At 44.1% G+C, this 143,362-nt stretch overlaps 2 protein-coding genes and 2 long non-coding RNA genes across 7 annotated transcripts in view; 1 reads left to right on the top strand and 3 right to left on the bottom strand.

Annotated features, from left to right (window-relative positions):
- The window catches only part of LOC147996475 (uncharacterized), a 6,997-nt gene extending 1,534 nt beyond the window's left edge, over positions 1–5,463 (bottom strand). The window contains exons 1-3 of one of the 3 annotated variants that reach the window (XR_015678269.1): positions 5,307–5,463; positions 1,916–2,081; positions 862–1,015 (exon numbers count right to left, since the gene is read on the bottom strand). This is a non-coding gene — a long non-coding RNA (uncharacterized LOC147996475). Of the gene's footprint in view, positions 1–783; positions 1,016–1,798; positions 2,082–5,306 lie in introns of those variants that run through there. The other 2 variants (XR_015678273.1, XR_015678272.1) reach the window with 2 other exon arrangements.
- Positions 5,464–34,456: 28,993 nt separating this feature from the next.
- Positions 34,457–55,077, bottom strand: LOC147996474 (uncharacterized). Its single transcript, XM_087641436.1, has 5 exons — positions 54,972–55,077; positions 49,631–49,720; positions 45,320–45,457; positions 42,967–43,185; positions 34,457–34,797 (listed from the first exon to the last, which is right to left on the bottom strand). Exons 1-5 carry the CDS (start codon positions 55,075–55,077, stop codon positions 34,604–34,606), a joined length of 747 nt encoding a protein of 248 aa, XP_087497562.1. The 3' UTR covers positions 34,457–34,603.
- Positions 55,078–55,375: 298 nt separating this feature from the next.
- Lrig2 (leucine-rich repeats and immunoglobulin-like domains 2) lies at positions 55,376–119,055 on the top strand. 2 transcript variants are annotated; one of them, XM_087624592.1, is made up of 18 exons: positions 55,376–55,832; positions 70,194–70,259; positions 73,011–73,085; positions 73,339–73,473; positions 80,976–81,119; positions 81,248–81,391; positions 81,783–81,926; positions 82,120–82,263; positions 88,698–88,778; positions 90,531–90,602; positions 90,861–90,929; positions 102,666–102,829; positions 104,307–104,627; positions 106,024–106,305; positions 108,077–108,526; positions 109,557–109,685; positions 111,014–111,301; positions 115,119–119,055. In XM_087624592.1, the coding sequence occupies exons 1-18, from the start codon at positions 55,597–55,599 to the stop codon at positions 115,316–115,318; spliced, it is 3,144 nt and encodes a 1,047-aa protein (XP_087480718.1). In that variant the 5' UTR covers positions 55,376–55,596; the 3' UTR covers positions 115,319–119,055.
- Positions 93,596–97,354, bottom strand: LOC148006737 (uncharacterized). The gene is made up of 2 exons (XR_015676710.1): positions 95,423–97,354; positions 93,596–94,599 (listed from the first exon to the last, which is right to left on the bottom strand). It is a non-coding gene; the product is annotated as an uncharacterized LOC148006737 (long non-coding RNA).
- Positions 119,056–143,362: the final 24,307 nt, after the last annotated feature.

The following is a 143,362-nucleotide window of genomic DNA, read 5'->3' as shown; positions in this document are numbered from 1 at the left end:
TGCCCAGTTGAAGGTGTTATCAACAAGACAAAAATTCCAGGGTCAAGGTGTGGTGACATTTTACAAAGTCCACTGCCATACTGCTTCCCAAAAGGCTGGAGAGCAGTTTACTCAGTAGCAGTACATGAAAACACCCTTTACCCCATGGCCTTGTAAATGACAAGGACGTGGTTGAGGAGAGGAGTTTTATTGTAGAGGGTGTCAGATCTTGGAGTTACACACAGTTGTGAGCTGTCATGTGGGTGCTGGGAGTTGAACCCTGTCCTCTGGAAGAACAGCTGGAGCCACCTCTCCAGCCCGTAAAGCCTTTTCTATTGCTTACATGTCTACTTTATTCTCCTCAACGTAATCTTTGTTCCTTTCCTCATTTCGCACAGGGGCAATTAATTCACTCCTGTTGCTCTGAATTAGCTGATTGGATTATGTATTTCCCCAAGCCATTCCCCACACTGAGGCTCATGGACTCCCCGACCTTTGGAATCGGAAGCCTCCCATCATACCCTGCTTTGTGCCATCCAGGATCCAGACGATTACAACATTTTCTGTTTGCATGAATTATTGACTTTTAGCTGTACCCAGACTTGGTATCAGCAATACTCTAGAGATCTCTGTTTCAGTTAAATATCAGTACACTAACTAACATTATTTGGACAAAATTGTTTAAAGAGTTTAAACTATAGCCATCCAGTGCATTCTTCGATGTGCATATACTTCTGCAACTCATTCAATTTACTTACAGGTTGGCCCATGCCTGGGGGTTAGAATTATGAACAAAACACCAGGTTCACATCTACATAGTACTTATTTCTTAGATGATGTGATCAGAGTAAACACAAATGAAGTGGTTTCGATTGCTTTTACCTAAATGCGGGAGGAGATGAAAAGGAGGAAACCGCTCAGGGACGAATGAGGGATGGACCGATTTAGAAGGAGCAGCCTCAGGATGACTGGAAGATGCATTACACAGGGGGACAGCTGAGCTGCAGCCCAATGGACACAGGAAGGGCCACCACATCTGTAGTGAGTAGGAGGAAGGAGGCACAGCTGCAGTTAGGGCCTGAAAGTGCTATAATCACAAGTACATTGGTGCAAGAAGAAGACGCACCACCAAATCTGCTTTTAAGACTTTTTAGGGTTTGCCTCCATAGATGAAGGATGCTTTTTTTTTCTTTTCTTTTCTTTTTTTCGGAGCTGGGGACCGAACCCAGGGCCTTGCGCTTGCTAGGCAAGTGCTCTACCACTGAGCTAAATCCCCAACCCCTGAAGGATGCTTGCTAGCTTGCTTGCTTGCTTTCTCTCTCTCTCTCTCTCTCTCTCTCTCTCTCTCTCTCTCTCTCTCTATTTATTTATTTATTTATTTATTTATTTATTTATTTATTTTTGGTCTGAGGCAGGGTTTCTTTGTGTAGCCCTGGCTGCCTGGAACTCACTTTGTAGACCAGGCTGACCCTGAGTACTGGGATTAAAGATGTGTGCTGCCTCCGCCCTGTGAGAACCCTGCTTTTTGTTGCTATTGTTTGGGCTCCCTTCTTTCCTCCCTCTCTGCCTCCCTACTTTCCTTCCTTCCCCTCTCCCTCCTTCCCTCCCTTCCTTCCTATTTCCCATTCTCTCAAACTTCCTTTTTATCCTTTCTCTTCTGTGTAGTCCAAGTTGCCCTGGGGTTCCTGATTCTCGCAACTCAGCCCCTATGTGCGGAGCTCACGGGTCTGCCCCTCTGGGCCTAAGGTCTCATTCTCGCCCTCTTTCCTGTGGACGATTCAAGGACCCGCAGCTCCCCCCACCCCTCAGCGTGGCCTACCTCGGCCCTTCTTTCACTATGGTATTTTCTGGTTTTGTCTGCAGCTCATTGCACACTCCTGCCTAAGTTCCGCTCGTTCTTTAGGGCTCAGGGTAAGCGCTCCCTCCTCACACATGCCTAAGGCTGTCTTCTCCCAAGACGGTGCAGCTCCTTCTGCTGAGTTCACAGACAACGCTGGGGTCACTGCCACTGCCCTTGTAATTGTGCTGTGACTCTCTGGCCAAGGGACAGGAACTGGCATATTTTCTGTCTCATTTTTGTTTCTTCTTCCGATGACTGGGACCTGGAAGGTACACAATAAATATTTGTTGAGTGGATGAACTTGCCCTCAGTGGGCCCACGTTGGCAGGTTAGGGTCAATTACTTTAAGTGCTCATAAAACATATTTGGGTATTCTATGCCAAAATCTTTCCAGTGATCACTGAAGGTTTTGTTTTATGTTAATGGAGCCAAGGGTTGAACCCAGGACTTCTTACATGCTAGACAAGCATCCCTTAACTAAACTGCATTTCCCACCACCCCCACTTTTAAAAGAATGTTTTCATTTTGAGATAGGATCCCACCAGGTTGTCTGATGCCCAGACTGGTCTTAAACTCACTTTGGGTTGTAGTTAGGTTTTATTGTTGATAGTGTCTAAGACAAGGTACTAGTCTTGATCCTATAATTCTCCTGCATCAGCCTTCTAAGTAGCTGAGGTTACTGGCATACATCATTGAAACTGGCATACACTGTGAAACCCCAGTTTTCAGGATTTTTAAAAATTTACTTCTTACTTATTTACTTTATATCCTGCTCACTGCCCCATCCCAGTCACCCCCTCCCACAACACCTCCCCCCTCTCCCCTCCCCTTCTCCTCTGAACAGGTAAGGGCCTCCCTGGGTATCCCCCAACTCTAGCACTTCAAGTCTCTGTGAGGCTGGGTGATTCCTCTTCCACTGGGGCCAGAAGGATCTCCCTTTTCCTATGTAGAAAATATAGGTTTTGTTTTAAATTTATTTCCCATGTTATATAGGTATAATATTAAAAACAGTACCAAATATTGTAAATATTTATAATAATATATTTTAAAAACTATGTTCTATTCTCTAATTATATTCTCTAGATATGTAATTATTTAGGCAATTTTGGTCAATTCCCTGCCTTTGTTTTATTTACTTGTTTTTGTTTTTTGAGACAGACATCTCAATATGGCTCTTGCTCTCTTGCCTTCTTGCTCTCACTCTGTCCTCTCGTCTCTTCCCCCTTCTCTCTCCATCCCCCCCTCCACATGCTCATGGCTGGCCTCGCCTCTTCTCTCTCTCTCTCTCTCTCTCTCTCTCTCTCTCTCTCTCTCTGCTACCCTCTCAACTCCCCTGCCCATGACCTGAATAAACTCTATTTTATACTATTAAAAAAAAAAATCTCGGGGTTGGGGATTTAGCTCAGTGGTAGAGCGCTTGCCTAGGAAGCACAAGGCCCTGGGTTCGGTCCCCAGCTCCGAAAAAAAGAACCAAAAATAAAATAAAATAAAATAAAATAAAATAAAATAAATCTCAGTATGTTACCCTGGCTGACCTCAAACCCATAATTCTCCTGCCTAGTCTCCTGAGTGCTGGGATCATAGATGTACATTACCAAGTTGGCTCTCTAGCTTAAAAAGAAGTTCTTTTTCACTCTTGAAAATTAGAACATTTTGCCCATTAAATAATTTTACTAAAGGCCGTGCATGGTGGTAAACATTTGTGATCCTAACACTATAAAGATAACAGCAGGAGGATCCTAAGTAAGATATATATATAATAGAAACTGACACAAAAGAAAGGGGGTAGGTGAGTAAAGCTACACATGGTGGCACACTTATAAATCCCAGCACTTCAGAGGCTGAGAGGCAGCAGCACTGGGTACTTAGTGCCAGGGCAGCCCCAAATAAAAAAGAAAAGTAGGATTAGAGGTAGCTTTGTTGGTAGAGTGCTTGCCTCACAGGCACAAAGACCTGGGTGTCAGACTCAGCACCCCACATAATGGGATGAGACTAGGGAATGAGAAACTCAAGGGCATCCTCAACTTGCTACACAGCCAGGTCAAGGCAGCTTGGTCAACATGGTAAGTTCTAGGCCAGTCAGATCTCTCTCCCCTCTCCCCTCTCTCCTCTCCCCTCTCCCCTCTCCCCTCTCCCCTCTCTCCTCTCCCCTCTCCCCTCTCCCCTCTCCCCTCTCCCCTCTCTCCTCTCCCCTCTCCCCTCTCCCCTCGCCCCTCCCACCCCCTTTCTCTTCAGACCTTGGCTCTGTAGACCAAGTTGGCCTGGTCGAACTCACAAAGATCCACCCACCCGCCTCTGCCTCCTGAATGCTGGGATTAAAGGTTTGCCCCACCACTCAGCCTGCCTCTAGTTCTGGAGTGACAGTATCGCATGAGTATGCCGCCACCCCTGGTTTATGCAGTACTAGGGAATGAACCTAGTCCTTCATGCATACTAGGCAAGCACTTTGCCAACTAGGGCACATCTCCAGTCTCTGCTTAGGGGTGAGGATTACCCTCTCTCACAGCCCCACACAGAAGGAACTTCCTTGCAAGGTAGTACATGAGGGTGGTACCAAGCTGCTGGTACCAGGCTGGTGGGGGTGTATTGGGACCAGCATCAGCTTCTCAGCTGCCACACTTCTCAGTGTGAGTTCTCATGTGAAAGACAGACGCTTTCGGCAGTTAGAACCCTTTTAGGCTGAATCAGTGTCCCTGAATGCTGTATGGTGCATGTATGGTCCAGAGAAAGTCTCCCCCCAACCCCCCCCCTTTTTTTTTGAGAAGAAGCAGATGACTGCTCTGGCATTTGATCTATAGACCAGGCTGACTTCGAACTCACAGAGACCCGCCTGCCTCTGCCTCCTGAGTCTTGGAATTGAAGTCAGGGACCACCACCCCTTCTTCATTTGCTTACTTTTCTTTGTTTGTTGAGTCAGGAATTCTCTGTGATTTATTTGTTTATTTGTTTGTTTATTGAAGCAGGGGTTCTCTGTGCATCCCCGGCTATCCTAGAAGTTCCTATGTAGACCAGGCTAGCCTCTAACTCAGCCTCCCAATTCTGGGATTAAAGGCTTGCACCACTGCCACCTGGCTATTTGTTAGTGCATTGTTAGAGACTGGATTCCAGAAGGAGGTAGAGAGGTGTAATGTAATTACATGGAAAGCATGTAAGCCTCGGTTTGGGACGGAGAGAAGGAGATTTACCTCAAGACTCTTGCCTCCAAAAATCCAAAGTAAGTAAGTGATTGAGTAAACTGAGCAGAGAGATGTAGGATTTGGATATTGGACCAGCATAATAGCCTTCTGGGGTTACTTCCTTTCCTGGCTAACTTGCCCCTTCCCTTTTGACTTTGCATTGTGAGGTTGTCACTTAAAAATCTGCTTACCAAGTACCCCTCAACCGCGTTATCTAATCTAAACAGGTCAATGTACGTGTGTCTAATTACCTCTACTCTTCCTTGTGTCCCACCAGCAAACTAAATATCTGGTTGAATCAGACAGCCTACCTGGGCTTAACACCAGACTTAAGGTGCTGTGGTGGCTCTGACATTCTTTGGCTACGTGACCTGGCTCCGGGCAGTGAAAGCTTGGGGATTCCTCTTCCTCCCTTGGGGCCCTGAAGGTGGATGCAGCCGGTCAGTGGTCAGAGGAAATGCCTCAGCGCCTAGCTGGCCTACTTTTTGCCTCGGTGACCTTTGACATACTGCTACGCCCCGCCCCGTGCTTCAGTTTGAACAGTATTCGGGTCATCCTTCCTTCCCCAGAGCTGCGAAGACCAGAAAAGCGAAAAGGATGAGTCTCAGGCAAAGCTGTAGGGCTTCTGGCTATGGGCGCCTTTCTTTCTTCTTACCTTTTTCCTGTCTCCTGGGTGCCTTTCTTTCTTCTTACCTTCATCCTGTCTGCCGCCCCCCCCCCCGGGTGAATTTTATTAATTTATTTTTACTTTATAAAATAGAAAAAAATTATAAATTTTTGAAAAACTATATAAAAGTTGAACTTCATAAAACCTGCCCTTTCCAGGCAAGGTGGCTCCGGGCTGTAATCCCAGGACCAGGAAGGTGGAGGCAGAACTGGAGTGACTCTCTGCTCCAAGAACTAAGAAGGTTTTTTTTTCTTTAGACTTTTTATTGATTCTTCATGAATTTCACACCATGTACCCCAATCCCACTCATCTCCCTGTTCCTTCGTATCTGCCCTCTGCCCTTGTAACCTCCCCCCGAACCACGTGTCTTTTTTAATAAACTAATTTATGAAGTGAAATGAACCTCTATATTATGTGATTCCTGCCCCCACACAGTTTTATAAACTGTAAAAAAGAAAACAGAATATTCAGCTCTCTGTGTGCAGCACTGTGCCTTTCTCTGACCCATGCTTGAATTCCAGAGAAGAGCTCTGTTTTTCTAGTTTGGAGCTAGGCAAGCTTTTCCTGGAGCTCGCCCCAGGCAGCAGGGTGAAGGCTGAGAGAGCTGAGGGCTGAAGGCGAGACTTCCCTCCTGCAAGGGGATCTGGGTGTAGATGTCGCTCTGAGCAGACACCTGGATGCTGACTGTCCTTAAAGAGGTGGAACGGCTCAGACACCCTGAGACATATCCAGGCACGTGCTTCAGGGGGCACACTAGTAATTACTAATCTCAGCACTGGGGAGGTGGACACAAGGACAGTGAGTTTGAATCCAGCCTGGGCTACATAATGAGACTCCGTCAAAAAAGAAAGAAGGAAAGAAGTATAACACACAGAGAATCAAATAGACATTGCTGCTAAAGCCTCACATAGCAGTGCATGACTGTAGCCCCAGCTATCTCAGAGGCTGAGGCTGAAGGATGACTGAACCCAGGAGTTCAAGGCCAGCCCAGGTAACACAGCATCTCAAAATACAAATAAATTAAAATAGTTATTATATAATAAGTAATCACACATATAAGGTATTTATATGCTTCTCTGGGGAGAGGTCAACAGAAGGTTGAAGGTCAACTTCAGCCCAGTATTTTTTGCTTGTTTGTTTGTCTGCCTGCTAGATCCAGGATCTTACTACATAGCCCAGGCTGGCCTCTAACTCCTAAGCTATCCTTCTGCCTCAGCTGCTGAGAGGGCTAGAATTACAGCCACGTGGTGCACACTCATCTTCAAGCCACTGTTTTGATTTTTTAAAAAAGATTTTATTATTCATATGCAAGTTCATTGTCACTCTCTTCAGACACACCAGAAGGGGGCATCAGATCCCACTACAGATGGTTGTGAGCCACCATGTGGTTGCTGGGAATTGAACTCGGGACCTCTGGAAGAGCAGCCAGTGCTCTTAACCACTGAGCCATCACTCCAGCCCTGTTGTGATTTTTTAAAAAGGCTTCTTACAGCATTTCCTATCTCTCTGGTTGTTTCGTATTTATACTTTACTTACAGGTACAGAACATAAATTTTTAAAATTTGAATTAGTGAGAAAATTTTTTTTAAAAAATTTAAATTGGCCATGCATGGTGGCAAACACCCTCAATCCCAGCACTCAGGAAGCAGGGGCAGTTAGATCTCTGTGAGTTCAAGGCCAGCCTGGTCTACATAGTGAGTTCCAGGAGAGCCAGGACTGTTACAGAATGAAATCCTGTCTCGAAAAACCAAAATAAAATAAATAAATAAGTAAATCGTTGCCTACGTTCTTCGCCAACAACAGTAGCAATAGCATGATGGTAGCACACCTGTAAATCCCAGTGCTCCGGGGACAGATGCAGGAGTTCATCCTGAGCTACATAGTTGAGACTTAAAAACAACACATACAGCACAAAATGCTAAATCCAAAATGATTCTGACAAAAGAACTCTGAGAGTTGAGACACATTACACACTGGAAATGAGGTAATTACAGCTAACCTACTGAACAGGGCTGCTACAGGAGAAGAGAGACTATAACAGTTAAAATCAAGTCTCCTGTGTCCATCAAGGTGATCAGTTTCTCTATAGACTGTTTCCTTCCATCCCACCTTACACACTGATACACTCCGTAATACACTAAGTCGCCCTCGCCGTAAGGGAGAGCAGCACGTACCCCCCTCCCATATGTAACAGCTTTCTGCTTGCCATACTGCGCCTTGGCTTCCCGCCACAGTGACCACTTTGGTGTGTCCGTTTCAGCCCGTTTTCAAATTAACGTTCCATTATTGCTACTATTAAGTTGTTCCCTTAAGGAGGGGGCAAAGAAGAAAGAGGTCTTGGAAAGAGCAAGAGGGAAGTGAGCCTCAGGAATCGACTGGTCAGTTTAGGCAGATCGCTTTTCTATTATTATTATTTTTTTGGTTCTTTTTTTTTTTTCCCCCGGAGCTGGGGACCGAACCCAGGGCCTTGCGCTTCCTAGGTAAGCGCTCTACCACTGAGCTAAATCCCCAGCCCCGCAGATCGCTTTTCTAAAAGCAATGGGCGATGTGTGGTTCCTGGGTAGGGCATTTGGCCACTTTCACTTCAGAAACTGCTGATTCCTTGGCTCTGACTCTGACTGGCCTGCCAGAGACCTGACAGATGGCTAGTATCCTCCCATTCTCTCTTTCCCTTCTTTATACTCCTCTTTCCTCTTGCCCTGAAAATGACCAGGAAAAGGAGTTTCTCCTTCATGCCCTGGAGGGTTGGGACACTTTCCTTCCTAAGGTTAATGTCCCAGACTTGTCCTGGCCAGGCCAGAGAAGGTTACATCACAGATGCTGCTGCTATATTTAACCCCCACATGCCTTTCAGTCAGAGCAGTTCGTGTGATGAAAGACAGCCGTGACAAATTGTCTTGGGTATCTTCTGAAGGAGAAAAACATCGAATTTTAAAGTCGTATATGATTTTGTTTTTTAAACGCTTTTTTTTTTTTTTTTTTTTTTTTGGAGCTGGGGACCGAACCCAGGGCCTTGCGCTTCCTAGGTAAGCGCTCTACCACTGAGCTAAATCCCCAGCCCATGATTTTGTTTTGTAGTACGTTTCTCTAGGGGCTAAATTTCCTTGCCCACTTTCTGAATGCTGCCTGAGGGGGCCGGGCTGGGTAGTTCAGTTAGACTCTAACTGTTATAGAGTGCAGGTGCAAAGGCTTTGGTTTGATCTACAACCCCACAAAAGTGATGAAATAACGTAAATCAAAGTTTAAAAAAAAATGTGGCTATTCACACTTCCGGTTGTCAAACAGCCCCCCACCCCCCAGAGGAGACTAAATAACCAGGAGAATTGTAAGCAAAACCTTTGTTGGAATGTTACAGTCTAAAGATCCCATACCCTGTTCCTTCCAACCTCCTTCAGATCAATCTTCATCCTCCCTCCAAGCCTCAGTTTTCTGCTCCTGAGCAAAATGGAGTGGATCAGTCCTATTTCACCAGGAAGTGTTTACTGGGAGGAGAATTAATGTGGCAAAGTGGCATCCCTGCCCCTAAGACAGGATCCAGAAAACGGGCAAGGAAATTTAACCCCTAGAGAAAAAGTACTGCAAAGCAAAATCATACGCAGCTTTAAAATTCGATGTTTTTCTCCTCCAGAAGACACCCGAGACAATTTGTCACGGCTGTCTTTCATCACACGAACTGCTCTGTTTGAAAGGCATGTGTAGGTTAAATATAGCAGGTCTCAAAACCTGGCCTACTGGTGCTTTCCTGATCAGGAGTTGGAGGCCAGCCTGGGCTACTAGAGGAGTCCTTGTCTTAAAAACAAAGTGAGTAGGTGTGGGCAAATAATTAATTCAACTCTGGTTTAGTCCAATAACCTCTTTTCTTCTCTAATTGTCAAGTCAGGATTTCTCTGCAAAATCCTGGCTGTCCTGGAACTCACTCTCTAGACCAGGCTGGCCTCAGAAAGTTGCCTGCCTCTGCCTCCTGAGTGCTGGGACTAAAGGCATGTGCCACCGTGACCTGGCCTTTTTTCTTGAAAGAGGGTCTCTCTATTATGTAGTCCCCGCACTTGCTAAGTAGACCAGGCTGGCCTGGCCTCAAACTCACAAAGATCCTGTGCCTATGTTTCCCAAATGCTGGGATTAAAGGCGTGCACCACCACACCTGCTAACCTGTTTTTTCTTGAATGGAGAACTTTCTCTCTTCCTATGCTGCACAGGCTGGCCCCCCACGCCTGGACTTAAGTAATCCTCTTACTTCAACCTTGCCCCTGCTTAGTCATGGGACACGGCACCAGCACCATTTCTTGACATTTCTTGAGTGTGACTCCTCTCTCTCCCTCTCTCTCCCTCTCTCTCCTTCTCCCCCTCTCTCTATCCATAGTTTTCATATGTAGCCCATGCTAGCCTGGAACTCACTATACAACCCAAGCTAGCCTCTGACTGAGCCCCTGCCTCACCATCCTAAATTCTGTACCACCATTCCTGCAGCTAGCTGCAAGCACTCTTACAGGGTTTAAGATACGTTTACAAAGAACTATAACCCCAAGATTTCTGAGAACAACTACTGAGGGAATTTAGGAAACATCTGTGGAGGAGCCAGGGTTCAAGATGTGCTTGGGGGAGCAATGATGCTAGCAGTCTGACCCTCACTGGGAGCCAGGGACACAAACTGAGACCTTGTGGGGGGGCTAGGAAGACTGTTATGGATATTTTACTGGTGTGTGTGTATGAGAGAGAGAGAGAGAGAGAGAGAGAGAGAGAGAGAGAGAGAGAGAGAGAGAGAGAGAGTGTGTGTGTGTACACGTTTGTGAAGGTAGGACTGGACCTGGGCCTTAGGCCTGGCAGCGAGCACTGGCTGAGCTATCTTGCTGGCCCTATGCTTTAGATGAGGTGTGACAACATTGCAAAGGTGCCTTAGGTCCTTTCCTCTGATAGTCGCAGAGGTGGTGGGGCCAGGTAAGTCAGCGAGGGCAATGGCAGAGCATCCCAAGCCTACCCCGGGCAGTCAGTCATTCAAAATGAGTCTACATCCAATACCTTTCCTGGGACAGCTTCCCTAATCTGCAAACACCCTTTAGGTGAGTGCCCTTTCTTTTCCATGGGAATAATGGTGAGGTGAGGGCATGGTGAGGTGAGGGCATGGTGAGGTGAGGGCATGGTGAGGTGAGGGCATGGGGACATTCCAGACAGAACAAAGAGGAGCTTCCTGAGAATCGGGCCTTTGTTCTTTATCTCTTGCTCCCTTCTGGGGCAAATACCCTCCGTTGTGAGCCCTGCTGAGTCAACAGACAGACTGCAAGCCTTCAGGCCTGCTACTCATCACCCCTTCTTCTGTTTCAGGACCTTCCTCCATCCTGCCTTCCTCTCCTTCCTGTTGTTTTGTTCTTTCTTTCTTGACTTCGGCTCAGCTGCATAGCCTAGGCTAGCCAACCTCCTTAGCTCCTTAGCTCTGGGTTAGGGTTAAGAAGCCACCATGCCTGGCTACTTAAGGCATTTCAACACCATCGAAAATGAACTATTAGTTAAGAGGGTGTGAGGGGGAAGGGACGACCTGGGAACAGATGAGGCTCAAGTGGGCCTATAATGAAAGTCAAAATTGGATCCTAGCCCTTTAAAGTTTGTTTTATGACATCTTTCAAGTAGATCAGATATGCCAAGCATCTTGCAACTTATTTATGTTGTGAAGGGTGCAAGTGTGCTGCCACTGAGGGGTGAAGCCAGCCCCTACCTTGCACTTTAAACAGGATTGGCCTTCCTCTGAGGTAGGTGTTAAGGCTTTATAGGTGAGGAAGCTCATGCATGGGGAAATTCAGTAATGTGTTCAGTGGCTCATAGCAAAGAGCTGAGTCAGGATTTGAACTGTGTTTCTTTGCCTTCAGAGTCCCATTATTTATTCTGTTTTGCTTCATGGAGATGGGGTTTCACTATGTATCCCAGTCCTGCCTCAAATTCATTGTGTGCTCAGAGCAGGTCTCCTGCCTCCGCCTCCATGGTGCTAGAACAACAGGTAGATGCTACAATCCCTGGCTCCATAATTCTTTTTCCTCCTGCTTTTTTTTATTTTTTTTTTCCAGAGCTAGGGACCGAACCCAGGGCCTAGCAAGCGCTCTACCACTGAGCCAAATCCCCAACCCCTCTTCCTGCTTTTTAAAAGAAATTATTTATTATTATTTATTTTTATTTGCTTTGCATCCTGATCACAGCCCCTCCCTCCTCTCCTCTTAGTCCCACCCTTACAAATCTCCCCCCCCCATTATCCCCTCCCCATATCCTGAGAGAAGTGGGAGCCCTGTTAGGTATCACCCTATCCTGGGACATCTATCTAGCAGTCCCTGCAGGACTAGGCACATCAGTTCTCACCGAGGCCCAACCAGGCAGTCCTGGTAGGAGGAAGAGGATCCCATGGCAGTCAACAGAGTCAGAAACAGCCCTGCTCCAATTGTTAGGGGACCCATGTGAAGACCAAGCTGCACATCTGGTACAAATGTATGGGGTGGCCTATGCCCAGCTTCTGCATGCCCCCTGATTGGTGGCCCAGTCTCTATGAGCCCCCATATGTGTAGGGTAGGCTCCATAATTCTTTATAAATTTTTCCATTCTCTGTCTTCAGGTTCTTCTCACAGTGAATCAAGGGTATTAGCATAATCAGTGGAAAGCACCAGTTCTAAGTTGGACCCGTACCTACCAAAGCCCAGGTACTCTTCCTTGTGATACAAATGACTCTCTGTGCAAATATTACTCAAGGGAGAGAAAACCTTAGCTCTGGGCTGTGACCCGAGTGTTTCTATTCCTCCCTCCCACCTCACAGGCATGCTAGGCAAATACTCTACTGTGGAGTTGTGCCCCCAGCCCTCTAAATATTCCCAGAGGTAAAATTACAAATTCCTGTTCTCTCCTCCGGATCTCAGTGCTTACCACTAAATGGGTCATTTCTTTCCCCAAGATACCCAGACCGTCCATGGGATCCCACACAAAGCAGATGAGTTGGGGTAGCCTCAAAGCAATTCACAGCTTCCATGGGGCTCCTTTGAAATGGACGGAAGTGTTCTCACACCTCCATTAACACCTCATGGAGAGAGGGCAATAGTAATTCCGTTTCAACTTTGCCCTATAGGAAAGGGTCGTCTCACTGAGAGTTAAGAAGGTAGAGGGAGATGCTGAATAGTGATGGGGAAAGCGGGTGAGGGGAAAGGGAGAAAGGAGGAGCCAGAATGGAGCCACTCTGGGCATTCTTCCCTTACACATGAGGCTCCGGGGTGCCCGCCACCCCCAGTCAGCCCAGTCAGCTGAGAACAAAGCCCTAGAACAGGACAGCTAAGGATTCTGGAGAGAGCCCTCCTTAGATGTCAATTTCTGCTTCTTATTACTCCCTCTATTTTCTGAATCTTGTGAAATAAAATAATTCTTAGGCTGGAGAGATGACTCCAGTCAGTAGTTAAGAGCGCTGACTGCAGGCTGGAGAGATGGCTCAGTGGTTAAGGGCACTGACTGCTCTTCCCGAGGTCCTGAGTTCAAATCCCAGCAACCACATGGTGGCTCACAACCATCTGTAATGAGATCTGATGCCCTCTTCTGGTGTGTCTGAAGACAGCTACAGTGTACTCATATATATAATAAAATAAATAAAATATTTAAAAAAAAAAAAAAAGAGCGCTGACTGCTCTTCCAGAGGTCATGAGTTCAATTCCCAGCAACCACATGGTGGCTCACAGCCATCTGTAATGAGATCTGATACCCTTTTCTGGTGTGTCTGAAGACAGCGACAGTGTACCCACATACATGAAATAGATAAATAAATAAATAAAATTTTTTTTTAAGATTTATTCATTTTATTATATATATAAGTACACTGTAGCTGTCTTCAGATACACCAGAAGAGGGCATTGGATCTCTTTATAGATGGTTGTGAGCCACCATGTAGTTGCTGGGAATTGAACTCAGGACCTCTGGAAGAGCAGTCGGATGCTCTTAACCGCTGAGCCATCTCTCCAGCCCCCGATAAATAAAATTTTAAAAAATATTTCTTATAATTATTCTATGTATATGAGATAGGGTGTGTGTGTGTGTGTGTATTTTAATCCCGGGCTACACGCTACACACACACACACACACACACACACACACACACACACACACACACACACACCACCCTACTGTCAAGAGGTGTATTAGCATCAGTTGAAAGTTTGAGCACTGCCAATGGCTTTGTTTGTGAATAGAACAAGGTCCTGAGTGTTTCAGGTGCTCCTGGCCCTCCTGCCTTGGCTTCTCTGTGCTAGAATCACAGATCTATACCATGCTTGGCCATAATACACATTTTGTTATGAAATTCGAGTCAGGTCGAAATAAACTAGAAAGACCTCGTGTATTTTTAGCTGAGGTGAAGTGCAAGCCAAACAGCCCCGTGACCTGGATGAAATCTGCTGTCCCCGGGGAAGGAACGGGGTGGATAAAGTCGCTGCGCTGTGACACGGACACGCATTTGGCTCTCTAACACCATCCTGATCTGTCTATGACTGGAGAGAAATTGTTTTCAATATGACCTGATCGATCACCAAGAACATATGTGGCCTTGCTTCAAGTTACATTCTGAGACACAATTTTTGTTAACTTTGGAGTCCTCGTTCCAAATCTGTTTTGGAGACCTGATGTCTCAGTGGTACAGTTCGAGCTTCAAGCTCTTCAAGATTGTCCTGGTTTGCTTTTGCTTTGAGGAGGGAGGCCTGGGGCTGTGCATGTGCAGCAGGGCTCCGCAGCATCCTTACAGGGTCCTTAATTCTGGGACCTTACCTTTCCAGAGCTATGGAGAATAGTAGAGGAAAAGGCTCTGGCACAATAAAAATGCCAGCTACGCAGGGCAGTGTCTTTTTCATGCTTCTTTCTTCCCTTTTCTCTTTTTTTGTAGTCCTGGCTGTCCTGGAGCACAGAGTTCCTGGCCTCACAAAGATCCTCCTGCCTCTGCCTTGCCAATGCCGGCTCATACCGCCACACTTGACCTCAGAGTCTCCCTTTTTCAGGACACCAGTCTTGGAAGTAACAAGTCTAGGCAGCACACCCATTAAAATTAAATATATTTCTTTTTTACAAAGCTCTCTTTGTAGTGGCAATATTGAAGGGACTCTAGCAGGCTGAGGATAGCAAAGATGGCTCTGGCAGGCCTTGCCCTTCCCCAATTCCTTTCTGTCTTGCTAAAAACCCTTATATTGCATTCCTAAAGCTGGCCAGCAAAGTCTATTCTCTTATTTGGTCACTTCCTTCCTGTGAGGCTGACCACCAGCGTCCAGCTATTAAAGTATTGAAGTCCAATAATCAAAAGTCCCTTTGGCTCCCCTAATTCACATGCCCAATTCACATTAAACACCTCATCCCCCTTTACCTTTATAAACTGCCACTTGTCTACGGGTCACGTCTGTCCCCTCCCTTTCCAGAGACAGTCCTTTGTCCCCTAGGGACAGATACCCCTGCCCTCTCCCTTTTGTTCCCTTCCTCTTCTCCCTTGTCCTCTATCTCCTGTCTTTGTCTCTTGTTCCATGCCCTTTGTCCCTCTAGGGGAAATAAATCTGCTTTGTGTTGAGAACTTGGTCTTGGGGTATCTTGTGCCAACCTCAGGTTCCTTTCAAATATCAATAGATTGCGAGCAAGCTTATTGGGTTCCTTAATTGCAACAAGAGTCAAAGAAAACAAAACCATCTGGGGTTGGGGATTTAGCTCAGTGGCAGAGCGCTTGCCTAGGAAGCGCAAGGCCCTGGGTTCGGTCCCCAGCTCCGGAAAAAAAGAACCAAAAAAAAAAAAAAAAAAAAAAGAGTTACCACCAGTTTGCTAATGGAGAGAGGGGAAGTAAAAAGGAGGGAGGGAGAGAGAAGAGGAGAGGAGAGTGAAGAAAGTAGCTCGATAGGATAGAGGAATTAAGGAAGCAAAGCCCATAACTTCTAAGGCAGGAGACGGGAAAGGTAGACAGGCTCCAACCATTGGACAAACTCTCCTGAGGTCAACCACAGATGCTCCAAGCCTCTTTGCTTCGTCATCTTGTAGAAGACACCCATCTGCTTAGGACTCACCTGCTATTGTTTTCTTTGTTCTGTAACCCTTTAAAAGCACCACAGCCATCATTTCAGACCTGCGCAGCCAGGAAAGGACTGGCAGAAGGGATCCCACGAACTGGCCTGAGCAGCACGGCCCCCAAGGGAGGACCACTTCCTTTTTCTTGGCTGCCGATTTCTGAAAGGAGTGAGCTATCATCAGTGATCAGTGCTGTGAAATAAAAGTCTGGTGTGCCAAAAAAAAAAAAAAAAAAAAAAGCACATAGCCCTTGGCATTTCGAAGGTGTGTCCTCTCTTGGAACCCCTCCTTTATGGAGTTTCTCTTTCTAGCACATGGTATTGGCTGAATCACAACTTTGGAGTCCGCAGGCTTCATTCCTCATTGTCCACAGGACTCCCTAAAGACACTGCAGCTCCAAGTCCTGCTGCTCCCATCTTGCCTCTATTTTAGTTCTTTTTTCTAAATTGTTCCCTCACTGACTTTCACCCAACACATTCACCTCAGTGAGGGAAGACAGCCCTGCCTCAGGCCTACTAGTAGAGGTTATCATATTTTTTTTTAAATTTTTTGTTCTCTCTCTGTGTCTCTCTTTGTCTCTGTCTCTCTCCGTCTGTCTCTCTCTCTCTTTCTCTCAGTTTTTCAAGACACCGTTTCTCTGTAGCTCTGGCCATCCTGGAACTCTGTAGACCAGACTGGCCTAGAACTCAGAGACCTGCTGCTTCTGCCTTCGATTAAAGGTGTGGGCCGCCACCCCCACCCCCGAGCTTTGTTTTGTTTATTTTCTTTTCTTTTTTTTCCCCCAACAAAGTCTCATGCAGTCCTGGCCTGAAACTCATTAATATGGCCGAGGCTGGTCCTGAACTCGAGATTCTCTGGTCTTCAGCTCCCAAGTGCTGGGATTACATGGGTTTGCCTTCCTGTTCATCTCACAAATGAGGGCCAAATGTTTTAGTAATGTAATACTTAGTATATTGGAGAAGTCTTCCTGGTGGGTGCAGTGGCTCATGCCCATGATCTAAGCACTGTGAAGGCTCGAGGTAGTGGGATTCTGCAAGTCTGAGGCCAGCCTGGACTGCATAGCAAGATCCCACCTCAATTCCTCTTAGCTTCATCTCCAAATTTGAAGTTCCAACAAAACCCTTTTCTCTGAGCCCAGTTACAGGAAAAGCTACAAAATGAGTGTCCTAGCTTTCATCGTCAGTTGAGCAGGTCACAACTGGTATTTTGATGTTGAAATTTCTGTTTGGTTTGTGGTAGGGTTAGGAAGGCTTCAGGCAGGAATTTGGTTTGGGCTCCAATTTATGATACAGGACTGGAATCATGGTATCGAATGCATTTCTTACTCTGTGTCAGGCTTTAGAGGCAAATTAATAAATGAATCAGCAAAACTAAGAACAACAACAAAATATCAAAGCGTTTTTTCCCCAACAGGATCTCATGCAATCAATCCAAGCTGGCCTGAAACTTGCTAACATAGCTAAGGCTGGTCTTGAACTCCAGATTCTCCTGTCTCTACCTCCCAAATCCTGGGATTACAGGAGTTTGCCTTCCTGCCCACCCCTGTGTTTTGAAGAATGATAGAATTTGTATAAACTCAGACTGGGTGTTTTGTAATGTACTGCTATCCCCTGACTAAGGGAAAGTGAAACACCCCTCATTTAAATCCATGAGTCTGGCAGGACTGGGGGTAACCTGACCATGGGGAAAGAAAGACTGAGGTGGGGGTACAGAAGGAGGTAAGTTAGAATAGCTCAAAACAGGAGGCAAAGTGCCGGACAGTGCAGCACAGGAGAGAAAATAGAGACCCTCGGCCCGGGGCGTAGTGGCGCCGGTCTTTAATCCCAGCACTTATGTAGCAGAGGTAGGTGGATCGCTGTGAGCTGGAGGCCAGCCTGGTCTAAAGAGACCAAGACAGGCAGGACTGTTACAGAGAAACCCTGACTCGAAAACTAAAAACAAAACAAAACAAAAACAAACAAAAACTAAAGACCCTCGGCCTGTCCTGCTCTTTGCCTTGGTTTATTTCGAGGCCCCGAACCTCCTTTCTCCCCTCTGGTTATATGCTGTGTGCGCATCTGCCCGGCTGACTCCTCCCTGAAGCGTCTCCTAAGGAGTGGCCATTGTAAGCTGGCAGCAGGTGTGAGGCCTAATTACCACTCTCTGCCACAGGCCTATTTTCATTCCTCCGTGGTGCTGAGGACCCCTAACACTCTTGGAGCTCCTGTGTCTAGACTATGGAGTGGGCTGGCAGGAGATGAAAAGGAGCAACGTTTAGATAAATGGTCTAATGCCCCAGCACAGCAGCTAATGAAGCTGAGGCAGGAGAATTGCATTGAGTTCCAAGCAAGCTCTATAATGAAAGTCAGGCCAGCAGTGAGATCCTATTTCAAAAGTCCCAAACAAGCAAGTATGGTAATAAAGAAACAACGTATATAAATAATTTCCATTTTATAAATTAGAAAAAACGTGACCCAGAGAAGCTTCGTCCCTTGCCTAAGAGTGCCCTGGGTTCAGCTCATGACGGGCACCCCTGAGGCTCTTCCTGTCTGCTGTGAGTGACCTGTGCTGCTAGCTGGGGCTGGGAGGAGACTGAAGGAGAAACCCTAGACTCTTTTGGCCCAGTTCTGGATAAAACCCACCTCGGGGCTTTGCGGGAAAGGCAAGCCCTGGCCATTGTGGTTCCTCCCAGAAATAGCATCAGCCTACAGCTTCAGTCTTCACACGTTTTTGCTCTTTTATGTATTTATTTATTTTTAAAGTTTTGAAGCCAGATGGTGCCTATAACCTTCCCTTGAGAGGTGGAGGCAGGAGGAAAAAGGATTCATGGACAGCCTTGGTTATATCGTGTTTGATGTTCATGTCAGAAAGGAAGAATAATTTTGATGTCCTATAAGAAAACACACAAAGCAAATGTAGCTGGGCCAGGTAGATCTCTTTTGCAAAAAGGACGCACCACAACCAAACAAGCTAGCAAGAGCCCGGGGCAGGAGTTCACCCGGTGTTGGTTCTAAGGCAGGTGGTGACTGTCTTCCCCAAGGCTGGAGCCACGTGATGGCCTCTTAAAATTGGCTAATTGTAAAAGAATCTGCAGAAAAGAAATGAAGGGCCCAGGAGGAGGCCAACAGGTTCTGGGGATGCACAGTGGGGAAGCCCTGTGCAAACAAAAGTTTCCATCCCCTGCTTGGGGGTTGGGGAGAGGGATGAAAAGATTTGCATACAACCTTTTCCCAGGTGGAGGATTAAAAGCAGGGTGGGGGTGGGAGTGGGGGGTGGGGGGTGGCAGTTTTTGTTATATTGATCAAGCCTCCTTTGATAGAAACAAAGCAAAACAAAATAACACATTTCTCACATCTATGAAACACTGTCTCAAACAAAACCAAGCAAAACAAACAACCCCCCCCCAAAAAAAAACCCAAAAAACTAGGAGCTATGAGGTGGCTCATCAGGTAAAGGTACTTGCTACTAAGTTTGACTGCCTGAGTCCAGTCCCCATGACCCACGTGGTAGAAGGAAGGAACCGACTTCTAAAAGTTGTTCTCTGACTTCACATGTGTGCCGAGGTACCCCTGACACACACACACACACACACACACACACACACACCACACACGCACACACCACACACACACACACACACACACCACACATACACACACACCACACACACACACACACACACCACACACACACACACACACACACACACACACACACACACACACACCATAAGTTAACAGCTTTGTGGCGTTGGCTCTCTTTCTACCTTTATTAGGTTCTGGAGATTGACCTTAAGCCATCAGGATTCTGTGGCAAGTACTTTGGTGTGCTGAGCCAGCCCCACAATTCACCTCCTAGATCATGAAATTTTATTGGTAATTTGTCTCATAAAGGTACAGAAAAGGTGAGGTTCTTTGATGAAAATAACTAAGGGTGGGAGTGATGGCACACTTGTAATCCTAGTTCTGGAGGCAGAGACAGGATTGCTGTAACTTTGAGGCTAGCCTGGGCTACATAGACAGGTCAACACCGTCCAGGGCTGTCTAGTGAGACATTGTCTCAAACAACAAAAGGCAACAATTACAACAGCAAACATAAATGTGAAAAAGAAGAAAGAGAAGAGAAATAAAGAGGAAAGAGAAGAATAGTGGAAGAAAACCAGGTGTGATGGCCCATACCTTTGATCCCAGCACTCGGATAGCAGAGGCAGGCAGATCCCTGTGAGTTCGAGGTCAGCCTGGTCTATGAGTTCCAAGATAGCCAGGGCTACACAGAGAAACAACAAACAAACAAACAAACAAACAAAATTATGGAATGAGAAGGCTTTACACTCAGCAATGTAGCTAGGCATCTTAGCAGGATGGGGGCTGGGGAGGTGGGGGGTAAGCAGTAGATTTTGTTGTTGTTGTTGTTGTTAAGTGGAATAGGGCAATGAGGAAAGTGAGATGGGAGGGTTAGCTCAGGGTTGCAAACACCACCCCTGTATTGGCGTCAGCTTCACAGAACATGAAGGGATATGGCAGATCTGAAGATGGATTCCTCTGAAAGTATCCAGACCCCCTATCTCCTGCAGCAGGCTCCCTGTGTCTTAAGAAGCTAAGTTAGTATATAAAGGGCCTGCGGATTGGTAACCAATTCTCACAGCCAGAATACATTAAGTCCCGCTTACAGGATGTAAGCTTTCTAGGGTTCAAAGCTTAGGAAAATGTCAGGTTGCTGTGTTCCAGACTAGAAATGTGAGTAGTAGTGCTAACTCTCCTGGTCCTGTGTTCACGTGCTGAAAATTATATCATGTCTATTCTTTTATAAGCAAAGAGCACTAGACACGCCCTGACACCGTCCACTCTAAGCAGTGCCTCTTAGGAGTTTAGAGGTAGCAGGTACCGGTCACCTCAAAAGCTCACTTGTGGGGCTGGGGATTTAGCTCAGTGGTAGAGCGCTTACCTAGGAAGCGCAAGGCCCTGGGTTCGGTCCCCAGCTCCGAAAAAAAGAACCAAAAAAAAAAAAAAAAAAAAAAAGCTCACTTGTAAGGGGGTACTTCGTTTTCAGATTACCTTTCCTTAAGTACTTGTAATATTTTAAAAAACACAGTGGTGGCTCTTAACTTTAATCCCAGCAGTTGGGAGGCAGAGGCAGGGATATCTGTGAGTCTGAGGCCAGCCTGGTCTACAGAGTGAGTTCCAGGACAGTCAGGAGTACAAGAGAAACCCTGTCTCAAAAAAACAAAACAACCAAACAACTACCACCACCACCAACAAAACCCACCCACCCAACCAACCAACTAACTAACCAACCAAAAAAAAACCCAACCAACCAAACCAAAAAGCACAACCCCTCACCATCATTACTATTATTATTGTGTGCATGTGTGTGTTCATGTGCATGCGTGTATGAAGCGCTTTTGTGAGCATGGGATCTTGTGTGCCTTCATGCTACCAGGATTTGCTCCTTAGGTTGTGCGTCTCGGAAATTAAACTCAGGTTGTCGGACCTTCAAGGCAGGTACTTTTCCTGCCGAGCCATCTATCTCTCTCGAGCAGTATTTGCTCTTGGTGATTGTTTTGTATTCTCCTTGTAAAACTTTGCGATGGTTTTTCCATGGACGTCCGTAAAAAAGACCCTGAGCAGTATTGTTTTTTGAGATGCATCATTTACACAGCAGACAGAATTAAATTCCTGAGGGACTCTGGGTGGGCCTGACCTAAGTGTCACTTCTTCCGGACCTCTTAGTTTCTTGAATTGAGCCCTAAAGGGTTTTACCGGCATTAACTCTTTGATACCTATTGATTAGCCTCATAATGTGGAAACGAAATCACACTGAGACAGATCTCATCCTGGTAGCTAGGGACAGTCAATATCGAACCACTAGATGGTTAATCACAATGTCTTCAGGGAGAATTAGTCAGCGACAGAGGAGGAAGTTGTCATAACAAAAACGGAATGCTGGGTACAGTGTCATTCGATTGCAATCCCAGCATGTGAGGGGCTGAAGCAAGGGAATGGTGCAGTTGAGTCCAGCCTGGACTTCATGCGAGACCCCGTCTCAAAGCCAGCCACAAGCTGGGCCTTCGTTTGCCAGCACTTCTAAGAGTAATGAAACCTAGAGGATTCCAAAGAGATGCTCCAGATGCGTGGTTATCTGACACTAAGCAAATACCATTTCAGTATTTGTTCTAGGCAGGATATGTTTCAGGAGTTCTCACACCAACTGCAGCCTATCACCCAAATGCCTTAAGATTGAGATCTAAAAGCAAATCCTGGAGAATTGGGTCCTGGCAGGAGGGAAGGTCTTCTTAAGAGACCCTGGTCCTCTTTTGTTGGGTTACAGATTATTGAGACAATGGTCCCCACGGACTTTGGAATTCCCCAGGAATCTCGTGCTGGGATAAGGAAAAAGAATGAAGGAAACTGGCCCTGGTGCCAGTTAGAAGTGGAACCTGTTTCCCAGGAAGAGATTTCACAGTGCTGACACCTTATCAGAGGGACTACCTTGCAAGACAGACTGGAGCCAAGACCAGAATTGCTTACTTATGCACAGCCCTTGCCCTCCTAAACCTCATGCTAGTACCTGGACAATAGGCTTGGGGTCACAGGGCCTTTTAATTTGTTCTCCTTCCTGCCCTTGCCACAATGACAGAATCTCCTTTCTCTGCATTTCATTCTTGCTTGTTTCTTTGTTTGGAATATTGAGGGGGACTGGAGTTTTTTAGGAACTCTGGGACCCAGGCTTAGACCCTAAAAATTTTCTTTCTTTTTTTTCTAGAGCTGGGGACCGAACTCAGGGTCTTGCGCTTGCTAGGCAAGCGCTCTACCATTGAGCTAAATCCCCAACCCTAGACCCTAAAAATTATAACAACAGTTTCTGCCCATTTCATTTATCCTCTGTAATTTACAACAACAGATGTGCAAGCTGTGATTCTGCTACAGTGAAATATAGTGTTCCCCTTACCCATGATCTTTGTTTTCTTTTTTTTTTTTTTGGTTCTTTTTTTCGGAGCTGGGGACCGAACCCAGGGCCTTGCGCTTCCTAGGTAAGCGCTCTACCACTGAGCTAAATCCCCAGCCCCGATCTTTGTTTTCAATGGTTAACCTTCTCCATCCCTCCTCCCACTTCTCTCTCTCTCTCTTTCTCTCTCTCTCTCTCTCTCTCTCTCTCTCTCTCTCTCTCTTTCTCTCTCTCTCTCTCATCTAGACAGGTTCTCATGTAGTCCAGGTGGCCTTAAGCCTTCCATTCTCCTGCCTCAGCTCCTTCAGTGCTAGTGTTCTAAGCATGCATTACCACTCCTTGACTCTGTGCAGCTTCAGATTGACCTCCCACATGTAATCTTCCAACCTATTCTCCGGGGCGCTTCATGCTCAGTTTGTGTTACAAGTCTAACTGTAAAAGTTGTGACTGTAGTCACGGTAAGTAGTTAAGATGGGGAAAGTCTGCGGGTGTCGGTCTAAAGTGTGGTCAGAAAATGTATCCCATGGGCAGTGAAAGCCCTGAGCCTGAAAGAGGGCTTCAGTCAGCATCGACCTCTGGGAATGACAGACAGACGCTGCTAAGGAGATGCACAGACTTATGGCTAGGCTTGAATTAAAAATATAAATATGAAAAGGCCAGGCCTATTGTGCAGAGCGAAGAACCCACCCACTCTGAGAAACAAGAACAAGAAATATCTTCCTGTGTTCTGCAAGAACATCTGAAAGCATGTGTGACGGCTCTCTGTCTTATGGACGAATTTGGTTCCCAGCATGCGGTTGAGCATCTCTCAGCTGCCTGTAACTCCAGCTCCAGGGCTTGCAAACACCCTCTTCTGCGTAGGTATCCCTCCCACAAATCCATACACATACACATAAAATAAAAATTAAATATTTAAGGAAGTCCTATTAGTAATAGATAACTCTGTGTGGGGGGGCGGGTAAATGGAAGGAGAAGAGGCAGGGTAACTTTGGTCAGTATGTAAAAGAAATACCCTATTTCAGGGCTGGAGAGATGGCTCAGTGGTTAAGAGCACTGACTGCTCTTCCAGAGGTCTTGAGTTCAATTCCCAGCAACCACATGGTGGCTCACAACCGTCTGTAATGGGATCTGATGCCCTCTTCTGGTGTGTCTGAGTACAGTGTAATCATATACATGAAATAAATTAATTAATTAAAAAAAAAAAGAAAGAAATACCCTATTTCAGCCAGATATGGTGGTGCACCTCTTTAATCCCATTACCTGGGAGGCAAAGGCAGGTGGAGTTCTGTGAATTTGAGGCCAACCTTGTCTTCAAAGTGAGTTCCAGGTTAGCCAAGCCTACATATTAAGATAGGTCTCAACAAACAACAACAGAAAAGACAGTTCACCTGGCCATCTATAATACGCTGTGAAAATATAGAGGGTCCATACCTCCGAGCACAACTCCACAACCTCAGCTCTTAGGCCTGGGAATTATTTGGTTTGTCAAAGGCCATACCTACCCACTCGGTGTGATCACATTTGGTCAGCAATTGATACAGAGCGTAAGTAAGTAAGTCTGTGCACAGCACAGGGCTGGAGATCATTCACCGTTGCTCATGGAACAACATTCATCAAAGCTACAAAAGACAGACTAAAACTTAAATCCATAAAAGCCACTGGAAGAAGTATGAAGTCACCATCAACTTTAAAGGCTTACGGGGGAGCGGGGGTGGGGTGGGGTGGGGGGAATTTGTGGAAAAATCCAGAGTAATCATTCTCAAGCCAAGACAAGTTGGTAGAAAGGCCTAACGTGGTTGATGAGGAAGTGGAGTGGCCTAGGGAAGGCGGCAGAGAAGTGTTAATTAAAAGCGAGGAACTGGAGGAACCTGTGGCGACATCTTCAGAGGGAGCCGCCGGAAGGTTAGGAAGGAGAGGAAGCACAGTTGATGATGTCGGTGTGACTGAAACGTGCCCAACCGTTGAGTCGCACAGAAATTGAAGCTCCAAATTATGGGCTATGACCCTAGGACGGAACACAGCACAAAGTCACCGGGTCGCTGCTGCAGGGACGCCATTTCAGCACTGTGGGCTGAGGTTCTGGGAAGAAGCCATATCTATACTGGAGATCCCGCTGATAGTTTGTGCGATAGGAGGGTGGAATGTGGGCAGTCCAGAGCCGACGTTATCTTGGGCTCTCTTGGGTCCCTTAACAGCTGTCCGCTTAGCTTAACTTTAGTATCTGACCTGACATTCTTCTGGCTAACAGGTAAGCTTCTTGGAATGTATCACTGACTTAGCATCCCCAGAGGCTCCACAAAGCCTAGAACTGAGACTACCATGAGATAACATCAGTGAGTCTCTGTAAAGATTTCCTAGCTTTGGAGCCTGCCTACCTGATGCTTCACCCATGTAATTAGGAAATTGGTATATGGCTTGCTTTTGTTCTGTGACTATAAAAGTTCACCTTTTCCACAGTGGAATGTGTCATTCAGAGCAATTTGAGTCACTGTCCTTGGGCCACATTTACTCAGTGGCTTCGAAAAATCTCTCTCTCTCTCTCTCTCTCTCTCTCTCTCTCTCTCTCTCTCTCTCACTCTCTCTCTCCTTTAAAGCAGTTATTCTCATATATGGTTGTCAGCAATACTGTGACGAGTTATAAAGAAAAGACCATAACTTTGTTTTAAAACTGCATTTTATTATCGTGTATCACAAGGTGTGTGTGCATGTGTGAGTATAGCTGTGTATGTGCTACACACATGCAGGTGCATACACTACACACAGATTTAAAAATAAAATTAAGGGGTTGGGGATTTAGCTCAGTGGTAGAGCGCTTGCCTAGCAAGCGCAAGGCCCTGGGTTCGGTCCCCAGCTCCGGAAAAAAAAAAGACTAGGTCTCACTATATAGCCCAGACCAGTAGAAATTCATGATCTGTTTGCCTCATCTTTCCAATGCAGGGATTACATGGTTCTCCACTCCTAGCTTGCTAACCCGTCTTTCTTTCCGATTAGAATATAGACTCTTCTAGGGTATTGAAATTCAATAGACAACCTTCAAATATAATCGTAGAAGACCACACTCTACCATGCCAAAACATGTCTTCTTGCTATATTGATTAGATTAGGTAGCTTGAGAAACAATAGGCAAAAAGCAAGAGAAATGTATGCTTAAAAGGGGAAATTCTTTTTAAAGGTCTTTTCTTCTTTGCACCAGAAAGACTAAAAACTAGATACTGTTCAGCAACAGAGAAGGCATGTGCCCACCCAGCCCTAAAAAGGCTTATTCCGGTCTTTAAAGTCTGGGAGGTAGACCCCAGAAATGGTCCTGAGAAAATCTGGAGAGCCTAGCTGTTACCCCAGTTCCAGTCAGGATGTGCAGGACCCCAACATATCCATTCTGGGTCAAGATTTCCTCCTACAGGTGGGCCCAGCTTCCCAGCTCAATTGCTGGGGGCCAGGGTCAAAGGTCAGGAGGGGTACTGCTTTAGCTTCGAGGAAAGGCTGTGTGTGTGAGCGTTTGGGGGATAGTGGGTGAGGATATACCATTGAGGAGGTGGTGGACTAGACAAACTGGCCGAAGACAGAGACAACACTCTTTCTTGTTTGGCCAGGTAGCTATGGGGTTACGACTGCGCAGGCCCCAAGAAGGTTGTAACATGGGGAGAGCAGCAACACTGGAAGGATTTGGGGGCAGCCCACGCCTTGCAGAAAAATATGAAAGCAGTTGCCTCCTCGGACCCTTGTGGCTGTAAGTAGCAGTGTCACGGTCAGTCCATCTCCTTTTCTCTTCTGAGGGAACAAAAGGTAGGTGGATTCACAAATTTGCACACCACCCTTTAGCAGGGACCATGATAGTCTTTGTACGATATGCTTCTGTTGCACTCACTGCCAAACCGAGCACATGGACTTTAACCCCTGGCACACGCACACGACTGACTTGCGCTAAGGTGGTTTTCCTGACCATCTCCCCTGAAATATGTATTTAATTACCACCCCTGAGACCCTTCTTCTTTATTTCAGATAATGGAGAATTTGAGTCTAAAGTTTAAACACTGTCTTTGGGATCTATTCCATAGACATTTCCACCGAGCATATTAACACACACGTACATTAACAAACCTGTTTTTCTTGTAATCTGTTTGTTTATTAAGCATCTCAGTTTAAGAACTAGAGGAGAAGCCAGGTGGTGGTGGCACAATGCTTTTGGTCACAGGGGCAGGCAAATCTCTGAGTTTGAGGCTAGCCTGGACTACAGAGCAAGTTACAGGACAGCCAGGGCCACACAGAAAAACCCTGTCTTGAAAAACAAGCAAGCAAAATTGGAAAAAAAAAAAAAAAAAAAAAAAAAAGGGTGCATGTCACCAGGCCTGGCAAAATTACAGTTTTGACTATCTTAACTGGTTTTCCTTTGGTAAGAAGCTGTGTAATACTTCACTGTATAAAACAATACAAATGTTCCAGTGAGCTGAGCAGAGCAGAATCAGTTTCTAGTGAGGAAGACTGAAGGAAGCAAAATCCACAGCACCAAAGAGACTCGGGAGTCAAATTGGTCACTTGGAAGTTACTTGTTTTGCAAGATGAGATATAGAAAAATAGCTGATACGTGTTTCTTTCAGATTGCTTCTCTGTGTAAAGTCTGTGGCAGAGTGAACATGATGACCAGTCCTACTGAAATTGTACTGTTCTTGCACTTGGAAGTTACTTGTTTTGCAAGATGAGATATAGAAAAATAGCTGATACGTGTTTCTTTCAGATTGCTTCTCTGTGTAAAGTCTGTGGCAGAGTGAACATGATGACCAGTCCTACTGAAATTGTACTGTTCTTGGAAGGTCAGAGAAACTAGCTTCATTTTGCATGATGATATGGAATTTTAGCACAAGCAACTCCATTTTGAGTTTTTTTTTTTTTTTTTTGTTTTTTTTTTTTTTTGGGTTCTTTTTTTCGGAGCTGGGGATCGAACCCAGGGCCTTGCGCTTCCTAGGCAAGCGCTCTACCACTGAGCTAAATCCCCAACCCCTCCATTTTGAGTTTTAACCTAGTCCTCTGAGGTACTCTTCCCCCTGCCCAAGTACAGAAAGAAGTTCAGGGAAGAACAATGGCCCCCTGCACCTTCTCTTTAAAATTCCCCAGTATTTAATACAGGACTGGACAACGCAGGAGCTCAAATGGATTTCATTGCCTTGTAAATTATGCCTTTTGGAGAAATTTGAGGTGTTTTTTTTTCTTTTTAGGATAATTATGCTGGTTTTGGCATATGTGATAAATGGGGACAAGAAGTGTCCTTTGTGTTAGAGCAGGAGGTAATAACAGAGGGCCTCAGTCTGGGTTATTTTGCTATTACTGTTCCGTTTGATGTGGTTGGGATGACGGCACCATAGTGCCTGTGTTGAAGGATCCATTCTCTCCTTCCGTCTTACGGACCCTGGGGTTAAGCTCAGGTCTTCAGGCTTGATGGTCAGCACCTCTACCCACTGAGCTATCTCCCTGGCTGAAACACTGCTCTTGCTTTATTTAGAGATTAGGATTTCACTTGTACCCCAGGATAGCCTTAAACTCAAGGTGCTTCTGCTTCTACTCCTGAATTTTGGAATCATCTTCAGGTCTAGCTTTAAATTGGGTAAACCAAAAAGCTAAATTACCACTGGTAGTTGTGGAGTAGAGAAGGGTGAGGATCAGCCAGTTCCTTATAAGAGGTGGTTTTTATTTTTATTTTTAGAGGCAGGATTTCATGTAGCCCAAGCTGCCCTCAAACTCGTATTTAGACAAGGTTAACCCTGAATTCTTTTATTATTTATTTATTTTTAAATTTACCTTTACTATTGGAGTGTGTGTGTTCGCTGTTGAACACTTGTACACAGCAGTTAAGTACATGCCCTGGCCCATACATGAAGGTGAGAGGCCAATTTGAAGGAGTCAGTTCTTTGTTTCATTGGTGAGTTACGGTCTCGTTGAACTTCAGTTCAGCCCTAACCTTCCATTCTTCTCCTTCTAAAGATTTTTATTTCTTTACTATGCATTCGTGCCCTATCTGCGTGTATGCCAGAATACCAGAAGAGGACATCAGATCTCAGTATAGTTGGTTGGTGGGAATCGAACTCAGGACCTCTGGAAGGGCAAACAGTGCTCTTAACCTCTGAGCCATCTCTCCAGCCCCCAAATCTCTGGATTCTTAATCCTCCTCTCTCCTCCTCCAAATGATGGGCTTACAAGTGTGTGCCCTCTTACCCTGCTCAGACAATGTTTTTGGTGTTTTTTATTTTTATGATTTCTTTTCTTTTTTTTTCTTTTTTTTTTTTTTTTCTTTTTTTCGGAGCTGGGGACCGAACCCAGGGCCTTGCGCTTGCTAGGCAAGTGCTCTACCGCTGAGCTAAATCCTCAACCCCATGATTTATTTTCATTTTATGTTCATTGGTATTCTGCCTGTGTGTTTGTCTGTGTGAGGGTGTCAGATTCCCTGGAACTGGAGTTACAGACAGTTGTGAGCTGCCATGTAGGTACTGGGAATTGAACCCCAGGGTCCTTCGGTTAAGAACACCCAGTGCTCTTAACCACAGAGCCATCTCTCTTTAACCCCATTAGACTTTTTTTTTTAAAATGTGTTCTCTCACTGGCTGCAAGGGACAAACATCATCCCTTAAACGTCATTTGTAAGGGTTCTTCCCTGGTGACCTAATCACCTCCCAATAGCCCCTACCTTGGTTAGGTGTTAGAAGGCTTGCTTAGATTCATGAGGTCTTGGATTTGATCCCAAGCACCAGAAAAAACAGCCAACCAATCAACCCCAAAAAGGCACTCCCTCTTTGTCCTGTCCCCTCCCCTCCCCCAGCACGCCCCCCCTGCACCCCCGAACGCACACCCCCCTCACACTTTGAGAACAGGTCTAGCTATGGACTCCTGTTGTCCTGGCATTCTGGTTCTGGTCTGGGTGCGTTGGTGTTGGCATGGCCTACCCTTCCTGGGAGGTACAATATCACATGGTGGGAAATATGTAGGCCATAATACTTTCCTGTCTTTTATCTTTCAGCAGTAAACAGAAGGAATTCTCTTTAAATGCGTGAAGGGACTTTTGGCATCTTGAGGACAAGGGCTCATTCCACACGGGACTCTGCCACCCTGGAGGTCCTGGATCTGGAGAGTGCTAAACAAGGGCTAGAGGACAGCTGAGCGCAGGAATAATTCTTATTTTAATATAGAGGAGAAGCCATCCCTGCTCAGGGGTGAAGGAGAGGCCGATTCTGATTCTCCAGCCAGCGGATGAAAGAAACAGTCAATGGAGAAGCAGCCCATTATCTGGACTCAGCCCCCCTTCAAACAATGCTTTTGTTGACACATTCTCTGCTCCTTCCCAAGGGGGAGGGAACAGCAGTTGGCTGATCTGTGAAACCTTCCAGCTTGGAGTCAGAAGGATCTGGGGGAGTCATCTCACCAGAATGTTACCCCAACAAGCCCCTGACTCAAACTGCAGTCTATTCCTTATCTCTGCACCGGAACTCATAAACGCTGCTCTAGATACCATCCTGGGCCCCCTCGGAATACCTTGGAAAAGTTAAGAACACAAACGCCTGGCCCCTCCAGGCTGTTAAAACAGAATTCCAGGGTGAGGCCCAGGAAGCTGTGTTTTAACAAGTTCTGCAGGGGATAATTAGGTATGCTGAGGTTTGGGACGCTAGAGAGATTGGGGTGGAGGGTGGAGAGAGATAAACTCTTGCAGCTGTTAACGCCGGTCACTTCCTACGGCTTTCCCTCAGCAGGCCCAGGGGTTTGTTTTTTTTTCTCCACTGTGGACCCCCGTTCATTTTCCCCGCTGCTGTGGGTTGGGAGGGGATGCAGAGCAGCAAGGAAAGTGGGAGGGACAGGAAAGGGGTCAGCCAAGGCAGTAGCGCTTTCTGGAATGGAAAGGCAAAGGCTTCGTGACAATGTCCCTTTGTCACTTTATGTTGATGGAACTGCAAGTCATTAGCAAGCCCAGGAGTTTGACCCGGTCTTTCTTCGGGGCCAGATCGCCCTCTGCTGCCCACCGGCAAATGACAGTCCAGGACGCCAAGGACAGGAGGAAGAGTTAGAGCAGTAGTGGGAGAGAAGAGGACAGGACCAAAAAGTCACTAGGTCACCACTTCAGGATGTAACAAAATCTTGTTAAAGTAGTGTTTGCTGGGAAGCCAATGCGGTGGGTGTTTCCAGGACACATCCAACAAACAGCAGAGTTTTGCCAAGGCCCCACTGTTCCCATGATTCCAAGCTCCACACTTGATTTGGTTCTGCAGCCGCTTTCCCCTTTAGTTCTCCCTTACCTCACCTTGGACAGTCAGAGTGTTTAATAAAATAGGGAGACAGAAGAAGAAAAGTGATGAAAATTTTTTGTGTGCAGTCATTTATAGGCATTAGTCAAGACTCGGCACCCCACCCCCACCCCCCACCCCCAATCTTCCTTTCTCAGCCTCTCTTTGTTTCTTTTGTCCCGGGGAAAGCACCATGTCTTTCAGCCTTACTTTTCCTGCCAGGGAACTCTTGCCCCACAGCTGTGGAGTCAGCCTTTCTTTCCAACTTTATTGCCCCACTTTATTGCTGTTGGGAATAAGGGTTCATGTAGGTCATTGGTTGAAAGAGCAAGGATTTTTTCCCAGCATAAAAGCTCAGGTTAGCAGTTGCTCCTGCCAGCCATGGGCAATGACCCATTTCCCCCAGCCTCTTGCCTTGGCCCACTCCAGCTGGCCTCCAGAGCCCCTCAGCTCTCCATACCCAACCCTGGGTTTCTGTAGTGGACTCAGCTCCTGCCGGGAGCCCCCTTCCTGGTCAGGTGTGGAAAATTATTTAAATTGTTGCAAGAGGTTTGGGGTGAAATAGGGCCAGGGATGTGGGAGGTGGACGGGGGTGGAGGTGAAGGTTCAGGTGGGGAGGAGGGTAAGAGTTGTAGCCAAATTCTACAGAATGTTCTGATGTCATGAAACACTTGGACTCTGCCCCTAACAGCCTCTAAACTGGGTGAGTCTGTGTGGTTGAAGTCAAGCCTTTCAACCCAAATAAAATTTTAGATAAAAATCAGACCCCATCTCTGTGTCTCTGCACTATTTTTTGTCTGTTTGTGTTTAGGTGTCTGAGACAGTGTCTCACTATGTAGCCCTGGCTAACCTGGAATACCAGAGTGGCCTGGAACTCATAGAGATCTGCCTGCCTCTGCCCCCTAAGGGCTGGGATTAAATGCATGCACCAGCACCATTGGCACATTTTTGCATGTTTAGATATTCATACTTGTTTAGTTTTATGTTTATGACCCCAAATACATGCAAGTAATCTATGTAAAAATCAAAGCATGCTGGAGATTGTGGTAATCACAAAGCTTGGGAGGCAGAGAATTGCCCTAAATTTGAGACCAGCTTGGTCTACATAGTAGCAAGTTCCAGACCAGTCAGGGTTACAGAATAAGATTCTGTTTCCCCCCCTAGAGGGAGGGATCTTCACCATCCCCATCCCCATCCCATCCCCATCCCATCCCCACCCTCATCCCCACTCCACCTCCACCCCCGCCACCATCACCATCACCATCACCAGCACCATCACCATCACATCACCATCACCATCACCATCACCATCACCACCAATGAGTATGTTGGCTAGCTTTATATCAACCTAATACAACAGTCATCTGAAAGGAGGGAACCTCATTGAGAAATTGCCTCCACAACATTGGTTGTAGGGCATTTTCTCAATTGGTGATTGATGGAGGAGGGTTCTGCTTATTTTGAGTGGTTTGATCCCTGGGCTGGTGATCCTGGGTTCTATAAGAAAGCAAGCACATACCTTTAATCCCAGCACTTGGGAGGCAGGGGTAGGTGGATGTCAGGGTTCAAGGATAGGCAGGTCTACATAGTAAGTTCCAGGACAGCCAGGGGTACACAGAGGAACCCTGTCTCACCCCCCAATGAATGAATGAAAGGAAGGAAGGAAGGAAGGAAGGAAGGAAGGAAGGAAGGAAGGAAGGCAGGAACAAAGCAAGCAAGCAGGCTGAGCAAGCCAAAGGGAGCAAGCCAGTAAGCAGTACGCCTTCATGGCCTCTGCATCAGCTCCTGCCTTTAGGTGTTGTCCCTGTTGAGTTCCTGTCCTGATGTTCTTTAGTGATGAAGTATGATGTGGAAATGTAAGCTGAATAAACCCTTTCCTCACCAACTTGCTTTTGGTCATGGTGATTTATCACAGCAAAATAGTAACCCTAACTAGGACAATGAGACGAGCCCATGCAGCCCAGAGTGCTCTCAAAATCACTGTGTAGCCAAAACTGTCCTTCTGAGAGCTGAAACTACAGTTGTATGCCATCAAGACTGTTTATGTGTTGCTAGGTATCGAACATAGGCTTCATATATGCTGGGTAAGCACTCTGCTAGATAAATTACACCCCTGGCCCTTGAATAGGCTTTGACTTCCGTTTTGCCTCTCAGCAGTCCGGTTTGAAGGCCCATGACCTGCAGGCGTCTCACCCTGGTGAGATGCTGCTTTGAGAATTGACAATAGCTAGCCAATTTCATCTTTTTCTTTTTAAGACAGGCTCTCCACTATATAATCCTGACTGACTGACATGGGACTTGCTATGTAGACCAGGCTGCCCAGAACCCACAAAGATTCACTTGCCTTTGCCTTCCAAGTGTTTGGATTAAAGACATGTACTACCACTCCAGATCTTTTAAGCTTCACTTTTCACAGACATTGGTCATTAAGGTATCTAGTCTAAGCTATATACTAATGAAATATAATAGTAAGTAAGATGGCATATATCTCATCTGTTTGTTTTAAATTGGGTATTTTCTCTCTCTCTTTTTAAAATTGGGTATCTCCTATTTAAATTTCAAATGTTATTCCCTTTCCCGGTTTCCTGTCCATAGCGCCCTAACTCCTCCCCCTCCCCTTGTATAAGGGTGTTCCCCTCCCCATCCAAGCCCCCTTACTCCCCTTCAATCCCCTACACTGGGGGTCCAGCTTTGGCAGGACCAAGGGCTTCTCCTTCCACTGGTGCCCCAACAAGGCTATTCACTGCTACATATGAAGTTGGAGCCCAGGGTCAGTCCATGTATAGTCTTTGGGTAGTGGTTTAGTCCCTGGAAGCTCTGGTTGCTTGGCATTGTTTTTCTTATGGGGTTGCAGGCCCCTTCAGCTCTTTCAATCCTTTCTCTAATTCCTCCAATGGGGGTCCATTCTCAGTTCAGTGGTTTGCTGCTAGCATTCGCCTCTGTATTTGACATGCTCTGGCTGTGTCTTTCAGGAGACAGCTATATCAGGCTCCTGTCAGCCTGCACTTCTTAGCTTCATCCATCTTATCTAGTTTTGGTGACTGTATATGGATCACATGTGGGGCAGGCTCTGAATGGCTGTTCCTTCAGTCTCTGCTCTAAACTTTGCCTCCCTATCCCCTCCTATGGATATTTTTCTTCCCTCTTTTAAAAAGGACTGAAGCATCCGCATTTTGGTTATCCTTCTTGAGTTTCGTGTGGTCCGTGGATTGTGTATTGGGTAATTCGAGCTTTTGGGCTAATATCCACTTCTCAGTGAGTACATACCATGTGTGTTTTTCTGTGATTGGGTTACCTCACTCAGGATGATATTTTCTAGTTCCATCCATTTGCCTATGAATTTCATGAAGTCATTGTTTTTAATAGCTGAGTAGTACTCCATTGTGTAGGTGTACCACATTGTCTGTATCCATTCCTCTGTTGAAGGGCATCTGTGTTCTTTCCAGCTTCTGGCTATTATAAATAAGGCTGCTATGAACATAGTGAAGCATGTGTCTTTGTTGTATGTTGGAGTATCTTTTGGGTATATGCCCAGTAGTGGTATAGCTGGGTTCTCAGATAGTGCAATGTAAACTGGGTATTTTAAATGTTTATTTATTAGTCATAAAAATTGAAGTTTTGATCTAAAGCATGATCAGTTACTGCTGCTTCTTTCTTCTAATAGAGGTGACATCACACAAATTGGTGAGGAAATAATCTTGGTTCCTGCTGCATTCAAATGTTATTGGGGGGTGGGAGAATGTTGCAAGTGGGGCTGGAAAGATGGTTCAGTAATTAAGAGCACTGGCTGCTCTTCCAGAGGATTCAGGTTCAATTCCCAGCACCCATGTGGCAGCTCACAGATGTCTGTGATTCCAGTTCCAGGGGATCTGACACCCTCACACAGATATGCATGCAGACAAAACACCAATGCACCTAAAATAAAAATAAATAAATTATTTAAAAAGGAAGGTGTTATTGGGGAAGAAGAAAAGGAAAGGGAAGAAAACAGGCTAGAGGTTCCAAGGAGCTGTGTGGAGGGACAATGCTGGCCACTAGCAGTGGACAGTCACAGGATGGCTCTGCAGGGAAGCCTGATTCTGATTTGAGTTAGTTGTCTGCATACAGAGGCAGAGGAGAACACAAAGGTGCAAGCACCAGAGAACTGGCTAAACCAGGAGAAGGTGGGAAAGAAAAGGAGGACAGGTCCTTTCTAGGTGGTGACCTTGTGTTTCCATAATGTAAATCCTTTCTGTTTCCCTGGGTCTGCTGTATATACTAATGCCTTTGGTTAACACTTAGTAAAACAAACACTTCCTCTTTCCCTCTTCTTTCCCTTTTCTTTCTCCTCTTCCTCCTCTTTCTCTTCTTCCCCTTCCCCCTTCCTCCTGGTTTTCTGAGACAAGGTTTCTTTGTGTAGTCCTGGCTGTCTTGGAACTCCCTCTGAGGACCAGGCTGACCTTGAACTCACAGAGATTCACCTGCCTCTGCCTTCTGAGTTCTGGGATTAAAGGTAAGCACCACCACCACCCAACCAAACACTTCTATACTTGTTGAGCATTACACAGTATTTCTAAGTCATTTACATGTATACACTTTATTTATTGCTTGTTTTTGTGAGATAGGATCTCAAGTGACTCAGACTGGCCTCTAACTCATTAAATAGCCAAGGCTACCCTTGAACTCCTGATCCTGGAGTGCTGGAATTGCATACAGGTCTGTGCCACTGTGACAGGTTCTCTTATTTGTGTGTGTATGTATATATGTGTGCATGTTTGTATTGGTGCACATGCGCGCTAACACACTGGAGGCCAAAGTGGACCTCAAGTGCTTCCTGGATGCTCTCCATCTTTGTTGGTTTTGTTTTTCTTTTATACGTATTTATGCACTTTTTTTCTTATGTGTATGAGTGTTTTTACCTGTATGTATGTATGCATGTACACCCTGTGTGTGCCTGGTGCCTGCGAAGGTCAGAAGAAGGTATCAGATCCCCTGGAACTGGAGATAAGGAAGGCTGTGAGCCACCAGGTGGATTCTGGGAATTGAACTTGGGACCTCTGCAAGAGCAACAAGTGCTTTTAACCACTGAGCCATCTCTCCAGCCCCCAATCTTTGTTTTGTTGAGAGAGACCCTTTCACTGGCTTGAGACTTGCTACAGGCTACTCTGGCTGAATAGGGACTACCAGGGACCTGCCTGTGTTTGTCCCCCAAACACTGGAATGGCAGCTGAGTGGCATCATGTCTGACTTTCTTTTACATGGGTTCTAAGCATGAGCTCAGGTCATCATGCTTACAAAGTGGATAGTTTGCCGATTGAGATATCTCTCTGGTTGATTTTTAATTTATTTTCTGTGGAGGTGAAGATCTAACTCGGGGTTTATACTTGTGAAGTAATGCTATGCACTGTGCTGAATTGCTGCCACTCTAATATGTACAGATCCACATGCGTATGTATATGTACATTAAAAAATGTTTAAACTTTTCATTTCATGTGCTTTGGTGTTTTGCCTGTATGAGGGCATCAGATCCTCTGGAAGTGGAGTTACAGTTTCAAGCTGCCATAGGGATGCTGAAAGTACACACACACACCATACACACACACACACACACACACACACACACACACACACGCCACTTATACAGACATAATACTAAATAAGTAAAATCAAAAATAGGGACGGTGAGAGAGTTTCTTGGGTAAAAGTTCCTGTTGGGGGGCTGGAGAGATGGCTCAGAGGTTAAGAGCACTAACTGCTCTTCCAGAGGTCCTGAGTTCAATTCCCAGCAACCACATGGTGACTCATAATCATCTATAATGAGATCTATGCCCTCTTCTGGTGTGTCTGAAGACAGCAACAGTGTAGACATGTGCATAAATAAATAATTCTAAAAGAAAAAAATTTCCTTAAAAAAAAAGTTCCTGTTGGAAGCCTCATCACCAGAATCCAATCCTCAGGCCCCACGGGGTCCAAGGACAGAACTAACTTCTACAAACCGTCCTCTGACCTAATGCATAGGCAGGGTCACAGCATGTGAGTTCCTCTACACACACACACACACACACACACACACACACACACACACACACACACACTAAAAAGGAAATAGGGGCTGTGGTGATGCTCAGTAGCTGTACTGACTGGTTTTGTGTTAACTTGACAGGAGCTAGAGTCATCAGAGGGGAAGGAGTCTCAGCTGAGGAAATGCCTCCATGAGATCCAGGTGTAAGGCATTTTCTCAATTATCGACCAACTGGGGAGGACCCAGGCCATTATGGGTAGTGCCATCCCAGGGTTCTATAAGAAAGCAAGCACAGAAAGCCAGGGAAAGCAAGCCAGTAAAGCAGTACCCCTCCATGGCCTCTGTCTGCTTCAGCTCGTGACTCCAGATTCCTATCCTGCTTGAGTTCCTGCCCTGATTTCCTTTGGTGACGAACAGCGCTGTGGAAATGTAAGCTTAGGAACTGGTGAGATGGCTCAGTGGTTAAGAACACTGGCTGACACTAAGGCAGTCATTACAAGCACTGGCTGTTCTTCAGTCTAAGCATGGGGTGAAGCTATCTCAAAATAAAAGGCATGTAGCTCAATGGTAGTGTGTGCGTGAGGTCCTGAGTGGTATCAATAGAACCACCAAAGAAGGAAAAAAGCAGTCCAACAGGCCTTTCCCTCTGTGGGCTGTATCTGGACCACCATACATGTTGAGTGTGCCATGTGTTAGGGAGATCTTTGTAAGATTGGGGCCAATCTAGGACCATAACACTGGGCAGGAGACTTTGTCATGCATTTTCTGACTTTGCTCTTGCAACATTTTTAATGGTGCCTTTCTTGCTTAACAAAGGAAGGACATAGGGCGTAGTAAGATTAAGTCTTTCCTCCGTATCACTCAGCTCTATCAGAATTTATGCACAACTTGGAATGACTTTCCCGCACACATGCTGAGTCACTGTGTACATGGGCTTTTAGAATAAATGAGACTTGGCTAACGAGGTCATAAACTAAACTGCACCTAACAAAAATTGTTAAACACCTTAGGTCTGTTTAACTTAGAGAAACAGAAGAAGCCTTATGGCTATTTTAAAAATATTTATTAAAATTTCATGTGGAAAATGTAGGTCTCCAGGGTGTGATCAGGGCAAAATTGTTATTTGTTCCACATAAGAAAAGACTTTTGAGCATTAGAAATGTCTGAAATGGAACAGGAGCTGAGAAGATGGCTCAGTCATTAAAGGGCTCTTTTAAAAAGCTCCTAAAAACTTGGGTGTGTGGTGTATGTTAAAATCCCAATGGTGGGTACTGGAGTCAGATCCCTGGAGTTCCAGCCAGTTTAGCCAGATTATCAACCCCTGGCTCTCAATGAGAGAGTCTGCCTTCAAAAACTAGGAGGGTGATGGGCCGAAGAGGTGGCTCAGCGGTAAAGAATAGCTGCTTCCAGAGGACCAGGGTTCGGTACCAAGAGGCTCAAAAACAACTGAAAACTCTAGTTTCAGGGAATCTAATGACCTCTTCTGGTCGTTGTGAGTACTGCACACAAATAAACCATTCAGGGGCCCACACATGTACATGAAATAAATAAATAAATCCTAAAAAAACAAAATCAGCACGGTGGTTGTGGTGCATGCCTTTGATCTCAGCACTCAAGAGGCAGAGACAGACAGATCTCTGTGAGTCTGAGGCTAGCCTGGTCTACAGTTCCAGGACCGCCTCTCTCAAAGAAATGAAAGGACCAAACAAAGATAAAAATAACAAAAACCAAACCAAAACAAAAACCTCTAAGGTAGACAGTTCCTAAAAAGGGCATCTAAAGCTGACCTCTTGCCCTTCCACCAGAACACACACAGATACACACAGTAAAGTAAATACATAAATAAAGTGTAAAATGGGATGAATTGCTGAGAAAAAATGTTGGTGTGCTGGCGATGTCTAAGCCTGCACTCGAAGCTTTTCCTATAGGCAAATATTTGGATAACTTGATGCTTAAGGTTTCATAGAATGTCAGTTACGTACACACTAAGAAGTAAACCCCTCGTGTGTTGCCTCTACTGCTCTGCCCACATGGTCTCCTCAGGCTCACGGCTGCTGCTTTCACAGCTCTCTCACTGCAGCTGGCTTATCCATGGATACAGAGATTTGGACAAGAACCCCAAGCATAGTTTTCTTGTTAATAGACAAGGGCCTGGAAAACACTTAACCGTACATTAGCTATGATGAACAAATTGATAAATTGAGGCACATCAAGCCTAGGAAACAAAAATACTTATTAATTCACATAGCAGCATTCTGTGTGAAAGAAGCCAGGAACGCTCCCCCTCCCCCAAAGAAAAAGTTCAGGAAATGTGCTGTTTCATGTCTATAAAACCCCAAGACTATGCAAATGAGTCCCTATTAACAGAAAATAGACTGGTGCTTGACCATGGACAGCAGTGGAGGGAGAAGTGCTGGATGGATCTCAGAGGAACATGGGAAAGTTTGGGAGCGAGGGAGGGTAATGCATTTCTTACATGGTTAGGGTTACAGTGTCAGGATGCACACATCTATATGTCAAAACCCAGCAAATTATACACTGTAAGGATTAAATGAATAGTATGTTAATTAAACCTCAATGAAGCTGAAATTAAAGAAAAAGGAAATATAGTGATTACTTCTGAAGTCAGGAATGAAGACGGGGTGTCAGAATCCCCCCTTTTTGTGCTGCTCAACTATATATCTATGTCTATATACATATAGATATATGCTTTATTTTGAAATATTTGTTTTATTATTTTTTATGTATCATATTTACATCTGTGTATGTACATGTTGTGCACATGCATATGAGTGCCCAAGGAGCCCAGAAGAGAGGACTGGGCACTCTGTAGCTATACGTACTTGTTAGGCACCAGATGTGTGTGCTGGGACCTAAACTCAGGTCCTCTGCAAAAGCTTCAAGAACTCTGAACTGTTGTACCATCTCTCTAGTCCTTGTCTGTCTGTCTGTCTGTCTGTCTGTCTGTCTGTCTGTCTGTCTACCGCCTATTTATTTATGGACAGGGTCTTGCTATGTGGCCTACACTGACTGTTTTAGTTAGGGTTTCTATTGCGGTGAAGAGATACCATGACCACAGCAACTTTTACAGAGGAAAACATAATTGGGGCTGGCTTACAGTTCAGAGGTTCAGTTTGTTATTGTCATGGTAGGAAGTGTGGTGACTCTGAAGGAAGATATGGTGCTGGAAGAGGAGATGAGAGTTCTACATCTGGATCGGCAGGCATCAGGGAGAGACCAGGAGCCACTGTCCTGGCTTGAGCATCTGAGACCTTAAAGCCTACCCCCAGTGGAACACTTCCTTCAACGAGGCCACACCTACTCCATGAAGGCCACGCCTCCTAGTAGTGCCACTCCCAGTTACCCTATGAGGGCCATTAACTTTCAATCTTCCTGGCTCAGCCTTCCAGTGCTGATATTAATTGACCATGGGCTTAACATTTTTTTTTTTTTTTGGTTTTTTTTTTTCGGAGCTGGGGACCGAACCCAGGGCCTTGCGCTTCCTAGGCAAGCGCTCTACCACTGAGCTAAATCTAAATCCCCAACCCCAACATTTTTTAAATGACAAAATTAAAATATTAAAATAATCCATAAACCTATTCACAAAGGCGGGAAAAAATATCATGTGCTTTGAGCTTAATCATCTATGGATTTGGAGAAACTTTCCAAATGGGTTACTTGTGGAACAGAAAAGGCTGTTGTAGAGTGGAATGTTCAGTGCTGCCCTAATTATCGAGAGCTGCAAAGACCGAGCTGCAAACTTCAAATGTTCCCTTATTTTCCTCTTTCTTTTGGGTCAAAGTCTTTGGGATCCAGTAATAATACCAGAATAGCCTCTGTCTTCCTGGGATTAAAGTAGACATCATTACATTAAGAAATCTGAAAAAAAAAAGGGGTTGGGGATTTGGCTTAGTGGTAGAGTGCTTGCCTAGCAAGCACAAGGCCCTGGGTTCGGTCCCCAGCTCTGAAAAAAAAAAATCTGAAAAAAAAATCTGGTCACAGGGCTTGATCAATGGCTCAGAAGTTAAGAGCACTGGCTGTTTTGCAGAGGTTTGATTCCCATCACCTATATGGCACTTGCAACCATCTTTAATTGCAGTTACCAGGGAAGCTGTTGCCCTCTTCTGGTCTCTGTAGGTACCAAGCACATACCAGGCATGCACAAATATGCATGCTGGCAAAACACCCATACATAAATACGTAAAATATGGTTACTGTTCACTTAGCTCTTTACATAGATACTTGAGATTCACACCTGGGCCTCTTGTTTGCAAGGTTAGTGCTCTTACTCATGGAGAAATCTCCTCTGAATTTTATTTATTATTTAATTTACTTAGTTATCATATATATGTATAATATATATGTGGATATATGGATACACACTCATCTATATGTATATATGTATCTATAGTCTATATATGCAAATATATGTATATATCCAAGATATACACACATATATACACATATGTGGATATATGTATGTATATATATGTGTATATGTATATGTTTATATACACACATATATATTGTGTGTTTGTGTGTGTGTGTGTGTGTGTGTGTGTGTGTGTTTACGAGTTTTGAAAGTCTGCTCTCTCTACAATATGAGCCCCAGGAATGGAACTCAAGTCCTCCTAGGTTTGGTGATAGGCTTCCTACCCACTGAGCCATCTTACCAAATTTGATTTGTATTTTATAGATAAAGGAATCTTTCAAGCATAAAAACGTTATCCATTTTGCCTTAGGTTACTGTACTGGCTGGTTTTGTGTTAACTTGACACAAGCTAGAGTCAGCAGAGAGGAAGGAGCCTCAGTTGAGGAAATGCATCTATGAGATCCAGCTGTAAGGCATATTTTTCAAAAGTGATCGGTGGGGGAGTGAGTGCATTGTTGGTGGTGCCGTCTTTGGGCCTGTAGTCCTGGAAGAAAGCAGGCTGAGCAAGCCAGGGCAAGCAAGCCAGTAAGAAGTGCCTTTCCTTGAGCTCTGCATCAGCTCCTGTCTCTGGATCTTGCCTGCTTGAGTTCTGGTCCTGACTCCCTTCAATGAAGAAGAGTGCTGTGGAAGGCATAAACCAAATAAATCCTTTCTTCCACAACTGACTTTTTGGTTATGGAGTTTTATCACAGCAGTAGAAACCCCAAGACAGTTACTGACTTAGTAAGTGGTAAAGCAAGGATATCTTTTCTTGGGGCTTTTTTCTTTCTCTTTTTTCAACGTTGAGGATGAAACCCAAGTCCTTGCATATGCTAGGCAAACATTCAGTTGCTAAGCTATACTCTTCTTCTGGAACCCAGATGTTAAAGTGTGTTCTTCCTGAAACAGTTTCCTCGAACCATCATGAAGCAGTCTCCCGTGTTCTGGAATGAAAAGAGAGGCCCCGCTCTGCAGGTCTCGTCACGTGGGAGGCACACTGGTAGAATGGGCACTTTGGGAAAATGCTTAGTTATATGAGAGAGAGAGGAGAGAGAGAGAGAGAGAGACAGAGAGAGAGAGAGAGAGAGAGAGAGAGAGAGAGAGAGAGAGAGAGAGAGAGGAGAGTCTGAATCTACATGTATCCTACTCCAAACTTCCTTACTGTAACTCCTGTTTAACATCTTTCCAGCACCGTGATTATAAGTGATTTCATTTGTAATTTAACCTTGCCCAACCATGCTTAGTCACTGACATGCCTCTGTATTTGTCGGGACCTGCCAAGTCACATGTAGGTAGGGTTTTACTTTTGAACCACCTCCTAGTGTGTCACGTACTGTCTCCGCATTTTATATATGCACGGTGTGGCACTACTCCTATTATACTTGGAACATCATCTCCTTGTATAAAATGGGAGTGGTCTAAATCCGCGTTAACAGATTGTAAACTGTGCACTTAGAGTTTATACTGGTGCACATGTACTTCTGTTTTATACACCCATAAAAGTCGTACATGCTCTGGAGGGGAGAGGACGCTGAATTTGAGTGTGACTTTTTTTTTTTTTTAAAAGGAACTGAGTATTGAATGTAAGGCCTTCTGCAGGCTAGGCAGGCGCTTCACTGCCAGGGGACATCTCTAGTCCTGAACTGATCCTTCGACCACACCGTGAACTCACCCGGGTTTGTTCCGTCTTTCATCCGTCTGTGAATGAAGAGACAGCGGTTGCTTTCTAACTGCAGGGCTATCTGAGGATCAGAGGAGTTCCCACATCTTTCTTTGCCAGCTAATGAGCTGCCGTACGTGTGGATGATGCAGTGCTGAGTCTCTGTGTCCCTGTTGATGAGCCCTGAACTCCTCTCCCCTGCTTCTTGTCTGTTCACACGCTTCTGGAACTCTGTGTGAAAGAACATGTGACAGAGATGGGGATGAATAAGACTCAGGGGAAAGCCAAAGGGCAGAAGGAACAGACAGTAGCTGTACTTTCTTATAAACTACTCAAGGTACTGTTGTCGAGGATTTAGGAAAATAGATGTGTGTGTGTGTGTGTGTGTGTGTGTGTGTGTGTGTGTGTGTATGTGTGTGTGTGCATTCATGAGGATGAGATCCAGAGCTTCACACAAGTTAGGGAAGTGTACTATCATGAACTGTAGCCCTGACTGCAATGACAATTTATATACTTCGTGAATGTATAAAAAAAAAAAAAAAGAAAATTGAACTGTCAATTATAAAGTTGGAGATCAACACATTCACTTTGTATTAAACAATAAAAACATCCTCATCTAAACTCATATTTGCACAGAAAAAAAGATACCAATGATAATGAATGGTTATCAGAGACTATTCCGGGCAAGTCTCTGGGATGGATGGCTTCTTTTTTCTTTCTCCTCTTCTTCCTCACCCCTCCTCCTCCTCATTGTCTTCTTCTTAGGTAACTCAGGTTAACCCTGACTCACTATGTAGTGGAACTTGACCTTGAACATTATTGTTATTATTATTATTATTATTATTATTATTATTATTATTATTATTAATTCTCTCATATATCTGCACTGCAGTTCCCCTCCCTCCTCTTCTCCCAGCCATTGTCTCTTATTCTCTCCTCACCCCAGGATCTACCCCTTTTCCATTTCCCTTCTGGAAAGAGTAGGTCTCTCAGGGATAGCAACCAAATGTAGCATAACAAGTTACAACAAGACTAGGCACATACCCTCACATCATGGCCAGACAAGGCAACCCAGTAGGAGGAAAATGGTCCCAAGAGCAGACAATAGAGTCAGGGAGACCCACTTTCATTGGTAGGAGTCCCACAAGAACACCAAGGTATACAATCATTACATGTGTGCAGAGAACCTAGCTCAAGGGTCCATGATTGTCTCTGTGAACCTCTATGAGCCCTGCTTAGTTGTTTCTTGTGGTGCCCTTGACACCTGTGGCTCCTACAACCCTTCCTCCCCTTCTTTTGGGATTCCCCACCCTCTGTTTAGCTGTGGGTCTCTGCATCCGTTCTGATCAGTTGCAGGATGAAGCCACTCTGGTTACAATAATGGACCTTAAACTTTTTTGATTCTCCTGTCCGCTCCTCATCTCCTGAGCTCTATCTAGGCTTTGTTGGTTGGTTGGTTTTTTCCACACTGGATTTTCCTGTGTAGTTCAGGCTGTCCTGGAACTTGTTCTGTAGACCAGGCTGGCTTCAAACACGCAGAAGTCCATTTGCCTCTGCTTCCCAAACGCTGGAACTAAGGGCATGCACCACCACTGCCTGTTTTAGGATTAAGCGTTTGCCACCACACCTACCCTGTGTGTGCAGTTCTGGAGCTTGAACCCAGAGTTCCTAACCGGATTTTTTTTTCTTTTTTCTTTTTTTTCGGAGCTGGGGACCGAACCCAGGGTCTTGCGCTTGCTAGGCAAGTGCTCTACCACTGAGCTAAATCCCCAACCCGAACCCAGGGTTCCTGCTAGACAAACGCTCTAAGAACCAAGCCTCTACTCCATCCCTGATGGCTTCACTTTTCACCTCACCTTTCCCTGAATGGTTTAAAAGTGCCTGCAATAATTTATTATTATTACTTTCAAAAGTGAAATATGGAGGGCTGGAGAGTTCGCTCTGTGGTTAAGAGCACTTGCTGCTGTCATAGAGAAGCCAGGCTCATTTCCCAGCACCCACATGGGAGCTCACGGGCGCTCTTTTTTTTTTTTTTTTTTTTTTGGTTCTTTTTTCCGGAGCTGGGGACCGAACCCAGGGCCTTGCGCTTCCTAGGTAAGCGCTCTACCACTGAGCTAAGCTCTTGACTCCCTGTAATTCCAGGTCCAGGAGAACCCACCACCTCTTTTGTCCTTGGCAGGCACTGCATAGTTACAAAGGTGCACAGAGAGAGAGAGAGAGAGAGAGAGAGAGAGAGAGAGAGAGAGAGAGAGAGAGAGGAGAGAGAAGAGAGAGAAGCAAACAAACACTTTTTTTTTTAAGTGAAATATGCCTGGGTCAGAGAATAGCTAGGTAGGCGCGCGAGCCATGCTCCTGTGTCCTTAACCTTTGGCTCTTCTCCGCAAGGCTGTTCCCAGTCCCAGGAGGATGCTGACTGTCTGCCCTACTTTCCACGTGCTGTTCTGCAGTCCACACCAGCTGCCTAAGCAGCAGGTTCCCAGTGGCTGGTCAGCTGGAACTGCTTCTAGAAACAAACAGGAAGGACTCATAAATACCCCACTGGCCTCACTGACAGGAAAAAAAAATTAAACCTCAAATGTTGGAGGAAATGTCATGCTATCAATACCCCCAGCCTCTTCCTGGATCTGGCAGTAAGCTGGACTTGGGGTGCTCCGAAGGACCCTCTTCTGTGTGCGTAACAGGCTGCTTCCCTGGCAACCTGCCTCTTTCTTGGTTTGGTTCCAGCTATGTCAGCTACATTCTGATGATCTTGATCCCCCTGAGTTACACTGGAGCTCTCTATGGGCAAATAGGAAGCCTGGGAGAAGCCTGTAGGAGCTCAGAACCAAGGTGGATTGCCAAAGAAAGGCAATGGAATAAGGCAAGAACTACAATGGACAGGTAGTCTCTGCTCAGACGCTCACTAACAGTGTGACTTTAGGTAAATGACGTCACCTGCTTGCAAGTTTCTTCCTCTATAGGAGGGGAGGCAGGTGATAAACATCTGTGCCTCATAGGCTTGGAGGTGTCCCATATAAAGGCTTAGTGCTACCACCCTTTAATCCCACCACTTAGGAGGCAGAGACAGGTAGATCTCTGAGTGCTAGGCCAGCCTGGTCTACAGAGCAAGTTCTAGGACAGTCAGGGCTACATAGAGAAACCCTGTCTTGAATACTGTCTGTAAAGACCCATGCCTAAACACACAAGGGTTAGTTCTTTCACCTGGAGACACACTCAGCAAATGCTCTCGTTTGTGTGTTGGTCCTTATTTTCTGTCAGTTCATTTGGGCTCCTAGGGATCAGGCAAGCAGTTATGTCCCTGCGATCCCAGCACTTGGGAGACAGAGGAAAGAAGGTCAGCTACTTAGCCAGTTTGAAGCCAGCCTGGGCTACAATATGAGACCCTTTATCAAAACATATCAAAACAGAACAAACCCTAAAACAATAGCCACAACAACATGTCTAGGCCCCAGAGCAGGCTGTGCCACTCAGGTCTCCGATGGTACTAACCTGTAACTTTGGGCAGCCCTCCTTGGTTCTTGATTTTCTCATTATCAAAATGAATATCAGGATTCCCATCTCATATGAGTCTTGCAAAGGTGAGCTAATATAAATGCATATAAAACAGTATAGAGCCTGGAATCTTGGCAGTTATGGAGTGGGGCTGATTTGTGACTACAATAGAGGCTTCCTGTAAAGGGCACTGAGTTTCAGTCAGGCATGGTGGCCTGTAGTCTCAGCACTTGGAGGTAAAGAACTAGGAATTCTCATACACATTTCAAAGCCAGCCTGGGCTACCTACAACTTTGTCTTTTTAAAAAGGGCAGAGAGATAGATAACTCATGGGTCAAGCATTTGCTGTCCAGTCTTGACAACCTGAGTTCAACTCCCAGAACCTAAACCTAAAGGTGGAAGAAAACTGACTTCGTATAATTGTCCTTTGACCCCCAAAAGACACCACACCATCTCCATCATACATGACTATAAATACAATTTAAAAGTAAAAAAGAAATGGGCTTGTTTTCTTCTTCTTCTTCTCCCTCCTCTTCTTCCCCCTCCTCCTCCCCCTCTTCCTCCTCTTTCTCTTCCTCCTCCTCCATCAGGGTTTCTCTGTGTAGTCCTGGCTGCCCTGGAACTTGCTCTGTAGACCAGGCTGCCCTTGAACTCAGAGATCTGCCTGACTCCCACACCCCCAGTGCTGGGATTAAAGGCATGAATCACCTCTTGGCTCTTAAGCCATTTTCTCAACCCTCCCTGCACCCTTCTCCAAATACTGAGGGACCGAGCCACTGCTTCCAGCCTGAAATCTTCATTTTTCTGTGCTACCGTCTTCCTAACTTCATAGCCTCCTTCTCAGCCTGCCAGCTTCTTCTTCTCTCCCCGCCCAGATCTCTCATTAGTCCAATTAATAAATCATTGCTGTCACAGCAGACCCAGGATCGGGGTCCCTTGGGAACAGGCATTATGCTGGGGAAGTGAAATGGTTGGGGGAGTCACGAGACATTCTCATTTCCATAAGGAGTGGACCTGGGGAAGCAGGGTTGGCATATGTGAACCTTCCAGGGCCCAGGTCTCTGGGGACACCATCAGGATAATCATGGAGGACTTCATTATACAGTGAATGTCAATTTGGCAGAGCACTGGGGCCTAAACAGGGACAGGAAGGCTCTGGCCTGGAGCTAATAACCAACCTCAGGCTTTTGGCTTTTTTCCATGCTCTGGCCTTTGGCTTCACATTCAGGCAGTCACGCACACAAGTTCCCTCGGTGTTCTGTCTGCTAAAGGCTTGTGGGTTTGTGTCCAGCCTGGAAGGCTGGTGGATGGGATGAAGCTGGGAGGGTCCAGGAAAGCATGAGTGCCCCTGCTGATTGCTGAGAACAACCAAACTCCGAGGTTCATAAGAGTCCCCTGACCATCACCACATCCTGAAAGTTTGGTTCTCTCCTAACTTTGGTAAGGTAAAGGAGCACGTCTGGGGCAGGAGAGATGATGGCTCAGCGGTTAAGAGCACCGACTGCTCTTCCAGAGGTCCTGAGTTCAATTCCCAGCAACCACATGGTGGCTCACAACCATCTGTAATGGGATCTGATGCCCTCTTCTGGTGTGTCTGAAGACAGCGACAGTGTACTCATACGTAAAATAAATCTAAAAAAAAAAAAAAAAAGGAGAAAGCTGAAAACACAAAAAATGGGGACTTACTTCAGATGCACTCAGAGGCTCAAGCAGCCCAGGGTCTGGCTGACATCCTGGGTGCAAGATGGAAATTAGCATCTTCAACCCTTTCCCTACACCCTCAAAGCATGGAACCAGAATTTATGGCAGGGATGAGGATGGACCAGAAATCAAAGGACGTGGATTGGTGCAAAGCCAGTGTGACCTGCTCTACTTTCTTTTTCCTCCGGTTACTCTATCACACTCTTTCCTGGGTTTGTGTTTGGGGAAATAGTTGGCATCACACTCCTTGTGCTGACACCTGGTTACTACCTGATATGCTGTCAACACTCTTATTCACCACCTAGAATTATGAGCTTCTGTGCTGGCTCCTGCTCAAGAAGGACAGAGGACGAATGCCAGTGTTTTCTTCTTTGTTCTCAGCCACAAATCACCGCAAACCACCTACAGTGTTTATAACAGACTTTCTGTAGATCTCAAAGGGTGATTCTCTCCCTCCCTCCCTCCCTCCCCCACCTCTCAGTTTTTTGAGACAGGTTTTCTGTGTAGCCCTGGCTGTCTTGGAACTTACTTTGTAAACCAGGCTGGCCTCAAACTCTGAGATCTGCCTGCCTCTGCCTCCTGAGAGCTGGAGTTAAAGGAGTGTACCACCACACCCTGCCTGCCCCATGGTCCCCCCCCCCACCCCGCCCCCGCTGCTTTTTTTCTCTTTTACACAAGTTCTCTTAGTGTAGCCCAGGCTGGCCTAAATATTCCAGATCCTCCTGTCTTGGTCTCAATAGTGCAGGGATTGCAGGGATGTGAGACTCTGCCTTTTGCAAAGTCTGGTCCCATTTCAGCATTACCTAGGAACTTAGAAGCACACATTCTCAAGCCACAGTCTGGATGTATTAAATCAGAACAACGAGGTTGGCTATGGAACCAGAATTATTGCAGGGTGGTTTCTCTCTTTCTTTTCTTTTCTTTCTTTCTTTCTTTCTTTCTTTCTTTCTTTCTTTCTTTCTTTCTTTCTTTCTCAGTCTAAGCTCGCCATTTAAAAACCAAAACCAAAACCAAAAAAAAAAAGCAAGGTTTTGGGATAATTCTGATATTTGATGAAATCAAGAGTCTATCTGCTTTGTTTTGAAGGCTAACTTGGAAACACTGGTGGAACAGAGATACAGGAGACTAAATGAAACCTGACCTGGGAATAAAGCTCACCAAGTGCAGAGTTACCGACAGGGTTCTACTCTCCCTACCGAAGAGACCTGTACACAGATGCTGATCTCTTCCTCTACCAACATGGGGATTTGCTCTCGTCCCCAACCCCTGGGTCCCTGTCTCTCTCATCTCATGCAGTCTGTGCTAGCTTCGGATCTGATATGTGACCAAAGATGACCTTGAATGCCAGATCCTCCTGCTTCTGCCTCTGCGGTGCAGAGAATATTGGTAGGCACCACCATGCTTAGGGGATGGAACCCAGGGCTTCCCAAATCCTAGGCAAGCACTTCACCAGCTGAGCTCTGTCTCCAGTTCCCTCACACACCTCCAATCTGGTGCTTGTCAGCCGTCTCTGGTTGCAATGGTGTGCACTGCCTTCTCTGTGCATAGGCTGGACTTTGTTGCTTTGGCTGTGCTGTGCTTTTTGTTGGCAGTTTGTTTTCCCGGGTCACGATGGAGGGTTTGGGCAGCTGTCTTCCCTAATGCTACGGCCCTTTCCGTTTTCTTGTAGGTGGACACCGGGTGGTTGCTAAGTTTCACCTATGGGAAGTCATGTTTCAGTTAACACTCATGTGTACCGCCCTATCTGCCAATGTACAGGACTTTCTCTAGGATTTACATAAAGGAGTGGAACTTTCGTTGGTAGTTGAGATTTCAAGTTGGTATTTCACATCATTAGCTTCTCTAGATCTTTCGAAGGGACTTTCCAAAGTGATTGTGTGGTCGGGCTACATAGTAACACCCTATCTAAGCAAATAAACTTTAAATGCCCCCAAACCTATGGGGAAGAATAACTCAAACAGTAGAAAATTTAAGAGGAACCCTGAATGGTGTGGGGTCTGTGAGTTTCCCCAGAGTCTCTGGTGGAAAAGGACACTATTTTACTAGGCACTACTGGGAGACAGTGGAAAGCGTCTGAGGTGGGGTTAGGTGGGAGGTCTTCAGGTCCTTGGAGACCAGGCACTTCTTTTTTTTCTCTTTGCCTCCTGGCCATGAGATGAGCACTGAGCTTTACAGTGCCCTCCTGCTGTAGTGTGCCAAAGCCATGGGGCCATATAAACTTCTGAAGCTTCAATAACTGGAAGCCAACACGAACCATTTTTATAGCTTGACTATTGCAGATATGTGTTATCTAGATGAAAAGCCGAGTAACACTCTTGGAAGTGCTTCTGCCTGCTAACATCTGACTACATCAAAGTGAAGAACAGCTGGGTGTGGTTGCTCTTACCTGTAATCCCAGCACGCAGGAGTCTGAGGCAAGCGGATTGCCACGACTTTACAGCCAGCCTAGAACTCAGAGTGAGAGTCAGTGTCAGACGCAGAGATTGTCTGGGCTACAGTGTGAGACCAAGTTATTCATAGATAGGTAGACAGACAGATAGACAGCTAGGACCTCTTAAAGAGACCCTGTCTCAAACACACACACACACACACACACACACACACACACACACACACCCCAAACACATACCAAAAATAAAACAAATAAACAAATAAAGAACAGAACAAAACAACACAAGCCAAAACCAGAACTAAAACAAAAAGGCTGGGAAGGGCGCCCAGCTAAAGGATGCTTATTATTGAAGAATGAATGGGAGAGTGGCTCTCAGGGACAGGAAGTAGTCATTGTTCCACCTTCTCTACCTACACGCAAGGAAATTCTCATATGTGTGTGTGTGTGTGTGTGTGTGTGTGTGTGTGTGTGTGTGTAGTTCCAGTATGTACATACACACGCATGCATACATACCAGAGCCTCATGTATGCTAAACAACTGTTTTACTACTGAACTACACTCCGGCCCTTACGGTGTGTGATGTCTGATCTGTTGGTTGGTCATGTGACTTTTGGCAATACATTTCCTGTACTGCCTTTATACAGACTCTAATTCTGTACTCCTATTTGATTTTAATTCTGTACCCTTGTCTATTTGCTTACCCACATACTTCTTCCTTTCTTTCTTACTAGCTAAGACCTGTTATGAGTCTTATTTTCTAGAAGGATAAGTCCTTTGTTTTTTTTTTTTTTGTTTTTTTGTTTTTTTACTTTTATAGTATTGGTGATTGGACCTAAGACCTTGTACATTTTAGGCAAGGAGTAACTTCTTAGCACTGAGTTACATACTCAGCCCACTTTTATTTTTTATTTTGAGTCAGAAATAAAAGCCCAGGTAATGCCCAGGTTGGCTTTGAACTTATGGTTCTTTTGTCCCAGACTCCTGAGTGCTGGGATTACACCAGCTGGGACAGAGCCACTAGGCCTGAGTTCTGTTTCGTTTTTCAGTTTTTGATTGTCGTTTACTGAGACAAGTTCTCCTTATGTGTTAATTACTAAGGCTGGCCTGGAACTCACTGTCTAGCTGAGGCTGGCTTCCAGCCTGCAACGATTCTACTGCTGAGGCCTCCTGAGTTCAGGGATTATAAATGTGTACCACCAAGCCCAGGGGTTTGTTTTTGTTGTCTGCATGCTCTCCTGCAGCATGGGAATTGGACTCAACCTGGCTATGTATTAAAGGCTGACCTTGAATTTCTGCTTCCCCGCTGGGATTTTAGGTATGTGTTACTATGCTCACTTGTTTTGTTTTTATTTACTTATTATTATTATTTAAAAAAAACCCCAGGGTCTAATTATGTAGCTCTGGTTGGCCTGGAATTCAATATGAAAACACCAGAACCTACGTGGTGGAAAAAGAGAATCAATTCCTACAAGTTGTCCAAAGATTTTCACAAACAATAAATGTAATGAAAAACAAAAACAAGGGGCTGGAGCAATGGCTCAGCCATTAAGAGCACTGACTGCTCTTCCAGAGGTCCTGAGTTCAATTCCCAGCAACCACATGGTGGCTCATAACCATCTGTAATGGGGATCCGATGCCCTCTGTGTGTCTGAAGAGAGTGACAGTGTACTCACAAATATAAAATAAATACATCTTAAAAAGAAACAAAACAGCTGGACAGGGAAAAGTATATTGTGCTTTCAGACTGAAAGACTCATTTCTATAAAGATGTCAGGTTCTCTTGGGTTGATTTTTTTAGATTTAGTGCAATCCTAAGAAAATACCCAATCCGTATGGTACTGCAAGGTGAAAATAACATCCAAGATACATTTGGGGTGAAAAATGTAGAAGTACTCGCTGGGCCAGCTATCAAGATATATTTGAAGGCTACTATAATTTAAAAATATAGTACTTCCCTATGGAAAGTTCATTTGATTTTTGATACATAGCAGATGTTTAATAAGATTTCTGATTCATGACATAGCACTTCAGACTAGCAGTGAAAGCGCCATGCTTTCCCTGAATGAAGCTAAACTCACTGGATTATCACATGAGAGAAAAAAAAGAATTTGGATCCCCTTTCTCCCCCACCCCCCTCTTTCTTTCCAGTCAGGGTTTCTCTGTGTATCCCTGGTTGTCCTGGAACTCACTCCACAGACCAAGCTGGCCTAGAACTCAAGATCAGCTTGTCTTTGCCTCCCTAGTGCTGGGACCAAAGACATGGGATACCTGGATCTTATCTTAATCGCATGCAAAAGTCAATACAGGGGCCAGGGAGATTGTTCATGAGATAAAGGCATTGTTGTCCAAAGCTGATGACCTGCATTCAGTCCCTAGGACCCACAAAAAGAGGAAGGGAGAGACTTACTTGAAAAGTATGCTAGAATCATGGCATATACACACAGCACCACAGATCATACACACACACACACACACACACACACACACACACACACACACACACCACAGATCATATACACACATATACTAGTCAGTGGTTGGAGAGATGGCTTATCGGTTAAGAGCACTGGGTGCTCTTCCAGAGGATCCAGGTTCAATTCCCAGCACCCAGAGGGTTTACAAAGAACGGTTTGTGACTTTATTCCAGGAAATCCAACTCCCTCTTCTGGCTACTTTGGGCACTGCATGCACATGGTAAGTAGTCATATATGCAGACAAAACATCTACATACATAAAAATAAATACATTTTAGATTTTAAATCAATTCCAGACCAAAAATATATGCAAATATATAGAGGTTTTGGAAGAGAATTATCAGAGACTTTTTTTTCACTTTGGAGTAGAAATGGATGCTTTAAGATGTAAAAAAGTTATTAATCATAAAAGAATGAGAAATTTAGCTATATTAAAGTAAATTTGCCAGGCATGGTGGTGTACCCCTATAACCCAAGCACTTAGGTTGCTGAGGCTGAATGCTCTTGAGTTCAAGGACACCTTGGACTGCAGAGTAAGACCCCTATGCTATAAAAATGTAACTGGAGTTGGGCCAGGTAGAGATATGGCTAGGCAGTTAGAGCACTGGCTGCACCCGCAGAAACCCAGGTTTGATCTCTAGCACCCACAACCTTCTGTGACTGTAGTATCAGTGAATCCCTTGCCTTCTTCTGGCCTCCTCAGGCACTGAATGCATGTGGTACACAGGTAATAAATACATGCTAGCAAAACACTCACACACATTGATTAAAAAAAATAATCAGGGGCTGGAGAGATGGTTTAGTTTTTGTTCTTCTTCCAGAAAGTCCTCAGAGATCGGAAGAGGGCATCGGAATCCTCAGAGTTCGTTTCCTACTGTCCAGTGTGTGTGCTGGGAACTGAAACCTGGTCCTCTGCAAGAGCATTATGTGCTTATTTAACAGTTGAGCCATCCCTTCCGTCCCCAAAGTGTAAATTTTTGATTTAATCCAACATCTCTATCATTTTTCTGACTTCACATTTTTCTTCAATGATAATAAATTGTAGTTGCTGTTTATTTTCATGTTTCTCCCATGTTTACTGGGAGAAAGGAGAAGAGGCAGAAGGAGACAGTTTTCTAAAAGTCCTATGCAGTAGACAAGCACATGAGGACAATCAGAAAAGTAATTTTAACCCAAAGGCATGGCCTGGATGGAAATGGCGTGTGCGTCCGCACTCGTGCGTGCATGTGTAAGTGCCACATGGAGATCAGAGGATAGGGACTTGCAGGAGTTAGTTGTCTCATTCCACTAGGTGGGGTCTGTGGATCCAACTCAGGTTGATAAACTTGGTGGCAAGGCTATTAATGCTGAAGCATCCTACCCACCCTGTTTTTCTTTTCTCCTACTCTTCTTTGATACAAAATTTAACTATGCAGATGAGGTTGAACTGGGACTTGGGTTTTCCTGCCTCAAACTCCCAAGGAGAGCTGGAATTGCAGACATGCTGGTTTGTACCTGGCCTGCAAAGTCTTTGAAAAGTACAAACACATTACAGGTCAGTGAACCATTACTGATATTTTCAGTCTTTCTCACTTTGTAGGTAACCCACGGCGGGGAGAGCACAAGGTAGCTAGTTTCCGTAGTTCCCAGTAAGTCTTTACTTTAGGATAATTTCCTTCCAGCCTTCACTTTGTTGATTGCGCAAAAACCACGAACAGAAACCAGAAAACCCACATCCCCAAACTAACCCTTTATCTATTTGTCCCACTTGTTTTTCTGACGATGAAACAATATTTTCCCAAACTGAGGAAAGAATTTTCCTTAGAGACAATTATTGAACTCCAGGCTACAGTAGAAGCTGGAAGTGTACTGATGACGAAACAGCGCCTCTGCTAGTGGGAACTTGAAGTCCTTTCACAGTGACAGCGTGCCATGCTCCGGGAGTACAAGCTGCCACAATTTTTCAGGGCAGGCGGTACGTGCCGCAGAGGCCGCCCTGGTTGGGATCCGGAGGTTGATGTGGTCGTTAGGCTTGGATCCCGCACTTATCTGCGGCTGCAGCTTGGAATGCAGTCCTTCTGCCATTCCCTTCTACCGAAGCCCAAGGAATAGGTCCTTTTCCACCACTACAGCAGATCAACCGCAGTGAGGATTTGGCGCTCGGGGTTTTGCTTGGCCGTTCTATTTGAAGGACCTAGTGCGCCCACAAGCGGAGGAACAGCTGCAGAACTGCAGAAGCAGCTCGGAAAGGGGGAAAGGGCCACTTTAATGCTCGCCTCTTAGGAGGCGGGGTCATCTTAGGCTTCGCCCCTCTCAGAACCCAATTTCCGACGCAACCTCATCCTGGGGCTCCGATTGGCTGGCTTCTGAGCGTGAGGACGTTGCGTCGCGGGGCGGAGCGGACGAGCGGTGTCTGTCAGTGTTTCAGCTCTACGCCCCCGACCGCCGCCCCCTCCCTTGTGGTCACGTCGTTTCCTCCTCTCGCCTGCTCTAAGGGACAGGTGACGGCCAGGGCTCTGGGTGGCGGTCCAACCTCCGAGCATCTCTCCTCAGCCGACTCTCTGTGCTAGCTGCTGTCCTCGAGCGGGTCCCGGCCGGGGGAAGATGGCGGCCGCGCCCCGCGGCGTCTGGGAGCAGCGGCGCCTGGGCTGTAGGTTGGGACCCCTTGCACCGCTGCTCATGCTTGCGCAGGCGCTGCTGCTGCTGCCGGCTGCCGGAGCCGGCCTGTGCCCAGCGCCCTGCTCCTGCCGCCTTCCTTTGCTGGACTGCAGTCGCAGGAAGCTGCCGGCGCTCAGCTGGAGGGCACTGTCCGGCCCGCTGTCCCCTGACATCTCCAGCCTGTGAGTAGAGGGCCCGAGGGCGCGGTCGCCAGCGAATTCGGAAGGGAGCTGCTCTATTGAGATTGTGAACTTTGAATGTTAGGGTTTCCCAGTACTCGTGGGAAGATCGGGGTTAAGATCTGGAGACCTAGGGTATCTGTGACGTTCTGGGCTGGAGGTGTTTAATGTTGGACTCACGGGTCCTGAGCAGCACAGCTGAGACTCTGGATGGCTGTGGGTCGGGTCTAACCAAGTGCGAAGCCCTCTTTGGGCTGCATCATTTTTTTATTCCAGCTTGACTGGTCCTTGGGCACGTGATGCAAACACGATCTCTCCCAAAGATACAGGAGCTCTTTTTGTCCCCAGTTCTCCCATCGGCTTATTGTATGTTTCAGTTTTGATATTTGAGTTCCTGATAGAGTTGAAAACCTCAGCATGCATAAGGAAGATCATTGCTGATCCCTAATAATTTTGTAAGAACAGTATTCTTTAATAATCAGTTTAAAGAAGGCAAAGATTTTTTTCCTTCCAAATGAGGATGAAATTGTTTATACTATGTTGCTTTGAGTCAAAGAACCTTCATATCAGATCTCTTTGTTTATGTATGAGAGCCCAGTGCAGTGGTTGAGTGGATTCTGGAGTCTCTAGCACTGACTTTAAAGCCTGACAAACTCGTATTAGCTAGTGGCACTTGGAGAGCTCACTGGCTGGTCTGGTCTGAGTCAGTAGGTATTAAATACAACAGTAGGTATTAAATACTGCAATTATGAGACTTCTTAGCCACCAACATACAGTTATGTCTCTGCCACTAACTGGTCAACATGCTTATTAATTGACTTCTATAGTTACCTCTGAAAAAGAGTTATCACTAAAAATAGTTTTGTGATATAATTAAATACCAAGACTAGTTAGGGTCTCATTGGAAAATAGAATACAGATAGAACATCTGTATTGCAGAGGTTAAGTGTACATTTGCAGAACGTATTTATAGGTTAGCATAGATAGGAAAGAAGCTAACTTGTATATTCATTGAGAAATTAGCAACTGCTACAGTTAATATAGAATTGCAGTATAGTAATACAGCTTCTGTCATTTTATGGTGATTATATCTGTAGTTTATTCTAGTTTGACTCAGACTTTGGTATTATCATGTAGCATAGTCTGAATTAAATCTAGCACAGCATCTTCTCTACACAGTAGGTGCCTTTTTTGAAGAAATTGTTGAGACGGCTACTTGATTATGATAGACTGAATCTGACAGAGGTTTAAACACAGTATGACTTAATGTAACTAATTGAAATAAACATGGCCTGCATTTGAAGATCCTTCATTGAGACTTGCTGAGTGTGCTTGTTTAGTATGCATGAAGCTCTGGGTTTGAACATTAGTGCTGAAAAAGAATAATAAAATATCATTAGTAAGTATATAATAATTGAAGTAATGTTACCACAGATGCAAATTGCCAGAAGCTGACATTTAGCTGGTTTTATTTAATTTTTTTTATTTTTTATTTTTATTTTTTTATTTTTTCTATTTTTCGGAGCTGGGGACTGAACCCAGGGCCTTGCGTTTGCTAGGCAAGTGCTCTATCACTGAGCTAAATCCCCAACCCATTTTTATTTTTTTAAAAGATTTATTTATTATACATAAATACACTGTAGCTGTCTTCAGACACACCAGAAGGGGCATTGGATCTTATTACAGATGGTTGTGAGCCACCATGTGGTTGCTGGGATTTGAACTCAGGACCTCTGGAAGAGCAGTCAGTGCTCTTAACCACTGAGCCATCTCTCCAGCCCTAGCTGGTTTGGATTGGTTTGGTTTGGTTCATTTTATTTTATTTTATGTCTTTTCCCTTTTGGGTTTTGAGAGGAGGTAAATGTCAGGTAGCTCAGGATGACCTCCAACTGTCTATCCTCCTGCCTCAGCTTACTGACTGCTGCTGCCCACAATTCCCAGCTTGCATTCAGAAAATTAAAGTTAAAATGAAATTGACATTTTTAGTTGAAGTGAAATGCCTTGGAGAACAATTCTCTAATAGTCAATTATTTTGAACATAGCTTCACTAAAAATTTCAAACCACAGGTGGAATGCAGCCGTGTTCTTTGTCAGAGTGTAATGTGAATGGCCTCTAGTCTATAGAGTCCTTGCTCTCTGAAACCTAACGAACATAGTGTCTACTGCTTATACTTTATCAACATCTTGGCATCATTGTATGGTCCTCTTACATTGCAGGGCTTTTCTAACCCATAGCTCAAAATTCTCCTACTTTCCTCTTGCAAACCAGTTTGAAGATCACAGAACAATATGATCAGCATATTGCAGCAGCTGCCTCACTTTAGTGTGGAATTTATATATTAGTTTTCTTTTTTCTTTTCTTTTTTTTTTTTTTTTTTCTAGATAGGGTTTCTTTATATAGTTCTGGCTATCCTGGAACTCATTCTGTAGACCAGACTGGCCTCTACTCAGAGTTCAGCCTGCCTCTGCCTGCTGAGTGCTGGGATCAAAGGCATGAGTTACCACTGTTAACTTTTCTTGTTGCTATGACCAATTATCTTACGTACATCAACTCAAGGGAGTCTTGGCTTATGTTCTGAGAGATGCAGTCTGTTATAGAAGGAGCATGCAGTGGCTTGCTCACAGCTAAATGGAAGAGGAAACAGGTTTTTGGTTGTTGTTTGAGACTAGGCCTTTCTAAGTAGTCCATGCTGTCCTTAAACTCCTGTTTTTCCTCTATTTGTCTCCTGAGTGCTGGGATCATTCTGTGAACCACATTGGACTCTAGTGTGTCTATAATTTTTGATTTGTGTCATAATGTTGATGCTTAAAAATTTTAGACTTTGAAGGATTTTGGATTTTCTGGTTGGGAATATTCAACCTATATTTTTAAATCCTGCCTAGTTATTCTAATATCCAGTGTTAATGGAGAACCACTTAACCAAAATAGCTGTAGAGTGCTAGGGCCTTGTGCCTGCTAGACAAGCCCTCTAAGCTCTGTCCCCAGCCCAAATTGTCATTGCTTCTCAAATGCCAATTTAGGAGATCTATATTTTGTTTAATTCTTCAAAATTCCATTGTGCTTTGGAAGACCCACAGATTGATTTTTATTAAAAAATACTTCGTAGGGAGGTGGAGAGAAGGCTCAGCAGTCAAGAGCACTGGCTGCTCTTATAGAGAGTAGGGTTCAATTCCCAGCACTGTAGTCCTAGGGGGTCCGAGGCCAGGGCTGTACAAAGAAACCCTGTCTCAAAAAACCAAGAGGGGTGTGGGGTAATCACATAGTTTTTTAATGCTTGAAAATATATTTCTCTCATCTTAGTAAATAGCTTTTTTAAATGGATATTTTTTATTTTTAGTGTGTGTATGTGTGTTTCTCAATCTGCCTGTCTGTCTGTCCATCCGTGTACATACAAGTGCCTGGAGGCATCAGATCTTCATGAAGTAGGGTGTTGTGAACTGCTAGGAATTGAACTCAGCTCTCTGGGAGAGCTCTATGTGGTCTTAGGTGCTGATCATCTATCCACCCCAATCTTAGAGTTCTAAATTTTTGTGGGGAGGCAATGTATTGTAAGATTATGAGATTGTCATTTCACATTATTTTGAGTCAGAGACTCTCAGTTAAACCAAGATCTAGTCGTACTAGCTAGCTTGCTGGGGGAACCCTTCTCTCTGTCCTTGGAGACTAGAATTACAGGTGGGCCATCACACCCACCCAATGTTAATGTGGGTTCTAGGGACCTGAACTTCAGTCTTTAACTTGCCAAGTACTTTTAACTGCAGAACCATCTTCCTAGCTCTGCTGTATTCTTTAAAGTGTGTCCTAAGCCTAATGAAAAACTGGCATTTAACCAATGATAAAGAGCATATTAAAAGCTTAGCAAAAATGGTTTTTAGAAGGGCTTTTAATGTGTTCTTATATTTTCTTTTATGTGCCAAAGTAGATGACTCAACTAATTCTCTATTACTCTAGTCATGAAAAATGTTAGGATGTTCATTTGATACAAATTAAAATCAGAGCTATTTAAATAATTTTACCCCAACCAAATTACTACATTGTGTTTAGGATAATCTCCACAAGAGTCGACTAGTTTATGTACTTAACTTTTTTTTTCCATTTTGTTTTTGTTTTGTTGTGACAGGGTTTTTCTGTGTAGCCCTGGCTGTCCTTTACTCGATTTATAGAGCAGGCTGGCCTTGAATTCACAGAGATCCCCCTGCATCTGTCTCCTGAGATAAACTTTACTTTTTTTTTTTAAAGGAATGTGCTTCTGCTTCTGTTGCCCTTTCCAAAGTAATAGGAAAAAAAGGGACTGTAATTTTGTTATTTGAAAAATAATGGCAGGATAACTAGTGATGAACAGTTTTAAAATTAAACAGTAAACAGTTCAATAGCAGAAACTGCACCATAAGAATTGAAAACTAAATGCTATTTCTTTTGGGTTTCTCTTATTTTGTTTTTAATATTTCAAAATACAGCTTACTCCTATAATTTACATCTTGGCAAGTTTCACTGGTAAAAGTATCCTTAGCATAAGCATCTTCTCTGGAAGCCAGGCGATGTGACGCACACCTTCAATCCTGGCACTTGGAAGCAGAGGCAGGTGGATCTCAGTGCGTTCAAGGCCAGCCTGGTCTACAGAGGGAGTTCTAGGACTACCAAGACTACACAGAGAGACCCTGTTTTGAAAAACCAAAATAAAATAAGACAAACTAAAAACAGAGTCTCTCCGGGAAGCTGTTCAACCTGGTGCTGGTTTATCTGATATTACTGTTGAGAGGCTAGGGAGGTGGGCTCAGTGGGTGAGAGTGCCGCTGAGAAAGCAAGGTGACGCGAGTTAAAATCCAGTCCCTAGCAGTCACAGAGCACGTGGGCATGGCTGTGCATGCCTGCAACCAGTGTATTTGGGGAGCCATGTGGGTCCCAGGAGCGTGATAGCCAGCCAGTCTAGGTAAAATGGTGAGCTTCAGGTTCATTTAGAGACCTTTTCTTAAAAAGTAAGATGGACAGATCTGGAGAGGTGGCTCAGTAGTTAAGAACTAATTTAAATTCTTCCTACAAAATAATAAAAAACCAAACAGAACCTATGTTATAGAGGAATGAGGTATTGTTGTTTTAGTGATGAGAAAGCCAATTGATATGATTTGTAATTAGGTCTTCACTGCAGTTAAAAAAGTTTTGGTGTGGGGATGTGCATAGGCATGACGTGTGCCTGTGTGGCACATGAGTGTGGAAGTCAGAGAACAACTTTGTAGAGTCTGTTCTCTTCCACTTTGGATTCCAGGGATCAAACTTAGGTTGTACAAGTTCCTTTACCCACTGAGCTTTCTCACCAGCCCTTAAAACAATGTTTTGAATGGTAAGATAGCTTTTTTGGTGTTGCTTGTTTTCAGACAAGGACTCCCTATTGCACTCTAGTTGGCCTGTAACTCACAGAGATCCCACTTGCATCCACCTTCTACCAGCAGCTAAGCCAGCTTGTTTTTAATGTTCATTTCACATTTTAGAGTCTTAGCTCAGTAATTATAAATAGTGTGATGAAGACGTGAATTCAATTGATTCTCAGAAATGCTCATAAATAACGGAAAAATACCTTATCATTCTCTCTTTTTTTTTTTTTTTTTTTGGTTTTTTTTTTTTCAGAGCTGGGGACCGAACCCAGAGGCTTGTGCTTCCTAGGCAAGCGCTCTACCACTGAGTTAAATCCCCAACCCCTTATCATTCTTTATAGCATTGACTCTCATCAACATTATTTCCAGACTTTCTCCTTTCTTTTGCGACAGTTTTGCTTTATATTGTTCAGGCTGGCCTCTTTCCCATGTCTTCCTGCTTTCATCTCTGAGTGCTGGGATTGCACATGTATCACTACACTAGTCTGTTACTTTACTTTTAAAGTTTATTTTATTATTTTTAATTATGTATGTGACTCTTACCTTCAGTCGTAGGTTATTAGTAGCTCCTCGGTCAGGCACGGGGCATGGGGTGGGGTGCGCCTCCCCATTTATGCTGGAGTTTTGGCTGGCTCCATCTTGTGCAGTGCACGTTCGTGAGTGCAGTAGCTGTACCTTTTCAGTGTTCTCTCCCCATTCACCTGCTCCCACATTCTCTCCGCCCCTCTGTGGAGGTAACTCTCTCAACCTTGGAGGCACCGCCATGTGGGTGGGGAGGATGATGGTGGATGATTCAGCCACAGTTCAGCACTCACACTTACTTAGGCTCCCCTCTGTGATCAGGCATGAAGAGTTTTTAAATTTTTTTTCCATGATCAGCTATTAAAATAGAATGGAGATATTTAAGATGGAAAAGTAAAAATTCTTTTGTCATACTTAAGAAAAGCCACTGTTGTTTGCTAGATAGGGGTCTTACAAATATATGTATCTTTTACCTTTCTTTTGGAAACACAAATGAAACAACTGTATAGTTTGTATAAATATGTGTATATATGTTTTACTGGTTGCAGAAAACTGTAGGATGGAACTTTTTTATTTTTATTTTTTCTGGAGCTGAGGACTGAATCCAGGGCCTTGGGCTTGCTAGGCAAGTGCTCTACCCCTGAGCTAAATCCCCAGGCCCATGGATGGAACTTTCTCAAGTTACTTGACTGACCTTGATATCATGTAGGTTTTGTTTAAGGTTTTTTTTTTTAACAATAACTTCTTGGTAATTAAATGATTACATATGTAGAATAGATTCTTAGAAGTTGTATTAATGCATGATTCTGGTATATCAAGTAGCGTGATATTGGTGTATACCCCAATATGTTGACTAGGTTTTTGGTAGTCTATCCATTTTCTTATTGCTATTTATCTCATGGAGTCAGAGTTCAGAATCATTGTTTAAGATTATGGCTTTAAAATTTTAATGTAGGGAACTTGGCCTGGTGGTGCATGATAATTCCCAGTTATTCCAGAGGCTGAGCAAGGAGTGTTGTAGGTTCAAGGCCAATCTGAGCAATTTAGTGAGATTCTGTCTTAAAAAATGAAAGACAGGGCTAGAGAGATGACTCAGAGAGGTTAAGAGCACTTGCTGTTCATACAGAAGATATGGGTCTAGTTCTCAGCACCCACAGGACAGCTTATAACAGTCCAGTTCCAGGAGATCCAACACTTAAGATATATTTATGAATTTGTTTTAAGTGTGTGTGTGTGTGTGTGTGTGTGTGTGTGTGTGTGTGTGTATGTAGTATGTGTATGTTCTAGGTGCCTTTGGGGTCTAGAAGAGGCCATTGAATCCCCTGGAGTTAGAGTTATAGGCAATTGTGAGCTGTAAAATGTGAGTTCTGGGAACTGAGCTCAGGTCCTCTGCAAGAGTAGTATGTACTTATAATCCCAGAGCCAACTGATTAGCCAAAAAGTAAGCTACAATAAATTAAACAAACAAACAAACAAATAAATAAAATAGAGGACTCAGCAGTTTTACAGCCTAGTGGTAAAAATGCTTACCTAACAGGTATAGGGCCTGAGGTTCAGTCCTAGTACTGCAGGGAGATAGGGAGTAGTATTAGTCAGCTTTACACACACACGCACACACACACACACACACACACACACACACACACACACACACACACACACACTGTTTGACTAGTCCACAATGGGTTGTCTCCTGACTAAAAGTTCAGAAATCTAATAGTTCAGCCCATGAGGCTGAACATGTCTTCAGTATACACCAGAATTCCAAAGAAGTAAGCTCTCATACTACCACTGAAGGAATGGACTTGCCAGCAAGAGTGAGGGCAGCAGTCAAAAAGCAAGAGCTTCCTTGTTTCATGTTCTTTATAGCCTGTCACTAGAAGGGATGGCCCAGATTTAAGGTGGATCATTTTACCTCAAAAGATCCAGATTTCAGAGTGTCTTCTCCTTGAATGATCCAATGAAGAAAAATGCCTCATAGGTGTTTGGATGTTGGCTAATTCCAGATGTAGTCAAGTTGACCACGAATATCCATCACACTAAGGTAGGGGAGTATTTCCAACTAAGGCTTTGCCTTGGGAAATGGATTATACCTGCGTACTTAAAAGAGATGGCGCAGGACCATTGTTTTATTTCAGATACCTTTATACACTGACCTCTGTGTTAATGATTTTATTTATATATTTAAAGCAGTCCTGTAAAGTCTGTGCCGGCATTCACAGTTTATATTAGAAAAGACTCAAGTGAAGTATAGAGAGGTTAAGTGTTTTGTCCACGCTTCCTGAACTGGCTGTGCAAAGACTAGGGTCTTGTTTCCTCTATTGTTATGATAGTCCCAAGGAGCAGTACTTTAAGTGGTTAAGAACCTAAGGAAAGCAGTGTGGGCATGTAGGCTTGTAATCCAGCTAGCTACCCAGGAGGCTGAGGAAGCAGATTGCGAGTTGAAGGGCTGCCTGGCAGCAGAGACACCTTTTTAGATGAAAAATAAAGAGAGCTGGAGATGTAGCCCAGTGGGAAGTGCTACTTCCCAGTACCACAGAATCTCAGTAATAATATCTAGTAGTAGAAGAACAAAACGTGCCCTTTATGTTTGAAATGAGTGTCCCTATCATCCTATTGTTTGAATCTTTTTTTTTTTTTTGGTTCTTTTTTTCGGAGCTGGGGACCGAACCCAGGGCCTTGCGCTTCCTAGGCAAGCGCTCTACCACTGAGCTAAATCCCCAACCCCTGTTTGAATCTTTATAAAGGATATGCTTAGAAAGCAGTGGTTCTCAACTTTCAACCTTCCCAGGGTGTGACCCTTTAATACAGTTCCTCAGGTCCTGGTGATCCCTAACTAATTTTTCTACTATTATGAATTATAATGTAAATATCTGTGTTTTCTGACAGGTTTAGAACCACTGTTATATAGCAATATCAGGTTTAGGGTTTTTTTTTTTTTTTTTTGTTTTGTTTTGTTTTTTTGTCATTGTGGTGGTAAAATAACCTTACAGAATCCACTTAAGTGGAAAAAGAGTTCTGAAAGCGTTATTTTGGCTCTTTTTTTTTTTTTTTTTTTTTTTTGGACAGGGTTTCACTGTGTATCCCTGGCTGTCACTTTGTAGACTAGCCTGACCTCAAATTCACAGAGATCCACCTGCTGCTGCCACCCAAGTGCTGGGATCAAAGGCGTGCATTACCAACTGCCTGGCTTGGCTCATAGGTTTGAGAGGTATAGTTTGTCACAGAAGGGAAGGTGTGATGTCAGGAGCAGTTTGGACTGTGGCTGTGGTTGGGTATGTGGCATTGATACCCAGGAAGCAGAAAGCCCAGGTGGGAAGTGGAGCTGACACATTATCAAGTCCTGCCCTCCAGGTCTCATTTGCCCTTGGTAATAATGCACACCTTCCTCATCCAGCTCGATAGCTGGGAACTGTGTGCAGCTGCTCGAGCCTGAGGTGGAAATTACATGTGCATACAGCAATACTGTGTTAGAAATAGTACAAAGGAGACAAGAGAGTTTTGTTTGGAGAGTAGCACTATGCATGGTATACCCTCAAATTGTACTTACATGGCACTGAACCTGGGTCTTTGTGAGACCATTAAGTTCTTTTAACTGCTGAACCATCTCTCCAGACTATGGATTTTTGTTTTTATTTTGTGATTATATCTCTCCATGTAACCCTAGCTGTCCTCACTGTGCAGATCAGGCAGACCTAGTAATTTGATGCATGCTGGGCAAGCACCCTACCAGTAGACTATATTCCTTGCCCTTTAAAAAAAAAAAACACAAGTTCTCACTAAGTTGCCAAGGTTGGCCTCCAACTTGTAGTCTTCCTGCTTCAGTCTTCCAGATTTACAGTTCTGAGCCATGTTGCTTGGCTAGATGTGTGTGTGTGTGTGTGTGTGTGTGTGCGCGCGCGCGCGCGCATGTGTTTTAGTGTGTTTTAAATATCCTTTGTAAAAGACTCCCTTATTGGGGACGTTGTTATCGTTGAAGTTAATAATGCTTTGATTCTTGAAAACAAGAAAAGATTATTGACACAGAAGTGGGCAGACCTGAGTGGGCAGAAGAAAACTGAACTCTGTGGCTGCAGGAATTCTTTGTAGTTGGCTTGCAGAACTCGTGATTTTTCTGAGCATTCTGTAAATAATTTACACCCTGATGGCACTGCACAACCACAGTAATGGCACCTCTGGCTCCGGATGATATAGCACTTTAATAATTGATCGCTTTTTGCAGCTGCTTCCCTGTAGCATGAGTGGGAGGGAAGAGACCTTTACATATCAGTCATCCATCATTACTTATATTTGTACTGTTAGAAAACACAGGAAGGACTATTGATTATTAAATACATTTTGGGGATAGTAAAGGGAATAGTTGGGGCTTTCATTCTAATAATAGCAGTGCCTGTGATGCCTTACCAAACCCTAAGTCTTCCTGGTAGATAATGATGTCTATGTCTATGTATATGGTATGCATATGCATTTTGCATATTGTAGCATATATGTCTGTGCAGATGTGGGTTCACATTTGTGCACATGGGTGAAGGAGGTTCAAGGTTGGTGTTGGGAGTATTTCTTTGAGCAGGGGCCTTCAGTTGAACCCAGAGCTCATGGAACTTGTTACCTATCCAGGTTGGTCTTGGGATCTTGTTGCTGCCTTGTAAGTGCTTGAATTACAAGTGGGCTTTCTGGACCATGTAGCATTTATGTGGGTAAAAGGGGTCCAAACTCTGGTCTCTAAGATTGCATGACAAGCATCTTTTGTCTCCTCAGGTTGTTGATAGTTAACTCTTGATTGCATTCCTTCCTAAGAGTTCTCCCATGGGTGCCACTCAGTGTTAATATAGAGTCCTTGACCAATTAATTTCTTTTCTTTCTTCTTCTTTTTTTTTGTTTTTTATTTTTTTAAAGATTTACTTATTTATGTATATAACTGCACTGTCCTTGACACACCAGAAGAAAGCATCAGATTGAATTACAGATGGTTGTGAGACACCATATGGTTGCTGGGAATTGAACTCATGACCTTTGGGGTAGCAGCCAGTGCTCTTAACCGCTGAGCCATCCCTCTAGCCCCTGTTTTTTTCTAGACATGTTTTCTCTGTGTACCACTGGCTGTCTTGGTAACTTGCTCTGTGCCTTGAGCTCAAGAGAGCCACCTGCCTCTGCCTCTGGCATGCGTGTCCACTACCTTGTCCAAACAATTTCTTTTAAATAAAATTCTTTAAAAGATAGTTTTATATCAGTAAATTAAGCTCTTAAATGAAATGGGTGAGATTTACTGATGAGCAGGCATGAATCTTGGTGAGAGCAAATTGTTCGGCTGTGTCATCCAAGCCTTCGTGTACTTGCCAACTGCCTGACAGCACAGGGAAACAGATTGATCTGTAGTGTTTCTCTAGTGTGCCCTATCACTAGCCGTATTGTAACATGTAGTTCTCTGGGCAAACAGCTTGTGTGGACTAGGTTCTACTTGAGCATTGTAAAAACGACAGGTGTCAGTCAGGTAAATTTTTTAAAGATAGTTTAAACATTTAAATGCAGGGTGCTGGAGAGATGGCTCAGTGGTTAAGAGCACTGGTTACTCTTCCAGAGGTCCTGAGTTCAATTCCCAGCAACCACATAATGGCTCACAACCATCTGTAATGGGATCCGATGTCCTCTTCTGGTGTATCTGAAGATGGCTAGATGTGTACTCATATAAATAAAATAAATCTGGGGTTGGGGATTTAGCTCAGCGGTAGAGCACTTGCCTACCGAGCACAAGGCCCTGGGTTTGGTCCCCAGCTCCGAAAAAAGAAAAGAAAAAAAAAATAAATCTAAGAATTTTTTTTTAAACTCATGATGAATTTTAGTGAAGTTTCTACTCTAATAAACTACTTGGTAGAGATGGGATGACATTTTGAATAAATAGCTTCTCTACTTTTAGTTTTGTGTGACTTTGGATTAGCAAGTTATTCGTTTATGTTTGTTTTATATATAAGCACAGTGAGGAATATTCACCTCGCAGTTATGTGCTAATTCATCTGGTAGTACACAGAAGACTGCAACTTAATAAATATTAAGCCAGAACTGTCACCATCATCAACATAATTTGAAGATTTATTACCTTTTCCAGAAGTTAGGTAGTTCTTTTTAGGATGACCAAATTCTTTGACTAGGTCTTGCTATGAGCACAGGTCAGCCTTACACTCTCCTTCAGTGTTAACCTTTATGTATTTATTACCTCTGCATATCCAGCTCAGTTCGAGTTACAGAAACTCTTATTTTGACTTGTGAAGTCTACCTTCAGATTTGTTTACAGCTGACTGGCGGTGGGAGCATGTGGCTTTAGTCCCAGCACTTGGGAGGCAAAAGACAGGTGGATCTCTGTGTATTCAAGATCAGCCTAGTGTACATAGCTAGTTTCAGAACACACAGGGCTCCAAAAAGAAAACCTGCCTCAAAAAAAAAATTGTAGTTGATCTGGTATAATATAATCACTACAAGAGATGAAAAAACCCATTGTTAAGAAAGCAAAGGACAGGGCTGGAGAGATGGCTCAGAGGTTAAGAGCACTGACTGCTCTTCCAGAGGTCCTGCGTTCAATTCCCAGCAACCACATGGTGGCTCACAACCATCTGTAATGGGATCTGATGCCTTCTTCTGGTGTGCATGAAGACAGCCACGATGTACTTATATAGAATAAATAAATCTTAAAAAAAAAAAAAGAAAGCAAAGGACAAAAAATGCATTACAATTTGTGTAAAAATTTGTTGGTGTGTGTATAAAATATTTAGAGGGTTGTATACATAGTATTTCATTTGTTGCTATTAGAAAAAGATAAACTGTTAGGAAGCTAGTGACAAGGACAGAAGACTTTAATATCCTTTTATCCTTTTTAAATTTTATTTTATTTTTTATTTTTGGGACAGGGTCACAGTGTCTCACTGTGTAACCTTAGCTGGCTTGGAACTCACAGAGATCTGCCTAATTCTGCCTTCCAGGTGCACAACCACACCTAGCTTGTTTGGTTTTGAGAAAAGACTTTGGTATGTAGTCTAGGTTGGACTATAGTTTATGCCCTACCCACCTCAGCCTTCCAATTGGGTCCATGCCTATATGGTTTATGCATTTTTATTGTTGAACCATATTAATATATTCTAAATTAGTAAAAGCCCCATTAAAATAGAAAAGTATTAAATCTGTTGAAATTTGGACAGATTTACTCATAAGCATTTCTTTGGTAATACTGAAATTTAGTTGCACTTTTTTTGAGACATGGTCTTTTTTTTTAAAATATTTATTTATTTATTTTATGTATGTGAGTACATTGTAGCTGTCTTCAGACACACCAGAAAAGGGCATCAGATCTCATTACAGATGACTGTGAGCCACCATGTGGTTGCTGGGTATTGAACTCAGGACCTCTGGAAGAGCAGTCAGTGCTCTTAACCACTGAGCCATCTCTCCAGCCCTCGAGACATGGTCTTTATTTTTTTATTAATTTTTTTTCTTTTTTTCGGCGTTGGGGACCAAACCCAGGGCCTTGCGCTTGCTAGGCAAGCGCTCTACCACTGAGCTAAATCCCCAACCCTGTGAGACATGGTCTTTATATGTAACCCTGGCTGGCCTAGAGTTTACAGGCAAAGTTCAAATTGAGTGATCTTCCTGCCTCTGTTTTCTTTTCTTTTTTAAAAAGAGGGGGCTGGGGATTTAGCTCAGTGGTAGAGCGCTTACCTAGGAAGCGCAAGGCCCTGGGTTCGGTCCCCAGCTCCGAAAAAAAGAACCAAAAAAAAAAAGAAAAGAGATTTATTTATTTATTATATATAAGTACACTGTAGCTATCTTCAGACACACCGACACACCAGAAGAGGGCATTAGATCTCATAACAGATGGTTGTGAGTCGCCATGTGGTTGCTGGACTTTGAACTCAGGACCTCTGGAAGAGCAGTTGTGCTCTTAATCCCATGTCTCCAGTCCTTGCTTCTGTTTTCTTAGTGTTGAGATTACAGACAGTTTAGCATCATGCCTGACTTAAAATTCACATTTAGGGGCTGGCTAAACTCTGGCCTTAATGGGAGAGGGTGCGTTTAGTGTAACAGTGACTAGGCAGGTTGTTGGTGGTGATGGTAGTGATAGTGGTGTTAGTGGAGGGATGATATCTAGAGGGGGGCTTCCCCTTTTCAGAAGAGAAGGGGAAGGTAGAATGGGGGGAGGACTTGTGTGAGGAGGTACTGGAGGAGAGGAAGGGCTGATACTGAGTTGTAGAGTGAGTAAATAAATAAATACATAAATGAATTAAACAAAATGGAAAAATTACCTTTGTAGGACTTAGTATCCTGTTTTAGTTTTGTACTTCCTCCCTTCTCCCTTCCTTGGGCACACCAGAGAGTTGCCCAAGTCTTAGCCCCTCTACTCTGAGAGATGTCTTCCTAGCTCCTGCTCTGTTTGATTTTCCTCTGGGTTTTAGTTCCCCCCACTAAGCTCAGATATTTGTCTTTTAGGGATTTGAGTCATAACCGGTTGTCTAACTGGAACATCAGCTTGGAATCAGAAACATTACAAGAAGTGTAAGTTATTTTTATTCATTCAATATTAAAGTTTTTGAAGTAGCCTGATTATGAATTTGAATATTTTTGGTGTGTATTTGTGTGTCTGTGTGTGTACCTGAGCACTGTATGTGCTTGTGGATTCCAGAGATCAACATTTAGTTTCTTCCTGAGTTGCTTGTGTGCCTTACTTATTTAAAATAATGCTTTTATTTATCTTTTGTGAATTTCATATAGTTTGATCATATTATTTCCCTTTCCCCATCTTTTCCCAGATCCTAACATACTTCCCTATCCTGCCAACCTCATGTTCTCTCTCTCTCTCTCTCTTTTTTTTTTTTTTGTTTTTTGAAAAAGGGTTTCACTGTGTAGCCCTCAATTGACAGGAACTCACTTTGTGGATCAGTCTGGCCTTGAACTCACAATAAATCCACTTGCCTCTGCCACCAAACCCGGCATCTTTTTTCTCTCTTAAAAAACAAAAAGTAAGTGCTGAAGAGATGATGGCTCAGTGGTTATGAGCACTGACTGCTCTTCCAAAGGACCTGGATTCAAGACCCAGCACCCATATAGCAGCACACGTCTGTCTCCAAGATCTGACACATACATACAGTCAGGCAAAACATCAATGCATATAAAATAAAATTAGATAAATTAGAAAAGAACAAAAACTAAACAAACAAACAAATAAGGAGTCTCATTTGTGTGGCTAGCTCTTCCTGAGCCTGGAGCCTTCCCTAGATCATGGTTGATAGATGCAGTAGCACTCCATTGATGAAAAGGGATTTCCTCTCCTAGCAGTTTCCAGTTGTAAATAGCTCCTTGTCTTGGAGTGGGACTTTGTGCCCCTTCCCCTTGCTTGAGATTTTGTCTGACTTGAGCTTGTGCAGGCCTTGTGTATGCTCTCATAGTTTTGAGTTCACATGTGGATTGCCCTGTTGTGTCTAAGAAGACAGCTGTTTCCTTGAAGTTACCTCTGGCTCTTAGGATCTTTCTGCCTGCTCTCTTTCATAGATCCCTGATCCTAGATGGGAGAGTCTGGTATAGATTTCAGATTTAGGGCTGAGCATTCCAAAGTCTCTTTCTCTCTGCACATTGAATAGTTAGTTCCCATCTACTGTAAGAAGCTTCTCTGATGAGGGTTGAGAGAAACACTGATCTGTGTGCACAGCACTGTGTCATTAGTTGTTTCATTGATGTGCTCATTTAGCAGAATAGTCATAGATTACCCCTTGGGGCCTATGACCTATCTAGCTTCAGGCTCTTAGCCTCATTCTACCTTTTTTTTTTTTCTTTTTTAAGCATCATCTTTGAAATCTGGACCTCATAGACTGGTAATTGATCATCAGGGATCCAACTATCTCCACTTTCCCACCTCAATACTGGGTGTACAGATGTGTGCTGCTCTGTTCAGCTTTGTGTTGGTTTTAGGAATCCAAACTCAGGTCCTCATGTTTGTATAGCAAGACTTACTGTCTGGACCATTTCTCCAGTATGAATTTGGGAATATTTCAGCTGTGAAAACAACTGAAGGAATTGAAGGCTGGAGAGATGGCTTTGTGGTTAAGAGCACTTGAGGCTCTTCCAGAGGACCTGAGTTCCATACTCAACAACCATGTGAGGCAGCCCACAACCGCTCTACTACCCTACTACTGAGCCACAACTCTATCCCACCCTCTTTTAAAAATTAATTTCTAAAATTAAAATATAACTGCAGTACTTCTTCAGTCCCCTTTTAAAAAACCTTTTTATTATTATTTCATGTGTATGGATGGTTTGCCTGTGTATATGTCTGTGCACCACATGCATGCAGGATTCACAGAGGCCAGAGCAGGAAGTCAGATACTCTGGAACTGGAGTTAGAGATAGTTGTGAGTTGCCATGTGGGTGCGGTGAATCAAACCTGGGTCTTCTGGAAGAGCACTCAGTGCTTTTAACCATGGAACTATCTCTTCAGCCCCTCAGTCCCCTCTTTTAAAAAAGACAGTATCTTGCTAAATAGCTTAGATTGGTCTAGAACATACCGTGTAGGACAGGCTGGCCAATGGACCTGTGCATCTTCTTACATACATCAAAGGACTGGGGTTACTGGCCTGTGTCATCATACCTGGCACAAGCCTTTGTAATACTGATTTTTCTTCTTCTTTTTTGTTGCTCTTGTTTTTTTGATACAGTCTTTCTGTTATACAGTCAGACTGGTTTTGAACTTACTTTCTCCTTCCTGTTCCTCCGAAGTAATGAAGTTACAGATGTGCTAGACCCACATCCAGCATCTAATTCTGACTTTAATGGTAGATCATTACTATGAAGTAGCACATGAAAATTGCTAATTTCTCAGAGCTGAAGAGGTAGCTCAGTGGTTAAGCACACTTACTGCTCTTGTAGAGGACCTGAGTTTTGTTTCCAACACCTACACTGGGTGGCTACCACTGTAATTCAAGCTTCAGGGGATCTGATGCCACTGCACTTCTTCTCCTCATGTAATTAGAAATAATAAAAGTCTTAAAAGTATCTAATTTCAGGCTGGGGATTTAGCTCAGTGGTAGAGCGCTTACCTAGGAAGCACAAGGCCCTGGGTTCGGTCCCCAGCTCCGAAAAAAAAGAACCAAAAAAAAAAAAAAGTATCTAATTTCTCAGAATGATATATTTGTCTAACTTAGTCTGAGTCATAGGCCCTTTCAAATTTGGATATATTAAGATATTAGCCAAAAACCAGAATTCAAGAGGTAATTTCCATTATTTAACTTTAAAACTATTTTCTCTTTTGCTTAGGAAAATGAATTACAATGAGCTAACAGAGATACCATATTTTGGAGAACCAACACCTAATATTACTCAACTTTCATTGTAAGTTAAGATTTTAGATCTCTTATTTAATTATGGACTGTATATATATTGTGTGTACACACACACCCATGTATGTATATATAGAAGTCCCTGGTTTGGAGAGCCAACACCTGCTACCACTCTGCCTTCACTGTAGCAGTGCATGCTGTCGTTTGTTTTTTGAGTACCTGTACTGTTGATCCTAATTATTCAGTACCTTTGTGACCTGGGTTGGGTCACTGACAATAACTTCAATATAATCCTTCTTTTGTAGGGTCCATAATTTAATTCCAGAAATAAATGCAGAAGCATTCCAGCTTTACTCTGCTCTTGAGAGTTTAGACCTCAGTTCCAATATAATATCAGAAATCAAGACATCTTCATTTCCTCGAATGTCACTGAAATACTTGTAAGTAAAATAGAGACTTAGATTTACTCAATTAATTGAAAGAATAGTTTATTGATTCAACTACAGTAGGCTGTGCAGGAACTGGTGTACTGCCTGCCAGTGCATTTCTGTCATTCACTGGCCATCCCTAAAGTGACTGTTGTTCATGGTAATTTTGAGGTGTGTGTTTGTAAAATGAGCTTAGTTTTGGGCTTTTCTAGTTATTTATTTCCCTACTTCACCCCAAAAGAAAGAGTGCTCTGTTGCCAGAGAAAATTGCTAGACATCAAGAACATTTATTTGGTTATTGTGCACCAGGTGATGTAATATGCACAGTGACAGTGTGCAGGTCAGAGGTCAACTGTGTGTAATTGGGTGTTTTCCTTCCATCCTTTTCTTTTCTTTTCTTTTCTTTTCTTTTCTTTTTTTTCTTCTCTTCTCTTCTCTTCTCTTCTCTTCTCTTCTCTTCTCTTCTCTTCTCTTCTCTTTTCTTTTCTTTCCTTTTTTCAAGACAGGGTTTCTCTGTGTAACCCTGACTGTCTGGAACTCACTCTGTAGACTATGCTGGCCTCAAACTCAAGAGACTCACCTATTTTTGCCATTAAAGGCATGTGACACACCTGGCCAGCCTTTTCTTCTATCTTTAGGAGTGTTTCAGGGATGGAATTCAGGTTGTTAAGCTTGTTTGGCAAGCATTTTTACTTGCTAAGCCATCTTGTCAGCCCAAGATTTAGTTTGAGAGTTTTTCCATTTTAGTACTGGGAATCACATATAGGATCTAGTGATGCTCAGCAGTGTCTGTGCTGTGAGCTACATCTCCAGTCCTAGTCAGCTATTCTGTGAAAAGTAAAGAGGACTGATGTGCTGCTGGTTGTTGACCACTGGGTTACCCTGTGTGTTGGTGATGATAGTTAGCATGTGGGCTAGTTCTAAAGTCTAGTCATCCTATATTGTAACATCCTAAGTGAAATGGGAGCCATGCTTTTGTCCTTCCTTGGTTTTTTCTTTTCTCCTTCCTTCCTTCCTTCCTTCCTTCCTTCCTTCCTTCCTTCCTCCTTCCTTCCTCCCTCCCTGTCTGTCTGTCTGTCTGTCTGTCTGTCTTGTTTGTTTTGAGACAGGGCTTCCCTCTGTAGTCCTGGCTGGTATGAAACTCACAATATAGACTAGCCTGGCCCCAAATTCATAGAGAACCACCTGCCTCTATCTTCCAAGTCAGCATTGGCATTAGATTTAAGTATGTTCTCTACAAAGTCCCGCCTTCCGCTCATTTTTCAATGCTAGAGTCCAAACCTAGGACCTTACTATATCCTAGATAAGCACTCCATCACTGAGCTATACCTCCAACTCTAACATAATTAATTTTGTAGGTGAAGGGAGAAAGCAATTAAATGATGTGTGAAATAAAATAGCAATTAAGAGGCTGAGGAGAGGGCTGGAGAGATGGCTCAGCGGTTAAGAGCATTGACTGCTCTTCCAGAGGTCCTGAGTTCAAATCCCAGCAACCACATGGTGGCTCATAACCATCTGTAATGGGATCTGATGCCCTCTTCTGGTGTGTCTGAAGACAGTGACAGTATACTCACATAAAATAAATAAATAAATAAATCTTTAAAAAAAGAGGCTGAGGAGAAACAAAATTATAGAAGAAAACTTCCCTAACCTAAAGAAAGAGATGCCCAGGGGTTGGGGATTTAGCTCAGTGGTAGAGCGCTTGCCTAGGAAGCGCAAGGCCCTGGGTTCGGTCCCCAGCTCCGAAAAAAAGAACCAAAAAAAAAAAAAAAAAAAAAAAAGATTTAAAAAAAAAAAGAAAGAGATGCCCATAAACATACAAGACACATATAGAACTCCAAATAGATTGTACCAGAAAAGAAATTCCTCCTGTCACATAATAGTCAAAACACTAAATACACAAAACAAAGAATATTAAAAGCAGTAAGGGAAAAAGGTCAAGTAACTATGTATAAAGGCAGACCTATTAGAATTATACCAGACTTCTCACCAGAGAATATGAAAGCCAGAAGATCCTGGGCAGATGTCATATAGACCCTAAGAGAACACATGCCAGCCCAGGTTACTGTATCCAGCAAAACTCTCAATGAGCATAGATGGTGAAACCCATATATTATGACAAAACTAAATTTGCACGATATATTTCTACAAATCCAGCCTTACAAAGGATAATAGATGGAAAACTCCAACACAAGGAGGGAAACTACACCCTAGAAAAAGCAAGAAAGTAATCTCTTTGCAATGAAACCAAAAGAAGAGAGACACACAAACATAATTCCACCTCTAACAATGAAAATAACAGGAAGCAATGATCACTCTTCCTTAATAACTCTTAACATCAGTGGACTCAATTCCCCAATAAAAAGATGGAGACTAACAGACTGGATATGTAAAGAGGACACAGTATTTTGCTGCATACAAGAAACATACCTCAGAGGCAAAGACAGACACTACCTCAGAGTAAAAGGCTAGAAAACAACTTTCCAAGCAAATGGTCTGAAGAAACAAGCTGGAGTAGCCATTCTAATAGCGAATAAAGTTGACTTTCAACCAAAAGTCATCAAAAAAGATAAGGAAGGACACTTCCTACCCATCAAAGGAAAAATTCACCAAGATGAACTCTCAATCCTAAATATCTATGCTCCAAATGCAAGAGCACCTATATTCATAAACTTTAAATTAAAGCTTAAATCGCACATTGCACCTCACACAATAATTGTAGGAAATTTCAACACCCCACTCTCATCAATGGACAGATCATGAAAACAGAAATTAAGCAGAGACATAGAGAAACTAACAGAAGTTTTGAACCAAATGGACTTAACAGATATTTATAGAACATTTCATCCTAAAACAAAAGGATACACCTTATTATCAGCACCTCATGGTACCTTCTCCAAAATTGACCATATAGGCCTCAGCAGACACAGGAAGATAGAAATAATCCCATGCATCCTATCAGATCACCACAGACAAGGCTGGTCTTCAATAACAACAAAAAATGACAGAAAGCCCACATATGCATGGAAGTTGAACAGTGCTCTACTCAATGATAACTTGGCTAAGGAAGAAATAAACAAAGAAATTAAAGACTTCTTAGAATGCAATGAAGGCACAACATACCCAAACTTATGGGACACAATGAAAGCTGTGCTAAGAGGAAAATTCATAGCTCAGAGTGCCTGCAGAAAGAAACAGGAGAGAGCATATATCAGCAGCTTGACAGCACACCTAAAAGCTCTAGAACAAAAAGAAGCAAATACACCCAAGAGGAGTAAAAGGCAGGAAATAATCAAACTCAGGGATGAAATCAATCAATCAAGTAGAAACAGAAAGGACTATATAAAGAATCAACAAAATCAGGAGCTGGTTTCTTGAGAAACTCAACAAGATAGATAAACCCTTAACCAGACTAACCAGAGGGCACAGAGAATGTATCTAAATTAACAAAATCAGAAATGAAAAGGGAGACATAACAACAGAATCTGAGGAAATTCAAAAAATCATCAGATCTTACTGGAAAAGCCTATATTCAACAAAAGTGGAAAATCTGGAGGAAATGGACAATTTTCTGGACAAATACCAGCTACCAAAGTTAAATCAGGAATAGATAAGCCATCTAAACAACCCCATAACTCCTAAAGAAATAGAAGCAGTTATTAAGTCTCCCAACCAAAAAGAGCCCCGGACCAGATGGGTTTAGAGCAGAATTCTATCAGACCGTCATAGAAGACTTCATACCAATACTGTCCAAACTATTCCACAAAATATAAACAGGAGGAACACTACCTAATTCCTTTTATGAAGCCACAATTTTGCTTATACCTAAACCACACAAAGGCCCAACAAAGAAAGAGAACTTCAGACCAATTTCCCTTATGAATATTAACGCAAAAATACTCAATAAAATTCTTGCAAACCAAATTCGAGAACACATCAAAACGATCATCTATCATCATCAAGTAGGCTTCATCCCATGGGTGCAGGGATGGTTTGACATATGGAAATCCATCAATGCAATCCACTTTATAAACAAACTCAAAGGAAAAAAAACCACATGATCATCTCATTAGATGCTGAGAAAGCATTTGACAAAATTCAACACCCCTTCATGATAAAAGTCCTGGGAAGATCAGGAATTCAAGGCCCATATCTAAATATAGTAAAAGCAATATACAGCAAACCAGTAGCTAACATTAAGCTAAACGAAGAAAAACTTGAAGCAATCCCACTAAAATCAGGGACTAGACAAGACTGCTCATTCTCTCGCAACCTATTGAATATAGTACTCAAAGTCCTAGCCAGAGCAATCAGACAACAAAAGGAGGTCAAAGGGATACAAATTGGAAAGGAAGAAGTCAAAGTATCACTATTTGCAGATAATATGATAATATACTTAAGTGACCCCAAAAGTTCCACCAGAGAACTACTAAGCCTGATAAACAACTTCAGCAAAGTGACTGGGTATAAAATTAACTCAAACAAATCAGTAGCCTTCTTCTACTCAAAGGATAAACAGGCTGAGATAGAAATTAGGGAAATGATACCCTTCATAATAGTCCCAAATAATATAAAATACCTTGGTGTGACTTTAACCAAGCAAGTGAAAGATCTGTATGATAAGAACTTCAAGTCTCTAAAGAAAGAAATTGAAGATCTCAGAAGATGGAAAGACCTCCCATGCGCATGGATTGGCAGGATTACTATAGTAAAAATGGCCATTTTGCCAAGAGCAATCCACAGATTCAATGCAATACTCATCCAAATTCCAACGCAATTCTTCATAGTGTTGGGAAGAACAATTTGCAAATTCATCTGGAATAACAGAAAACCTAGGATAGCGAAAACCATTCTAAACAATAAAAGAACTTCTGGGGGAATCACCATCCCTGACCTCAAGCTGTATTACAGAGCAATAGTGATAAAAACTGTATGGTATTGGTACAGAGACAGGCAGGTAGATCAGTGGAATAGAATTGAAGACCCAGAAATGAACCCACATACCTATGATCACTAATGGAAAAAAGATAACATTTTCAACAAATGGTGCTGGTTCAACTGGAGGTCAGCATTTAGAAGAATACAGATCAATCCATTCTTATCGCCCGGTACAAAGCGTAAGTTCAAGTGGATCAAGGACCTCCACATCAAACCAGATATACTCAAACTAATAGAGGAAAAAGTGGGGAATAGTCTCTATCACATGGGCACTGGGGAAAATTTCTTGAGCAAAACACCAATGGCTTATGCTCTAAGATCAAGAATCGACAAATGGGACCTCATAAAACTGCAAAGCTTCTGTAAGGCAAAGAACACTGTCATTAGGACAAAATGGTAACCATTTTGAAAAGATCTTTACCAATCCTATATCTGATAGAGGGCTAATATCCAAAATATACAAAGAACTCCAGAAGTTAGTCTCCAGAGAGCCAAATAACCTTATTAAAAAATGGGGGACAGGGCTAAACAAAGAATTCACAGCTGAGGAATATCGAATGGCTGAGAAGTACCTAAAGAAATGCTCAAACTCCTTAGTCATCAGGGAAATGCAAATCAAAACAATCCTGAGACTCTTCCTCACACCAGTGAGAATGGCTAAGATAAAAAATTCAAATGACAACAGATGCTGGCAAGAATGTGGAGAAAGAGGAACACTCCTCCATTGTTGGTGGGACTGCAAACTGTACAACCACTCTGGAAATCAGTCTGGAGGTTCCTCGGAAAATTGAATGTTGCACTACCTGAGGACCCAGCTATACCTCTCTTGGTCATATACCCAAAAGATGCCCCAACATATAACAAAGACACGTGCTCCACTATGTACATAGCAGCCTTATTTATAATAGCCAGAAACTGGAAAGAACCCAGATGCCCTTCAACAGAGGAATGGATTCAAAAAATGTGGTATATCTACACGATTGATTACTACTCAGCCATCAAAAATAATGATTTCATGAAATTCGTAGGCAAATGGATTGAACTAGAAAATATCATCCTGGGTGAGGTAACCCAATCACAGAAAAACACATATGATATGTACTCACTGTTAAGTAGATATTAGCCCAAAACCTCCAGTTACCCAAGATACAATCCACAGACCACATGAAGCTCAAGAAGGAGAATGACCAAAGTGTAAATTCTTCACTCCTTCTTAAAAGGGGGAACAAAAATGTTCATAGGAGGGGATATGTAGGCAAAGTTTAGAGCAGAGACTGAAGGAATGGCCATTCAGAGACTGCCCCACATGTGCCCCCCCACCACAGCCACCAAGACTGGATAAGATTGGCGAAGCTAAGAAGTGCATGGTGGCAGGAACTGGATATAGATGTCTCCTGAGAGACTCAGCTAAATCATGTCAAATATAGAGGTGAATGCTAGCAGCAAACCACTGAACTGAGAACAGGATCCCTGTTGGAGGAATTAGAGAAAGGATTGAAAGAGCTGAAGGGGCTTGCAACCCCATAAGAACAACAATGCCAATGAACCAGAGCTCCCAGGGACTAAACCACTACTCAAAGACTATACATGGACTGACCCAGGGCTCCAACTGTAGCAGAGGATGGCCTTGTTGGGCACCAATAGAAGGAGAAGCCTTTGGTCCTGCCAAGGTTGGACCCCCAGTGTAAGGGAATGTCAGGAGGGTGGGAAGGGGGGGTTGATGGGGAGGGGAGCACCCTTATAGAAGAAGGGGAGAGGGATGAGATAGGGGGCTTATGTCTGGGCAATCGGGAAAGGGAATAATATTTGAAATGTAAATAAAAAAAATCCGGGTTGGGGATTTAGCTCAGTGGTAGAGCGCTTGCCTAGGAAGCACAAGGCCCTGGGTTCGGTCCCCAGCTCCGGAAAAAAAAAAAAAAAAAAAAAAAAAAACAGGCTAAGGAGATTGCTCAGTAGATACAAGTGCTCTGCAAGCACAAGGGCTTGAGTTCAAATCCCATATATCTATCTGAAAATTAAGGCATGTCTGTATATGTCTGTAACTCCAGCATTGGGAGTAATGAGAGGCAGATCCTGAGAGTTCAGTGGCTAGCCAGCCTATCCAAAATGGAGAACTTAATGGTTCTCTGAGAGTCTGAGCTTTTGGTTCCACGAGAAGTCCTGTCTCAAAATGTATGAGTCTGAGAATGATAGAAGCAAAGTTTGGTTATACCTTTTCCTTTCTCTATCTTGCTCTAGCCTCTGCACCCGCACACACACACACACACACACACACACACACACACACACACACACACACACACACAAGTATCAGTTAAGATTTTTGTGTTCTGGTTCATAAGCATGATTGAGTATTTGTGCCTTCACATCACATGTGCTTCCCAGGAACCTCGTTACTTACAACCTTGGCAAATATGATTTTGCCCGATGGTAAACAAAAGCCTGACTTGGGGTGGGCACTGGAAATAGCAGTTAAAGGATTTGTCAATGTGCACAGCTATGTGATAGTTGGAGCTGGGGTTGGGCCTGGGTGTTACCACTGTTTCTTTTCTTGTGCCATCATCTTGTCCTTGCAGGAATTTGAGTAATAACAGGATAACCACCTTGGAGGCTGGCTGCTTCGACAACTTGTCAGGTTCTTTGTTAGTGGTAAAGTTGAACCGGAACCGAATTAGCATGATTCCACCTAAAGTCTTCAAGCTGCCTCATCTCCAGTTCTTGTGAGTAACAAAACTGATGGATTATAGGAAGACAAGTTTTCCACTACAACAGTTTTTCTTTTCAATTACTGTAAGAGTAACTCAGACAATTTTCTAACTGTAAAGTTTTTTTTGTTTGTTCGTTTAAGGGAACTGAAAAGAAACCGGATTAAAATTGTAGAAGGCCTTACCTTCCAAGGACTTGATTCCTTACGCTCATTGAAAATGCAGCGGAATGGAATTAGCAAACTCAAAGATGGAGCGTTTTTTGGCTTGAATAATATGGAAGAATTGTAAGTATTAGAATAGGGGACAGTTGTGAGGACTCTTTCTGCCTTCTGGATTGAACCCCAGGCCTTACACATGCCACACCCCTTGCTGTCATACAGACTTTAAATTTTTTTTAGTTTACTGGAATTTTTGTTGTCATTCATAAGCTTTCAATATAAAAATAAATTGTATTCATATTGCTTTGACTCTAAATTAGCAGACTTTATCTGGATTGGGAATGATGTACCACTTGGTCTGTTGGTTTTATAGATACTTAGTCGCTTTAGAGCTTAGGTTTGCTGGGTCACTGGAGTTCAGCAAAGGTGTCTGTCTGCCAGTTTAAAGGAGATTGGCAGCTGTGCTTGTGTCGCATGCCTTGTGTTGAGTTACTTGCTTCTCTCTATACCCATGCAGAGAGCTGGAGCATAATAACCTCACAGGAGTGCACAAGGGGTGGCTGTATGGCTTGCGGATGTTACAGCAGCTGTACGTGAGCCAGAATGCTATTGAAAAGATCAGCCCGGATGCGTGGGAGTTCTGCCAGAGGCTGTCTGCACTGTAAGTGTCGCGCTGCTTCAGGGGAGAGGTGGGACCAGGCAGATGGGTCAGCTGTTCTCATGGTAGTCGTGAGTCTGGCATCCCTAGCTCCTCAGTTTTTGTTGGGAAACTAAGCGTAGCATGGCAGTGGAGTAAAATTCATAGATTGGGCTAATATAATAATCCCTGACTTTCAGTGTTTCTTGTCTTTTAGGGATTTGTCCTATAACCAGCTAACCCGCCTTGATGAATCTGCCTTTGTGGGTCTGAGTTTACTGGAGAGATTGAATTTAGGGGACAATAGAGTCACTCACATTGCTGATGGTGTATTTAGGTTTCTTTCCAATCTTCAGACATTGTAAGTTTTGTTTTGTTTGGTTTTTAATCTCTTTTAGAAAGAAACTAAGCAAATGAGTGAAAATAATCAATATGAAAATGGACATGTGCCAGTATTTTGTGCTTCTTTTGTTCTCTATCCCATAAATAAATTTTAGAGCAGGTTATACTTTATTCTGAGTTAAGTGTCATAACAGCAAAGACTCTCCCTGTCAGTTGGCAGTGTCAGAATGCTGTCACCTGTTTGTTCTCATGACAGATAGTGTCCCACAACTACTGGTTTTCGTCTGGGAGGATGCAGTTACAGTGGTAGCAGTTCTGTTTGCTGGTAGTAGCTTGCTGCACAACCTTGGTGGTTTTTTGTTTTTGTTTTTTTGTTTTTTTTGTAATATTTGAGTCTTTGGGGATAATGCTAGGGATTAAAACCTCAGCATATCAGGCCAGCATCTTACCACCAACCTACATCTTCATGACTTTGCCCAAAAGAAACTAACTCCTTTTTAATTTTTTTTTTTTGAGATAATATTTCAACATGTAGCTTAGGTTGGACTTGAACTCTTCGTTCTGCCTTCAAGGTGCAGGGATTATAGGCATGTACTACCATGCCTCACTAAATTCTCTCTCTCTCTCTCTCTCTCTCTCTCTCTCTCTCTCTCTCTCTCTCTCCTCCCCCCCTCTCTTTTGTGTATATGTGTTGATTTCAGCATTCTATTTATGACTGAGTATTGAATACTCATTCTCCTCACCTTGGCCAGTTATGAGTCTCTTCAGCTGGCCCACTCAAGAAAAGAGCTTTTCTAATCAAAGCTGACAATTATAGTCTGTATAGCTATAGATTTGTCTATATAGTCATATATAGTCATGTAGACAAATATATATTCATAAATAATTATTTAGATGTCAAATATTGGGCACATTGTGTCCATTAGGAAAACATAGCAGTCTCTTCCCCAGCCATGGACCATGTTTGTGGATCAGGCCTCAAATCCAATCACAACGTAGTTGGTAACAGTCTTGTTGATGTTAATACCAATGGGCACATCTTGCCTTATACGTCAGCAGTGTTGCACACAGGGTCTATTTCTGTGAAGAGACACCATGACCGAGGCAACTTTTATAAAGGAAAGCATTTAATTGGGTGCTTGCTTGCAGTTTCCGAGGATTAGTCTGTGAACATCATGGCAGGGAGCGTGGCAGCAGGCTGGCATTACACCGGAGCAGTAGCTGAACGCTTACATGTGATCCTTAGGGAGCAGACAGAAAGACTGGGCCTGGTATGGACTTTGAAACCTTAAAGCCTACCCCCAAGTGACACACCTCCTCCAACAAAGCCACACCCCCTCTAGCAAGGACACATCCAATTCTTCTAAAACAGTTCCACTAACTGGAGCTCAAATATTCAAACTGGAGCTAATGGGGGCCAGTGTCATTCAAACCACCACATTCCACCCCCTGGCCTCTTAGTGCTGGGAGCCTGTGAATGGGTTGAAGTGGGACTCAGTGTTACACATAGGTCAAAAGATTGATTATCTCCTGCCTTTTAACTCTTTCTTAACATTTTGTGCTAAAAACTTAACTATTACTTGTGCTTTAAATAAGTGCTAATATCTGGCGATTAACACATGCTGTATAGAAGTGGGGAACTAGGGGTTGGGGATTTAGCTCAGTGGTAGAGCGCTTGCCTAGGAAGCGCAAGGCCCTGGGTTCGGTCCCCAGCTCCGAAAAAAAGAACCAAAAAAAAAAAAAGAAAAAAAAAGAAAAAAAAAAAAGAAGTGGGGAACTAGGTAAAGGGTTTATCTTCTTTTTTCTGCCAGGCAGGCAGGAGCCCTTCACTGTCCAGACTGATTAACTCTTTGTGAACCAGAGAGGGAGGAAGGAAAGGAAAGGAATTAAGATCCTTTACACTGGCAGATATGCACAGACACACATATATTCATACCCCCACACTCTGGTTGGGCCCAACCATCTGTCTCAACAACTCTACAAGTATTCATGCATGCCTGCTTACATACACATATACCTATATATGTACATATAAACAAACAGACATTATACATACATACATTTGAATGAATGGATGGATGGATGGATGGGGCAGAGCTCCTCAAGTCACCACATCATCTTTATTTTTTTCCTCTGGCCTTTTTATATAAAAGTTCTTGGTCTTCTTAGAAAATTACCTCATAGATAAAATGTTACACAAAAGGGGAGTTGTAAAAAGATGTTGATATTAAGTTTAAGGTAGCATTTCATTCTATAAGCTCATTATAAGTTCAAAGCAACAGTGTCACATGGCCATGTCTTATAGTACACACCTGTGGCTTCATCCTTAGATCTGAATGATTTTTCCTTGAACACAAGTTTGTTCTAAGCCTATTTCTCTTTTTAGTGTAATTATGAAAGCTCATTTCTTATTATGTAGCCTTTAGTTAGTCTTATGAGGAATGCATACATTCTGTTCTTTTTTTTTTTTTAAGATTTATTTATTTGGTGTGAGTACACTGTAGCTGTTTTCAGACACACCAGAAGAGGGCATCTGATCCCATTATAGATGATTGTTAACCACCATGTGGTTGCTGGGAATTGAACTCAGGACCTTTGGAAGAGCAGTCAGTGCTCTTAACTGCTGAACCATCTCTCCAGCCTGGATATTCTGTTATTGATTCTAACTTTATTACATCTTTCTGGCATGACCATCTCTTATAACACTCTTCCTAAAATTACATGAATCAAATCAGGAATTCTACAAAATCATTGATTCATCTAAACAGTATTAATTCATGAAAGTTCATCTTTACGTTGATCTGCAGGAAATCTGTTCAATAGGGTAGGCTAATGCCCAGGGATTATTATGCTAATTTAATAGTGATAAGAAAGGCATATCAGCTGCAGGAAGAAATCCTGAGGTGAAGTCTCTTTGGAACCTTGCCTCATAGAGCTCACCCATCTTAGTCCATACAAAAAGATAGGATACCTCCAAGAAGGCCACCTGCTAGATTTAGCCTTTCCTAGATGTCTCCTGACACCATAGGCTTGTAGCCCAATCATAATGCAAAATGCATTCAGTCCATAGTCTTTCACAGTGTCAACACTATTTAAAAGTCCAAAGTCTCTTCTGAGACTCAAGTCTTCGAACTGTAACCCCTGTAAAATCAAAAAGCAGATCACATATTTCCAACATACAGTGACATAGAATATATATTCCTATTTCAAAAGGGAGAGAAGGGAGCATAGTGAGGTAATACTAGACCAAAGCAAGACCAAAACCCAGGAGGGTGAACTCCAAATTCTGCATCTCTATGCCCAGTGTCAAAGGGCTTGTTAGATGCCTTTTTATATCCCATTTCTTCCAGCTTTGTTGACTGAAACACAGTTCTCTCTTTTGGGCTGGTTCCACATCCTTTCTGTAGCTTTCCTTGACAGGTATCTCAAGGTTCTGCCATCTCCAGTTTCCAATTACGTTGTGGGGTTTCCAATGTAATCCAAGTTTCACTTCCATGGCTTCATACAGTGACTTCTTTGGGCCATGCAGGGGCTCTTCTGCCACACACCTCGTCTCTGTGGCTTTCTTTAACTGTTGAAGCAGATTCTACAATCCTTTTACTGTACCCTTGATCAAGACAAAGCTGTGTGGCCAAAAGTGCCAAGTTGTACTGCCTGCTTGGGTTGATGCCTGCTCCCCTGTGTGAGTGTCATTTGCATAAGCTTTGGCTTGTTGGTGGTTGTAATGGGACTTTTCTCGGATCTGCCAGCAATATAAATAATGACATAGATAGAATCTTTTTAATATTTTAAAGCTTAAGCCCTTAGCTAGGGCAATCTTCCAGCCAGCTGCCTAAACTTAACCAGACCAATTAGCCTACCACCTTCTATGTGACTAGGTCTGTACCTTTGTGCTTAATGTTTATCCTGTTCTCTCTATGTCTACCAGTGAATCCTCTTTCTTTCTGATTTCTTCTTTCAGAGACCCTCTCTGCAAGGATGTTCTAGCTTTCATTTCCTGATCAGCTATTGGCTGTCAGTTCTTTATTAAAGCCAGTCAGCAAGTAAGGAAGGTGAATGTTTACAGGCTATGAGGCCTGTGATGGGCCATGGGAATAACAGTACCAAGATCTGCCAGTACTCAGCTCTCTGCTGGTTTGGCAATCAGCAACTGAATATACAGAGACAACCTTCACCGAATAGGCAGAGGTTACCCCAACACTTTGCTTTTTACAAGTTTCAAGGTTATCTGGTTGGGTCTTGCCCTGAGGTACCATTCCCTTCATTCCATTTAGCATTAGACTTTTTTTTGTAAAGTAACTTACCATCTCTGTGAGCACAAGGCTTGGTACCAACATTCCTTGCCTGGTGCTGTTATTACTCCAAACTGTACATTTTACATTTCTTTTTGCCCTGTTGGCCCCTTTTATTCTAGATCTGTGTAACAGTGATAACTGCATAACACAGTGCTAAGCTGCCTTGACATCTCTGTCAACAGCACTAGTCTAGACTGCTTCAATTTAGTCTCTGGCAGATTTTTTTGGACTAAGGGCAGAAAACAAGTACATTCTTTGCCAAAATATCACAAGAATGGGCTCTAATATTCTTCCCTTCTGAAACCTTTTGAGCTGGGCCTCCATAGCCACATTTCTTTCAGCACTGTACTGTCTTCCATGTCCTACTAGGATGGTCCAATTAAGCCCTACTTACAGCATTCAACGTCTTTCTTTATCCAGAGGCCCAAAGTTTTCTATATATCTCTAAGCAACTGTATGGTCAGACCTGTCCCAGCAGTACCCTAGTCTCTGATAGCAACTTCTCTCTAGGTTCTACTTCTATGATGAAACACTATGAGCAAGGCGACTATAGAAGCAAGACTTACTTACTTGGAGGCTTGCTTATAGTTTCAGAGGGTTTTTGTCCATGACCATCTTGGCAGCGACTGTGTAGGCAGCAGATAGGCAGGTGTGGCACTGGAGTAGTAATTGGGAGCTTACATTGAACCACAAGATGGAGTCAGAGAGAACAAGACTGGGCTTGTTGATGGCTTTTGAAACCCATCCCCAGTATCAAACCTCCTCAGACAAAACCATACCCCCTAATCCTTTCCAAAATAACTGAGAATCAGTTACTCAAGCATATGAGGTCATGGGGGCCATTCTCCTTCAAACCACAGCACACACATGCATATAAGAACACACACACCTGGCCTTAAATTGGGAGAGATCTACCTACTTCTGCCTCCAGAATGCCTGGAGTTAAAGGTATGGTTATTTTTACGTGTGTGTGTGTGTGTGTGTGTGTGTGTGTGTGTGTGTGTGTGTGCGCGTGCATGCTTGCTTGTATGTATGTCTCTCGACAAGGTCCTGCTGTGTTACCCAGGCTGGCTTTGAACTCTCCATCTTCCTGTCTTAGTCTCCTGAGTCCTGGGATTATAGGCATAAGCCACCATGCCTCTTTTGATGAATAATTTGCAGGAGGGGGAATGTCTGAAGAATTGATGGTAAAATAAAATGAGCTATATTAGTGTTTTACTTGAAGGCTAAGCAAGAAGAAACCTCTCTTGGCATCCACATTTTATATAATCTTATAAATCAGAAAGTGTGTGCCTTAGTTTAGTATGAGATAGCTTTAGGAAGTAAAAGTGATTAACTACTTCTAATATAACTGGTTTCATCAGCACCTGATATATACGAGTGTACTTTCTCTAAGAATGGAATAGTTTTTGAAGAAAATAGTTTATAAGAATAGAATAGTTTTTAAAGAAAACACAGTGAGAGGCGGGAGAGTTGGCTTGGTGGTTAAGAGCACTGACTGCTCTTCCAGAGGTCCTGAGTTCAATTCCCAGCAACCACATGGTGGCTCACAACCATCTGTAATGGGATCTGATGATGTGTGATCACATCTGTGATGTGTCTGAAAAGAGCTGTGCTCATATACATAAAATAAATAGTTCTTTAAAAAAAAGAAAAGAAACACAGTGAACACTCTAGCAGGTAGTCATATAATTTTTTGCTTCCCAAGGGGAATTCTTTTTTCTTTTCTTTCTTTTTTTTTTTTTTTCTTTTTTGGAGCTGGGGACCGAACCCCGGGCCTTGTGCTTCCTAGGCAAGCGCTCTACCACTGAGCTATCTATTTTTGAGGCAGGGTCTCTCTATGAAGTTCTGATTGTCATGGAACTCACTCTGTAGATCAGGCTGCTTTGAACTCACGTGGTTCCGCCTGCCACTGCCTCCAGCAGTTGAGTACTGGGACTAAAATGTGCACTGCCATGCCCTGTGCTTAGTTAATTTATTAATTTTTCTGTGTTTATCACAAATATTTCTTTAAAAAGAAGGACTGAATCTTCATTACAAATGACTGTTAAAATAAGGATTGAACTTAGCATGTCCATTTATGTTGCTGTATTAGGATGCTGCCTAGTGGTGTGCTGGTCATATGGGCTAACAGTCTTTTTCTCCCTGACACTTTCAGAGATTTGAGAAACAATGAAATTTCATGGGCCATAGAAGATGCTAGTGAAGTCTTTTCAGGTCTCAAAAGTCTCACTAAATTGTATGTATCTGTGATGTTTATATATCTAATGTCTTTTCAAGGAGCAGTTTTAAATGTTACTGCATAATGTTTATTTTATATAGCCAGAAAGTCTGAGCCTTCTAAAAAGAAAGTTTTGTTTGTTTGTCAAATAGATTGTTCTTTGGTACTTTTTTGTTTATAAAGTATCCCTATGGAAATTTGTTTTTTATTTCTTAATTAGTTTCAGATTAGCATTGTAAGAGATGGGTCTCATTACGCATGCTCATACATGTTTATTACTCTTTGTCACATTCATTCCCCTTTCCTGCAGTCCTCTTCCCACTTCCTCCCTGCTGCAGGTGATTCCCCTTTTATATCCAGGTAGTCCCTTCTGCTTCTTGATAACATATGCACCATTCTCTATGGGTCTCTTGCTTCCCCTCAGGATCCCTTTTCTAGTTTCATGACTTACAAACATACACACATATATACACACATATGAAATTCTAAATCTAGGTTCTGCATGTGAAAGAAAATGGTTGTATCCATTTTCTTGTAAATGCTATAACTTAATTTTTCCTTATGGCTGCATACAATTCTTTTGCATATATGTGTTACCTTTGTCTGTTAGAATGAACATCTAGGCTGGTCCCGTTTCTTGGCTGTTGGGAGAAGTGCAGCACGGTGATGCACGTGTCCCTGTGGCATATGGCCTTAGGTATATATCTACCAGTGGCGTGGCTGGACCATATGATAGTTCTATTTTCAGGTTTTGGAGGAACCTCCATACCGATTTCCATAGTGATACTACAAGTTTCCATTCTCAGTCTTGTGGGATAAATAAGTTACTGACTAGAGTTTCCATTCAAGTAAGAGCAGTGCTCCAAGAAGACATAGTAGAATGAGTAGTACAATCAATCATGGGAGCTATCTGGGGAGCCAGTCTAACAGGAAAAACATTCTCCCATGAAACATTTGAGATCTCCGATGAGAGAGATTTCTCAAAAGATTCATACTTGTCTGAACATCTTTAATCTGACTATCTTTTATTAAAGAGAGAAATGGAGAACTGTGAGGAAATGAGGGAGAGGAAATAGTATGATCAAATGTGTAATGTGTGAAAATTAAAATAAAATTTTTTTTCTTTTTTTTTCGGAGCTGGGGACAGAACCCAGGGCCTTGCGCTTGCTAGGCAAGCGCTCTACCACTGAGCTAAATCCCCAACCCTAAAATAAAAATTTAAAAGAAAAAAAAGAGAAGTGGAGGATTTAACCTCACTTGGCATAGGCAAGCCTCCAGTCTTTTAGTGGTTAGGATGAATGTTCAGAGGATGTCCGTTGAGCTCTGAGGTCTCAGTAGATGCTTTCATGTTGTGCTTTGTATTAATTATTAAGTTCATAACTGTCTTAAAAATGCTTGCTTTCATTAAGCCAGCGTGTATAATTTTTCCCTTAGTTGTATCTCAGTAAAGCCATTAAAGTGGCTAAAGGGATGGCTCTGAGGTTAAGAATGTGTGCTGCTCTTTCAGAGGGCCTGAGTTTGGTTCTTAGCACCAACATTAGGAGACTCAATAAGCACTCATAACCTCCACTCAGGGGATCTGATAGTCTCTTCCGCCTTCTGCAGGCACAGCACTGAACATGTACATACATACTTCTCCCCCCAACAAATACATACAGACACATAACTAAAAAATAATTTTTAAATGTGCATAATACCATAATGCTGCAAGCATTTAACACAATTATATGTCATATAGATAAATATTTAATGATTTTAATTTTATTTCAGAATCTTGCAAGGAAACCGGATTAAGTCAGTTACACAGAAAGCGTTCGTTGGCCTTGAATCCCTTGAGTATCTGTAAGTATTTCATATATATTTACTCACTGTATAATCTTCGTGCTGGCGTGGTGGTGCCTGCCTTTAATCCCAGTCCTTAGGAGGCAGTGGCAGGCAAATCTTTGTGAGTTTGAGGATAGCCTGCTCTACATAGCAAGTTTAAGGCCAGCCAGGGTTGCATACTGAGACTGTATGTCAGTAGGTGTTAATGAGCATTTAAGCATTTATGTAACTTCATTGCAGAAATGGTTACTGATGTTGCATTTCTCTTGATTTCAGAGATTTGAATAACAATGCTATAATGTCTATCCAAGAAAATGCTTTTTCTCAGACTCACTTAAAGGAACTGTAAGTAATTTTTTCTCTTTTGTTAGTCTCATTGTATATAAAGTACACTATTTGTGTGCCTGGTGCTCACAGAGGCCAGAGGGGATCATTAGATTCTCTGGAACTGGAGTTATGGATGATTGAAAACCGCCATGTGGGGGATGAGACTTAAACTGACTGTTTTGGGAAGGTCAGACAATGTTCTTAACCAGTGAACCGTCTCTCCAGTCCTTTATTGTCTATAAAGTGAAGAAGGTGCCTCAGATGCTTCAGAAGCATGGGATTAGGCAAGAGATAGAACAGTGTTAGCACTGAGTCATTTCAGTAGTGCTGTCATTCAGAGATAATCCAGCATTGTCCAGTCAATGTGCGACCACATGAGTGCTGCCTGTGTTCACACATAGGAAACCTTAGCACCACTTCTGGGCTCCAGTGTGGATTTTATTTTCTTTCTTTTTTTTTTTTTTTAGATTTATTTATTTATTATATATGAGTACACTGTAGCTGTCCTCAGACACACCAGAAGAGGGCATCGGATTCCATTACAGATGGTTGTGAGCCACCATGTGGTTGCTGGGAATTGAACTCATGATCTCTGGAAGAGCAGTTGGGTGCTCTTAACCGCTGAGCCATCTCTCCAGCCTCGGATTTTACTTTCTAGACTGTCTGAAACGTGTGTCTCCAGTTCTTACCCTATGATGGGGTTAGGGTGGGTAACAGCTGATTTTGTTCTTTGTGAAATTGATCTAGGATTTTGTGTTAGTAATTTTAATGTGTTTAAACTACTAAGGTGTTCAGAAAATTTAAATATTGCGGTAGAAAAAAGGTAATGTTTTATACTTTTCCCCCCATATAATTTAAAAAATATGGATGTGTGTTTTGCCTACATGTATGTCTCTGTACCATGTGCATGCCTGGTACCTCTGGAGGCCAGAAAAGAGTGTCAGACCCTCTGTAATTGGTGTTGTAGACAGTTGTGAGCTGATATGTGGGTGCTGGAAACTGAACCCAGATCCTCTGAAAAAGAAATGCTTTTAACTGCTGAGCCATTTCTCCAGTACTTCCTATATAATTTTTTAAAATTGCTTTTAAAAATTATTGTATGAGTATGAGCCTTAGTTTATGTAAGTATACTACATGTATTCATGTGTGAGTTCAAGGAGATCAGAAGAAGGCATCAGATCATCTGGAACTGGAGTTACAAATGCTTGTGAGCTGCATTGGGAGTGCTGGACCACAAGTCCAGGTCCTCTGTAAGAGTTCTTAATTGCTAAGCCATCTCTCCAGACTCCTAAAATTGGTTTTATTGATTTAGAGAGTTTTCTGAGTGAAGGAAGTTAACCTGGGAATTCTTACTAATTTAAACTGGTGTTGGAAAAATCAGTTTATTTAAAATGCCTCAGCTAGGGCCTACTCAAATGACATGCAGTAGAATGAGTTCATGACAAGACAGTGATAAAAATGAAGAGAAAGCTTTTAGAAACTTTTATAATTTGATATTATGACATCTTTGTATAGTTTTTAAAAGTCTTAGTTTTGGGCCAGTGACATGGTTCAGTGGACAATGGTACCTGCCATCAAGCCTCACAGTCTGACTCCTACAAGTTGTCCTCTGACCTCCACGTAAGGGCATGGCACATAACCAGGTGTAATGGTGCACACCTTTAATCCAAGTACTTGGGAGGCAGAGGCAGGCGGATCTCTGATTTCAAGGTCAGGCGGCTCTGCATAGTGAGTTCAGGATAGCCAGGATCATATAGAGAGACCCTATCTCAAAAAAAAAAAAGGGGGGGGGGCTGGGGATTTAGCTCAGTGGTAGAGCGCTTACCTAGGAAGCGCAAGGCCCTGGGTTCGGTCCCCAGCTCCGAAAAAAAGAACCAAAAAAAAAAAAAAAAAAAAAAAAAAAAGGTATGACATGTATGAATGCCTCCCCCAGCCTCCCAGCACGTTTACACACATATATGGTAAATAAAAATTTAAAAGTTATCTTGAAGTACTGATTTGTAATAGGTTGGAAAATTTAAAAACAGTTTCTTACTACAGGTCGAGATGTGTTAGAAATGTGTCTTTAAGTTTGTCTTCAGACCCTTGCTCCATTTCTTTTTTTTTTTTTTTTTTTTTTCGGAGCTGGGGACCGAACCCAGGGCTTTGCGCTTCCTAGGTAAGCGCTCTACCACTGAGCTAAATCCCCAGCCCCCCTTGCTCCATTTCTTATAACCTGTCACATAGGCAGATTGCTTAGCTGGAGATTCAGTGTTTCTTCTCAGAATGGGAGTAGTGGTTCCCTAGGGTCATGTGACAACAATGAGATAATTTGTTTACTAAGACATTCATTCATCCTCTATTGTGTACTGTATTGGAACATGGTCTCTGTTGTTACTTCATATTATATTAAGAAAGTTTATTCTAAGGACGATCAAGAATTAAAACAGTAAGGGCCAGGGATGTAGTTTGGTTGGTAAGGTGCTTACTTATCTAGCATGTACAAGGCTCTGCACTTTATTCCCCAGCACTGCAAAACAGTAACAAAAGTAGAATAAATAGATGTAGACATGGAAGGTTTTGAGAGAGCGCTGAGCACTGATCCAAGGCACATAGTAAAAATCAAATTGAAAAGCTCTCAGGGAGAACTTTCCCTCGGGATGGAGATCCTCTAACTCCAAAGACCAGACCGAGACACCACAGGATGCAATCAGCAAGAGGATTTGGTTTATTGTCGGGATACACAGGCACAGGCACCTGCGGGCGCTTCAGTCACTCGGGGGACTGGCGCACCCCACGGAACCAAGGATGGGCTTTTATAGGATTTTGGGGAGCAGAAGCAAGCATACAGAAGCAGATGCATGGTTACAGGGATATAATTGGTGGATTCTAATATGGCAAGGGTTTAGCCCGGGGGCAAGTTTCCTAGCTACCTTCCTGAAACATAACGACTGACTCGGCCCCCCCAAGGGTTCAGCCTGGGGGCAAGTTTCCTAGCTACCTTTCTGGAACATAACGGCTGACTCGGCCCCCCACCAGGGTGTGGGACCTCTCCCGGGGCTTTTCTCATTGTCAGGTGCTCAACTGCAGTCGTCCTGTTGCCAGGCCTTCAACCAAACACATCTTGCTTGGCAGCCGCTGTGTACTCAGTGTTCTAACCTTTCTCTGAACCAGTCATCTTAAGTACAGCCTTGTAAAATGGCGTTACTGCTGCTAAGCTGGGGTCTTTCATTCCCCCATTTTTTTTTTTTTTTGTTAACTTTGAGTGAAATCTTTCACTCGACTTGGTCAAGAAATTTCTGTCTTGTGGGGGCTTATTCCCCCACTGACTCTAAGCCACAAAAGGGCTAGGAGGAGCCACGTAGGAGTTTTAACTTTAAGGGGTTTGGAGTGCGCTGAACTCTCCATGTCTGGGGTGTAGTGTTGTAATTCCTCAGACCGGACTGTCTTGACGTGTGATGCGTGGATCTAAGCCGCGACTCCGTCTACCTTTAGGGCGGTCGGGGTAGTCAGGAGGACGGTGTAGGGTCCTTTCCACCGTGGCTCGAGATTCTTGGTCTGGTGTCTGCGCACCCACACGGTATCTCCAATCTGGAACGGGTGTAGCACCACCGGATGTTCAAGCTTGTCCTGGTAAGCAGCGGCCAAAGGTCTCCAGACGTCTCTCTGCACAATCTGTAGGGCCTGTAAATGGGCCCTCAGAGAAGGGCTGTCAGCAAAATCAGCAATGTTTGAATCAAAGAAATGGACAAATGGGGGTGGTGTTCTATACATTATTTCAAAAGGAGTTAGTCTCGTGTTTCGTGGGGAAGGCTTTGACCCATCATGAGAAGGTGTCTACAAACACTAGGAGATACTTGTATCCATATATACCTGGTTTAATTTCAGTAAAATCAATTTCTCAATGGATGTCGGGACGGTGTCCCCTAGGACGAACTCCTTGTCTAATCATGGTCCTTTTCGGGTTAACCTGAGCGCACACTTTGTAACTCTCAGTCACCTTTTGTATTGCTTTGTCCCGATTCAAAAAACACAGATTTATCTCTTCTCGATCTAGTAAGGTTTTCATCTTCTTAAACCCCAATTGGGTTAATTTATGTAAAAAGGAGATCAATTCAAAAGTCCTTTGTAGACCCACTGTTTTAGTTGAGGGTGGTAGATGGCCCCCATTTTTTTTAGGAGCTCTATGTCCTCATGGGCGTAAACCCAACTGGTTTGTCCCACTGGTGGGGGCGTGGGTTGGTCTGGGCTATTTAAGGGCAAGATTTGTTTGCTCATGGCCGCTTCTCGCGCCGTGGCATCGGCCAGCCGGTTTCCTCATGCCTCTGGGTTGTGCCCTTTCTGGTGTCCTGGACAATACATAATACTCAGTCTTTTGGGCAAGAATAGGGCTTCTAAGAGGGCCAGAATTTTAGCCATATCTTTACCCTCAGATGTGAGCAGCCCCCGCCTCCGGTAGATCTCCCCGTGGATGTGTGCCGTGGCAAAGGCATAACGGCTGTCTGTATATATATATATATTTAGCCTCTTACCTTTTGTCATCTTGAGCGCCTGAGTCAAGGCGATGAGTTCAGCCCGTTGTGCGGAGGTACCAGCAGGCAGGGCTTTCGCCCAAATCACTTTGTCCTCCGTAGTGACCGCAGCTCCAGCCTTTCGCTCTCCCTCTGCCAAGAAGCTGTTGTCATCCGTGTACCATGTGTGGTCAGCATTCTGAAGAGGCTGGTCCGATAGGTCCGGCCTGGTTCCATGTACTTCTGCGAGGATTTGTAGGCAGTCATGCTGTTTTGCCTCCTCTGGTAGAGGAAGCAAGGTGGCAGGATTGAGGGCGACTACGGGCCCAAACTGAACCCGTTCTGCATCCAGTAACAAGGCTTGGTGCGAGAATTAGAGAGCCAGCGGTCTGGGGGCTGCTTTACCAAGGCCTCCACTGCGTGGGGTGCTAGGATGGTGAGTGGCTGTCCCAAAGTCAATTTTCCTTGATCAGGACAGCAATAGCAGCCACCATCTTTAGGCACGGTGGCCAGCCGGAGGCCACAGGGTCCAATTTCTTAGACAGGTAGGCCACAGGGCGTTTTCAGGGTCCCAACCTTTGTGTTAGGACCCCTTTAGCATATACCCCTGTTTCTCATCGATGAACAGTTACTGAGCAAATTGTAAGGGTTTGGAACAGTCGGATGAATATCTTTTATCCTCTTGTTGACCTTTCTCAAGTCTTGTATTGGCCTATAATCTCCAGTGCCGGGTTTCTTAACAGGCAGAAGAGGCGTATTCCAAGGCGACCGGCAGGGGACTAGGAAGGAATGGGTCACCTTACCAGTAGCCAGCTGAACCCGGCGGTCCGTAGTCCATCGGTATTGTTTCTCACCAGTAGCTCCTTGTACCCAGGCCGTCCGGTCGCTGAGTTGTCCTGAAGCTTGAGTGAGGACTGAATGCTGGGCTCCTGTGTCTACCAGGAAAGTAACCAGCTGCCCCCCAACTTTAAGCGTTACCCTGGGCTCAGGGGGGGGGGGTCCTGGCCATGACCTCCCTAATCTTTATCTAGAGCCAAGAGGGAGGTTCGTGGTCGAGGCTTTCGGGGTCCGCCAGGCTTCTTGGGGCACTCTTTGGCCCAGTGCCCTTTCTCTTTGTAATAGGCACATTGATCTTTATCCAGCTTCAGCCCCTTTCGAGCTCCCCCCCTATCTCCCTTCCTTTCTTGGCCCTGAACTACGGCGGCCAAGATTCGACTCAATTCTTTGTTTTTTTTTTTTATCTCTCTCTTATTAAAAATCTTTTCAGCTTCTTTAAGTAAATCCTGTAATGTATAGCCCTGTAAATTTTCTAACCTCTGTAACTTAGTCCTGATATCTGGAGCAGCCTGCCAGATGAAGGACATAGAGACACTCGTCATTTGTCCTGGGTCATCTGGGTCATAGGGAGTGTACATACGGTAGGCCTCCTTAAGTCTCTCTAGAAAGGCGGAGGGAGTTTCCCCTGCTTCCTGTAATACCTGTTTTACCTGAGCCAAATTAGTAGGGCGTTGTATAGCCCCTCGGAGACCCGCTAGAAGCAACTGGCGATAAAGGCGTAGGTGTCCCTTACCTTCAGCTGTATTAAAATCCCAGTTTGGTCTCTTAAGTGGGAATGCAGCATCAATTTTTTCAGGCAGCTGGGTGGGACGCCCATCATCTCCCAGAACATGCTTTCTGGCCTCTAGGAACACTCTTTGTTTTTTTTCTGAGGTTAAGAGGGCCTGTAAGAGCTGTTGGCAGTCATCCCAAGTAGGCTGGTGGGTAAGTAAAACAGATTCTATTAGGTCGGTGAGTGCCACCGGATCTTTGGAGAAAGAAGGGTTGTGTTGTTTCCAATTGTAAATGTCAGCTGCTGAAAACGGCCAGTATTGGGTCTGGCCACCGGTTCCCTGTCTAAGTGGGAAAGCCTGGGAGGTTGAATCTGGCATCACCTCGCGCTTATTGTGCAATCTCCCTGCGACAGGGGAGAAACCCTTATCAGACTGTGGCCGGGCAACTGATCTGGCCGGCGGCTCTGCCTCCTCTGTTTTAGCCGGGCCTGTCAGAGAGAAGATCTATGAGAGGGGAGTTTGGGTCTGCCGGGAGGACAGGTTTCTTAGAAGGCTCTGATTTCACAAAGGTAGAGAGAGGAAGACGTGGCCGGCGGACCGGGCGGGGCCGAGGGGACAGACTGGGGGTTGAGGGGAGGCCAATTCGGGTCCACGAAGGGTTCCGCCCGGGTGGGGGGGGTTAAGGCGAGACTCTCTCAAGTGATAATATAAGAAACCTGGTCAGGATGTCCGTGGACGACCCGATCTTTAACCTGTAAAATAATGATCTTATTAAATGTGCCATTCACTGGCCATCCTGCTCCGAAAGTGGGCCACTCGGATGTGTAGAGAGTCTGCCCTTTTCCTTTTTTTTTTTAACCTCGACGGACTGGTTGTGTGCCCGGTCGTGGCAAGAGTGAGACTTAGGGGCGTTGTTAGGGACTGTCCCATGTTAGTTCTAAGGAAGATTAGAACACAGAGAAAACAAACAACACCAACAGTCAAACAAACAACAGACAGGCGTGCTGCACGGCTTTGGTACCAAACTGAAAGCAAAAAGTCAGATGGAGGTGGCAAAGGTCCGGGGCCCTCTGAAAGCCAAAAATACAGACAGAGGTGCCGTTAGTCCGGATCTTTCTCCTCTCCCAGATTGGGCCTCGAAAAGTCGGGCCCTAACACCCTTGGAACGTCTTCCAGGGCTGCGGGGCGAGAAGTCCGAGCTCGTCAGCTCCTTCTTCGTCCCGCCCAAATTCCAAACAACCTGGCTGAGCGCTCACAGAACAGACCTGGCTGAGCGCTCACAGAACAGACCTGGCTGAGCGCTCACAGAACCTGGCTGAGCGCTCACAGAACAGACCTGGCTGAGCGCTCACAGAACCTGGCTGAGCACTCACAGAACAGACCTGGCTGAGCGCTCACAGAACAGACCTGGCTGAGCGCTCACAGAACAGACAGAATAAGGCAGAACGAGACAAAATCAGACAGACAGACAGACGCCGGCCAGCTTACCTCCCAGTGGGTGGTCGGTGGTCCCTGGGTGGAGGATCTCCTTTCCCGGCCAATGCACCAAATGAAAAGCTCTCAGGGAGAACTTTCCCTCGGGATGGAGACCCTCCAACTCCAAAGACCAGACCGAGACACCACAGGATGCAATCAGCAAGAGGATTTGGTTTATTGTCGGGATACACAGGCACAGGCACCTGCGGGCGCTTCAGTCACTCGGGGGACTGGCGCACCCCACGGAACCAAGGATGGGCTTTTATAGGATTTTGGGGAGCAGAAGCAAGCATACAGAAGCAGATGCATGGTTACAGGGATATAATTGGTGGATTCTAATATGGCAAGGGTTTAGCCCGGGGGCAAGTTTCCTAGCTACCTTCCTGAAACATAACGACTGACTCGGCCCCCCCAAGGGTTCAGCCTGGGGGCAAGTTTCCTAGCTACCTTTCTGGAACATAACGGCTGACTCGGCCCCCCACCAGGGTGTGGGACCTCTCCCGGGGCTTTTCTCATTGTCAGGTGCTCAACTGCAGTCGTCCTGTTGCCAGGCCTTCAACCAAACACATCTTGCTTGGCAGCCGCTGTGTACTCAGTGTTCTAACCTTTCTCTGAACCAGTCATCTTAAGTACAGCCTTGTAAAATGGCGTTACTGCTGCTAAGCTGGGGTCTTTCAAAATGACTAATATTTACAACAAAAATAGAAATATTAAAATCTGGACTCTGGGTGTGGCCAGTTGGTAAATACTTGCCTATAAATCTGGATTTATCCCCTAGCATTGCACTAACCAGGCAAGTGGTACACACCTATAATCCCAGTACTCAAGATGCGAAGGTAGGAGGATCAGAAGTTTCAAGTCATCCCCCAACCACCTGTCAAGTTTGAGATCATTCTGGGCTACATAAAACCTTGCCTCGAAAATGTTTGAAAAATAATCATTAATTACTTTTTTCATGTTACAAAAATTAGAGGGACCTTGTAAAACATTTGGACTTACTTCTAGGGAGAGCTAATTCATAAGAATTCAATTTAACTATAAATCAGTTTATCGTTTTTCTATCAGTATAATCTGAGGGTTAGCAAGAAAGTTTTAACTGTTATGAGAACCTAGTTCAATGTATATTTTTTGGGTAGTAGACAGTATAGTTTCAATGTAGAGATTGACTAGGGAGATGAACAATTAACAAGTATTTAAACAAATTTCAGATAGGCTCCTGACTCTTCTAGGCTTATCTGAGTACTATTTTTTGGACAGGGTCTTGATATGTAGACCAGGCTGACCTTGAACTTAAAGATATCTGCCTCCTAAGTGCCACTATACTCTAGCCCATCTACTATTTTTTAAAGTTAGCTTTGTCTGAAACCTTTCTGAACCTAAAAGTTTAGCAAGGATCCTCCCGTGCACATATCTGGGTATCCCTAGACACCCTAAATAACTGATCCCATTTTTCCTTCTGTACCGTTCCCCCAGGTCATGTCTGACCACTCTGGCCTGCCTTTAGCCAGAGTCTTTGTAGGTTGTTTTAGCTGGAGCCCTCCTCAGTTCTGAAGCCACCTACTGATTCTTACCCCTCTTTATCATTGGCTAAAAACTCCTGTTTGCTGTTGCCTGTAACTGGAGTTGAGCCAGCTTCTTTCCTCTGTTACAGAATTTCATTGCAGTGATCTCTGTGCTTGGGAGATGGTCTTGAACACACTCTGCCTTACCAGGCTTTAGCAAGTGTCATTGAATAACTTTTCCTTTAATGGTTATGGTGTTGTGGCATGGATAGGATCAGATTCATCATTGGACCCCCGGGCCTCTCACCCAGGACTCCCAAATATACACCTTTGAAGCCTTTGTCTTCATTCCTGACTGATTGATCGGGGATCCAATGGTGAGTCAGAGTGGTGAGCCATTGCTCTGGACAAACATCAGCTGAGCTGGTAAGGAAAGATGTTGATTCTTGAGATTCTGAGTGCAGTTTCTGAGCTGGAGCACAGTGCTTGCTACACTTCATACCTGCTTGCCTGAGGCCTTCCTGGACCTCTTTCCTGAGTTTTTCCTGCCTCCCTGGTGTATTCTTTGCCCTCTGATTAGACCCTGTTGTCCTCCAGGAACTTTTCTGCCTGCACTGGAAACCCTGGCAATCACATGTTCTGCTGACTCTGTCCACTTAACTGTCCATTTCCTAATTATTGGAATTTTATTGTCCTCTTCTGGGGAACTTACGGTCTCCCTGTACTGGTTCTTCTTAAGATCACTTCCTCTGTCCTTTGAGTCTTTGATATGTCTCTGAGAATTCCCCTTCTGCATTTGTCCATCCACCCACATCAGTCCATATCCTATTTTAGCTGCTCTCCTTCCAGGTTACCTATCGTCATTGGAGATTCTCCAGACTTAATAGACCTCAAATAGCAATTGTGTGAGTCTGTAAAACGCTGGATGGAAGTATTATTTTATCTGTACTCAGATGGGCTTTGGCGATACCCAAATAGCTCCAGTGTGTCTCTGTAACCTCCCTAAGATTGAGTAGATGTCATGGCAAAATAATTTTTAAAATTTTTAATTAGCATATTATTGATTAGACATGGTTTTATTAGGATATTTTCATGCATGTATGTAATGTGTTTTGATCATATATATTCCCTATCCCATTTATCCTCTCATCCCCTAATACTTCCACTAATCATCTTCCCAAGTAACTTCACTTCTATTTTTCTATCTTTTTTTGTTTATTTTTGTGACCCAGTGAATTCCTTAGGGCTGTTTACAGAAGCATGGGCACTATATCCATGTCTATAGCACTGAAGAAAATGTCTCCCCATCTCCAGTAACCCTTACCAGTGTATAAGTCCTCAGAGGGGTCCCAAGCTGATAATCTCCTCTACAAATGTCTATGTTTCACTGTATCCTTGAGGAACATGTCCCTGTGCTGATACTACATAGTACCAAACCTACGCACACTATAAAATTACCGTGGTGGAACAATAGCGTTCACTTGTCCTTCCATGTCTTGTGCTTCTTCATCACTTGTGGGCTGGAACTTTAACAAATTAAAGAAGAGTTATTTGAACCCAAGCCTCTGTAACACTATAACAGTCATCTAATAATCAGTGTGGCCATTAAATCATTAATGGGTGACCAGCATATGCAGTGTGGATATACCAGACAAAAGGATGATTTATACCCTGAATGGAACGGCATAAGGTTTTAAAATGTCTTAAGTATTCTTTAAACTTGTAAAAATTTTTACTGTTTTATGTGAACAGGTAACTTACCTGCATATACATTTGCACCACATGCATACCTCCTGTTCAAGGAGAAGATGTGATAGAATGTTGGAACTCCTGGAACTCAAGATGATTGTGAGCCATCAATCATATGGGTGCTGGAAACTGAGCCTGGGTCTTCTGCATGAGAGCAACAAATGCTACTAACCTCCGAGCTATTTCTCCAGCCCTGAGTGGGGAGATTTTTATAGGTCAGGCTTGGGTGCAGTGTGCACATAAGTCTATTCTGCACACATTCAGTGGTGGGAATTCTGGGACATGGATACTCCCTAACTACAAAGACAGACTAGGAAACTAATAGTCATGTGCTCAGAAGGAAAAAAAAGAAGCTTAGATCTCCCAGATTTGGAGTTTCAGATGATTGTGGGACTTGAACCTGGGTTCTCTGGAAGAGCAGCAGTGCTCTTAACTGCTGAGGCATCTCTCTGGCTCCACAACTAAATTTTTTTTAACTTTATAGTTTTCATGAGAAATTAAGGTTACTCAGAGTCTTAATGTATGTAAATTAAATAGGAATAACAGTAACAAAAGTTCATTGGCATTTGTCTATCTTAGTGTGTGTGTGTGTGTGTGTGTGTGTGTGTGTGTGTGTGTGTGTGTGTATGTGTGTGTGTGGGCTACTTGTCAGTGGGTGTCATGGTGTATATCTGGGATTGCAAGTTTGAGGCCAGCCTGGGTAGTACAGTAACTGTGTCTCAAAACAGTCCTCCCTCAACAAATTCGCACACACGCATTCCATTCAGTTGCAGAGGCTCTTTACTTGTCTTTAATTTAAAATAATTTTCTTCTCTTTGTCTTTCTGATTTTTTTATAATGCTGACTTTATTAAGGCTAATGGTCTGTTTTATTATAATTAGATGAACTTTTTTGATAAGTAAATGCATATTTTAGTAGCAGGATTTTACTGCAGAAACTAGAATGAAGCTAAAATGAAAGGCTCTTTTCCTTATTTTCCTTCTGTAGTGTTCTGAACACAAGCAGTTTACTCTGCGATTGTCATTTGAAGTGGTTGCTCCAGTGGCTGGTGGATAACAACTTCCATCATTCTGTGAATGTAAGCTGTGCACATCCTGAATGGTTAGCAGGGCAAAGCATCTTGAATGTGGACCTGAAAGATTTTGTCTGTGGTTTGTATTTCTGTTTTAAATTTTAAAAATTTTCTTAACTATTGTAACAACGAAATAAAGAGGATGAAACACCATCAACATCAACAAAAACACTCCCATGGCTACACCTAGCATGCCGTAAGGTCTTGTGCTGCTCTCCAAGTCCTGTCCAAGCCTACTTAATACAGGCCACGTTCTGTGTTCTTTGACTTAGTGTTTCATAAAGGTGTTTTTCTCACTGTTTTTTGTTCTTACTTGTTTGTCTTAGCACAAGGATTTTTTCAGTGCTGCCTTCTCATCGTTTTTGAGTGGTCATCTTCTTTACAATGGATTGAATTCTGTTTCCATTGTCACACCTTTCCCTTTGACTTTTACCTAGTTTTATGTAAAGCATACTATGTTTTGCTTGTCTGTTTTTGAGACAGGGTCTCTCTAAATAGCCCTGGCTGGCTTAAAATTCACTATGCAGACCAGACCAGATTGTCCTGGAACTCAGAGATCTGCCTGTCTCTGCATCCCAAGGGCTGAGATTAATGGTGTGTGCTACCACTCTGTCTTATACTGTATTTTTTATACTATTCCAGTTACCTTTTAAGGCACAAAGTAATGTTACTAAAAGAAGATACTGGTTTATAAATCCTATATCAGCCTCTCTCGATCCATAGCATTTTTATTTATGAATCCATAGTGTATTAGGCAGTCTTAAACCAGTTTCACCTATGTGTGTATCCTGTTTGTATTCCTCACTATTTTAGTGTTGAAGCTATGTACAAAGGACTTTTAAGTCATGTGTTTATTAGTATTCTCCATGAAAAAAAAGTTTATATTCCCATTTTCTGTGTTATATAGAAAGGATAATAGCTATTACAAACATTTTGTATATGTAGCATTATAGGACATAAATATCATATATATGGGATGATAGCATTAGAACTTACCTTGAAATTCTTATATAAGGTTTCTTCTCTCCATCCTTACCCCCACCCACTGGTAATACATAGTAAACATAGAAGAGTCCTGAGGGATGGTGGAAGAGCATAGGTGCTGAGGTCCAGAACCTGAGTTCTAGCCAACCTTCTGTCACTGCCTGACACCTTTGAGCAAGCTATTTGACTTCTGGAGTTCATTTTCCTCACTTTCAGTGAGAGATTAGACTCCAGCTCTAGAGTATCCTTCAATCTCAGCATCGCTCCTGTGACTGAAACGTACAGTGTTGGGACTAGAGTGATGACAAGGTAGTTAAAAGCACTGACTGCTCTTCCAGAGGTCCTTATTTCAATTCCCAGGACCCACATGGTGGCTCACAACCATCTGTAATGGGATCTGATGCCCTCTTCTCGTGTGTCTGAAGACAGCGACAGTGTATTCACATACATTAAATAAATACATATATCTTAAAAAAAGAAAGAAAATTACAGTGTTACAGTCTTTGTTTTAAAATTAGATTTGAGTTAAAATATGTAACTGACATGGCCACTGTTGCATTCATTCCCTTTAGATGATTTTCTGAAGCCTCAGATAAGGACACACCCTGAAAACACAGTTGCATTAAGAGGTGTTAATGTGACACTGATGTGCACTGCAGTGAGCAGCAGTGATTCACCCATGTCTACCTTGTGGCGCAAAGACAGTGAGATCCTGTATGATGTGGATATTGAGAATTTTGTTCGTTATCGGCAGCAGGACGGAGAAGCCCTGGAATATACGAGTGTCTTGCGCCTCTTCAGCGTGAACTTCACAGATGAAGGGAAATATCAGTGCATCGTTACTAATCACTTTGGTTCTAATTACTCTCAGAAAGCCAAATTGACTGTAAATGGTAAGGAATTGTGCTAGTGGACTTTTAAAATGCCTTTTTTTTTTAAACTTACAAATTTCTAGAATAATTGCCATGCCTGTCTGGCTACACTGTTGGGAAAAAGTACTTTAAAATATTTTTTACATTTAAATTATACGTCTCAATTCTAATTCAGTTTACATCTACATTGACAAGAACATTGGGTCATACCGCACATTTGGAGGGAGCCCCTCGTGTTACTGTCTCTTGATTGTGGCACATGGAAGGAGTGCACTCATAGCTTACCCCCCGCCCCAGCCTACGTTCTTCTTTGCCCTAGGAGATACTTTCCTTCCGTTTCCGTTTGTCAGAAGACATTTTTTATTCTCAGTTTCTTTCCAAAATCACAATTCTCTGAAAACTATGATTTCCTTTCTCTAATATTGTACTGTGTCCCTAGTACTTGAGAATGTGTAGGGCATCTCTGGGTCTAGTGTTCTCTAAAGCTTTGTGGATATAGCCAAAATCATTTTGAAAATAAAGCTCTCCTAGTAGTTGTAAAAACCTTTTCTAAAGCAGCTTGGTCTGTCTATTATCTGTGAGATTCAGTAACTCCTGTGCTTCAGCTGAACGTTGTACATGTTCCCTGTGCCTGCGTTGTTTTTTTTTGTTTTTTTTTTTTTTTGTTTTTGTTTTTGTTTTTTTTTTTTACATTTCTAGATTTATTTTTTTAGATTTTATTTTATTTTTTTCTTTTTCTTTTTTTCGGAGCTGGGGACCGAACCCAGGGCCTTGCGCTTACTAGGCAAGCGCTCTACCACTGAGCTAAATCCCCAACCTATTTTATTTTATTTTTTATGTGTATGAGTGGTTTGTCTTATTTATGTCCGCACCACATGCATACCTGGTAACCACAGAGGCCTAAAGAAGGCATTGAATTTCCCATGACTGAAGTAGCAGAGTTGTAAGTTGCCATGTGGGACTGGGAATTGAGCATGAGTCCTGCTCTTAACCACTGAGACAGTGCTTCAGCTCTACAACCCACTCTGATGTTTCTTAAATGAGGTTTTTAAAAAGCATATTAAAAAACAAAACAGTTTTATTGACATTTGTCGATGTTAGATTGGGAAGCATCACTTGACTGTCCTAAATGAAAGACTAATATTAAACACCAGACTTTAAACTGGCATTCAAAAGAGTTTTTGGCTTTCTGATTTCCTTCTTCCCATCAGCATGGTGAAATGGGCGTGGCATATATTTAGAAGTATTGTGTGCTACACACACTGAAGGACTGGTGGGATAGATGCAAATGCTCTGTTAATTGTCAGTCCAGAGAATTTTCAAAGAAATGGAGCATTTTGCATCAGAATTCTGCCTGCTAGATTTGTGTGCATGTGTGTTTTCCTTTTCCCTACTTTCTCTACTATTCTTGGAACAGAGATGCCATCTTTTTTGAAAACTCCAATGGATCTAACTATTCGCACTGGTGCCATGGCGAGGTTGGAATGTGCTGCAGAGGGGCACCCTACACCTCAGATTTCCTGGCAGAAGGACGGTGGTACTGATTTCCCTGCAGCCCGAGAAAGACGCATGCATGTTATGCCCGAGGACGATGTCTTCTTCATTGCCAATGTGAAGATAGAAGATATGGGAATCTACAGCTGCATGGCACAGAATATAGCAGGAGGCCTCTCGGCAAACGCCTCCCTCACGGTGTTAGGTACAGTTACTTTGTTAGGACTGCTGCTTTACTGGAGCCTCTCAGAGCTACGCGTGGCTTGGGAAGGCAAGAAAAACAATTTGGAGTTTTGGTTGTGTGTTTTTCCTCCCAAGACAGGGTTTATCTGTGTAGCCCTGACTGTCCTGGGATTCACTCTGTAGACCAGGCTGACCCTGAGCTCAGAGACGCTGGGACTAAAGATGTGTGCTGCCACCGTCAGGCTCATATTGTTGTCCTTAGTTCTGTCTTTACTCAGGGTATGTCAGCTGAAGGCAGTAGTGGGTCAAGTGACATACGTCTTGGAACATTCGCAGGGCATAAATCTTTATGACACGGTTCGGATCCCCTATTCTTTCATGTTTCCTCTGTAACATTTTAATTCCTATGTGGTGGTTTTTTTTTTTTTTAAACTATTAAGCAAATTTGCATTGGGAGTTCTGCTTTTCCTAGAAGGATCCTAACCATCTGCTACAGCTACATACAAAACCTAAGGAAGTTTGTATTTTCTTTAATTAAAAAAAGTTTAGTGTCAAAATGATTTGTCTTCTGGTTAGATTTTCTATCTTCTTTTCAGTATGTTCCACATAATCTTAATATTCTTTAACAATGCCTTTTCCCATGCTAGGCATTGTGACATACTTCTATAATCCCAGTACACACATGCGCGCGCGTGCACATGCGCTCGCACACAAACACACACACACACACACACACACACACACACACACACACACACACACACACACACACACACGAGGATTACACTGAGTTTGAGAGTGGCCAGGTTTAAATAGTGAGTTCTGGGTCAGCTGGGGCTACACAGCAAGAATCTGTCTCAAGAAATTAGAAGAGAAAAGTATTTTCCTGGAAATTTTCCCTGGCTCGTATTTTGTTTTATTCATTTTTGGTTTTTGAGACAGGGTTTCATATAGCAAAGGCTGGACCTGAAACCGCCTCCACCTTTCTCTGTTTTCCAAGTGCTGGGATTACAGCTGTGTGCCTTGTTATTCTAGTTAAAACATGTTTCTTTATGTAACTCAACCTAAGGCAAATTATGCTATCTAGGTCTCTGTTTTCTCAGATAGCAGAGTTTTATGGGTTCACCTTCTTCCTCCTCCTCCTTTTCACCCTCTTCCTCCTCCTCCTGTCTTCTTCTCCCCCACCCCTCTGTCTCAGTCTCAGTCTCAGTCTCTGTCTCTTTCTCTTTTAAAGATAAAGTCTTTTCTCACTCTGTAATCCAAATTGGCCTGGAGAACTCATGTGTTCATACAGGTGAGCCACTCTGACTTGACTGTCAAAAACACTTAAAATAAGTTTCTTAACTTGGAGGCTGAGGCAGAAGAATCAGGATTCTAGTTCAGCTTGTGGTATGTAGTTGAGGACCTGCCTCAGAAACCGCAGAGGTCCCCAGCACTCACTGACTGGAAGCCTGGGCTTGTGCGTACCAGGCCAGTGTTGTGCGAGCTAGTGTCCTGCCCTGCCCTGCCCTGCTTTCTGTTCTCTCTACTTCACTTACTTGCTAAGGTGCCTAGATGGCTGTAAACTTGTAATCTTTGCTTTGGCCTCCTGAGTAGAGTAGATGGACTTACAGCCCTGCATCACCACAGCCAGTTCACATTTAGAGTTTTTTCTGTTTTGAATCTTTTGTGTATCTGAAACATTAACTGTTAATTCTCACTAAACTGTACATCTTATCATACTTTTCATAGTCTCATTCTATAGGAATTAGGAAATACATTTCCTAACAGTATTTTTAACCCTCTCTCATTAGAGACCCCGTCATTTATTAGACCTCTGGAGGACAAGACTGTTACCCGAGGTGAGACGGCGGTATTGCAGTGCATCGCTGGAGGGAGTCCTGCTCCTCGCCTCAATTGGACCAAAGATGATGGGCCACTCCTAGTAACAGAACGACACTTCTTTGCTGCAGCCAACCAGCTTCTCATCATTGTAGATGCTGGTCTAGAAGATGCTGGAAAATATACCTGCCTTATGTCTAACACTCTTGGCACAGAACGGGGACATATTTACTTAAATGTCATTTCATCCCCCAACTGTGACTCTTCTCAGAATAGCATTGGGCATGAGGATGATGGTTGGACCACAGTTGGCATCGTCATCATTGTTGTGGTCTGCTGTGTCGTGGGCACTTCTTTGATCTGGGTCATTGTTATTTACCACATGAGAAGGAAAGATGAAGATTACAGTATCACAAACACAGGTAGGTGGCACCCAGATGACAAGTGGCACGCCCGTAGGAATGCGGTATTTAGTAGAAGGTAAAAAAAGCTGGACCACTGGTATTGGCTACTTGATAAGAGATGTTAGGAAGTTTTTCTGAAAAAATATCTAGCTTCCTTGAGATAATAGAACCTATTTGGGGAGATAGTTTTAAGAATTTGTATATACTGTATATACTTCCCCCTAAATTACCTCTTAGAATTATATTACAGGTATATTTTCTTGGTTTTGTTCTTTTGTTGTTTGTTTTTTTGAGACAAAGTTTCTTTATGTATCCCTGGCACATTGTTCTGTAGATGAAGTTGGCCTTAAAGTCAGAGATCACCAGCCTCTGCCTCTAAAGTGCTGGGGTCAAAGGTTTGTGCCATTATGCCCAGCTTATGTGTATAGCCCAGGATAGCCCTGGATAGCCTGGAACTCAGAAACGGCATCCTCTACTTCTACCTCTTTGTGCTGGGATTACAGGCTTAGTCAGTCATGCCTAGCTGGGTTATGCTGTATTTTTGGTTTTTTTGAACCTTCTTTCTTTAGAGCCTAAGTTTATTTCTACCAGTTTTGCTGTAGAGTCAAACCCTTGTGAGTCAAACCTCATCCTGGGATCAGCAAGAGAAGGAGTCCATGTAGAGAGATTGTGAAAATGTAGCTCTAGATAGGATTTTCATATTTAAGTTTTTTTCTTTTTCTTTTGGTAACCCCCTTACCTTCAACCCTTTGCCAGTGATTCTGGGGACTGAACCCATAGCATATACATGTTAGGCAAATACTTTACCACTCTGTTGTATCTGCAGAGTAAGTAATACTTCTAAAGTGAAACCTTAAGAGGAACTTTAATTTAAAAATAATATGCTAAGAGAAGTATGAAGAACTGTTGGGGTCCCAAGTCCACACCATTTTCCAGGCCAGCGTCAGAGTGGAACACATTATAAAATTGTCTTCTGTGTATTGACTTCGACTGCCTGAGTTTGAGAGTTACAGATGTCTCTTTACAGAGGAGCTTAATTTGCCTGCAGACATTCCCAGCTATTTGTCTTCCCAAGGAACATTGTCTGAACCGCAGGAAGGCTACAGCAACTCTGAGGCAGGCAGTCATCAGCAGCTTATGCCCCCTGCCAGCGGATACACACACAAAGGCACTGACGGTAGGCACTTTGCTGTTTATAGTTACAATTCCAGCCTGTTTTATTAGGTTTATTGTTCAGTGTATAGTTTCCCCATTAGCCTGAAGCAATATTTTTTTTTTATTATTATTTTTTTTATTATTAACTTGAGTATTTCTTATATACATTTCGAGTGTTATTCCCTTTCCCAGTTTCCGGGCAAACATCTCCCTCCCCCCTCCCCTTTCTTATCGGTGTTCCCCTCCCCACCCTCCCCCCATTGTCCCCCTCCCCCCAACAGTCTAGTTCACTGGGGGTTCAGTCTTAGCAGGACCCAGGGCTTCCCCTTCCACTGGTGCTCTTACTAGGATATTCATTGCTACCTATGAGGTCAGAGTCCAGGGTCAGTCCATGTATAGTCTTTAGGTAGTGGCTTAGTCCCTGGAAGCTCTGGTTGCTTGGCATTGTTGTTCATATGGGGTCTCGCTGAAGCAATATTTTAGGATAAAACACTCAGTACATTTAACTTTGTGCAAAATGGAATGAAAATTGACTATAAAGTCTTAACCAAAGTAGGCCATCTAATAGAAAGAAACATATTACCCTTAAACAGGGATGAGGGACACAACTGAGGCTCCTGGATCTCTCTCAGGACCAGAAGAGATGTTCTAGAAACTCATTTCAGGAGTGTTCCTTTAGAGACGATCATACTTCAGATAACAACTAGAGGCATTTGGTTCTCCTGCTTACAGGCAGATAGATACTTAGTAAGGTTTAAAGGGCAGGATGACTTTCAGCCTGTAATGGAGAACTTCAGAGGGCTATAAAATGTCCCCTGATAAAGTGATTAGGACATCCTTCTCTCTTCACACCCTCACTTCTGTAGAAAGTGACAGGCACAGGGAAGTGGATTTGACTAAGGATAGTTTGAACAGCTACTATTGCTTAACTTCTTGACTCATAAAAGTAGCATGGGCTCTCCTATCATAGCAGTGCCTGTTTTGCTGTAGCTTGCTCAAGCCACACGTGTGTCTCAGACAGAGGTCCAGGCCTGTCTTGATCCCTGGGTTGGAATTTAATGTCTGCGGCCTAGACAGAGATTTAACATTAGAATTCAAGCCAGAGTGTTTAGATTTGTGTTTCAGCTCTTCCTCCTGTCATAACTTTATCTGTAAAGTGGAGATGAAAATTATATCTACCTCATAGGGATAGCGTGAGGAGTAAGTGAGGTAATTCACATAAAGACCTTGGAATTTCACCTGGTGTGTAGAGTAATTGTGCAGTAAATGTTAGAACGGTTAAAGAAAGTTGATTATTCCAAAGCTCTTCCTTATCAGAAAGACCTTTGGGTTCTTTCCATGTTGATCTAGGTGGCACTGGTACCAGGGTGATCTGTTCGGATTGTTATGACAATGCCAACATCTACTCGAGGACCAGAGAGTACTGTCCATACACCTACATTGCTGAGGAAGATGCTTTAGATCAGGCACTCTCCAGCCTCATGGTCCAGATGCCCAAGGAGACCTTCTTGTCACATCCTCCCCAAGATGCTGCTAATCTGGAGAGTCTGATGCCACCAACAGAGAGAGAGTTGTCTGCCTTTCCCACCAACCATGAGAGGACGAGTGAGAACCTTCCCTTCTCACAGAGGAGCAGTGGTAATGAGTGCTTTTGTTCTGTTTGAGCTTTTGGTTTCACTTTCCCCTGATGTGCCCTTCTGATGCTCCAGCTCTTGTAACAGGAAACGAATCAGTATGCTAGAATAATTGCCATTAACTGGCGTCAACTAGAGGTCCTTACTTCTCTTTTCTCCCATCTCCATTTAAATAATAGAGATTTGGAATGCTAAAAACAGAGCATGAGAAACCCAAACTGTTTGTTTGGTTGCTTCTCTGCCAGGCAAACACTCAGCATCACATCTCCCATATCAGTAAAACAAAGCTCTTTCTGGACCATGACGGGAGCTATTCTCAAGCTGTTCCTCAACTGTCCCTTCCTCTCAGAGGAAAGACATTGGGGAATGACAGGACAGAAATTACAGGATCATAGAGGAAGGTAAGATAGGATTGTTTCCAGGGATGTTTCTGGCAGCAATAACCGATCTGACAGGAAACTGAAGATGTGCTCTGTAAGGGACCAGTTCTAAAGATTTTCCAAGAGGAATAGGTTAGAAAGAGCACTGTGACTGAGTAGTCTCTCAGCTTAATAGTCAGTGTCATGAGGGACTAAGGCACAGTACGTCTTTTAACCTGTGGGATGTCTTCATTTTGAGTCTGGCTTTAAGGAGTCCTTGTCACTTAAATGAGAGTACCTTGGGGCATTGTCCATTGTGTGCCTGGGGTACTCTAATTAATTCTAGTCAGTATAGCTGGGTTTATTAGCATGGCCTCAGAGTTGTTAGACATGCAGTTGTGTTCCCACCCAGTCTAAATCCAAATAGTCTGGTCCAAGGATTCTTCGTGTGAATTCTTTGGGATTTTTGCAACAGTGTTAGGCTCAAATGTAGCAGTAACCCTACCTTAGCCTTCCAAGTGCTGAGGTAACAGGCAGATGCCGGGGTTATGGGCATGTGGCTCGTGCTTATATTAAATTTTGGGTTTGTTTTCTCTGTGTCTTGTTTGGATGCATGTGCTGCAGGAGTGTTCATGTGCATGCAGGCACGTGCATGGGGAGACTAACAGAGAGAGTCTAGAGTCATATTCTACTGCTTCTCACCCTGTTTGTTGAGCACAGTCATTTCATAAACTTAAGGTTGCTGTTTCAGCTAGGCTGACCGCCCAGCAAGCTTCTGGGATCCTCTTGTCCCTGCTCCTCAGTGCTGGAGTTACAGTCATACATGACCATGCCTGGTTTTTTATGAGTGCTAGGAATTAGAACTCAGGTCTTCTTGCTTTCACAACAAGCCCTCTTATCTACAGAGCCATATCCTCAGCCCCCACACGCATATTAAATCTTGAGAGATCATGCCCTAGCTTATTTTGCTTTCGTTTGTGGGATCTTGTTTCCAGAATGTAAGGCTAGCTTTTCCTAAAATACAGCTTGTGCGTGCGTGCGTGCGTGCGTGCGTGCGTGCGTGCGTGTTCTTCTGCCTCTATCTTCTTAGTGCTTTGCCTACACCCGAACCCAGGTTCAGTTCCCAGCACCCAGCTCACAAACATCTGAAGCTACAGTTCTAGGAGATCTAATGCCCTCTTCTGATCTCTACAAGCACCAGGCTGTGTGGTGCACAGACACACTGGCAAAACATCCATACACATAACACATTTAAAAATGTATTTAAAGAAGTCACAGCTCCACTGAAACAATGAATACTATCTATGTGTTGTGAAACTGTCATTATAATATGTCTTCTTAATTCCTTTTCCATGAGTCTAGAATTTTGTGCTCTTATTTTTATCTTAGTTATGATTTCTATTGCTGTGATGAATTACCATGATCAAAACAACTTGGGGAGGAAAGGGTTTACTCTGCTTATAGTTGTGTATAACAGTTCACCATCAAAAGCAGGGAAGGCAAGAACTCAGGCAGGGCAGGGACCTGAAGCCAGGAGCTGCTGCACAGGCTGTGGAGGATGCTACTTACTGGCTTGCTCCTCATGGCCTGCTCAGCCTGCTTTTTTATAGAACCCAAGACCATCTGTCCAGGGATAGCCCCACCCACAATGCTCTGGCCCTCCCCTATCAATTAATACTTAAGAAAGTGCTATACAGACTTGCTTATAGCCCAGTCTTTTTTCTTTTTTTAAATAATCAAACTTTTTATTGGTTCTTTCAAAGTTTCACATCCTATATCCCAGTCCCACTTATCTCCCCATCCCCTCATATCTGTCCTTCACCCTGCAACCTCCCCCTGAGAATAAAACACACCTCCACAAAACAAAAACAAAGCGTAGAAATATCTTGTTGTGGAAGCTACAATAAGGATGTCACAGGGTATCTCACAGGGTATCTCTCTGTCCACACATCTTCACTTGTGAACATTCATGGCAGTGAGCAGTGGTCTGGTTTGAGATCTCTCTCTTCGGTGACACCATCAGTATTCGATCCTCACTGGATCTCTTCCTGGTTATTACCCTATATCATGAAGATCCCACAGCTTTGAGGGACTGCAGGGATCTGCAGGACTGACCCTTTCATATGCTTCAGCAGTTCATAAATGGAGTAGATTTTGAGGTAGACCAGCTCAAAGGCCTGGATCTGGGCCTGGGCAGTTGCTGAGTTGGTGACCCTGCCAGCTCAGGCAGGGTCTGCTCTCCTGTTCTCATGGCCTCGGGGCCAGCTCACCCACACTCACACCTCCAGAGCCAGCTCCACTGTGCTGCCCAGGCAAAGCATGGGGCCCACACTTCCAAACTGCTGCAGCTGTGAGGGACCCGGTCAGCTCGCCCACTCTTGCACACTTGGGGCTGGCTCACCGGTGCCTTTGCCATCAGGGCCAGCTCCACTGTGTTGCCCAGGCAAGGTACAGGGCCCACTCTTCTGAGTGCTATGGCCAGTGAGGAGACAGGGCTAGCTTTTCTACTCTCATGTGCTTGGGACCAACTTTTCCGACTACTGCAGTTGACAAGGGGTGAGGGGACCACCAGGGCCAGTTCTATTGTGCTGTTCAGGCAAGGTGGAGTACCAGTTTTCATGACGCCAGGGCCAACTGCTGCAGGTGGTGAGGGAAGGTGCTGGAGGTGGCCAGCCTTTCTGTGCTTTGAGTCTGTTCTCCCCGGTGCTGCAGCTGGTGAGGCAGTTACAGCCTAATCTCATCAACACATTTTCTTAATTGAGATCCCTTCTGATAACTTCAGCCTGTGTCAAGTTGACATAAAAAATAGCCAGCACAGTTCTTTGCAGAGAAAGGGTGTTAAAATGACAGGTGAAAAAGAACAGCATGACTTTGGAAATTAGCTTGTTAGGCTTGTTGACCATAAAGGTCTGGTGGTTTATGCTTTCCGTTTTTATTTTGTTGTTGTTTTTAATGTTGGCATTGTGATCTACGTGTCTTTTTTTTTTTTTTTTTTTTGGTTTTTTTTTTTTTTTTTTTTTTTTTCGGAGCTGGGGACCGAACCCAGGGCCTTGCGCTTCCTAGGTAAGCGCTCTACCACTGAGCTAAATCCCCAGCCCCGATCTACGTGTCTTTATCAAGGATGTTGGCATCTGAATTTCTTTTGAGGATTGGATTAAAAGGATTCCAGGGGCTGGAGAGATGGCTGAGGGGTAAAGGGCATTTGTGCTTTTACAGAGAAACTGGGTTTGATTCCCACCAGCCACATGGCAGCTCACAACCATCTGTAACTCCAGTTCCAGGAGATCCAATGCCCTTTACTGGCCTCTTCAGCCACCAGACACACATGCAATAAATACATAGACATACATAGAGGCACAACACCCACACGCATCTGGGGAAAAAGTATATCAGGCTCTAGGCAATTAATCTTGAAATTCCAACTATCACTGATGATATTTCTTGTCTTATTCTCATTCTCAGAAATATTCCAGCGGCCTCTGTGGAACATGAACAGAGATCTGGGCCTACTTCCCTTCCCTCAGCAGCCTGTCCTTGAGTCACCACAGCTGGCAGAGAGGGATCCAAACTGTTCTTCACCTGTGTCTTGCCACAGGTTACATGACCATGCTTTTGATTTTAGTAGGACTCGGAACATTCAAGATGGTACTGAAGGCACATGAAGCCCATCCAGGAGGAAGTCTGAGCAAAGACTCAAGCTAGTTAATTTGCTACCTCAGAATTTAGAAGAAAAGTCAGCATTTGCATTTCTCTTTGCTTCGAGTTACATCTGACCATGTCAGAGTAGCCCTGATGTTTGTTTGGGTTTACACCTGGCAAAGAGAAGGTAGTAGCTGACAGAAGTGTACCACAGAAGTGTGTACCACGTTGAAAGTACACAGTCCTGGCAGAAGACGATATGGGCAGGTGTCCTTCCTGATCCCCATAGGGATGTACCCAGGGGCTCACTACCTGTCATGAAGAGTCATTGCTGCTTAGCCTACTGGATTGTTCCAGTCCTCAGAATGGTCCCAAGAAAGCGTCTCTACTTTGGTAATTCTACTTTGCCTTCTAAGCAAGGAGCAGAGATATATATCTTCTGAGCTTTCATAAGTATAACAAGTGGTGTTGAGCAGAGAAGAGCGACTGAGGCTTTGACATTCAAGGTCTTCAGCTAGAATCCCAAGTTTCACCAACTGGTAGTACCAGATCAAAGACTTTCGTATTCTTGTGGGTTTTGTGTGAGTTGTGTGTGTGTTTGTGTGTTGAGGGTTTGTTTTGTCTATAACTGGGGATATCATTGTAAATATACATGCATTTATAAATAATTTTTCTACTCATTGTTCTTGTGTGTTGGATACAGTGTAAATATTTTTGATATGCCCAAATTATATATAATGTCTGTCTGGTTACTGTAGGGGCAGCAGCTTCTCAAGATCACAGATTTTACATAACTTAGTGTAGTGAGGTCTGCAAACTCTGTGTAAAGTTCTAAAACTGTGTGTTACCAGGTGTATGTATAGAGGCAGGGCACTTAGTGACTGTGCTCATAGACTCAGTCTTGTATAATTAACTGCTTGCTCCATGCCTGAAGTTCTGTGCATCTCGTACTTGCCATCCCTTTGTAAGTGCCAGGTGACAATCTTGTTCTAGCATAAACGTCTTGCTCTTCCAGAGCCCAGCAGTATTGTCACAGCCCTGTGAGCATAGAGATGACTTATTCTGGGACTGTCTTCTTTTAGCAAAATACTTGGTTGACAAGGAAACCAAAGATTGTTTCTTTTTGTGTTTACTCTGTCTTTAATCTCCTCCATGAATGTAGCATATTAGGAAGGGAAGTGTGTCTTGGGAGCAGATCACACAGAAGTTCCTGTACTCCGTAGATTTAGTGTGGGTCTTTCTTTATACAAGTATTGTTTAAGCTAAACGGCCTTTTGAATTTCTGATAGCAAAAAGCTTTATGTAAACAAAGAATGTTAACACTAATGAAATGTCATGTGCTTTCAGTCTGTCCTCTGAGTATGATACCAGCTTACTGCTTGATGACGCTCAACTTTTAAAGATGTCTATTTATAAGTAACTGTACATATCTAGAGTTCAAAACTCACAGGTTTTTAGCTTTTTGTCAGAAAGTTCAGATGAATTTCTGACATTTTTTTCCCATGCTTTTTTTCAAACCTAAATTTTCTTCCTCAGAAAGCAGCACTGTTTGCTTTTTAAACGTTCTCTTTTTATTTAAACTGTCATGTTTTCTTCATTTCCACTTTGAACATTTAAAATCTATAGTCTTCTCATCTGTTTAGACTATATGCTTTCCTCCTTTTAGGCTGTGCTCCAGTGTTTGACTGGTCTGACTAGGAATTAAGGGCCTGCCCCCTTGGCACTGCCCTCGGTAGCTGTGTGTCTGATTTTCACTGATGGAAAGAGATAGCCGCTCTCCAGCTCCCTCCAGGAACCAGAGAGGATTGTGCCACTTCAGTAAAGAGCTGCCTTTGTGAATTGTTAGCCAGATCAAGGGTGATGCTGCTTGCTCTAACTTGAGCTGTATTTATTTTGCCAATACAAGACTTAACGGTCTAAGACATGCTCAGGGGAGGAAAACATTCTGCTTCTAAACAGTGTCCGTAAACAGAACTCAGTCCGAATTGGAAAGTCATCTCTCCTCGTGAAAATGCTGCTCAGAGGAGGCTCCGGATGGAGGTGAACAGCAGCTCATGTGGAGCTGGCCATCCCTCTCCTGTGCTCAGAGTTCTGTGCTCTCACAGAGAGTCCAGAGTGGTCAGGGTAGAAAGCAGCCCCTGACCTGGTCCTCTAGAAATACTTTATCCTGCAGCGGCCGGGCTGCTGAGGACTCAGTTTGCTCTCCTGAGGAGGGCGAAATGCTGACCTGTACTCCCAGTTCCTGGCTTCCTTCAGTAGGAACCCCTTACAGATGAGAAGGGCCTGCCCCTGCTCCTAAAACAAGAGCAGATTCTTACCCAGAGAACTTGGTTACACAAACGACCAAGTAATCTCTAACCTCCTAGCCATAGGACTAGTGTCTGCTTAGTTAACAAAAGAATCTTCTCTGAAAGAACAAAAACAAAACAAAACCAACCCTGTACTTTTGATACAAATGTCATTGACAAAAAATATGTTAAATATATGTTGTATTATAAGTCTTTACTCTTGATTTGATTTTTTTTTTTTTAGCACCCATTGGCCTTGAACTCTCATTCTCTTATCTTTGTCCCAGATGTGGAGACTAGATATTTCTCACTTGATTAATTTTTATTCTTGCCTATGGAGCCAACTGGAAGTGGGATTGGTCTTACAGTGTTCAGTTTTGTTTTATCAAAGTGTGTAAGGATGGCCTTTGTCATGATGGGCTCAGGAGTAGTAACAGGTAAGCGAGACTCTTCCCCCCCCCCCAGTGCTGGGATTGAGCCGACAGGTTCCTGAATGCCTGGTGCGTGTTCTCCCCTCAGTTCAGGCTCCATGTTTGTTTTCTTTAAGTGAGAACATATCCGTCTTTGGGCCTTTCCCCACTACTTTTGGCAGCCTTAGGGATTAAATCTAAGACTTCCTGCATACCAGGCAAGTGTTCTACCTCTGAGCTGCAGCCTCAGCTGAAGTGTTGTGTGCTGCCGGTTAATGGGTGGTTATAAAAACAATGGGGCCATGAGTAGTTGAGCTGTTTTCTGTTCAGTCTCTTTCCCAGTCCAGTTTGGAAGTGTGCTCCCACCTACTTCAGCTTTTTGTTTGGAGCATGGTTAAATATATGGAAGTTAGTCTAGATTTTCTTTTCTCTCACTCTTTTTTGGGCATCTGTCTGGTTCACTGACAGAAGTACCGAGTCTCTGAGGTAAGGACGTGTTAGGAAATACACTCAGAACATCTGAGGATGCAGGAGTCACTTGGAGGTTTGTGGGGGGGGGGAGGGGAAGAGAGGTTGTTGTATGATGATGTCTTAGGAATTAAAGCCAAGTGCTCTCAAGGTAGGTGTGCTATAAGGTAAGGTTTAGTCCTCTCCCTCCAGGCTGCCCATTGTTTCCTGGAAGTCCTGATAAGCAGGGTGAAGAGCAGCTTGACCTGTCTGTGCCTGTTGGATGTGAAGTGATCTTGTAGCAACTGTAACTGTTTTCAGAGAGGAGCTGATCTTCAGGTGGCCAAGTGCCCTTGAAGTATATCACGTGGTGACTAGAGATGGCCTCTTCACCCGAGTGACTTACACTCCCTGCTGCCCCCTCTTCTCTTGCCCATTAGAGGGTGTCAGGCTGAGCAGCCCTGGGGTAAGTGTCTCTAAAGAGAAATACAAGTCAAGTTGCTCAGTGTGGCTGCTTCCTGGTATCCTTTCTATTTTCTCACGTAAGAATGTATATTTTATGGAGCATGTGTTTGTCCTGTCTACTGTAATGTCAATAAAGCTAAGACATTGTGACTCTCTGGTCTTCTCTTACCTGAAATATAGGAATGAATGGTGTATTTTGGGCCCTTTTAAGGTAGTTAAGATGAGGTACCTGCTTCTCTCTAGCTTTCACCAAGTCCTAATTTCTGAGCCTCATGCTGGCAGTCTCCTGGAGTGGAGCTGTGCTGGGGGTGGGGGTGGGGGCACTGTATGCTCTCCTGCTTGTCCTTCCTGAGGTCCCCTGTGGTGCTAGGTACTGGGAGACAAATGGACTCAAGAGTCATGAAAGTGTTCTTTGCAAGGGGGGAATTGGAGAGCGGTATTTCCTAGATTGGTTTGATTAACATGTTATTTGAGGAATGTCAATAGTCTGTATATTTGCTGCTCTACCACCTCAGGGGTTTGGTCTCTTTTGGGGTGTCAGCTCTTTGAAGACTGGGCTTGTCACATTGATGTCATTGTGTACATCTGCCACACTCTGGGAAGTACTCACCTGAATCTCCCAGCAGTCTGGGGTATAGCTCAGGCAGACAGCTTTAATCTGCATTATGTAGTGGGAGAAACTGCTTCACTGAAGCCGTGTACCTAGTGGCAAGAAACTATTAAGCAGCGAAGCTAGGATTTGAGTCCAGGCTCTGACTCATACAGGGGTTGTCTGTGAGGATGCCTTCTAGTTCTGAGTTCCATGACTTGGCTGCAATCTAGGGAAGCACTCTGGTGAAGCCACTAGTCATGCCCAGGGTGAAAGTGTGAACTAGAAGATTCACGATTTTTTACTAAGGTCTGATGGAAAAATAACTTATCATTTTTGTTCTCCTGTAAGATAGACTGCAAAGCCACATCCACCACCATGGTTTCATTGCTTTTTCTTTTTGGAGTAGAATATGGTAGGGCCTTCTAGCAACATCCTGCTGTTATAAAAATACCTGTTACACTAAAAGGTACTTCAGAATGTGGAACCTTGTACTGAACGGTCCATTCAGCACGCTTACTTGCTATGGACTGTGAGCAAACGTTGAAAAAAAGAAAAGAAAAAGATAAAGTACAGGCTGGGTTCGCTGGTACATGTCGGGAATCCCAGTACTTGACACCCTATCTCAGCAAACAAAACAGAAACACACAAAAGTGGGTTTGAGTCTCAGCCCTGCTTGGTGGTGTGCTTTACAGGCTCGCTCTGTGGAGGTGGGGTGGAGGCAGGTGGAGCCCAGTCAGGCCAGCACATTTGGAAGGTCCAGGTTAGTGAGAGACCCTGTTAAAGGAGTTAAAAGGACCACTCTCAGGGGACAGGGAACGGCATCCATGGTTATCTTCTGGCCTCTGCACATAAGAAGGTGTACACACACATGAAGGTGCACACACACAAAAAGACAGGGCAAGTGTAAGGTAGGTACTCTTGCCAGTTTATGGACATTTCTGACTTTTGCTCAGTCTCCCCCCCCTACCCCCGTGTGCATGTGCGTGTGTAATATTTTTTATGGACAAGTAACAAGTACAGTGTATGACCTGGAATAGTCTATGACCTTCTGGATTCCTGCCTCTCTGACTGTCAGTGCCACCGGGGTCACTGGGGGCTTGGTAGTACTCATAGCTCAGGGTTCCTTTTAGCCCCGTAATATGGAATATTGGGAACTTGAAAACCACCCCTGGCAAGAAGCAGCAACTGAAAGGACAGACCTTGCTGCTCAGCACCCTCCCTGTGTGCTGGCTCCTTATCCGCTGGGTGCAGCTTTGCTTCCCACACCTGCTGTGTTTCTAGCCAATGCTCTCTGAGATGGGACGTCTATAGTTTGTTACCAGGGAAATTTTATCACAAGGTGGCTTAAGGGAAAAGAAATACATAGGTCTTCAAAGGAAGGAGATTGCCAACATGGGTGTCATGTGGCTTGTGGTAGTGCTGAAACAAGGCTGTTGGAGCTGTTGAACTTGCCACCTCTGCTGCATTGTTCAGCTGGTGTTTCTTGACAGCCCAGATTTGGAGCTGGAGAGGTGACGAAGAGGTTAAGAGCACTTGGTGTTCTTGTAGAGGACCTGGGTTTGATTCCCAGTACCTACATTAGGCAGCTCAAGATAGCTCATAACTCCAGTTCCAGGGGGTCTGGTATCTGTAGGTACCATACACGTGTGTGGTGCACATAAATATGTGTGTGTGTGTGTTGTGTGTGTGTGTGTGTGTGTGTGTGTGTGTGTGTGTGTCCGAGCGTGTGTTTTCAACTAGCATTCTCTGGAAGAGCAAGTATTCTTAACTGCTGAGCCACCTCTCCAGCCTAAATGAACAGATCTTTAAAACAGGAAATTTCAGATGTTTTTTCAGCATCCATTTAGTTCTCAGATTGCAGTCTTATTTGTCAAGGCAAACATGAAGAATTACTCAACAATTACTGGTGGGAGGAAGTGTTAAAATCAATAGCAAATACATTGTACTCCTTCCAGATAGTGTTAGGCACACAGTGTTTTACCATACAGCTACCCACTGGAGAGAGGTATTCTCTGTACTTTATAGATGATGGAGTTTGTGCACCATACCAGCAAACAAAGCACTTGGAAGGTACATGCCACAGTTCTGTTGAGTTTGAAGCCAGCCTGGGCTCCACAGACCTTGTCTTAAAGAAACAGGCAAAACAAATCCGCATAACGAGCGAGGAGTAGAACCAGGAGTTGCAGAGGGTCTCAAAGTGCAAGTTACTATGTTAAGGGAAAATGTGAGCCTTTGGAAGGAAAGCCTTTGCTTTTTCTTTTAGTCTTTAGTAACAAGTAGAAATGTTGATGTCATATTCCCCAGGACCTCAGATTATAGTCCTATTTCAAGGTAGCCCTTCAAAGATATGATTAAGGTAAAATGACGTCTTTAAAGAGCAGGACCTAACTTGACTGGGGTGCTAAGAAAGAAGAACAGGTCAGACACAGGAGCCAGACAGAAGGCCAGAAATGAACTAGCTAAGAAGGCTCTGTGTAGACCAGAACCCTTAGAAGAACCAGGCCTTCCCACTCCTCAATTCTATAACTATAAAAGACAAGTTCTTTTAAAGGTTGCCTTTTATTTATGTGTATGCATATCAGTGCCCAAATAGGCCAGAGTAGGGCATTGGGTTTCTTGGACCCGGGGCCACCTGGTGTGGGTGCAGGGAGCTGAACTTGGAGCCTCTGGAAGAGGACTACTTGCTCTTAGCTTCTGAGCCATCTCTTCAGCCCACTCAGAAACATTCCCTACCCAGTCTGCAGCCCTAACAGACACAGTCTTCCTACATCCCAACAACTCAGCCAGGCTGGGCAGATTCCTTTTTCGTAAGTAAGCAGTTCATTCCAGATTATGTGATTTGCCTAAGGTGATGTGCTCCAATGCCCCTTTCTATTGAAAGATACTGAATTCTAACCAGAAATTTTGTTTGTTTCTTCCTTCATTCCTCTCCCCTATCTTTTCTTTTTTTTAAAACATGGGGTCTCATGTAGTCTAGGCCAGCTTCAAACTCACTGTGTAGCACAGTGTGATCTTCCTGCTCCACCTCCTGAGTAGGCAGATGCCACTATGTTCAGTTTTGTTTTGTCTTCAAACAGGGTCTCTATTATGTAGCTCTGGCTGTCCTGGAATTCACTATGTAGACCAGGCTGGTCCATCTGCTTCTGCCTCTGGAATGCTGAGATTAAAGTCATGTACCACCATGACCAGCTGTTAATTTTTGGTTATTTCTAATCTCTCTCTCTCTCTCTCTCTCTCTCTCTCTCTCTCTCTCTCTCTCTCTCTCTCTCTCTGTGTGTGTGTGTGTGTGTGTAGTGAGGAGAGAATGTAGATATGGTTATATGTGCTATGGTGTGTATGTGGCAGTCAGGACAGCCTTGTCAGTCTCCACCTTCTACCTTGTTGACATGGAGTATCTTGCTTTTCCACTGTACAGGCTGAGCTCCTGGGAATTCCCCTGCTTCCCATCTCCCTGTAGGAATGCTGGGATGACAGAGGCATCATTGGTTTCAGTAGGTTCTAGGGAATCAAACTTAGTTCCTCACACTTTGCTGAGCTGTGTCTCCTGCCCCCTCCAGTTCATTGTAGGCTGAAATGCATCATGGAGGCTCAACATGTTTAGATTTTCTGAGGAGAAAAGAAACTAAGCAGATGAGCACTCTGGCTTGTGTGCTGCTGTTCTGACGCACCCCAGGGATCACAAGTGTAGGAAACTGAAGCCAGCAAGCAGCAAAACAACTCTACCACAGAAACGAGTGAGTCTGGGACCGAAGAATGGGTATTGGAGCATTCAAGAATAAGTGTTCATTTAGACAAGGTCTCACCATGTAGCTCTGGTTGGCCTGGAATTTGCTATGTAGATCAGGCTGCTAGAACTCAGATGTGCTTGACGCTGCCTCCCTGAGTTCTGAGATTATAGGTGTGCCCCACATGCCCAGCTTATGAGTACTTTTAAGCTATTATATTCTTTTCCAAGGAGAAACCAGATGCAATAGAATCCCAAAACAGACTGACAGCAGGCCAGCTCTTGAGGTATATGTGCAAGGTTGGGCTGTTGTTTAAAGGTCTATCTTTATTATTTTTAGTTATGTGTATATGTGTGTCTGCACATGCACATGTGAGTCAAAGGTCAGAGATCTCCCCCTGGAGCTGAAGTGAGTGACAGGCAGTTATAAGCCATCTGATACAAGTGCTGGGAACTGACCTTCAGGTCCTATGTAAGAGCAGACTGCTCTAAGATCAGAGTAGCTTCAGTTTATTTCTTTTCTAAATGCTCCATCAAAGCCAGTGTGAACTCCCTCAGTCTTGAAAGCAATGGACATGTGGCTGGTATTGGCAGTCGATACAGTAGCTTGAATTATTTATCCTTTGGAGCAAGCGAGAGAGATGAGCATAGGAGTATGTGTGCCAGGCCAGAAACAACAAGGGCAGGGAAGAATTACACTTCTCCTCCAACAGTGAATTGCTGCTGCCTGGGTGTCCTTGTCTTTTATACTTGTCACGGGAGGGGTGGGGGCTGGCTCAGGGACAACACAAGCTGCTCTTACTAAAATGGGACTTTTAAGGTGAAAATTCAAGCATGTGATGTTGAGAAAATTTGACTTTCGGAGAAACACAAAATCATAATAGATTGCCGGTCTGGAGGGAAAGACATGAATCATGTTGGCAGGCCTGCTGCCTCGTGGGCCACCAGCACCAGCCTTCTCTCACACCTCTCTTAGCCCTGAGTCACCTGCCTCATCTGCCAAGTGTACACTTCCCTGACATTGCCAGGAGCACAGCAGACGTCAGTACCCAGAGGTCAGGAGAAGTTCGCAAAGACCCCGCACCTCCAGCTGGGAATGTCTCCAGCTTTCTATCTTTGGCCAGCCTTAATTTAGGGAGGCCTCTCAGCTGGCTCTGCTTATTGCTTCCCTTGGTCCAGGAAAGAAAAACAACCACTTTCTTTAAAGACCTCTCCTGTCTGAGTTGTACATGATGCAAGATTGCTAGCGAAATGACTAACACGAGTGGTAGAAAAATTTAAGATCCGCCTAGATTTTTTCTTTTTTTGGAGCTCCTGAAGGTAACGTATGGTTTTGCGAAAGCTCTGGTTAAGAGTACAGGCTTGCTTTCTTTCTTTCTCTACAACCCACAATGTGTCTGTCTTTACGCTTTCCCTACCCTTTCCTTGATCCTCGGGAAGGGCATTTGGGTAAAGGTTTGATTCCAAAGGCTCCAATTTGCCATCCTTGATGGGAGTCCCAAGATAACACCCACTTGCTATGAGACAACCAGTAAGTACACAGAAGTCCTGCCCGGTCAGCTGGGCCCCGAATTTGCCACACGACTTCTAAAAGTAGCATCAGGCCCCAGTCTTACTTAGCAGTTGCAGAGGCTTAAGCCAGCACCCTTAGTTTTGTGTACCTGTGTTCCTGATTTGCAGAACACAAATACGCATGTCTTACTTTCACTAGAGCGGGCTACATCAGCTAATGCAGTTAATAAATGAGTGCAGCATTCAGCACAGCCATCCGTACATTACAGGCTTTCAAAGCGGAACGTCACCTTCTCTTTCCTCCCGTCTGGACCAGCTCTGGATGGAGAATGGGGAAGGTTGGTTTTCTAGGGCTAGCCCTGGAGATTAGTGTTCCTTGTTGGATTTTGCTTGGAAACAAGAGACTTTGAAGAAATGAAGAGTGCATTGACCCAGGAGTCAGTGGGACTGGGATTCTGACTGGTTTTGCACACACCCATGTTCTGCGATCTTGGTAAGCTACTGACTGGAGAGTCTGGGCGGTACCCTTGACGCTGAAGAAGCATGCACGCATCCTGACTTGGGAGCCCTTTCAACTCTGGAGTCCTGTAGATCTCAAGCTCACCGAACCATTCCCAACATGGTCTCCAATGGGGTGTTGTCCCGTCCTCCCTCCTCCCCCCAGTTGTTTTCCAGTAATTCACAACTCTCTGGAAAGGCTCTTTTAAAGAACAATAATTACCAATGCACATTCAGAATTTTAGAGAGGACAGAGATCTATCAGCTGCTTAAATGAGGTTATGGGAAGTAAAGGGCTGAAACTTTTTGAGCCCTCTACAGAATGTAATGTGTGCTGAGACCATCAGTGGGCATTATTTCTGATTGAAGACTCTCTTTAGTCCAGACATTCCCCCATGTCATCCAGTCTCCATGATCACATGCGAACCCCTGTAGTGCTCCGTGGCAAACTGAATTGCTTCTCAGAATATTATCTTCAGTACTTAGCATCCTGGCTTCATGCCAAGAGGGGAAGTGGCATCTTGGAAGGCCACAAGTGCTCTGGAGCCAGAATGCTTGAGTTCACATCATGGCTACTTGTATTTTAGGCAAATTACTCAATTTCTTTTAACCTCCGTTTTCTTTTCTTCAGGACAGAAATGATAATCCTCATTCTATAAGATCACCCCGAGCACCAATGAACTCATTCCTACTAGGGAAGCAAATCCGTTGGCATTTTATTTGCTTGTTTAATAGGATCTCACTAGGGGGTCCGGGCTGCCTTGGACTCACAGTTTTCCCACCTCAGGCTTACAATCATGTGCTGTTGTACCCGAGCGCAGCTTTCAGAAGTCTAATTTGTGGGGAGGGGATGGATAAATGATGCCACTTTTTTGTGTTCTTCAGCCAGCCAGTAGGGGGACAGTTATATCTTTAGTAAGTTCAAACATGATTCTTGCTTCCCCAAAACCTTCGAAGGCCATCCTGTTGGAACTGTTGGTCTGAGGAGTGACAACAGCGGCTGCCTGTGAAGATGTGGGCACTGCACACTGCTGCTCTGACAACCAGAGCTTGCCTGTTCCATGTCTTATTCTCTAATTGTGCTTGAGAGTCCTATTGGCTGATCAACAGCAAGCAAGCAAGTATAACGCTTTATAATTGAAAAGTGTAGGTCAAATACAAAGTTTGAGCACGGAGCCCCGAAGGTGGGTGCCATTACATTAGTCTTCAGTTGTCCTCTGGAATCTCTCTCCTGCCCTTTCTACCCCAGTCAGTCTCCCTCTGATTTCTTGTTGTATGTATCCCATGATCCTCTCTGGTTCCCAAGGGCTCTGTTGTATGTATCCCATGATACTCTCTGGTTCCCAAGGGCTCTGTTGTATGTATCCCATGATACTCTCTGGTTCCTAGTGCCCTTGGGATTATTTCCCCTTCTCATGATCCTCTTTCTGTTCTGTAACCTACAAACATATGTAGACATATGCATATGTAGTTTACCATGAGGTTGCACACAGAGAAAACACTAGGTATTCATATTTCTGAAACTGGTTTACTTTGCTTAGCATTCTAGTTCCAGTTCCCTCCGTTTTCTTGTAAATGTCATTTATGATTTCATTTTCCTTTGTCCCTGCATAAGATTCTATTTTGCATATGTATTTTTAAAACTCATTTTTGACAATTTGTACATATATAATGAACTTTGATTACCTTTAGTTCTCCATTACCTCCTCTTGTCCTCCTGCTGGACCCCTTCTCAACTAAACCACCTTTTATTTCTGTGATGTGATGTGTGTGTGTGTGTGTGTGTGTGTGTGTGTGTGTGTGTGTGTGTGTAGGGGGTGTCCCACTATGTAAGCATGATGGGGTTGTTTACTGGGACATGGGCAACTTACTAGTGTCAACACCACTGAAGCAACTGTTGTCTACCAGTAGTCCCTTCTCCACCTGGGACAGAATGTTGACAGTGTCCTGTGTTGTCCAGGTGTGAGGCTGCAGTGACTTCATGAGTGACTGGGTTACATCTGGAAGAAAGCTCCCCATAGCGCTCCTCCCCACCCTCCAGCTCCTGCATTCGTTTCACCTCTTCTTCCATGGTGTTCCCTGAGTCCTGGAGGAGGATACATACCTCTCACGCAGAGCTGAGCACTCCGCGGTCAGCTGTCCTCAGCACTTCCATTAGTTATGCAGCTCTGCAGTAACCACTGTCCACAGCAAAAAGAGGCTTCTCTGAACAATGCTGACTGCGACACTGAATATTGGGCCAGCGGGATGGCTTAGCAGGTAAAGGAGCTTGCTGCCAAGCTTGATGACTTGAGTTCAATCCCCAGGGTCCACATGGTATGAAGAGAACTTAGTCACACAAGTTGTTCTCTGACTTTAATACACACATACACCTTCTTCCACCACAAATAGTAAAATGTAACAAGAAGCCATAAATTCTTTAGAAATCAACAGAATAACACGTGCATTTAGCAAAACAAAGGTGGCTCCCCTCCTAGTGCCTTGTGGCCTCTTCAGCTATGGGCTTTTGACTAGGTCTAAATTCCTTTCACTGGAACAAATCCAAACCTGTAAGTTGTCAGTTACTGGACATTGGCCATGCCACCATTACACCAGGGGCCACTTTAGTTTTTCACTGTAGTTGTTTAACACAAAGGAGACACAGCTGGGTAAGACTGTTGGCAACTACATTCTATTTATCTATTAATCTATTGATACACATCTAGTTCAGTTCTATTTCTCGGCTTTTATGAATAGTACATCAGTAAATGTGGATGGGAAGTTATCTTTGTGGTGTGTTGTTGACTTAGAATCCTTCTAGTATGTACTCAAGATTAGTTAATTGGGTCAAGTGTAGTTCTAGTTTCAGTTTTCTTCTGACAATAAAAATATTTTTATATTGATGGGTAGTAGCTGTCTGAATGCATACACCATATGCACATGCCTGGTGTCTATGAAGGTCAGAAGAGGATGCGGGATCCCCTAAAATTGGAGTTAGATGGTTACGAGCCACCATGTGGCTTCTTCTGCAAGAGCAGCGAGCGTCTTAACTGGTGAAGCATCTCTCCATCCTCACTTCCACAGTGGCAGGCTTACCAGCAGTGTACACGGAACATGCACGTGTACACTGCTGATTTCTCCACACTTGTGCCAGGATTGTCCTTTGTCTTTATGGTGAGAGCCATTCTGGCTTGCATTTCCCCCAGTAAGGATGCCGAACTTACTCAAATGCTCACTGCCTATCTGTATGCCTTCTCTGAGAATTGTCTGCCCGGTCCATTAGCTTATTTTCTGCTGGACGACTTGTTTCCCTGGTGTCTAACTTGTCCAGTTCTGTATATATATAAAGATGTGTAGCAGGTGAAGACTTCCTGTCCGTTCTCTAGGCACTGGCACTTGTTTTCTTTGCGGAACAGGAGCATCTTAATTTCCTGTAGTTCCAGTTGTCAGTTGTTGGCCCGATTTGCTGTGCAGTGCAGCACTGTTCAGAGAGTTTCCTCCATGCCTGTGTCTTGGAAGTGTTTTCCCCCAGCACTTTCAAAGTTTCAGGCCTGGCTCTAAGATTCACTTTGAGTTGATTTTTCGCAGGGTTAGAGATAGGGGTCTTAATCTTTCCTTTCCTTGTGGAAACCATTTTCTCAGCACCAGTGTTTAGAGGGTCTCTTTCCGTCGTAGGGTGACCTCTCTTTGATCCCCTTGATTGACAGACCCATTTTTGAGCAAGTACCACACTGTTTTTGTTACCATGACGTTGTAATAGGATTTGAGATGGGCTATTTCTGATACTGCCAGCATTTTCCTCTTTCTGACAAGGATTGCTTGAGATATCAGGGTCTTTTGTCCTTGTAGCTAAACTGCTGACCTACCAAAAGAGTAAGAACAAAACTCTGAAAACGAAATCTCTCTCTCTCTTCTCTCTCTCGCTTGCTCGCTTGCTCATTTTGTTTGCTTGGTTACTTGCTTCCTTACCAAAAAACCAAAACAACAAAGAAAGCAAAACTAAACCTTTCTCAGTTCGGGAGCCCGTCCCCTTTTCTTTATATTGGATATTCCCTATTTTCTGGGTCCCTTTAGCTTAGAATTTCTTCAGAATAAAATAACTTGGAGCTCATTTTAAGCAATCATCTTCGTATGTCCATCCAGCTACTTGTTAACAATTAGTCCAGGGTGTGTGTTCATGCCCGGGCCGGGCAGCTGATTCAAAAAGCTCTGCCGAACCCCGGCTCTCCTGAGAAGGGGCCGCCGCACAGCAAAACTCTACACAAGTTAGTGGAACCTGACTAACTTGCAGTAGGGGACGAAGAGGTTGGAGTCTGAGATGCAAGGTGAACTGCAGTTTTCTCCTTACGTGTGCTCTTCGGATCCAGATATTAGAATGTAAAGGCAGTTACAAGATCACTGTAATTCTAAGTCGTGGAGAAATCCTGTCTTTTTAAGAGGCCTCATCATTCAACCCTTGAATATCCCATCAGCAATAGCAAAAGAGCAGGCGAAAAAACCGTTGAGGTTCTTTCAAAAGGTGCTTTTTTGTTCCAAGGCATCTCTTTTTTTCCTATGTGGAGGCTAATTTTAAGAGTCTGCTACACAACGGTTTGAACGAGAACTGGCCTCCAGGTGGCGCTTCAGCACAGAGAAAGGAGGCAGAGGGCGCTACCCAGGCCACCATTGCTCAGGGATGCCCTTACATAAGGGGATTCACGGGAAATCCGGCTTCTTTGGTTGCACAATGGAGGAGAGGCCTGGCCTTTGTCATGGCTCAGACTCTAACTCAAAATCTTTCCGGGGCGGTGCAGGGCTCGAAAGTTCTAGGCCTCTGCCAGGATGAAGTCCAGGGCAGCTTGGCCTGAGGGAGAGGCCAGAGCTCCAGGCTTTGTCCTCGGAGGCTGGACTCCATGCTCTGGGCTCCCAGCCCAGGATGAGATCGCATCTTGGCCCTCAGAGGTCTCAAGACAATACGTTCTGATCCAAGGCTGTAGAGCCCTCTTCTTTGCTTCTCCCTCTCCTTCATCCCCTCCTCCTCTCTCCACACCCCATTCTCACCTTATGCTTTTTACAAATCAATTTCCCAGTGTGATCTCATTTGCAGCTCCTACTCCCAGGGTGGAGGGGCAGGTTGGGGCCATCCCTGTACTCTAAGCCTTGAGAAGGTCCCTTCCGGTGCCTGTCACCACTAGCAAATACTGAGCAGCTTGGGCAAACATTGAATTCAACTTGGTGGTTTGAGAGCTTGGCACTGAGGAGTGCTCGAAACTATTTCCAGCATGAAGAAATATTTACAGATGAGAAGCTGGTTGGAGGAACAGTGGGTTCGCAGACTGTTATTCTAGAGGTCAGGGCCTCAGATACTAGAACCACCCACAAGGCTGCACGAGGCACTAGTTACAGCAGTTGCAGTTAACTTCTGCAGGCAGACGAACAGCGTGCAGAAACCTGTTTTGGTGCCTGGCAGACACCATAAACCATCTCCAGGTTAGGCCCTGAAGTACCTGTCTATAAGGGGACATGTGACAATATGGACAAAACCGAATGAGTGGTGGTTGAGGTCTCGTTTTAAGCACGGGGTAGAGAGGGTCAATGACTCTACTTATCAAAAGCCTTCTGTCACACTGAGAATGCCCTGGAGTGGGAGTGTCCTTGTAGCTATTACCTATCCTGGTCTCATTGGATCACAGGCCCGCTCTTTCTTTGGGTTTTGTTTGAATGTGCACGTTTCAGGCTTTTTGGGACTTAGGCAGACTAACTGGGTTCCAGCCCCAGCTCTGTCTTTCACTTGCTGGCTGGTGTTGCAGGGGTCATTTTGCCTCTTTATGCCTGCTTCTCATCTGTTTGAGTGGTGATATGATAATAAGTATATTAACTAAAATTTCAGGAGCTAACACACAGAAAAATGTATGTGTGCATGTGTGTGTTCATGTTTGCGTGCACTCACACATGCTTTACCACTGAGTCCCCTGCCCCATGCCTCAGCTGTCTTTCCGTAGTTATCTGGTACTTGAGAACTGGTTCGACTCACCCAGGGGTGGGGTGGGGGCCTCATCAAAATTGTGTAAGATTTCCTCAGATCAGCTGCCAGACTCCCGCCTTTCTCCCATTCAGTTACAACGTTCTCGTGGTCTAAGTGGGAAAGGAAGCCACTAGAAACAGACTGGTTTTGTGTTGTTTTTCTGACAGAGGCACTGACATCTTCATCTTCAGCCTCTCCAGGGGTCCAGCTGGAGTTCAAAGGCTCTCTTCTCAGTACTCAGGCTCACTTGTTCAGTGCAAACTCACTGCAGACAGGAAGGAAGGGACCTTTCAGATGATCCCACTAATTAGTGCAGAATAGTTTATCTGGACAAGATCCTGTGGGATGCAAAGCTATCCCCTAAGTCTTCTGACCAAGCATGGAAATCACCAAGGAAATGTGATCAGCTTGAAAGAAAGGGGGTGGGTAGAGAGAAGAAACCATGGCTGCTTGCTATCAGCCAGAAGCATCGTTTCCGATGGCTTAGGGTTCCGTTGCTCAGGCCAGGTGGAAAACCTTGCCACTGCTCTGGGTCTCCAGTTGCCTGCCCAGGAGTCATGTTCTGTGGGGGAGTTCATTGTCTGCTTCATAGCCTCCTAGGTACTGTTCTTTATGGCTCAAGACCAGCCGGCTCGCTGGGCCTTCGTGTAGAGTGTAGGCCTGAATAGGAGAAAAGCACGGCTGGGGAGAGCAGTCTTCAGAATGCGCACCTCCCCCCACCCCCACCCCGTCCTGGCTTTTATAGCTCAAGTTGGTGGGGAACTTACTGTATAGCTGAAGATGACCTTGAACTGATCTTCCCGCCTTCACCTCCCAGTACAGAGATCCCAGCTGTGTACTCACCACTCTTGTTTTATGTGGTGCTGAGGACTGAACCCAGGATGTTGTGCGTGCTAGGCAAGCACTCTTACCAACTAAGCCACATTTTCAGACCTTCGGGGGTAGGCTCTTCTTCTTCTTCTTCTTCTTCTTCTTCTTCTTCTTCTTCTTCTTCTTCTTCTTCCTCTTCCTCTTCCTCTTCCTCTTCCTCTTCCTCTTCCTCTTCCTCTTCCTCTTCCTCTTCCTCTTCTTCTTCTTCTTCTTCTTCTTCTTCTTCTTCTTCCCCTTCCCCTCCTCCTCCTCCTCTTCCTCCTCCTCCTCCTTCTCCTCCTCCTCCTCCTCTTCTCCTCCTCCTCCTCCTTCTTCTTCTTTTTGCCTTTCTGAGACTGAATTTTCTCTGTGTAACAGAGCCCTGGCTGTCCAAGAACTTGCTCTGTAGATAAGGATGGCCTCGAATTCACAGAAACCCACTTTCCTCTGCCTCCTAAGTTCGCCTCCACAAGTAATTTTTAATGGTAACTTTCCTGACTGTAGCTGTCTTATTCCAATTCTCATGCCAAATACGACTTCAAAAAGAAGCATGGTGGTGGTTGTGCATGGCTTCCTTGAATCCCAACACTCACCCAGGAGGCAGAGGCATGTATACCTCTATGATTTCCAGGACAGCCTGGTCTACAGAGCAAGTTCCGGGCCAGCCAGGGCTACACAGAGAAACCTTGTCTTAATGAAAAAAAAGAAGAGAAAAAAATCTAGGGGCTGGGGATTTAGCTCAGTGGTAGAGCGCTTGCCTAGGAAGCGCAAGGCCCTGGGTTCGGTCCCCAGCTCCGAAAAAAAGAACCAAAAAAAAAAAAAAATCTAAAGTAGCCCACCCACAACCTGGACTGTCCAGCCAGAAAGGAGCAGAGTAGACAGAATGTGACTGGATGCTATTCTAGTTTAGGGTTCCATGAGGGAGAGGAAATTAAAACTCCTGGTGCTTGCCTAGTAAACACATTAGCTATTAAGCAGCTGGGTCACTGATGGTAAGCAGGAAGGACTGTCTCAGGCACCTGCACACTCTGACTGATGGATATAACCTTGTGTTGAGAAGGATTCTGAGTGTGCCTGTCACTTGACCCCTTGACGCTCAGGGGCAAGTGCTCTGACATCCATGCCTGTCACAGGTGTAGAAAGGGGAACCGCCCCAGGAATGGTGGGTTTGTGCCTGCTCTGGTTGCTAATGAGAAGAGGAAGCTGTTTATAAAGATGGTTGACTGGTCAAGGATGCTCATTTAATTAGCTCACAATGGGCACGGAGCAGCGGCACAGGAAGGTAGGCTCCAAAGGACACTGGCACGGTAGGGGACATTGATACTCCTGGTCCCTGTAGACCTGTCCCTATTAAAAACACTCATGTGGAGATGACAAGGTGGCTCGGGAGTCTGAGACCTAGGCAGACCCTAGAAGAGAGAGAGAGAGAGAGAGAGAGAGAGAGAGAGAGAGAGAGAGAGAGAGAGAGAGAGGACTGTTTAGCAGATGGAAGGTAGGGAGAGTGTCCCTCCCTGAGCTCCGCATTCCTCAGCCCCTGACATTTCTGTAAATGTTTTGCCATGAAAATCAGGCAGTGATATGGTTCCATCAACCTCGGGAGTCCTATGAGAAGGATCGAGAAAAGCTTACTGAGCCCAAAGTGGGTCATTTATTATTTATTTGAAGCTATTAACGGCACAAAAAAATCACGATTACATTTTAATACGTACAATATCCTTTATTCATATCTCCTCGAAATGACAATTGGCCTGAAGGAGGTATAGCCGAGGAAGGCACTGAGCTTCCAGTCCTGAAAGCCTTGAAGACCAGGGGAGGAGCCTGGTTTTGTCTGTAAGGGAGACAACTGTGGGCAGAGGAGACGGGGTGAAGGCTGGCTTAGGAAAACCACCGTGGGCACTGTGAAGGAGAGGCTGAAGGCAGGAGAACCTGGAGGTCAGAAGAGGACCATGGAGCTGTCGTGTGGTCTGAGTGAGAGGTTGTAACAAGGCTGGGGGTGCAGCTCAGTGGACAGAACGCTTCTTCGATGTGTGAAGCCCTGGGTCCGTTCCCTAGCAATGCTTGAACCCATGCATGGTGGCCGGTGCTTGTGATTCCAGTACTAGAAAGCTAGAGGCAAGAGGATCAGGGTCATCCTTGGCTACATAGGGAGCTCAAGGCCAGCCTAAGTTACTTGAAACACTTAAGGAATGTCAAAATAAATAAATAATCACGAGAGCTGCTAAACAGCACCACGGAGGACAGTTACTATGGAAATAGGAAAGCCGAGAGTCAGGAGAGACTTGCCATTGTCTTCAAGAGCTTTCAGGCCCCTGAAACAGGGCCTCCAGGGAAAGGTGCCAGCTCTTCTCACAGCCTTTGGAACAAAAGCTGCACAGGAGGAGCAAATCGCTGAGCTGAGGTATTTGATGAGATATAAGAGCGTCTTCTTCTCATGCTGGGCCAGGCCACCAGCGGGCCCTTCACTGGCAAGTGGCCATCATCCCTGGGCCTCAAGGCAGGCCACTCGAAGCTGCTCTCAGCTAGATGAGAACAGCATTAATTTTCTTGGGAATCTGAATGTCAATGGACACCATGGAGCCTTTCTAGGCAGTGGCTTTCAAACCTGACTAAACAGGGCTCAGTGGTTGAATAGCAGCATAGCACCCATGAGGTGTGCGGTTCCGTCCCCAGCATCAAGTGTGTGTACACCGTCCCTCATGCACACACACTACCTGAGCACACAGACTGATGAGCTCAACAGGAAGATGCCAGACTCTTTCCAGAGAGCTGGGGTTGAGTGGGCGACCCACATTCTGTGGTATTCTGAGGTGATTAGAAGGCAGGGTCAAATCCTTTTCACTCATGACTCTATTTACATGTGAGCAAACGGGGGGTCAGAACGGAAAACGATCTTAAGTCACTCTGACAACAGTTCCAGCATTAGAACTTGCTTCAGGCTCTCCAGGCACACTGCAGGTTAATGGCTGGCCCCATGCGTGGGTCTAGGTTGAGGGGTACATTATGGCAGAAAGGCGTGGAAACCTTGTCCATCTCCCCACTGGGAAGACCTAAGATGAACAAGAAAGTGGCTAGGGAAAGGTCATGAAACAGTTAACGCATACCAAGTGCTTCTACCGATCCATGGTCTACTGTTTGCCTTTGCCTGAAGGCATTTTTGTCCCCCACACTCAGAAGGGGCCTTTTCCCTCCAGTTTTCCCAACAGCCATCATATGGGGGGGGGCAGGAGTCTGACACCATGGGTTCCCTAGGGCCAAGTCCCACTAGGCTTCTTTCTGGGAATTGAACCTGGGACCTCTGCAAGAGCAGCAAGTGTTCTGAACTGCTGAGCCATCTCTCCGGCCCCAGGAACAGGCTTTCATTCGTACTTTGATAAGAACAGTAGCTGGCACTGATAGTGCGGTTACCATCCTCTACAAATATGAGCTCATTTCATAATCCCAGGGGCTAGAAGTGTTTCTATTCCTATTTTACATGCGTGCTGGTCAGTTTTTGTCAAACTAGTCCCAAACCAGAGTCATCTTGGAAGAGGGGACCTCAGCGGGGGAGTCGCCTCCATCAGATTAGCATGTAGGAAAGTCTGTAGGGCGTTTTCTCACTTAAGGATTGGTGTGGGGGGGCCCAGCCCACTGTGGGTGGTACCGCCACTGGGTCAGATAAGAAGGGACATTGAGAAAACCACGGGGAGAAAGCCAACAGGCAGTGTTCTCCATGGTTCCTGCGTCAGTTCCTGCCTCCAGGTTCCTGTCGAGTTCTTGCCCTGACTTCCCTCAAAGGTGGACTGTGCATGTGTAAGAAAAACGAACCCTCCCCGAGCCTCAGATTGCTTTTGGTCAGTGTTTTATGGCAGAGAAGCACAGTAGGACACACTGTTTCTGGCTTTTCTGAGTATCATGGAAAAACACTACCTCGAACCCTGGGGTCCTTGATTTTACATCGGCCTGCACTGTCATTGCTCTTGGGACCTCAGAGAAGAGCTGCTGAGTCTCTTGGTATGGCTGGAGCTCTCGAGTGCAAACAACAGGAACTGCCTCTCAATAAAGAGGACCTTTAGGAGTTGGGGATTTAGCTTAGTGGTAGAGCGCTTGCCTAGCAAGCGCAAGGCCCTGGGTTCGGTCCCCAGCTCCGGGGAGGGGGGGGGGGGGAAGAGGACCTTTACTGGCAGTATCACGGAGGCTTCAAGAATCCATAAAGAGAGGCTAAGGGATGGGCCTAGAAAATGGACAAAAGCTCCAGAACAGTGGCCAGGCAGTGGAGTGGATGGAAACAGCCCTTCGCTGGCCACCGTCAGCACCTCAACAACAGGCAGGTTAACAAGAACAACATGTGGGGAGTCTGGTCACAATTTGATGAGGCACGGGAGTCCTCAGACTGAAGGCCGGAAGACCTAGGGCAGGAGCTAATGGTGATAAGTCACTCCTGCAACCCCTCACGGGTCCTGTATGTCTAGATTCTTTCTGGCCTCTCTGTGCAGCCTTCTGTTTCCCCACAGTTTCTGAGATGTTTTGTGACTAAAGAAGGTAGGTCAGAGAGTTTCTGATTCATGCATTTGATTTTTAACCGACATATTGCATGTACTCACGAGCTACAATGTGGCTGTGATTTTTCAGTGTCTGTGCACAATGTGTTATGATTGTATCAGGATGACTGGTGTATCCATCACCTCAGACAGTTCTCATCTCTCAGTGTGGGGATATGCGAAGTCCTCCCACCTGCTACTTGCCAGCCACAGTTAAACCCTAGACGCTGTAGGACGCTAGCAATGACTCCTCCCCTCGGGCTGCAACCCTGCTATTAACCACTCTCTCTAGCTCTCTGCTCAGGCTCTAGGCCACTGCACCTCTCCTGCATTCAGCCAGTGTATAATGAAAGACAGTGTCTTTCCTTGCTTGATTTATGTCACTTAAACTTCCGATTCCACCCATGTTGGATGAATGACACAATTGTATTCCTGTTTATAGACAAATGATATTCTATTGTCTGTTGTGTGTTTACCTTTTTTTTTTCCCTTAGAACAGGGTTTCTCTGTGTAGACCAGACTGGTCTCAAACTCACAGAGATCTGATTGCCTCTGCCTTCCGAGTACTGGGATTAAAAATGTGTACCACCATGTCTGACTACCGTATGTTCTTAACTATTCATCTGTTCCTGGGCTAGGCTGATCCCACTCTGCTGCTGTGAGTTGCTACCATGTAACTCTGAAAGGCAAACTCTTGGTAGAGATGATTTCAATGTATCCTGATTTATACTCAGCAAGAGCTTTCTGGGTCACATTGCAGTTGTGTTTCTCCTTTTCTGAGGCATCTGCACACCGTTTCTATAGTCGCCACGCTCCCACCTGCTGTGCACAAGGTTCTCCTTGCTCTACCTTTCCACCACCAGCAGCTAGCAGTCGTTATCTTTGTCTTTTTAATAAGTGACATTCTATCAGGGCTGACTTGATGTCGCATTGAGTGTGTGTGGTTTAAAAATTATGCGTGTGTGTGTGTGTGTGTGTGTGTGTGTGTATGTGAACGTGAGCTCGGAGCCTGCAGAAGTCAGAGGGTGTCAGGTCCCTAGGGCTAGTGTTATAGGCAGCTGTGAATCACTATAGGTGCTGGGAACTGAACTTATGAAGGAGCAGCAAATGCCCTTATCTGCTGCGTCGGCTCTGATGTCACCTCCCACCCCCAACTCTGTGGTTTTGCTTTGTGCTCCCTGGTGACTGAGGATGGTTCTGCCCAACCCCATGTGGATGTTGACTGTATATCTTCTTTGGAGAAATCTAGTTACGATTTTTGTGTGGGTTTTGTTTTCTATGGAGTTGTTTGAATTCCTTACATACATTGTTAGAAAATGCCTGTCCTACCACCCTGTTCTGTTTGTGGGAGGAGTCAGTTTTCTCTTTCCACTTCTCAATTTTTGCCTGAGGGGGGTGGAGTCACAGCCAAAACCCTTTTTGCTCATATCCCAAAGTATTCCCCCGTGTCCTGCCCTACAGATTTTATAAGTGTTAGATTTATTTATTTTACTTTTAAGTCTTTAATCCGGCTGGAGAGATGGCTCAGTGGTTAAGAGCACTGACTGCTCTTTCATAGGTGCTAAGTTCAATTCCCAGCAACGCCATGGTGGCTCACAACCATCTGTAATGGAATCTGATGCCCTCTTCTGGTGTGTGGTATGCCTGGAAACAGTGACAGTGTACTCACGTACATAAAAAAAATAAAAATAAATCTTTAAGTCTTTAATCCATTTCAAGTTGATTTTTTTTTACACATTGAGAGATGGGAATCTAGTTTCTTCTGCATATGGATAGCCAGTTTACCCAGCACCATTATTAAAACGAGCTTCATTTTTTATATGCTATAGTTTATGGCAAATATATGGGTTTATTCCTGGTTCTCTGTCTCACTGGATGATATCTGTTGGGGCTATTACCTTGCTGTTTGGTTACTATAGCTTTGTAGTATGTTTTGAAGTCAGGAATTACAATGCCTTCAGCTTTGCTCTTTCTAGGTAAGATGCTTTGGAATTTTGGGGGATTCCACATAAATTCTCTCTGTCTCTGTCTCTTTCTCCCTGTCTCTGTCTCTGTCTCTGTCTATCTTTCTCTGTCTCTGTTTCTCTCTCTCTCTCTCTGTCTCTCTCTCTCTCTCTCTCTCTCTCTCTCTCTCTCTCTCGCTCTCTCTCTCGCTCTCGCTCTCGCTCTCGCTCTCACCCCAGTACTGGAGATTGAATCTATGACTTCATGTAGGCCAGGCAGGTGCTGTACTGCTGAGCGACATCCCAGGTCTCTCTTCCTGTTTCTGATTGCACACCGCAGGCATTCTGATGTTACGTAGAATCTGCAGATCACTTTCAGGAGTGTGGACAGTTTAACAGGATGAAAACTTCCAGTCTGCAAACATAAGAAACCTTTTGTTTTTCTGTGTGTGTTCTCTTTATTTTCTTTCATAGAGTCTCTTGACTTTGGGTTTTTTCCTCTTTAGTCTATAAAATTCCTTCCTCAAAATCAATATTTTTTTTAAATTACTTCTTTCTAAGTGGATCTGTGACAAATGTGTTCAGTGACTAGTGTGTTTAACTTCTGTTACACTGACAGGATTAAAAGCAAGCCCAGCTTTCACATTCATGCCTCAGCATAGCAACAGAGGCTGGAATCTTTGGGAATGTAGAAATGTCTAGAAATTTTTGTTTGTTTGTTTGTTTTGCTACTTCAGTATGTAGAGTTGAATTCATGTATCTACCACACAGACACACATTCACACACATACACACACACACTATAAACACACATATAACCCACCCTTCCCAGAGAGAGAAAGAGAAGAGCGCACTATGGAAGAGTTTAAACTAGGAAAACATGAGTTTACTCCTCTCATGACTTATGTGCCCTTTACCTACATTCTGACCTTCTGCCTCACCAGACATTACCCTATTTTCTGAGTTTTAGCATATACCCATACTCAATACCTGTTCACAGCATTCATGTATATATTCCAGACTACCACTTATATAGCAGGAATAATTTTTTTTTTGTCTTCTGGTGTTTAAGATTATACCCCTTAATGTTGTGCTTTTCGGATCTATTCATCTCCTGCAAGTTTCATGTTCCTTACAGCTGAATAATGCTCTGTTTTGTACATGAACCACGTTTTCAGCACCGTTCCGCTGATGGGCATTCAGGTTGGCTCCATTTCCTTGTTGGAGTGAATACAGCACCAGTAAATATATGAAGGTGCAGACATCTCTGAGGTAGGACATGGAGTTCTTTGGGCAAAGGCCTAGGAATGGTATAGGTAGGTTATGTGGTAAATCTATTTTTACATTTTTTTTTTACATTGTTTCTGTAGACTCTGAACTGATTCTCACAGTGGCGGTCTCAGTTTGCACTCCCATCAGCAGCAAATGAGGCTTCCTCTGCCCCCACATCCTTACCAACATTTGTTGTTGGATTTCTTTTTTATTTTTGAAGATTTAGTTGTATCTTATGGGTGGTTTGCCTTTGTGTATGTATGTGTGCCACATGCGTGCCTGGCTTCCATAGAGGCCAAAAGAGAGTGACAGATCCCTTGGAACTGTGGTTAAAGATGGCTATGAGCCACGATGTGGATCTGGGAAAAAAATGCAGGTCTCTGTAAAAGCAGCCGGTGAACCGTCTCTCCAGACCTGAGGTCAGCGTTTACCTGAAAGAACAGGGAACGGAGTAGAGAAATGTTTTTAGATTGGCTTGGGGAGGTGGGTTCTGGTTTCCACAGGTTCTAGCTTCTCCTGGAGGAGGAAGAGGCTAGAGGGCAGGAGAAAGTCAGGGAAAAGCTCCACCAGAAGGAATCTGTGGGGACCCAGGCTGTGATACTGGGAGAAATGCCAATTGCTCACCACCACAGCTGGCCTTCCGGAACAATCCCGAATCTGGGAGGGAGCATCCACTTGGGCCAGCCTTATGCCCCCCCCCCTTCCCTGTGTCGTGTCCCACAAATAGAGGTGGGGGGGCAGCCAGGAAGAAAAACAATCTGACCCTTCCTCTGCCATAGAAGGGAAGCTTTTATACACAGGGCAGTTTCCTCAGAAGGGAAGTGACCTGCCCGTGGAAGTTGGAGCACTGCAGGGCAGCCTGAAAGACATCTGCTACATCAGGGCCTGAAGCGGAGGAGGAACCACAGGTCAGGGTGAGGGACAGACAGAGCCACTGCTGCTCAAGCCTCTCTAGCTGCCAGAGCCTTGAAGCCACAGGCCTCTTTCTGGGACTCCATGTAAAGGTCAGCTAGCCACACTGAAGGAGGCAGGGACCAGGAAGAGGGCTGTCTGACAGGGGCCTTTTAGCACGATTCTCAACATCTTTTCTCCAGAGTTGTTTTGAAGTGGAATGGAGGTTGGAGGCCAGCACAGACTCCTCCGATGTGTAAAGGGTTATTATTTCCCCAACAGGCTCTTGTAATCAAACGAGATAGGAGGAAAAACTTGATGATAAACAAACAAACAGCTGTTTTCTCGAAGGCTTTACCATTCTAGGATCCCGTTTGGCCTAAGTTCTCTCAGTGTTCCCTATACTCGGCAGCCTGGTGGGTGTCCGTGGGAGGTAGGAAGGAGAGAGTAGTGCTTTGAAACAGAACTGGGTCAAAGCTGGTGCTTAAACAGCATGTCGATGGTGGAGATCTGCCGTTCCTTCCCCTGTCTTCTGGAAGAAGGTATTAGAGAAACTGTGGGAGGGAGGGGGAGGGGCCAGACATGCCAGATGTTTCCCCTGCACTCCCCATGGCTTCTGCTCACAGCAGTCCCTTGGAGGTAAGAGAGATTGCCCTGTTCTTTTTTTAGCCACAGTGAAGTCCTCTGCCTCTGTTGGTGTGGATCTCAATTTCTCCCGTCAGATCCAGGTACCAGGCTTGTGCCGGGCAACTTGCCAGCATTCAGGAAAAACACAGAAACCTTCCCATTTGGCATTTCAGCACCTGAAGTTCAAATAGAGCTTAGAGAAGGCTGAGGAAAGACATGGCTTTGGTAGGTTAACTCCAGACATTTTTTTTCTCCTGAGGAAGGGAGCCACATGTTTGTCCTATTGGACAAACTTGAGATTAATTTTTTTCTCTTACCTTTATTTATGGGGCAGAGAAGGAAGAACTGTAGGTTCCCATACCATGACGCAATGTAGAGACTGGAGGACAACCCATAGGAATCTGTTCTCTTCTTCCACCATTTGGGTGCCAGGGGATTGAACTCAGGTCGTCAGGCTTGGCGGCAAGCACCTTTACTGGTTGTGTCGCCTCACTGGTCCCATATTTGATCTGTATGAAGGCCAAGGGTATTTTTGAAGGACTCTCAAGAAATCTGTTATGCCATTAGAGTTGCAGGGGGCAAGGGCCGAGGCAGTTGGTGGTAGGGTAGAGAGGAAGACTTAGTCTTTGGCCCTTTAGTATTTCAAGTAACAAACATGATTTGAAAACAATAAATATAAATAGTGTGTGCATGATGTGTGTGATCATGGGAACGTGCTTGGCGTGCGTGTAGAGGGCAAAGAACGACTTGTTATTTCCTCTTCTACTGCCACGTGGGTTCCAGGGACCAACACTACTGCGCATTGGACCACTGCGTGTGGACAACTTTCCGTAGGCAGCCCAGGTTAGAGTGTCCCCTCATTACCTTTGATGGCTCTACATTGCTACGCCACTGTTACGGGAGGCCAGAGAGAGAGCTTATTCACGGTGCTGTACATTGTCAGACTCTCATGGTTTAGTCGTCTCCATAAAACCATAGAGAGCTGAGCTTAAACTGAGTCACAGTCCCAAAGGGAGTGAGTAACTAGCATAGGGCACTGAAAACTTTGGCCAGGGCAAAAGATTTCTGAATGTATAGAAAGCAAAAAATCCATTCAGAAATCCAGCTCAGGGTGGATCTGAGGTGTTCCTGGGAGGACACGTGACACTGTATCATGTGACTTCCCTGTAGCACCTGGAGAACAGCAGGCACCCAGTGCATGCTGTCTGGCCAGGGAACACCAAGGGCTGCCCCAGACAACTCTGCTCAAACTCAAGGCTGCTGTGCATGAATTGCAGTGTGAAGTTTTCTGCTCTTGGAGAAACATAATGGTTTAATTACAGAGAAGACTCAAGATGTTCCTACAGCCATTGCTCAGCGTGTATGTGTCAGAGTCAAATATTGTTGGATTGTGTTGTATTGGGATGTTTCTTTGGAAAACTTTCTATCTTGAGTTTGAGATTAGGAAAGAATTTCCAGCAATTTTGTTGTATGGCATTTAGTATGCATTTAGTATGCATAATATTTATGCAAAGTGACATTCTCAGCCTTGATTATAAAATCAAAATATCAGTGAACTCTGGAAAACCTTCATGTTCTCTCTTATGCGGTATCAAATATTTGGATCAAGATTTAATCCTCTATGTAAAAATAAATATGCATATCCTCTCATTGGCATGCAAATTTGATTTAGTCTTTAATAAAATTATAAAATAATGTGACTCTCAAATAAATTTTTAAGATACATTTATGATTTACTGTCAGTAATTGATTAATTCACCTGTTTTATGTACAAATATACTCAGAATCACATGAAATTTTTTTTCTGGAAAAGCAGTCATGACTGGAGGAGGATTGAGACGTCTTGAGAGAGAGTTCTTCCCTCCCCCATGGCTGGCATGGTTCTCAAGAAAGGCTGCTGGGGGCCTGGGAAGCTGGCATGGTGGTAAAGATCTTGCTGCACAAGAATGAGGCCCAGAGTTCAGGTCCCTAAACCCATGTGAGTTCTAGATGGGCATGGATGTAATCTGTTCCAGCCTCAAAGGAGAAAACAGGGAATCCCCAAAGCAA

The sequence above is a fragment of the Rattus norvegicus genome, chromosome 2 (genome assembly GCF_021556685.1).
Source record: "Rattus norvegicus strain SHRSP/BbbUtx chromosome 2, alternate assembly SHRSP_T2T, whole genome shotgun sequence".
In the NCBI taxonomy this organism is placed as follows: Eukaryota; Metazoa; Chordata; class Mammalia; order Rodentia; family Muridae; genus Rattus; species Rattus norvegicus.
The sequence above is the reverse complement of the archived record's forward strand: the minus strand, read 5'-3'. Positions and strand labels throughout refer to the sequence as shown.

Excerpts from the sequence above, each read along its gene's own strand:
- Lrig2 (XM_087624592.1), top strand. The coding sequence starts at position 55,597 with ATGGCGGCCGCGCCCCGCGGCGTCTGGGAGCAGCGGCGCCTGGGCTGT. Across the intron at positions 73,086-73,338 it reads AATATTACTCAACTTTCATT|GGTCCATAATTTAATTCCAG; the intron begins GTAAGTTAAGAT and ends CTTCTTTTGTAG. Across the intron at positions 104,628-106,023 it reads AGCCAAATTGACTGTAAATG|AGATGCCATCTTTTTTGAAA; the intron begins GTAAGGAATTGT and ends TTCTTGGAACAG.
- LOC147996474 (XM_087641436.1), bottom strand. The coding sequence starts at position 55,077 with ATGGCAGAAGGACTGCATTCCAAGCTGCAGCCGCAGATAAGTGCGGGA. Across the intron at positions 43,186-45,319 it reads CTTGCGGAGAAGAGCCAAAG|AGTTCCAGAAGCGTGTGAAC; the intron begins GTTAAGGACACA and ends TCTTTCACACAG. Across the intron at positions 34,798-42,966 it reads GAAAGACGGAACAAACCCGG|GTGCATTGGTGTTTTGTCTG; the intron begins GTGAGTTCACGG and ends TTTTTATTTTAG.